At 37.2% G+C, this 144179-nt stretch overlaps 12 protein-coding genes, 4 long non-coding RNA genes and 1 other non-coding gene across 17 annotated transcripts; 8 read left to right on the top strand and 9 right to left on the bottom strand.

The window, feature by feature from the left end:
* Nucleotides 1-5925: 5925 nt before the first annotated feature.
* On the bottom strand, nt 5926-8207 carry LOC106380406. Its single transcript, XM_013820160.3, has 2 exons — nt 7601-8207; nt 5926-6010 (listed from the first exon to the last, which is right to left on the bottom strand). Exon 1 carries the CDS (start codon nt 8033-8035, stop codon nt 7727-7729), a length of 309 nt encoding a protein of 102 aa, XP_013675614.1. The 5' UTR covers nt 8036-8207; the 3' UTR covers nt 5926-6010; nt 7601-7726.
* A 431-nt stretch (nt 8208-8638) lies between these two features.
* On the bottom strand, nt 8639-11714 carry LOC111204075. The gene is made up of 3 exons (XR_007321398.1): nt 9488-11714; nt 9277-9382; nt 8639-9004 (listed from the first exon to the last, which is right to left on the bottom strand). It is a non-coding gene; the product is annotated as an uncharacterized LOC111204075 (long non-coding RNA).
* A 2790-nt stretch (nt 11715-14504) lies between these two features.
* Nucleotides 14505-15488, bottom strand: LOC125584410. The gene is made up of 2 exons (XR_007321355.1): nt 15071-15488; nt 14505-14955 (listed from the first exon to the last, which is right to left on the bottom strand). It is a non-coding gene; the product is annotated as an uncharacterized LOC125584410 (long non-coding RNA).
* Nucleotides 15489-18686: 3198 nt separating this feature from the next.
* On the top strand, nt 18687-19827 carry LOC106381650 (ethylene-responsive transcription factor 11). The gene has a single exon (XM_013821573.3). It carries the CDS (start codon nt 19092-19094, stop codon nt 19608-19610), a length of 519 nt encoding a protein of 172 aa, XP_013677027.1. The 5' UTR covers nt 18687-19091; the 3' UTR covers nt 19611-19827.
* Nucleotides 19828-40792: 20965 nt separating this feature from the next.
* Nucleotides 40793-41803, bottom strand: LOC106379609 (ethylene-responsive transcription factor 12). Its single transcript, XM_013819524.3, has one exon. It carries the CDS (start codon nt 41526-41528, stop codon nt 40971-40973), a length of 558 nt encoding a protein of 185 aa, XP_013674978.1. The 5' UTR covers nt 41529-41803; the 3' UTR covers nt 40793-40970.
* Nucleotides 41804-45897: 4094 nt separating this feature from the next.
* Nucleotides 45898-47827, bottom strand: LOC106378350 (tyrosine--tRNA ligase 2, cytoplasmic-like). The gene is made up of 8 exons (XM_048749810.1): nt 47567-47827; nt 47040-47141; nt 46857-46962; nt 46692-46774; nt 46476-46612; nt 46310-46382; nt 46024-46083; nt 45898-45918 (listed from the first exon to the last, which is right to left on the bottom strand). Exons 1-8 carry the CDS (start codon nt 47825-47827, stop codon nt 45898-45900), a joined length of 843 nt encoding a protein of 280 aa, XP_048605767.1.
* Nucleotides 47828-48581: 754 nt separating this feature from the next.
* Nucleotides 48582-50005, bottom strand: LOC125575474 (tyrosine--tRNA ligase 2, cytoplasmic-like). The gene is made up of 8 exons (XM_048749809.1): nt 49997-50005; nt 49944-49950; nt 49753-49867; nt 49574-49670; nt 49313-49418; nt 49167-49231; nt 48932-49080; nt 48582-48818 (listed from the first exon to the last, which is right to left on the bottom strand). The coding sequence occupies exons 1-8, from the start codon at nt 50003-50005 to the stop codon at nt 48650-48652; spliced, it is 717 nt and encodes a 238-aa protein (XP_048605766.1). The 3' UTR covers nt 48582-48649.
* Nucleotides 49916-51749, bottom strand: LOC106381653 (UPF0725 protein At5g63820-like). Its single transcript, XM_013821576.3, has 6 exons — nt 51538-51749; nt 51316-51435; nt 51019-51223; nt 50753-50877; nt 50580-50657; nt 49916-50473 (listed from the first exon to the last, which is right to left on the bottom strand). The coding sequence occupies exons 1-6, from the start codon at nt 51685-51687 to the stop codon at nt 50231-50233; spliced, it is 921 nt and encodes a 306-aa protein (XP_013677030.1). The 5' UTR covers nt 51688-51749; the 3' UTR covers nt 49916-50230.
* Nucleotides 51750-52720: 971 nt separating this feature from the next.
* Nucleotides 52721-57811, bottom strand: LOC106381651 (tyrosine--tRNA ligase 2, cytoplasmic). The gene is made up of 21 exons (XM_013821575.3): nt 57742-57811; nt 57350-57431; nt 57051-57204; nt 56691-56974; nt 56511-56607; nt 56321-56426; nt 56157-56239; nt 55921-56069; nt 55711-55816; nt 55487-55561; nt 55334-55350; nt 55129-55203; nt 54669-54822; nt 54228-54511; nt 54042-54138; nt 53848-53953; nt 53681-53763; nt 53463-53605; nt 53273-53378; nt 53059-53118; nt 52721-52943 (listed from the first exon to the last, which is right to left on the bottom strand). Exons 2-21 carry the CDS (start codon nt 57409-57411, stop codon nt 52923-52925), a joined length of 2262 nt encoding a protein of 753 aa, XP_013677029.1. The 5' UTR covers nt 57412-57431; nt 57742-57811; the 3' UTR covers nt 52721-52922.
* A 14313-nt stretch (nt 57812-72124) lies between these two features.
* LOC125584621 lies at nt 72125-72231 on the top strand. The gene has a single exon (XR_007321533.1). It is a non-coding gene; the product is annotated as a small nucleolar RNA R71 (small nucleolar RNA).
* Nucleotides 72232-77398: 5167 nt separating this feature from the next.
* On the top strand, nt 77399-79389 carry LOC106381654 (dof zinc finger protein DOF1.4-like). The gene is made up of 2 exons (XM_013821577.3): nt 77399-77655; nt 77854-79389. The coding sequence occupies exons 1-2, from the start codon at nt 77590-77592 to the stop codon at nt 78745-78747; spliced, it is 960 nt and encodes a 319-aa protein (XP_013677031.1). The 5' UTR covers nt 77399-77589; the 3' UTR covers nt 78748-79389.
* Nucleotides 79390-86301: 6912 nt separating this feature from the next.
* LOC125583190 lies at nt 86302-87000 on the top strand. Its single transcript, XM_048749808.1, has one exon. The coding sequence runs from the start codon at nt 86302-86304 to the stop codon at nt 86998-87000; it is 699 nt and encodes a 232-aa protein (XP_048605765.1).
* Nucleotides 87001-92669: 5669 nt separating this feature from the next.
* On the top strand, nt 92670-93622 carry LOC106381655 (VQ motif-containing protein 4). The gene has a single exon (XM_013821578.3). It carries the CDS (start codon nt 92751-92753, stop codon nt 93465-93467), a length of 717 nt encoding a protein of 238 aa, XP_013677032.1. The 5' UTR covers nt 92670-92750; the 3' UTR covers nt 93468-93622.
* Nucleotides 93623-103489: 9867 nt separating this feature from the next.
* LOC106405181 (protein RALF-like 4) lies at nt 103490-104269 on the bottom strand. The gene has a single exon (XM_013845770.3). The coding sequence runs from the start codon at nt 104092-104094 to the stop codon at nt 103759-103761; it is 336 nt and encodes a 111-aa protein (XP_013701224.1). The 5' UTR covers nt 104095-104269; the 3' UTR covers nt 103490-103758.
* Nucleotides 104270-112674: 8405 nt separating this feature from the next.
* On the top strand, nt 112675-113838 carry LOC125583426. Its single transcript, XR_007320424.1, has 2 exons — nt 112675-113317; nt 113535-113838. It is a non-coding gene; the product is annotated as an uncharacterized LOC125583426 (long non-coding RNA).
* A 1056-nt stretch (nt 113839-114894) lies between these two features.
* Nucleotides 114895-115693, top strand: LOC125583757. The gene is made up of 2 exons (XR_007320839.1): nt 114895-115087; nt 115396-115693. It is a non-coding gene; the product is annotated as an uncharacterized LOC125583757 (long non-coding RNA).
* A 21212-nt stretch (nt 115694-136905) lies between these two features.
* On the top strand, nt 136906-137743 carry LOC125583189 (glutathione S-transferase T3-like). The gene is made up of 2 exons (XM_048749807.1): nt 136906-137435; nt 137524-137743. The coding sequence occupies exons 1-2, from the start codon at nt 136906-136908 to the stop codon at nt 137741-137743; spliced, it is 750 nt and encodes a 249-aa protein (XP_048605764.1).
* Nucleotides 137744-144179: the final 6436 nt, after the last annotated feature.

Here is a 144179-nt window from a genome sequence, read left to right as displayed (position 1 = left end):
CGTGCTAGTTTAGTACTACCATTATGGAAAGTTTAGTTTCGAAACATGTTCCGTCTCTGTGACTCGAGTCTAACTGGAGTCTTGTTTGTTTTTATTTTATTCTTTGCCTAAACCGGAGATAAGAAATTAGATGATTCAACTGTTGATTGATTTGGTTGATGTTAAAAGACGGTTATATATAAGTATACATATAGTATGGATTGGTTAGCCAGATACAGGAAAGTACTTCTGTATCGGCCTATTTGTGTGGAGATTACGGGGTGTACAGGGAAGCACTTTTGTACCACGTATGAGCTGTGGGAGTACAAGGAAGCACTTCTGTACTACGTGGCAATTGTTTGTGTTGAGATTGCGGGGCGTACAAGGAAGTACTTATGTACCACGCATGAGCTGCGGGAGTATGGGGAAACACTTCTATACTACGTAGCATTGTGTATGAGGAGAATGTGAGAGTACAGGGAAGCACTTCTGTACTACACATACTTTTGGTATACATAAAAATTTATATATCTATATCTGTAAGAGGAGAATGCGGGGTGCAACGAATAGCTATGTACTATAAGCGCATTGGTTGTTATGTGAGGCGCATTAGGTGCCGTGTTTGTTTCATGCTAGAGCTAGGCCTACATAGTCGTAGTGCTATGTACTAAGTCAGTGGTTTGCGGTTTAGCATCTCATACCTTACTGAGTGACTCCCATGTTGCTCACCCTTCTTTTCTCCCCCTTCCAGGTGAGACTGTCGAGCATGAGTGATTGCTATCGGATTGATGCTTTTGGGCGTTTACTTCTTTCCATTTCAGACTTGCGGGTTTTACGATTTTATCGTATTTTCTGGATTTATTCCATTATTTGGATTTATGAATATTTGTCGGATTTATGATATGTGCAGACGATTTATGAGGATTAATAAATAGAGATTTCACGATTATTATTTATTATTTTATTTTGGAGAGTACGAGTATTACAATTTGGTATCAGAGTGGGGTTTTGTCCCGGCTCCGACCGGGATGGCGATTTGTGGGACTTTTTTTTAATCGGTTTTTGACGATTTCGAAATATTTATGGGGTTGGCAATTTTACAAAAAAAAAAAAGTATAGCACCATTCTGTTCGGTTATTTTTTAGTAATCGATAGTGTTCCGATTTAACAGATTTTAATCGTGTCGTCCATTCTCTATTCAGATGCCGCCAAAAAGAGGAGGTAAGCGTACTCGCACCGTTAGGGTCAGAGCTGATGCTCGTGAAGTTGTGGATGAGCAGGGTACTGCAGGGGGTGTTCAGGCAGAGGGTGTGCAGCATGCAGCCCCACAGTTTGACCAGGCTGCGCTCATGCAGATGGTTTAGCAGACAGCTACCCAGGCTGCTCAGACTGCTATTCAACAGGTTACCCATGAAACTGTTCGTGTAGTTGCACAAGAAGTTGCTCGTGTAGCAGCACAGAAAGTTGCCCGACAGTTGGCTGCTGGTCAGCAGATTTCACCGCAGGATATTCCACCGCAGCAGATCCCACCACAGCAGGATCCACCGCCGCAGACGCATATTCTTCAGGTTCATGTGCAGGGGTTTCCAGGACAGCAGCTCCCTCAGGGTTTGCAGCAACCTTTACCGGTTTACCGTGCTTATGATGAGAGGTTTTACAGACTCACGAGTCAGATGCGAAACATGGATATGGAGCATTTTGGGGGAACAGTGGATGCTACAGTTGCACATGATTGGAAGCTTAGTCTGCAACGGAAATTAGAGATTATTGAGTGTCCACCAGAGGCTTCGCTTAGGTTGGCTATGCAGTACCTACGTGGAGATGCACTTGTGTGGTGGGAGGGAGTGCGATTGGGCCATCGTGGGCCTGACAGGGTTACCTTTGCAGATTTTATCTGGGAATCCAATAGGAAGTATTTTCCAAAATAAGCTATGGATAAGAAGAAGAGTGACTTCGAGCATGTGAGCCAGGGTGACATGACAATCAGGGAGTATGAGGTTGAGTTCAACCGACTTCGCAGGTTTGCAGGAGGTGGTATTACTGAGGAAGACCTGATTAGAAAGTTTTTGGGTGGGATGCGAGTCGAAATTCGCAACAGAAATCGTGTCGTCACTTACTACAGATTGGGGGATTTGGTGGAGAAAGCTGCTGAGCAGGAAGCAGGTTTGGCAGAGGAGCAGAAACTCTTTAATCAGCTCAGACTAAAGTTGGGAAGACTTTAGAGTCACAAAAGAGAACATTGGACGAGTTAGAACCACCTAGCTTCCCCGGTTGCAAGCGCAATCATTATGGAGAGTGCATTAGGTGTCATTCATGTGGACGGACAGGCCACATGGCGAGAAACTGCCGGTTTAAACCATTGAATGCGGATTCAGTTAGACAGATTGTTGAACCCAGAGCGGCTACTATGGATTTCAGTAACTGTGGCCAGCCAGGTCATATTTTCAGGGATTGCCCGAGGAGGGAACATGCAGAGGATTCACCACCGCCTAAGCGCTAAGCCATCGACCAATGAGTTTTTGCTACACGAGATTAGGAGGAGGTTGAGCCGGGATCCACTATGTACTTTTTGTTATTTTTAATTCTTGTGGTTTAATACGTTTTTTTTCTATAACAAATCTTGCTTAATTACTAAACTCGTATTAATCGATTTTGGTTCATGACAACTCTCGTCCTAGTTGGTAGTGAGATTATTTATTGCTTTGTGAGTTTGTGTTTGGTCAAGTGGTAGTTATCTTAAGGTTTGTGTGAGCCAACTGTTAATCATATTCCTACCGTCAACACAGAGAAGCGAAGTCAAGATCTGAATTCGGGACGAATTCCTATTTAAGTGGGGAAGAATTGTAACGATCCGGTTTTAACAAACCATAATTAAATTTTGGGTTGATTATTTATTTAGACTAAACCAATCTGAAAAATAATTCTGAAAAATAATTTCTCCTTAATGGTTTAGTAAACCAGACATGCTTATATATTAATTATAAAATGTATCTATGTCATCTTCAGTTCTGTTCTCTTTAAATGATTTCAAGGCTGAAAAAAAAAACAGTTTCAATAAGGTCCAAAGATTAAATAAACAACAAATGAAAGGAAAGGAAGAAGAAGAAGATTGGTGTGTAAAGATTCAATCGTCCTTCCCCCATGTGCAGTTTTTATCATTATTCAGAGAAGATAACAAAGCGTTTAAATCGCCGTCTGTTTAAAGATATCAGCATATCTACTTTAAAAACAATAAGAAATATTCTGCAAAACAGTTTTAGTTTTATTTTCTCCAATATTATCCGCTGTAGATACTAATTTAGAGTTCTATATTAATATCAAATTTAGAGTTTTAAAATTGTAAAGCTTGGCGTGTAAAAATTTGAAGGTTCTTTTCCGATGTATAATTGGATATGTATAAAATAACTCATTTTAAATAATTAAAATTATGATAAAAGTTGGTTTGTCTAGAGGATGTTATGTTTAAAACATCCACGTAACTCTTATGTCAAGTAATTTTAAGATAACTTTTATTCAGAAAATATACTAAAAATAATAAAAAATAATATAAAAGATTATGCAGTGCTGTTTATTTAGTTATATCTAATGTTTATAAATGATGGTAATGGTTTGCCAAATTCCTAATTTCTCCATAATCTAATATTATTACGAGTAAATGACCATGGTAAGTTTGCAATTTTCAAAGCCAGTTGATGAAATATCAATCAATCTTATGATTCACTGATTGTACATAGAATTTTTCAAATATAGTGATTTTGATAACCATCTAAATATAATGTAACCAGAGGAGTTATGTATTTGAACCAAGATTCCATTATGAGAGATGCTATGAAGTACTTGTGACGTTAGGAGATTACAAAACTCGATTTATAATAATTTACTGCGTACGTCTAATTAACCTTAAACATATCCAACTATTTTAAAAAAAACAAGGATTAAGTAACGTCTAGATTCGATAAATAATATATCTAAGCATGAGAGCAATGCAGAAGATGCAAATGGTTAATCTTAAAACTTGGGTATCATATGGCCAGAGATTGTCAGGTTTCTACCATTTGACCAATTTTTTTTTACTGGTCAGGTTTTCGGCACAAACAACTTAATTTCTTGGAGAATAAAAATATAAAGTCATAAATCAAGCAACCCAATTTATATTCATTAATCTAACTTCAGTTTGTTAATTTGAATCCTGTCTTTAATACCATTACATAAAAGAATTAGAAACATAAGAGATTTACCTCGTGCGAAGCACGGGAGACACACTAGTTATAAGTATTTCTTTATTCTTAAAACCTAAAACGTGAACTGTAGCTCAGCTATCTTTCATCACCATCATCTTCTTCGTTAGCCACCTGAAGCCATCTTCATGTTTCTCCCTCCATTAGTTGGTCCAACGACCATCATTGACCGTCATCTTCTGGGAGTAAGTAGCCAACTCTTTTCTCTACGTGTTATAGAAAGCGGATCTCCAATCGAATTTGTATTCTAAAAGTTATGTGTGTTTTACCAACGGATATTTCTGAATAACACATCTGAGACCAGTATTGGGGAAAGTCAGGAACGGATTATCAAATCATAGAATTTTGACGTCAAATTTTCATGGTAAATTCTAAACTCACAGATCTACCTATAGCAGAAAGCGGATCATCATTTGGAATTTCGGTTTAAATGTTATGGTTGTTTATTTGGGACTGATCTCTGCAGAGCGAGTCCACGAACAGTCAACTTCATAAGCGTTTTCCTGTTTATCCCGACTGACTTAGAAAACGAGCGAGATACCTTTGGAAAGGTCTCGTTGTCAGCCTTCCATATCATTCTTCAGATCGACAAACTGAGGTACAGTTACGAAGTTATGTCCATTTTAATTCCGGGTATCAACTCTGTTCAAATCCGAAAATCATAAACCTAGTCTTCTAATTTGGAAACTCTAAATTTATTGTTTTAGGAAAGTTTCTTATGGACCTAAGCCATTAATTCTCGTGTCGCAGTTGACCGTACCCTCCGTTGTCCATTTCATCCAGTGGCTAAGGTGAGGGTTATTCCGTTTAATCCCGTGCTAGTTTAGTACTACCATTATGGAAAGTTTAGTTTCGAAACATGTTCCGTCTCTGTGAATCGAGTCTAACTGGAGTCTTGTTTGTTTTTATTTTATTCTTTGCCTAAACCGGAGATAAGAAATTAGATGATTCAACTGTTGATTGATTTGGTTGATGTCAAAAGACGGTTATATATAAGTATACATATAGTATGGATTGGTTAGCCTGATACAGGGAAGTACTTCTGTATCGGCCTATTTGTGTGGAGATTATGGGGTGTACAGGGAAGCACTTATGTACCACGTATGAGCTGCGGGAGTACAGGGAACCACTTCTGTACTACGTGGCAATTGTTTGTGTTGAGATTGCGGGGCGTACAGGGAAGCGCTTCTGTACCACGCATGAGCTGCGGGAGTATGGGAAGCACTTCTGTACTACACATACTTTTGGTATACATATAAATGTATATATCTATATCTGTAAGAGGAGAATGCGGGGTGCAACGAATAGCTATGTACTATAAGCGCATTGGTTTTTATGTGTGGCGCATTAGGTGTCGTGTTTGTTTCATGCTAGAGCTAGGCCTGCATAGTCGTAGTGCTATGTACTAAGTCAGTGGTTTGCAGTTTAGCATCTCATACCTCACTGAGTGACTCCCTGTTGCTTACCCCTCTTTTCTCCCCCCTTCCAGGTGAGACTGTCGAGCATGAGTGATTGCTATCGGATTGGTGCTTTTGGGTGTTTAGTTTTTTCCATTTCAGACTTGCGGGTTTTATGGTTTTATCGTATTTTCTGGATTTATTCCATTATTTGGATTTATAACTATTTGTCGGATTTATGATATGTGCAGACGATTTATGAGGATTAATAAATAGAGATTTCACGATTATTATTTGTTATTTTATTTTGGAGAGTACGGATATTACAAAAATGTGTATATGACTATTAGTCTGTAAATACTAAATACCTATGACAAAACACAAGCAAGCGCATCCCTTTTATATTAAAAGAGAAACATTTTTTAAGACTAACCTTATGCTCATGTATTATTAACCAAAATGCCATTTCCTATGTGGCAACACCATATTCACTCTCACACTTTCTAATTAAAAACTCCCTCTTTACTAGATTTATTACATTCTTTGCCATTATTTATAATTATAGCTTAGCATAATGTTTTAATAGTATATCTTGGTAACGTACAATCTCAATGTAGACGAAGGAAGTAACCGGTTATTTGATAATGTGTTTTATATCATTTTAAAACCGGTTGACATATATTATATTACATATGACTACTATACTCGAATGTTGTTTAAATGTATACTCGAGATCACACTATATCAAATGAGATAACTTGAAATCGGTTTAATGTATTTTTCTTAATGAAGATTATAATTTATAATTTGAAATCGGTTTAATGTATCTTTACATGTGATCTTAATGAGGATGATATCAAAACCGAGTGTTGCTTTTGTTGTGTTACTTTTCGATTTTATGTTAATATGTTTTATATCAATTTAAAATCGGTTACCATATATTATATTACATAAAAAATACTAAGGAATCTCATTTTCATGTATCGAATATATCACACTATATATTATATCACATATGAAAATAATCAATGATAATTCAATGTATACTCGAGATCTTTGGCAATGTCGATAACCATCTATCAATGCAATAAATCAGGAAATATGGCAATTATGGTATTGATTGCCATAATATAATTTTCAAAGATCATAAAGGCATTGTCAACCACACAATACTTGCGTGACAATGCATGATTGCCGTATGAATATTTCAAATTAGGAAATATGAAGCTAAATATAACACTAATTCCGGTTATATATGTACTCATTAATATTGGCCGAATTTGGTAATGGAAATTTATCGTCGAAACCGAATCATATAGTCATATTTTTGATCTTCACTGACTAATTTTAAATTTAATTTAGTTAACTAGAATTTCAGTTTGTTTTCTATACTATTCCAATAAATTCGCATAGCAACGATCAAGGCAAGTTTTCAAAATTCAGTATTTTGAATATAAAGGGGATGTGAATATTTTGCCTTGGACATAATTTTAATTGATTTTACGGAAATAATTAAGGCAAATAGCTATAATTGCCCTCGGCCCGCGTCTTGCATATATAAATACAAGGCTGTATGATTACATCTCCTCATCCATAAAGTAGTATCCTATATTATATTTTGTTTCTTTCATATTTTAGTATTATTTTGCTTATGTTTCGTTTTATTTTATATTTATAATTTAGTTTATGCTTTTATTGCTTTTGTATCGTTTTTATCTTTACTTCATAATTTATTTTATATAAGTTTTTTCTTACTCTTATAGATTCATTTCCACGAAATATACTTCAATTAAACAAAACAAATACACAAGTTTTTTTTTAAAATCCAAGCTTAATTTATATAGACATACACAATTTCGTTGAATCTCCCTTATTATATAACATGTAATATTTCTTTCTAAGATTATTAACTTTCTAATACCTATTGATTCAAAAATCTCTTTAAATCTTCTCATCCCGCGCAGGGCGCGGGTTATCATCTAGTGCATACATTATTCATATGACGTAAGTATGCATGCCTTAGCATTACCTTTTTCATAGAACCCCAATATACCTAACGCTTTTACCCACAAGTAACTTTGTTGAAGAACATATGCAACATAGCTTCTGGCCTCATTTTGGCTTCTTATGTCTCAGTTTCGAACCTACACTGCCATGAGGAACTGGGCCAGGATAAGGAAAACCGCCTCCGTAAACCGGGCTAGGGTTCCAAAACCCGTAATCTCCATACAACTTTGGTAGAAAGCTCTTGGATTTCACCTTATAGGAAGAATCTAAATCTTGAGATGATGAAGATTTGGAAGTAGAGAAAGAGGGTCTTGCCATTACGGTCGAGATGATGATAATAGCAAGGGTAGTTATGAGAAACATAGACATGCTAGAAACGTAAGGAAACATCATCAAAATACTTAGGATGTGCATGATGTTCTTACCTGTTCTGAGCTATTTAAAACAAGATTAGATAGAGGATTACAGCACATGTCCTGTTTTAATATTTAATTATATTGAATAATTATGAAACTAACTTGTTTTACATCAAAGGTGTAATGAAGAGAAGGCTTTTGAGGATTCAATAGCTGTTTTTGGTCATCACGTCATATGAATGAAAAAGATCATGATGTTTGCATGAACTTTGTTGTTTATACTCATGGAAACGAAATCACGTTGGTTACTAATTAGTCAACTCTTCGTATGGATTCTTCTGAACGTAGCAAATAGAGCAAGGCCCATTAGTATTATAAGGCCCATATTGATATTGACATAGCGCTAGATTTGCTTCCACGATTTCTTGGTTTGCCGTTAAAACATCATTAACCCAAAAAACCATTTTGGATTTCTTATTAATTTTTAAGTATTAAATGTTATATAAAAGAACTAGCTAAGAGACAGCAACATTTTTGTGCTCCACTGAAAGTTTCTTATTTAGGGATTTTTAAAAAAAAAATTAAACATTATTTACCAGTGAAAAAGGAAATCGGCTTTGGCTGGCTCTCTCGTCGCGCACAAAGTTGAAAGGGCATAAAGAAAACCAAACGAACGAGTTTGAAGCATTGATTAGCAAAAGATAGAATTCTCTCTAGTAGGTATGAACAAGAGGACGTGTCCATGATAGGCATTGTAGAATCACATTTGCAAAACAACTGAAAAAATAAATACATATTCAAGGGGGAGGAAACAGAAGCAAGTAAAGCAACTCAATCAACCAGAATATTTAACAAACTCTTCTTCATATTGGAAAAGAACCAGCAGAAGATGCAAAGCAAGAATACAAGTAAGATTTTCAAATGGTCTCATTCAACCAACATTCAAAGCACATGAAGCGTAAGTTGTCCGGAGTTAACATCAAGCTTAGACAGCATAGAGACTCAAGATTGTTCCAAAATAGTCCAGCTAAGAAACGAGAACAGTCACATGTTAGATATGCAGTTTTAATATCCTGTTTGCAACAAGCTGATTATTTTGATTTTCAACAAGGGCATTATACTAGAGACCAGGGTCGGATTAATAAAACTTGTTAAAATTCAACAAATCGTGTTTTTTTTCTAATACTGATATGATAAGAGAGACAATTCATTGCAAAGCATTATTGAATAGACCATGTTCACTTAAACCTCGTTGATTCTCTCTTACAAGCGTAAAAAGAACAATTTAGTGTTGTTTACCTCTCAACTCTTTAAGTAGACGGAAAGAGAAGCCCTTTCAATCAACAGTCACAACAACGTGTGGCTTAAACATAACTGCAGCATCAATAGTCTCCTTCAACTTCACCTGCAATCTCAAATAAATAAAAGAATCAAAAGACATTAAACTCTAACTCCAAGGTTTAACATCTCACACGGAACTTATAAAGATGCGGCAAAAGCTCCCACAAACCCCATTACAGCCAAATCCTCCATGGGAAACAACGAAGTCAATCCTTGCTTGCACCATCATTGATTTTACATAAGACGAGAGCCGATGTTATCGCCGGCGACGATAAATACTCTTAGCTCCCCATCGGCTGCCGCCTTATCGATCCCCAAAGTAGTTAAATCGACAGATGAAATCGACGACAGAGAAGTATAACCAGCCGATATCAGCTTTCCTCTAATCGAAGACGAAAGACGACAACGGTAGCCTCGACGTCTCCATGATCGTCGTCGAGAGTGAAGCGGAGAGGGAGAGAATCACGAGAGAGAGAGAAGAGAGAAACGACTACGATCGAAGACACCCCCACCCCCTCTCTCTCCTGGTTTATGTTTACATTATTTTATTTAGAAAAGTTTCTTTTTCTATCAAACCTTTCCTTTAGAAACTTAAATAACGGTTACATCTCTAGCAACAGAGTTTTGCAACAAAAACAGAGCATCTTTAGCCAACTGATCAGCGGGCGCATTACAGGTGCAATTGATAAAATTTAAAAGAGATAGAAGTCAAGGAGAGGCGCAACACACAGATGTCATGGAGGATTCTTTGGAGCTCAATCACAGACTTGTTTCCTGTGATGAGAGAGATGAGACTTTTTGAATTAGAGAAACAAATCAAGTCTTTAACTTTGTGTGATATCGCAGCTTCCATAGCTGCCTTCAATGCCAGCGCTTCCGCAATCAGCACAGATGCTACCACTTCAGTTGAAGTCGAGCCCTGGACTAGCGTAGCTCCATCTGGTTTCAAACAAATCCATCCTAATCCTCCTGCACCGGTGGAGCTGTTCCAAGCAGCATCGGAGTAACAAGAGAAGATATTGTTGTTTACCTGTGGGACGGCTGGGGTATGTATTCGAACTGCTTTGCTTTGACAGTCTTTGGGCGAATCAGAGGGGGTTTTGGTGCTTTGTATTAGCATTTTGCCATTCATGAGCACTTTTAATGGCTTTGGTCAACACATCTGATTCCGAAAAAGACTTATCTTCGAAGCATAATTGGTTTCTGCTTGTCCATAGAACCCACAAGATCCAAGGGTACATCGGTACCGACAAGCCCACCGGCAGGAGATTATGCATTTTAGTGCACGTCTTGGGTAGTTCCTCAGTCGAAGAGACTGAGCTAGTAGATGGTACAAACATTGCATGACAAGCTTCCCAGATTCTCCTTGCAAATGGACAGTGGAACATAACATGAATAACGGATTCACTTTCTCCACATCTCTTGCACCTGCCATCAACCTGCACGAATTGAAGTTTAAATGTCATTTTATTTACTTTCTCCTTTTTACAATCAATGAATATCAGTTAAAAATTTACACATTAAAAACCCATTAAATTTTCTGTTTGTCTCTAACTACTAGTATACTATTTGTTTATTTTGTTAACTAATAAACTAAAATTAAGATAATTTAAAAAATCTATTGAATAAATGCATTTAAAATATAGAAAATAATAATGGAATATATTTTAAAATCTATAGTTACACTTAATAGGAAATAGAAAAGGTATTAGTCAAATGTCAATTTATTTCTAACTAGATTTGGGCCCGTACGTTGCAACGGGTTTTACTTGATATTTTAATTTAATAAAAAATATTAAAAAATTATTTTATTCTTGTTTTAAAATTGTTTTTATATATGTCATGTGAAATTTATTTTATAGTTAAGAACTCGTTTTCACACATAAGTTTCAGTTAGTATTTGTTAGAGCTAGAAAAAATATCCAAACGTAAAAATTTAAACCGGATCCAACCCGAAATAATAATTATAATGAAATAAAAAGGAATTTGGAAGTTAAATAAGACCAAGAAGCAATGACAACATTATACACTTTCTTATGTACTAATTTAATGTTTTATTAAACTTATCTGATGTTAAATAATTTTTTTGATTCATTTTTTATTAATGATATATTTTCATAATAACATTTTAATTAAAATAAATTATAAAGTACTACATAGTAAAAATAAAAAATGTAATAAGATAATGATGAAGCTTGATTTGTTTTTGACTAAACATATGTACGGTGACAATAATAATAATCAATTTTTTATGAGGAAAAATTTATTTTTCATATTTCTTTTATTTAGGATTTAAGGAAAAAAAAATTATTTTCACATAATGTTAGATTTTTATTAATACATACACAATGTTTTTTTTTGTACAAATTTCACAATCATATCGGGTGAAATATTTGAAGTTATTTTTGGTTTATAATTTTTTAACACAAAATTATCTATTAAAAAGAAAAGTTAGTTATTTATAAAAAATAAGTACTTTAAATTTTTTAAAAAGGAAAATTCCAACTATAATTCGTTTTTGTTTAAAGATTTTTATACAACTAATATATTTTCAATAAAAAATTATGTTTAGTTAATTATATATTGTGTCTTATACATACAAACATATATTCCTCATATTTACACATACTTGTGTATGATAAAAACACCGTAACTAAAAAAAACTTGAGTTAGTTATTTATAAGAAATAAGTTACTTTAAATTTTTTAAAAAGGAAAATTCCAACTATAATTCGTTTTTGTTTTTTAAGATTTTTATACAACTAATATATTTCCAATAAAAAATATGTTTAGTTAATTATATATTGTGTCTTATACATACAAAGATATATTTCTCATATTTACACATACTTATGTATGATAAAAACATCGTAACTAAAAAAAACTTGTGTTAGCATCATAAAATGTAATAAGAGTGATAAAAAAAATTGAATTGTTTAAAGAAATTAAAAGAAAACAGATAATATTTTTCTTGTCAATACTATTTTTGTGAAAATAATATGAGGAAGCATAAACCTAAATATAGATGTGAAAATAATATTTATTTTGGTTTATATTTTTGTACCATACATTTATCTGTTAAAAAAGAAAGTTAGTTATTTATATGAAAATAATAACACTACTTTTAAATTTTTATTTTTTTAGGTTTTAAAAAAGGAATATCACTTATTTTATAGTTAGTTTTTCTATTTTATTTTTATTAAATAATTTCTTGTACTTGTAGGATTTTATAATTCGTTTTTATTTAATTTGTTTAAAAAAAATTAATATTTTCTCTTATAATATCTTTCTTTAGTATTTTTAAAATGAAAAATATACAAAATATTTTAAAAAGAAAAAAAATAATCTCAAATAGCTTTTACAATTATTCTTTGTTTATAGAATTTTCAAAAATTAAATTTACTATCAAATATTTTTAAAAGATTATAAAAAGAACCATACAAATATAATTGTAAAAGGCTACGTAATAGTAATTTTCCTTTTCTTAACTCCTAAAAAGAATAATAAACTATATTATTGTAATATTTTTCCTTTTCTAGTGTCCCAAAAAATGTAATAATAATTTTCTTTTTCTATTTTTTTTAAATTCTAATAAAAGAGAATTGTAATATATTTTTGACACATGTCACAATCTTAATAAATTAATTGACACATGTCGCAATCATATTAATTAGCAACTTTGAAAAACCAAGTTTTATATAATAAGATGATATTCTGAATTATAACTTAATAAAAACTGCTTATATATAAAAGCTTCTCTACACATATTGATGCTTTAATGTCAAGTTTCTATATCAAACCAAAAATGCTATGTTTTTGAACAGAAAAATGAATTAGACTTGATTTCGTTTCAGAAATTCATGATAATGATATAAAAGAAAAAGAACATGAAACAGACTTAATTTAGTTGACTAGATGTGGTAGCTGGTTTGGTAAGAGCATTGGGGGCCAATTGTCATGCTCCTGGATTCGATGTCAGGCGGAGGGAAACTGCTCATCCTGTCAGCAAATGCGGTACTGGGTGTTGGCCTTGTCCCCAGCCCAGGTAAAGCCTTCCCGGGTGAAGTGGACCGCTGCTTAACCGGGCCCAGGGGAATGATCCACGTAAGTGGGGAACCCCTGGATTATAAAAAAAAAAAAAAAAAAAAAAAAAAAAAAAAACAAGACTTAATTTAGTTTCAGAATTCATGATATATTAGCACGTGTTTTAAATGTGTTTAGCTTGCATATGATACGCGCCAAATAAATGAGATTCAGTCAATGAGGGACACGCTTTGATCCAAATGTCTCCACTGTCTCCGGCTTGACCAGTAGAAAAATCCAAAGTCTCTGCACGTTCCAATAGTTAACTAATCTTATAATTCTTTTTTTGATAACTTAGCTCAATATCTTAAGAAGAGGGGAATACCATTGAATTGGGAAAAAATGATAATGATGGAGGGAATAAAATTGAAGGGAAATAGGATACAGAGTGCAAATAGGGGGGAAGCTGTGTGTAGGGAGTACAAATTCTCTTCTTTTTTTCCTTAAGAACAAGTATAATTCTAAATTTTTTTTTGGTCAAACCGTATATAATTCTAAATTTTTTAAGATACTTTTATCACGATGATGATTGAGTTTCATATTCATGCATCAACCCCACTAGTTTGTATACTCTGAACCATAACCATTAGATTTTATTCTTATTATATTCCACTGTCCAATTCCTCCGTTGGATCCAAAAAACTATCCTTAAACGTTCTAACAAAAAAAAAACAATTAACGCGTAAGACGTAAGTATATTATTAGATTCGTATGGTAAATGGACCAAATGAATGAAACTGAAAAAAAAGTTCCTAATAGTGATTGGTCGCCGTGTATAAGTTATGTCTACGCGGATGCATAACATATATATATATACTAGTATGTTTCACCCGTGCTACGGACCGGTATTCTTTCTTTGCTTTTTAATAAATTCAAAATATTATATTTACTTTCTCCATAATTAATAACAAAAATCTCTTTTTTTTTTAGTTTATCTTTAACTTGTTGTGACCCAAAATCAACATTTATTATACATAAAATAAATTTGAATAGTTAGAAGAAAATAAATTATGGTAAAATAATATATTTTATATCTATTACTAAAACTAAATATAGTAAAAGAAATATTGTATACTTTAGATATTATTTTAATTAACAAATTCACCTCAAGTATATCTAAACATTCTTGTATATGTTAAGCCCATGATATTTACTATATAAAAATACTGTCCAAAACATTATGGGGCTTTCACAAATTCTATATTAAATAATTTGTCAACCATACGTAATATATGTTAAGCATATGATATTTTCTATACAATGTATTCAACGCTAATTGTTGTTTAAAGAAAAAAATATTGGTCGTTGCCTTCTTTGAATAAATAGTTAAAAGATTTTGCTTCTGTTATCAATTAAAACATGACCAGCAGGTGACGTGGGTTTATTGCATCCCTTCCCTTCCTTTCTTCTTCAATAGCCGTAGACTTTAATTTTCAACATGTTTTCGCTTCACTGTAAGCTGAGAATTGTCCTATACGTTGAAGTTTCTTCTTCATCAATCTGCCTCAATATCCGATAATCATATATCTTCATCTCATTTTTCTTTGTTTCCAATCTGAAACATAGAAGAAATGAAAAGGTGTTCTCAGCTTCTTGAACAAAAAAAAAAGAATTCAAACTGTACAATGGAACATAATTAATTGCTGAGACTTAAAAACTTTATCACGTACTCCTTTGCTGAATTTTGTAGCCACCATAAGATTGAAGGCTAGTCTTCTTGAAGAGAAAAAAGAAAGAAGATAGAACATTGTTGATATCGAAACAAAACTTATGAGAGATGAAAGCTGTGGTTAACTTCATGGAAGAAATTAAACTGTTTCAAACCATTATATAAACAAAATTTGTTGCAGAAATGTAAGATGAGGAGGTGGGATCGTGGCTGTAACAGTTGAAGCAGTTAAAACAATTTGTGTTTTCTTTCTTTTGGTTCAGTTATTTTTATTTTAATTATTTTGTTAAAAATTTCACATGTCGGTTTTTTATTTGCTAGACGACTTGCGCTTTATTATATAAAAAATATATATTGTAACTGGGCATATTTGAATTTTTGATATAATGCCACATATTTGTTTTTTTAGAAAGAAAATATTTGAGTTTTAAAATTGATTATTGATGTTTATTTAATTGATGATGATTTTTTCGTCGCAGCCATAATTACCCAGGAGATAAGGTTTTAAAATCGAAAAAACTTATTATACAAAAAATGATATTCTATTTTTACATATTAAATGTTATTTTAAAATTATTTTTCTTGTTACAAAAAATGTCACTTTATAATTTAAATGCAAATTTTATTTATTTTCTACTTAAATTAATTGCAAAGTGCATTAATCTCATATATAATTTTATTCATCTCAAACACTATTGATAAACATGTGCAATTGCAAAGTGCATTATTAATCCGTCTGAAAAATGTCAAAGTGACACTTATTTAGAAACGGACGTAGTAACATTTTTGCTACACGTTTCCCATAACAAATCGTTTCAAAACCAATATATAATACACTCTTAATGTATTATATATAAATATGTTGTTGAGACTTACCATCTTATAGCATTTCCAACTTATTATTATTTTTATTTCTGTAATATCACATAGAGGTAAAATTGTTCTAATTCACTTCTACTATTTTTTGGTATAAATAGGGGAAGCAATATCAATTCTCTATCTTATACTCTATAATGGGAGATTGTTATTTTAAAGGAATACATTTGAGTAAACTCTATTTCTATTATTAAATTATTCTATAATAGTAAAATACATTTGATATGGTCTAAAGAGTAAAAATCATGCATATATAAAATGACTAGGAATCTAGAAAGAGACTTAAAATCATTTTTACGTATTTATTCAAAAATAAAATTTTACGGATTTATTATATATTTCTATACTATTACTTTGGATTACCAGACGAGCTTTTAATCTTATAATCATCAATCTTTAGGAATTCCAATTTAAAGCATAATATTTCATATTAAAAATAGTTTGAATTTAAAGAATCGATCTCCTTTGGTCTAGTTAAATGGGTAGTTGACAAAAAAAAAATCAATCTCTTTTCGTTACCAATAGACACACAAACATATTGGTATGTTCACTAATATTTAAAAAAACTGTAAACTAGTGAAAGTCATTTTTCGGAAACTATTCCCACAATTGAAGACACTTCAAATCTATCATAATTTTCTTACACAAAAATTCTATGCAGTAATTCGTATATGTTGTTGCCGTTGATACACTTGCGGTTACCGGTAGACATTTTAAAATATCATTTTTGAATTAATTTTGTTTGAAATGAATATTAAATTAATTCAAAACAAAAAGAAACTAATGTTTAACTAAATTTTTTAAATTGGATAATCATCCTGAAAATGAAAGATATTTAGCAAAAGGAAGAAAACCGAAAGATAGTTCTGTGAAGACCGAGTTGTTATGGACTTATGGTCCATTCGTCAGAAAGTTCAAATGCAATTAAATAATTTGAAATTCTGAGGGGAAGAATCTATCAAATACCGAAAGCAAGGTGGAGTAAATGCATTGAATCTGAAGTTTGAACGGTGGGAAGCCGGGAAACCGGTAACACAACATAGTCCCAACATTTTCTCTGGTAGTTTTGTTGTATTTCTCACAAATCCCTAATAAAAGAAATAATTTAGAAGTGGCTGCGATAACTATACAAAATATGCTTCTCATCAGTGTTTTGTCTTCCGACATTTGTGCAGCCATGTGTCTTTGGTTCTGTAACCCGATCTTTACGTTCTTTGGTCTATACAAAGTTTCAAAAATGGGTACTTTTTAAGCAACACATAACTAAGTAATCATATTTTATTCTAATTTTAAAATATATGTGTTTTTTAAATACTCCTATGATTTTGTTCTTCTAACTATTAGTAGGCGTAAAAGCTGGGTACTAAAGCCATCCGCAACCGCATGAGAGACAGTTTGGGTACTTGCAATATTGGCACGGTTTGTTTTAAATATTAGTACATGATTCGATCTCTTTTTGAAGACTTTGCACTCATGAGAGAGTTTAAGCTATATTCAAAAACTACAATGAAGCAAAACATTCTAGCTTAACTGGTATCTTAGTTGGAAATTGATTAGACTATGCTGGACTGGAAAATATAATATAACATCCCTATTATTTTATTTTGTTAATTAAATTTTATGTATTATATAGATAACAAAAACTATATGTGATATTCCCTCCGTATATATAAATATATGTATGTAAGCTGAGATTTTAGTCTCATGACATCTGACCTACTAAAACTCTTTACGTACCATAATAAAGAATAAAAGATAAGGAACTGTATAGATCATTTATTTTTTTCGAATCTGTTAAAATCCTTATTGTGCTATTATATATTTCTTCATCAAATATATTAATGATTTATTTGTTTATTTTACTTGTATTTTATTAGAACATGTCTTAACTACTTGCTTAACCGTAAATCTGAGCATTGCATTCGGAGGTAGAAGCACTGCGATGGGTGATGGAGAATATGCTTCAACACTCGCCATGCCAGAGCTTTGGAACAGATTGCAAGGAGCTGATAGCAATGATAAAGGAACCCCAAGAGTGGTCAAGTTTCGCGACAGAATCGGAGAAGATAGAGACGCTGCAGATTTGCTTCCCGGACTTCAAAATCACCCATGTGTCACGAGTGCGCAACCAGTTTTCTGATTTTTTGGCTAAAACTGCTAGGAACTTTCGTAGAGAGTTACTTTTCATTGGTTGTTCTATTCCGGTCTGGTTACCCAGACCACCTCAAGCTTGAGTAATAGAATAGCCGTTCGACGTCAAAAAAAAAAAAAAAAAAAAAAAAACTGTAAATCTGAGCAAATTTAGATAAATTGCTATGTAACTCTCCATATGTTTACTTATAGTATAAAATTATTTTAAATATTCCAATCAATATATATATATATATATAAACTAATCAACGTCGCCCTTAATCTAAAGAGAAAATTATAATCATTGGGCACGTCGTGTCTGTTTATAGTTTGTTTACCAATAGAGGAAGAAAATATAATAGTGATGCTAATAGGTTCAGTTTCTCGCAGCAAAACGACGTGTACCAAAATAACCGCGTGGGCTCCTCTCTGATTTGCGGATCACGGCACGCAATTTATTGGAAAAAAGCCATTTTTTTTGTAACTTAGGAAAAAGCCATTTTAAGCCATCAATATATTAACATAGACTACATTTTTAATATCAGAAATAGCTACTAAACTAGATTGAATTTTATGCAGGAAACTAAATCAGTGGAGCATAATCAATTTAGAAAAAAAATTCGTGCAATTTTATTCGTCATTATGTTAGTTATTTTCTGTATATAATTAACATATAAATTCAAAAAAACGAAACTAATACTCAGCAGACAAATCATTTTCCACAAAAAACAAAACTAAAAAAAAAGTCCTAGAGAGAGAAACAGCCTCTTTACTCACTTTCCCCGTTTGTGTCGTGGAGACCAAAACAAGATGCCACGTAGTTCGGTAATAATTACGACATACTGCCACTCAGCCGCCCTTCAGTCAAAACCGCGCGTTGACTGTTTCTGTCTCTTCATCTCTCCCTTTATAAATTAAAGTCCCTCACTTCTCACAATCTTCACAACACAAGCACCTCAGAGTTTCCTTTCCTCTTTTAATTTAATTTAACCAAAAATAGTTTTAACTTTGTCAATATGGCGCCGACAGCTAAAACGACGGCGTTTGAAACTAACGGCGGTGACGGCGGAAACAAAGAAAACCGTTACAGAGGAGTGAGAAAGAGGCCGTGGGGTCGTTACGCCGCCGAGATCAGAGATCCGACCAAGAAAACCCGAGTCTGGCTCGGTACTTTCGACACTCCCGAAGCAGCGGCTCGTGCCTACGACAAAGCCGCTTTTCAGTTCCGTGGCGCTAAAGCCAAAACCAACTTCCATCTCCCTTTCTTCGTCGCCGAAAACGAGAGCCCTAGCCAGAGCAGCACCGTCGAGTCACCTTCCTCGCTACCTGATCTCAATCTCGGATCCATCTCATCCGTTGATTCAAGATTCCCTTTCCCAAAGATTCAGGTCAAGTCTGGAATGATCGTGTTCGATGAAGAATCGGGGAGGAGTGAGTCGGACTCGTCGTCTGTGGTGGTGTATCTAAGTTCAGAGAAACGACCACGAGTGTTCTTGGATTTGGATCTTAATCTCCCTCCCAAGCCTGAGAATTAGTTCTTGAATTTAACTGTTATGAATAAAGTATTTGATAAAACTTAGATGAAGCTTCTTATTAAGTTGGTGCTTTTTTTTTTGGTCAGCAGAAAGTTAAAAATAATTTTTAGTGTTTGAGAACGGTTTGTTCTCATCACCTGTTGTTTATCAGTTTAATTGTAATTTTTCTTTTTTAATTTTCTGATCAACAAAAATAATAAGTTTGTTTTGGCATCAATCTTTTGACTTTTAAAATATTTTTTTTATATTTTTGTCGGCTAACACATGTCGTTCATTTTGAATGAACAAATGTAGTTGGTATCCCAATTGACAAAAACAATAGGAAACAAAAAATACTTTAAATGCGATTAGGACAAAAAGGATAATGGGATTATTGGTCAAAAATAGAATTTTGGAGCCTGTTATTTTGGAACGTGACACTAGTAGAATGTACCAAAAGCCTACCATGTTATCTTTGTATGTGTTAGTATAAGCATATCGTACGTTATTCTGCTGTTATAAAATCAAAGAAGGAAACTAACTAAAATTTATTTCTTAGAAATCAATTTAATTGTAACCTTTTTTCTTAATTTTCTGATGAAGAAAATAATAATAAAAATTTGGCATCAATCTTTGGACCACCACCATTTCTTTTGTTGGCGAAGACACAAGTCGTTGCCTTTTTTTTAAAAAAAAAGGTCTCCAATTGGCAAAATAAAAGGAGAAAAATTGGCCGAAAACAGATATTTTTTTCTGCCACAAACAACGGCGTACAGTACACTACAAAAAAACAGCGGTATTCTGACGGACATTCCGACGGAAAATGAAATCCTCGGAATATACCGAGGAATTTCCGAGGAAATTCCGAGGAAACACAAAATTGGGGTTTCTCGGAATTTCCTCGGAATATACCGACGGAATTCCGAGGAAACCTCAGTCCGTCGGAATATTCCGAGGAAATTCCGAGGAACAATGTGTTCCTCGGAAAAAACCGATGAATTCCGAGGAAATATTATAGCCGTTGGGGGATTTTACAAAATTCCGAGGAAATTCCGACGAACTAGCCTTTTCCGTCGAAATTCCGTCGGAATTTCCTCGGTATGTCGGCAGGATTTAATCTATATATACTCCTCTTCCTCTTCCACTTCATTCTCTTCATCCATCCTCCCTCTTACTCTATTTACACACGAATTTGATTCATAAAAAATATGTCTTCTTCAAATTATTTTCGTTCTTGGATCGATCGACCTCATTTGGATCCGAACACGAGATTGCTTACGGAAGAATACCAACGAGGTATAACCGAATTCATGGGGTTAGTTCACCGACAACCGAAAGCAAAAACAGGTAAGTTAAGATGTCCTTGCTCTAATTGTAAAAATAGAAAGGTTATTAAAGAGTGGGATGTTTGGACTCATCTATATTTGAGTGGGTTTACACGAAGTTACAAAATTTGGTATCATCATGGGGAAACTGATTATGAACATGGTAGTACTAGCGAACCTCAGCCAGCGGTTAGATTAGAAGAACCAATTAGAACGGATGTAGATTATGGTGTAGGTACTGAGCAGATGGTAAATGATCATTTTAGAGGGGAAGATTTACCCAATGCAGAAGCTAGGAGATTTTATGATATGTTGGATGCTGGAAAGCAACCATTGTACGAAGGTTGCAGAGATGGTCATTCAGCTTTATCATCTGCTACAAGATTGATGGGCATTAAAACAGATTATAATTTGGCTGAAGACTGTGTGGATGCGATTGCTGATTTTGTAAAAGGTATTCTACCCGAGGATAATGTAGCTCCTGGTTCATACTACGAGGTTCAGAAACTCGTAGCTGGTCTTGGTTTATCGTATCAGGTAATAGATGTATGCAGCGACAACTGCATGATTTATTGGAGGGCGGATGAACAGCGGGTTACATGCAAATTTTGTGGAAAGCCTCGTTATAAAGATACGAGTGGAAGAGTTCCAGTGCCATATAAAAGGATGTGGTATTTACCTTTGACGGAAAGGTTGCAGAGGTTGTATCTGTCTGAACGCACAGCGCAACCAATGAGATGGCATGCGGAGCACTCAACAGATGGTGAGATCAGACATCCTTCAGATGCAAAAGCGTGGAAGCATTTCCAATCAAAGTATCCCGACTTTGCGTATGAGAGAAGAAATGTCTACCTTGGATTATGTACTGATGGTTTTAGTCCGTTTGGCAAGAGTGGAAGACAGTATTCTCTATGGCCCGTCATTCTTACACCATACAACCTCCCCCCAAACTTGTGCTTGCGACGAGAGTTTTTGTTTCTCTCGATTCTCGTTCCCGGACCAGAGCATCCTAAGAGATCACTTGATGTGTTTCTTCAGCCACTAATATATGAGTTGCAACAACTATGGGCTCAAGGTGCTGAAACATACGATGTTTCGTGTAAAGAAAACTTTCAAATGCGGGCAGTACTAATGTGGACAATAAGTGATTTTCCAGCATATGGTATGTTGTCTGGATGGACAACGCATGGAAGGCTATCATGTCCATATTGTCAAGATAACACTGATGCTTTCCAACTAAAACACGGAAGGAAAACGTGTTGGTTTGACTGTCACAGGAGATTCCTACCACCTGATCATCCATATCGTAGGAGTAGGAATTTGTTTACGAAGAACAAGAGGGTGTTTGACAGTCCACCTCCGGAAATTTGTGGGAAAGATTTGAAGATACAACTAAGAGATTTTGGTGCAGAAAGGACGCCAGAAGTCGGTGGACATGAGCGTTTTCCGGTAGATGCTGTTGGAGAACTACATAACTGGCACAAAAAAAGTATTTTCTGGGATCTGCCATACTGGGAGGATCATCTGCTAAGGCATAATTTAGATGTCATGCATATTGAGAAGAACTTTTTTGACAATCTCATGAACACGATCCTTAATGTTCAAGGTAAAACAAAGGATAATTTGAAGTCAAGACTGGATTTAGTCGATATATGTGCTCGTTCAGAACTTCATGTTGATGAAAATGGTAGGGCTCCTTTTCCCATATACCGACTTGATGCAGCGGGAAAAGATGCGTTCTTTGATTGGATTTCAAACGATGTGGAATTTCCAGACGGTTACGCATCAAATTTGCGTAACTGTATCGACAGAAAGGAAGGAAAGTTTACTGGCTTGAAAAGCCACGATTGCCATGTAATGATGCAGCGCCTCCTTCCGTTCGCCTTCAAGGAACTATTACCACGAAATGTTCATGAAGCAATTGCAGGGATAAGTGGTTTCTTCCGCGATTTATGCACGAGATCAGTGACTCTTGAAGGTATTGAAAATTTGAAGACTAACATAGCCGTGATTCAGTGCAACCTTGAGAAGATATTTCCTCCCTCATTTTTTGATGTTATGGAGCATCTTGTTATTCACCTGGCAAGAGAATTGGAACTTGGTGGTCCTGTGCAGTATAGATGGATGTATCTGTATGAGCGGTATATGTTCCATTTGAAGAAGATGGTGAAAAATTTAAGTAGGGTGGAAGGTTCTATAGTCGCACAGATGATCAATGAAGAAACTTCAAACTTTGCCGAGTACTACTTTCCAGCAGAAGTTCAGACCAAAAACAGAAGACCTGCTCGGCATGATGATAGAGGCGAACGGGCAACATATCATGTTACGGTTCCAGACATTTTCACAGATGTTGGACGACTTAGCGGAAAACCAAAGGACCGTCGACTTACTGAGCAGGAGCGCAGTCATTTGCAAACATATTTGCTCACCAACTGCGAAGACGTTCTTCAATATGAGAGGTAAATAAATGAGCTTACAAATTTTTATTTTAACAAGTTGAAATTTAAATCTTAATTAATTACATTATTGTCATCATATACAGGATTTTCATGGCAGAAAAGCGGTTCGAGTATAGATACGCCACAGAGGACGAACTAGAAGAAATGAAGCAGAGAGAATTTAGTGGATGGATGTTTACTTATGTGAGTGCTTTAAACAAATTAAAATATATTTTATCACATATTTATACTAATTCACATTTATTGATATAATATATATATATGTGCTATTAATAGGTGTCTGCTGGTTTGGCCAGAGGTGAAACATTTGACGATTGGATACGTGAGATGGTCGTTGGACCAAACTTTGTTGTGAAGTCATATCCGAGATTTTGTACTCGAGGATATGCATTCACAACTCAGAAGAGGAGACGTTCGAGTACGACTTATGATGCTGGCGTTTGTTCTGCATCAGGAGATGATGTATACTACGGACACATACATGAGATTTTGGAAATTAAGTATTTGGGCATGGTTGGATTGCGCTGTACTGTTTTCTATTGTGATTGGCACGACAACACCCCAGATCGAGGTGTGAGAACAGATGCATTTGGTGTTACATCAGTAAATTCGAGGCGAAAGCTGCAATATTATGATCCTTTCATTCTTGCTTCTCAGGCCGATCAGGTAATTAAATGTTAATTATTCAGAATGATTCATCATCATGTGTATTAATTTATAATTTTTCTAAATGTTACAGGTTTGTTATATCAAGTACCCCCGGGTAAGGAACAGAGATGATCCATGGGTTACTGTTACAAGACTCAACCCGAGAGGCCGAGTTCAGGGAAGTTCTGAGCTGGAAGACCCACTACAACCAAGCACATCCGGCAACTTAAGTGCAGCAGAAGATTTAGCTGGAGTTGGCCTTGTAGTCGATTTAACCGACTTTGGAGAGGAAGCCGTCGTTCACGTAGAGGATGAACCAGTGATTGGAGAGTTTCACCAAGATCCAGATTCAGATTCATCTGGTGATGATGACTCGGAAACAGACTACCATTGAACTTATTTATTTTTTTTTTTAAAGAAATACCGAGGAAATTCCGAGGAACACTTGATATAACCTCTTTCCTCGGATAATAGTTATTTGGTTTATCTAGCAAGGCAAAGCTGAATACGAATTAAAAACTACTCAGAACACAACCAAATAAAACGAAGAAACCATGTAAAAGAAATACGAACTCATAATTAAGAAACCCAAAAAAAAACTCAGTTCAAAATTAACAGAAAATAAGACCATAAAACGTTAGAATAGAAAAGAAAATAAAATAGCCGGTGATAGCTCCTACTCCTCGTCTCCTGCTCCAGATGTTCCTGCATCGTTGGGTCTCTTGGACCTCTTTCTTACCCTGTGTGTACCACTCGAACCCGAACCAGAGGTGGATGGAGAGTTGTCCCGATGAACTACATCATCCTTTTGGCAACGACACGGCCTGATACGTGAAATGGCAGCCCAGATCTTGTGTAGCATGTCGTTGTTTGTCTTTATGCTCTGATCTCTCCAATGTTGTTGCTGGCGCGAAGTGGCGTTCGGTGGAAGCTCTTGCAGCTTGTACTGGCTGGAGTCTGATGGGAGTAGCTGATGGGGTTGTGAATCATCTGGAATGGCTTGTGCAGCCTCATCTTCTCCTTCTTCATCAACCACGCCCTTGCCTTTGGTCTGATATTTTGGCGTGAAGAAGGATGGCTTGTCTACTAGTGCGGTAGCAGGGGGTAGGAACTCAACTGCAGCCTCTGAAAGTAGAGAAGTGAGACCGATCTGAGGTAGGTGGCAGTAGAGTGTTTTCTTCGCTCGGTCCTGGAATACGTAGACGTAAGGACCATCCCGATGGATCCTCGAGTGGGGACCAGCTATGAACTCCTTACTTACTAGAGAAATGACATCCAGGTAGTTCCAAGCAATGTTGTTCGATCTGTCCAGTGCTACCTGCTGGTTCTTGCAGTCTACACCCACATGTCTAAGGATCCGAGTAATCACTGCACCAAATCCACATGCATTGCTCTTTTTTTTGGTTACTTTCCCCTTGTATCCTGCTAAGTTTGCGGCCAGCACCGCTCCCATGTTGAAGGCAGTAGCAGGTGGGAATGTAGAGTTTCCAAATGCCGGTAGCAAATGCCTCACACCTTGGTACAGGAGGCACAACTCCCATTGCGTGACTGATGCGGCTGTGGTTGTCCCGTATAGCAATGAGCCAATGAGGCGTGTGGCATATCTCAGTACTGGGCTCCGGATAAGTGACTCCTTTGCCTGAGAAGATCTATAAACCCCTGTGCCAATCGTTTCCCAGAAGTTCAACAGCTCTGAAGTCCAATAAAGACCAGATGTCCTCTCCCCTGCACTCAATCCAAATAGTCTGCAGAGGTCTGTGAAAGATACCTCATAGTATACTTTCTGCACTACGAATGCCAGAAAACCTTCCTGATGGCTATCATCGGGACGGGTGACGTATGCGGATGCTATGAACTGGCGTACCAACTCCGGATAAGTGGGTTCGTTGAGGTTGCATAGTTGGCCTAGACCCATGTTCTGGAACAGTCCTTCAATGTCTGCTTGGATTCCCAATATTGTCATCGTCTCAGGACATGCTAGTTGTGTAGCCGGAACGGCTACCTTCTTCATGTTGTTGTAGTGGGTGGTATCAGACTTATCCCACTTCTTTGGCCTTTGCTTCTCTCGCTGAGACGAACCCTCTTCTTGTGTGTTCTTCTTTGCTGACATTTTCGTGCGCTTCATTCTCTACAAAATAGAATCATTGCTCTCAACATGGTTATAATCAATTAAGAACTCAAAGCAACATGAAAATGAAAAGCGAAATCGAGTTGTGAAAAAAAAAAACCAAATTGAAAAAAATTCTCAATCCCTAAATCATCTCAAATCCTGTTCCAAACTCGTTGATCACAGACAATTGTGTTCTATTCCATGTTTAAACATCTGTTTCATGCATATTTGATCAAGGAATCAACACGGAAATAAGAAATTCACAAAACCCAAAAAATTGCTCAAGAACACGATTTCAGAATGTGGAGATTCGCGGAGTATACCTGTCTTAGGGTGAAGACGAGTGTAGGAATCAGGTAGAGCTCGAAAAATCAAGTGGAATGGAGCCCAAAATTGTTCAAATCGGATGATTATAGAGAGAGAAAGGGGGGGCGAATTATAGGGGAAATCGGAGGGGATGAGAGTTCTAAGGTTTAGATCCAGAAAAGGTCGGGTTTTGCCTTATAATTCTGTTTTCCGAACACGCATCGATCGATGCGTTTTTGTTCTATAACGCATCGATCGATCACAATCTTACGGCCCGGTCCATCTTTGTAATCGATCGATTTGTTTTTGTTCAGAAACGCATCGATCGATGCGTTTTTAAAAAAACATACAAGATTTTCCGAGGACATTCCGAGGAACAATTGAGATTCTCGATCGATCGATGGGATACTCTCATCGATCGATCACAATCTTACGGCCCGGTCCATCTTTGTAATCGATCGATTTGTTTTTGTTCAAAAACGCATCGATCGATTCGTTTTTAAAAAAACATACAAGATTTTCCGAGGACATTCCGAGGAACAATTGAGATTCTCGATCGAACGATGGGATTTTCTCATCGATCGATCACAATCTTACGGCCCGGTCCATCTTTGTAATCGATCGATTTGTTTTTGTTCAAAAACGCATCGATCGATGCGTTTATTTAAAAAAAATTACGTTTTGAAACCCCAAACACTAGTTCCTCGGAATTTCCTCGGAATATTCCGAGGAAATTCCGAGGAAGAAGAGGGTTTCCTCGGAGTTCCCTCGGAATAATCCGAGGAAATTCCGAGGAAATAGGGTTTTTAAACTGAAAACAACGTTTTGCCGTTTGAATAACACCTATATAACCCTTATTAAGTGTCTTACGTTCATTATGAAGTCAAAAATTTGTTCCTTACCGTATAATTAACACTTTTCCGATTGTATGAACGAAATCTCGCAACATAAGACAAACACTTATACCTTTTAATGAACGGTAAAGGGAATACTTTCAATTAGTTTTGAAATTTTTTATTTCATGGTTTATGCTCATCTATACAAAGAATCCTCAATGGTATGCATTACAATTGTATAAGAAATGAAATACGGCAAAAAAAATTGATGTTTTGAAACCCCAAACACTAGTTCCTCGGTATTTCCTCGGAATATTCCGAGGAAATTCCGACGGATATTTTACTATCCGTCGGAATTTCCTCGGAATATTTTCATTTTACCGGGCAAATGTTTCGCGAAAATTGAAATTAGAATTCCGACGGATAATATCCGTCGGACCCTAGGTTTTATAACCACGAGCCACTTCTTCTTCCCCATTTCTTTCTTCTTCCTCTGCGCAAATCCTCTCTTCTCTCCGGCGATTTCCCCCTGAAATCCGACGATATCTCCGGCGATCTCCCTCTTCTCTTACACAAATCATGTAAGGACCCTATCCCACTCTCTTAGGTTCTATTTGTTAGGTTTTTGTGTGGTTTTGATAGATTTTTTTTTGGGTGATTGGTTAGGATTGTGATTTGGTTGTATAATAGGTTTAGAATTGTGATTTGGTTGAATGATTTGTTTTGTTGAATTGATTTAGAATTTTTTTATAATTTTTTTTTTCTATTTATAAAATCGATTTTTGTATATAAAATCGATTTTTGTATTTTACAAAACGATTTTTCTATATAAATTCGATTTTTTGGATTTTACAAAACATTTTAAATATCTATAAAACTTTTTTTGTGATTAAAAACTATTATTTGGGATTTAAAAATATTTTTAATATATATATATTATTAAAACTATTTTTTGTAATTATTAAACTATTTTTATTTATTACAACTATTTTTTATTTATTAGAACTATTTTATATATTTATTAAAAAATTTAAATATATATAAATCTTTTTTTGTGATTAAATTATTTGGGAATTTTTTTTTAAAAAAAAATTAATTTATATATTTCTGTATTTATTAAATATATTTTTTAAATTTACAGGTCTCATGATGATCAGACCCGGCCTCGACAGCGTCGTGGTCGTGGTGGTACGGGGAGCCAGTCTCGGGATTCCAGCCATTTTCAGGATTCCCCTTCGCCCCACAGCTCCAACCATACATCTCCCTCTGCTGCACCCGCTCCTGCTCCTCTCGCTCCCGCTGCTGCATCCGCTCCTGTTCCTCCGGGTCCTCCGGGAGTGATGCGTGTTGCGGAGTTGGTTCAACAGCCCGGTCGTGACCATCTTCCGTATCTCACTCCGTATCCACATGGACGGGGTCAAACATGGTAATTAAACATTTTTTTTTCTTTAAATTTGGATTCATTATTAACCGTTTGTTCTTTTAATAAGGTTCAACCGATCCGGGAACGGGATCAGCGCATGGATCAACCGTATGATGTACTCGGCCCTCGACAGTGGACATCCGACTTTCACTCACTTCCCAACCGACAAGCAGGTTCTGTGGTTTCGTCAGTTTGCGGTAAGTATTCTAATTTTTTACTTATATTTTTAATCTTTAATATAAATTTTCTACTAATTGTGTTTTTTTTCAGCAAGAGTTCAACTGGAATTCCGATGAGACGCTCTTTATCTATCACCACTTCGTCCATAAAGTAATGGACAACTATGGGAAGCAGATCCACGAGTGGAAGAAGAAGTGGGAAATCAATAAGGTTCGATTTAATTTATTAAACCATTTTTTAATTTATTAAACTATTTTTTAATTTATTAAATTTTTCTTTTTTTTTTATTAAAAGGTCCCAAAGTCGATGAACGACACGGTCTGGAAGGAGTTGTGTGCGCATTGGGATAAGGAAGAGACGAAAGAAACTTCTTCCACCAACTCCACCAACCGCAAGAGCGACCGTAAAGGGAAGGGCATCTACAAGCATAACTTGGGTGCTCAATCTATTGCCACTCTCGGAGATCGCATGGTAAGTTCAACCGCTTTTTCTTCAATTATTTGAGTTTCAGAATTTAAATTTATTGTGCATTTCTTCTAATTTCTAATGTTTCTTTAATTTATGTTTTTTTTCAAGGCGGAAGAAAATGATGGCGAGCCGGTTGATGATCTCGCCCTAATGAGGAGGGCGTATACCAACAAGAAGACCGGCCAGATTGATGACGGTCTTGTGAGGGACGTGGTCGACCTGGTCCAAACTCAGGTGGTAGACGAAGTGTCTCAGCTTCAAACCGAGGATGACGCTTCGACGGCTTCGACCAACTTGTCCCGGTTTCGAATCAACGAAATCGTTGAATCCGTAAGTTCTTTGTTTTTAAAAGTTCAATTCATTTATTTCTTGGTTTAAATTTCTAAATTTGGCTTTTTTCTATTCAGTCGGTTCCAAAGAAGAAGGGACGTTTGGTCGGTTTGGGTCGTCGCACCCGGTCGGTTCCCCCTTCTTCTGCACCACCGCCCTTCGTTGATCCAGAAGTACTTACGGCCCAGTTGAAGGACAAAGATGATCGTATATCTTTGTTAGAGACCCAGATGGCGGCTCAACAGGCGGGCTATGAGGCACAGAGGAGGCTGAACCAGCAAATGATGGAGATGATGCAGAGGATGTACCCGAACGAGGTGTTCCCGGACGTGCCAGACCCGTAGTTTTTTTTTTCCACAAACTCGGAATGTTTTATTTTTATTTGTGAAACTTTGAATATTAATTAATATGATTTCAATTTTACTTTTAATTTCATATTTTCGAATTTAAATTTCAGAAATTTTATTTTTTTAAAAAAATTAATATTTTTTACATTCCGAGGAAATTAATTAAAATTTTTCACTTGATCGATCGATGCGTTTTTGTTCAAAAACGCATCGATCGATGCGTTTTTTAAAAAAAACGTTCGGAATATACCGAAGGACATCTTCCTCGGAATATACCGAGGGAGATATTCCTCGGAATATACCGAGGGAGATGTTCCTCGGAATATATCGAGGGACATGTTCCTCGGAATATTCCGAGGAAAGGTGTCCCTCGGTATATTCCGAACTTGTTTTTATAAACGGATCGATCGATGGGTATATGTCCAAAAACACATCGATCGATGTATATCCCGACGAAGTACTCCTTCGGTATATTCCGAGGAGATTTCCGACAAACTGGTGCTCCTCGGAATTTCCTCGGAAATGTGTTTCCTCGGATATTCCGTATTTCCGACGGAATTCCGAGGAAAGAAGAAATTCCGAGGAATTATTTCCGACGACTTGTTTCGTCGGTATGTCGTCGGAATAACGTTATTCCGACGAAATTCCGACGATTTTTTCCCTCAGTATCCATGTTGTTTTCTTGTAGTGAGTATATTATCTTATACTGCCTTTGTTTCATAATACTTGATGTTTTGCCTTAGTGCACAAAGATTAAGAAATCTATATTTTTCTAAAAAAATTATTTTAAAGATATAATTTTAAAATCTGTTAACCAATTATAAAAAAAACTGTAAAATCTAATTGGTTTAACAGTTTCCAATAAAGTTAAAGTTAACCTTAAAATCTCAAAACTTCATGTAAATTAAAAAAAAATCTATTCTATTAAAACACAAGTGTGACCTATTGATATTAGTTTAGTCCAACAAATATTTTTCATGATACCTACCTTTTGATATGATAACTGTATATAAGAAAAATACAAACTTTATACAATAACCACCGCATCAGTTAACCTAATAACCACCACATCAGTTCTCACCTAACTGCATCAATATATTTGGGCATCAATAATATATCCGCCCTCTGAGGGCGGGTCACTCTCTAGTAATTCTTTTAAAACATCATCTATATTGAAACGGAGGGAACGGAGGGAGTAGATGATTTGTTTGTTGTTGTTTGGAACGTGACATTAATAGAATAGACATAACAGCCTATCATGTTTTCTTTGTATATTTGTGATATACTATAAGTTTATCGTACGTTAATCTGCTGTTATGTAATCAAAGAAGAAATCTAACTACAGTTAGTTTCCTAGAAACGAATCATTCAAAAGCAAACAAAAATACGCTGGAATTTGTATGTCTTGCTTTTGTTGTCATAGATTAATGGAATATTGTTCTTTCCTAAATGGAATTGTAAGATATATGCTGTATTAGGATAAATATATAAAAATGGAATGGGAGATTGTGAAATTTTAGATTAGTTCATTTCAGCCAAGCATATATGTACGTCAGATGCATACTTGTAGGTTAAAGCATATACTTGTAGGTTAAAGCATATATATATATATATGTCAGATGCATACTTGTAGGTTAAAGCATATATATGAGTTGTGGCTTCTTCCAAGTGATTTTTCTCTCCATCTTTTGGGTTCTTAATTGGAGATTTCTGCAAAAGTTCTAAATTGGTTGGATTGAACTTATAACTTTAATGGTTTCATGTTATTTTGAAATAAGGATTAGACAAGAGATTCATTTCTGATTTTATTTTCACTTTTTGTGATTTCTGTTAAGTTTTTCTTTTCTACTCCATGTTAGTTTGGTCATCTGTTTGTCTAGTTTGTAGATCTTGGTAGAAAGTTTTTTTCACTTGTATTTTCGTTTTTGTATTTTTATTTTGTTTGGATTGTTGACTCGAGAGTATATTGTGTGGACTGTATGTTTTATATAATTATATCTCATATATTTTACCAGATTTATCATAATAGGAAATATATACAGAAAGGTTATGCTGAAAGAGAAAGATGCAATAAAACATTTTGTTCACATAGATATCTTTGACAAAGGTCTTTTAACAAAAAAAAGAAGACATCTTTGACAAGTGATCATAATTGGGAGTTATCCCTGGGTTCAAGCTCTTATCTTTAATAAGAATCACTCTATGGTAAAAATATATGTTTTTGACTGATTACAAATTATGAAGTATCGGATTTTCTTACCAAGAAAGTGTACGGTTCGAGTCTGTATATATGTCCATAACTAAGACTGGAAACAAAGGAAGAGTCAAGTTAAAAATTGACTTAGATTGGGCATCGTGCCCCGCACACAACCATCATTTCTGCTTTGTATGTGGTGCATTTGAGAGGTTCTTGGATACTGTGGACAAAAAAGTACTTCGTATCATTCATCTTTGATGCATGTAAAGAAAGAATAATCAGAAGACTGATTAAGACTAAAATTCTAGAGAGTTCGTGTTAACTTTAAGAACCGACACATTGGTCTTTGATTTAAACCGTACAAAGGTTTTTTAAAGTTTGCATACATTCGCTGGATAAGTTTTTAGTTTGGAAAATCTTCGTATACATTTAAAAATGAAAGTTTACTATAATGGAATGCTTTGTGGACATGCATTTGTTGAGCTTGCCCCATTTCTGCTGCAGCAACTTCGAATTAGTATTGAATATATAGATACGTGAGCGAAGGTTTCACTGATCATTCTTCTCCTTCAATTGGATGATTTTTACACAGCTAGTACAGTTCCATCGGCAAATTATCAGTTTTTTTCCTCTGAAAATACTAACATGACTTGAATGATTACAAGGTGGACTGCATTTGCTGGCGGACTACAGATATGTCCCCAAAGTCATAAGCCCACACATGGGAGACAGGTTAAAACACATGAAAGCATAATAACATAAACATAGATTCAACATAAAATGGTCTAACTGTGAGAATCAATCAAAACCACAACACCAAGCAGAGAACCACAGATATAAGAGACCGGGCTGAAATCAAACTTCTCACTTAATCGAAACCACAACACCAAGCATATTTCTGTTTATTAACCCATTTGCTTGCAAGTACAATTTTTATTTATAACAAATCTTCAAATACCAGGTTTTGTTAACTTCATAAGCATTAATTAACTTCACTTGACATAGAGTTCCTTCGTGAGCATTAACTTCACTACTCTTAGCTAGGGATTATGACAAAACTCAATAATACTACTCTTATGTTATCGAAAGTGCCATAATAAGGTTTTATTAAAGCGGATGAGTCGGCAACTGCCAATGAGTTGCCAACCACCAAGCAATCTTTAATTTGGAGTCTCCTCGCCGACTGATAAATTTGATGGGTTGCCATCAAAGTTGAATGGTTCGGACTTTTCGTACGAGAGAATAAATGCATACTGAACTTGGACCTCCATTGATTAACTGCCCATCAGATCTTTTGGCCCATACATATACACCAATTCCGAAATTATTTACCAGAATATTCTCCACAGCCTCCAATTCCAGTAGGCAAAAAAAACCCACAAAATTCCTGTCAAGTAGGCCTCGGCATTTTAACCCGGACCCGAAGACCCGAACCGGAACTGACCCAAAAATATCCGATCCGGAACCGGACCGAAAATTTACAAGTATCTTTTGGGTCTAATTTTTTTTACTCGAAAAAATCAGAACCGAAAAGGAACCGACCCGAATAAACCCGGACCCGAAAAGAACCAACCCGAATAGACCCGACCCGATAAGAACCGATTTGTACCCGACTTAAAAACATGTATATCTAAAACTATGATGTTTTTGTGTTCTATTTTATATATATTATTTTATGATTTAGTTGAAATATCTTTTATTAACAATATTTGTTATTATTTTTTAACATTTTAAAAGTAATATAAAGGTTTAAAATGTAAAATTTAGAGTTTCAAAATATTTTATTTTAATTATTAATAGTTTCATTTAAGTTGTTTTGTAAAATTTTAGATATATATGACAAATATTCAACTAAAGTTGATGGAATTGGGTATATCATGTCCTTTTCAGATTCTAAATATCCGAACCCGACCCTGACCCGATATGGACCCGAAAAATTACGGATATTTTATGGGTATTTTAATTATAGACCCGAACCGACCCGGATCTGAGAAAAACCGATCCGAACCCGAACCGAAAATTTTTAAGTACGTATTGAATATAAATATTTAGGATCCGAAATGATCCGGACCCGAAAGAAACCGGCCCGAACGCCGAGGCCTACTCTCAAGTGTCAACAGACAACAATCTATCCATTTTTCAGTTAGCTCACGTAACAAGATGAAATCTTAACATTTCCGTCTATAATTTTTTTTCCAGCTAGATGAATTATTTTTAAAAAAATATCCGGCTTATAGCTTCTTTTTTTTCATCTGTATATTATTATTTAATGGACAAAGCCCATAAAGCAAAGCCTATACAAAAGCCGACAAAACAAGTCCAAAGCCCAACCGAAAAAAAACTAACAAACAAAGGAAAAACATAAAAGGCAAAGCCCAAAAACGAAAGCCCACCACCGATTCACCCAAACACGTCGAAAAACACGTGTTAGAACCTCAACAACGAGGCCAACACATGTCGTCATCTCCCATCGTCTTCTCCCCCACCGGAGAAACACGAATCGTTTCGCCGGAATCTCGCCGGGAAACACATGCAGCTTCCCATCATCTTCATCGACCGAACTAAACTTCTCCTTGAAACCACCAGAATCACCTAGGACCACCACGACGAAAGAAACCTCCAACGACTATGCTGGAAGGTACGGGAAATCCATTGTCTACAACACAAATCCTTGTGCTCGTTTTTCATAGAGCTTCAATCGATCTAAATCGAGATCTCATCTAAGAGCCGAACCACAGAGCACAAGACCGAAACTTCTACCCCTTCGGATCTGAACCGTAAACCATTCAAAACTACAACCCCGGTACCAGCCGACATCACCAGAGTGAAAGTGAGTCGCCGGAATCAACAAGCCAGCCATATCGTGTTGTGGGAACCACTATATGCTGGAACCAGAGCCCGAATCTCGGGAAACCTTCACCGGAATTAGAAACCGGTGAGATAAAGGGATGAAACTTTTTTGCTCTCTCTCTGAAATAAACTGATCATGTTGATCAGAAAATCAAAAGAGAGATTGAGTTTTCTCATCATCTCCTCCGTGAAGAATTTTTGATACAGAACGGAGAAGAGAGAGAAAACTTCAACAGTTTTATCCGGCTTGTAGCTAATTTTATGAGTACCAAATACATGAATACTTTAAAGTTTTAACTGAAAGCTAAAATCAGAAACCGAAATTTACCTAACCACGGGTTGTTTTTTTTTCTTGGAGGACATATCTTCGAACCATACACGCAAAATGCAATGACTACGAAGCACCTAAAAAACTATGGTCGGCCGCCACAATTTGAAGTAATTTGAACATCACTAAATTGTAAATAGACTTTTTGACTTGTTAAATAACTTTTTTTTTCCGCCAAAGGTACCTCTTAAAACCTGAGAAAGTAAAAAATTCAGAGGGTTTCGGCGGTCGGACGGCGCGTGAGCGTACGTACCGCCGTCGGAGCTTGTGTTCCTCCAGATAAAAGAATCAGGTTTCGGTCTTCTCCCCGTCTCTGCCGGTTTCCGTCTATCCGAGCTCTGGTCCACCATCAACCGGTACGGTTCTGGTCCTAGAGTAACGACGCGGTGGCTGAAAGGACGGCGCGGTCAAGACTTTAGTGTTTGGAATAATATCTCCGGGAGACGGAGGCTCCCACAGATCCGTCGCCACCGGTCTTTTGTCTCCGTGGCGGGGAAGCTTCTTCAGTTCTGCCGTCATCGAACCTAGTCTCCAGGGGGTGAAGGCTTCTTCAGCTTCGCGTCGCCGGCTTGCGGCCCCTAGTCTTTAGGGTTTAGTTTATAGTAATCGTTTTCTTCGGTATGCGTTTGGTTTTGCTGTTTTTGTTGATGGTTTGTTCGTCGGAGGAGAAGGAAGTGTTCCGGCGGAAGGGGTGAAGATGCATGTGATTCCTCTAGTGGGTGTTCTGCGGTTAACGACGATGGATGAGATCTCGCCTCGGCGATTGAGGCTCTCCGGCTTAAGTGGCCCAAAGATGGTGGAAGGTGAAGAGTGACGGAGCGATGGAGTTCCGGTTTGGTCGGGTGATCCGATGGTCAGATCTCCGGCGTCGATGAGATGCGGTGGTGACGCGCTGACCTCGCGACACGTGTACCCTCGAGGGAGAGGATGGCAACACGTGTCCAAACAACATAAAGTGGGATCTGAGAGGCGGCCGACTTCAATTCGCTAAGTTTCTAGGGTTTTCTCAAGTTGGGCCGTAGGTATTGGCCCAATTGGAAAAAATAGTATGCCTTAATCGATTGTTGGGCTTTTGTTTGTATGTTGTACTGGGCTTGGCCCGCTTCCTCTAAATATTAAAGACTTGTTAAAAAACTTAATAAACCTTATGTTAATTAAAGAAAATGTAAAAAACGATAAGAAACTCGCAATGAAGGCGAAAATTAAACATGTAGCCTAGTAGCCTATATAATAAACAACCAAAGAACTAGATGTCCAAAATAAAGAAGAAACCCCCAAAGAGAACTGTCACTAATAAAGTCAGGCGACGGCGCGTGGGGTCTCTACGAGAGACAAAAGAAAATTAAGTTAATTTAATATCACGAAAAACTCATGTTCGTTCTGCGTAAAGACCACATGTTTAAATTCAAACTGTAAAATACTCAATTATTGTGTAAATTATAATTAGGGTCCTTAATTTTATGGTTTCTTCTAACTTTGATCTCTTCATATGACTAAACAGTAGTTCAGTCACAAGTCTCTTAAAAAGTATGATAAAAAGACTACTCTAAACGTAAAAACAGTTTTTAATAACAGTGAACTTCGGTTAGTTTTTATTTTTACATACGACTAACACTTTTAATGGATCCATCACACAATATTTTGTAGTTGCGTAATTCGCTTAGAAATCAAATAAAACAAGCACAAATTATGTAAAATCGTTGTAACTAACAAACAAAAAGTTTCTAAACAAACCTTTGAATTGTTCTGTATATGATTATATCTGATGTTGGGTTTAATTACGTTGATTAATGATTATTCTTTTTATTTGTCGCTAGGTTGATTATCCTAACACTTTTATATTTTTCTCTATGATAGAGTGCTTATTTTAAATATATATATATATATATATATATATATATGAGTTGGAAGTGGTCTAAATTTATAATTAAAGGAAATATATAGTTTTATTTCATTTTTTTTTCCATCTATTGATATTATTAAGGGAACTAAAGCCCAAAAGACAGAAGACATAAAGTCCAAACTCGGGATCCAAACATACATCCAACCATAGACTAAACCTTAAAGGCCCAACATTGGCCTATCTTACAAACGAACCCAAGACTTGCTCAGAACAAAACCCTTACGGATGAAACGCAGCATGAAAAACACGTGTCGAACACGCGTCGAATCTGAAGTAAGTAAAGAACACGTGTTGAAACCTCAACAAACGAGGTACACGCGTCGCAAAGCCACCGCGTCTTCACCGCAAAAAGTCACCCCCGGAGACAGCCGAACGACGCTTCACCGGGACACCGAAAAACACGCCGGAAACCTGAATCCCGACTCATTCAACTTCATCATCTTTGGTCCTTCCATCGGAGAGCATCCATCGAGTATCCTCGAGATCTCATCCAACCGCGGAGCCACCACACACACGATCAAGGCTTCCATCTCTTTCTCTCGATCACCTCATCCACCTTCAACGCCTGAGCCTTTTACACGGAGAACGTCCCTCGAATCTGTTTCGAGACTCATCCGGAGACATCAAGCCACAACTTATAGAAATCTAGAGAGAAAACAGAACCCGATGGTTCTGTTGCAAAAGCCGGCGAAGCAAAGCTTAGGAAGCAAAGCTTAGGAAGCCTCCACTCCCCAGAGTCGAAAGCCGGCGACGACGGAGCTATGGAAGCCTTCCCATCCCGGAGTCTGATTTTCGATCAGATGAAAAACAAAAGACGAATGGATCCCGTAACTTCGATCCCTTTCACCGAAGACATGCACAAAAAAGAAATTAAACTAGAAACTAAACAAAGCCGGACCGAGGGTGGCTATGGAAGCCCACGCCGTCGGCCGTAAGATCCAATCACTGTGGAGGTTTCTAGAGAGAAGACAGAGCAGTTTCTAGAGAGAGGTTTTTTCTACAGCTTTATTTCATTTCCTATATAATACGATGACTTCTTTAAGATATGAAATTTCCTTTATAAAAATAACTAGCTCTCGATCCGTGCAACCGCGAGTGTTTTTGTTTTCATTTATTTTTATATAAACATTTTGTTTTCAATTCTAAATTGGTATATATCATAATATATATGTGTCTATCAATTTTTAAAACATAATAAGTATACGATATATTTTTCATTGAATAGATTGTTTCAAACTTTCACATGTATTTGTATCTTCTTCTATATATATATTTTCAGATTATTATTTCATTATTAATATCGTAACTATATATATGTAGATTAGTAAAATATTATTTTATTGTCATATTCAAAAATATTGTAATATTTCACAAATTTAGAAAGTTTTTTAAAAATTAAACTTTTCGCTTCATAGATTTATATTATCGAGTAAATAATTTAACATTTAGTTTTTGTTTAATTTTAAAATAAACTATATAGTTAATTTGTTTTCATTGGTTTAAGGTAGTAAAGATTAATCATTGTTAGATAATATGATTTTTGTTATTTAAAAAAATATTTATAATTTTAAAAGTTAATATCGACAAATATTTAAATAATTAACATATGGAGGTATAATATTAAAATATTAAATTATATCTATTTAATTTATACTATCTATAAATCTAATGTATCATCTATTATTTAAATTCAATTATTGATAGTCCAATAAAAATTTCTGGTAGGTCTAAAATTTAAATGATAAGATTAGAAATTAAATGTAACATTACTTTTTAGGAATATGTCTATTAGGTCTATTTTTTAAAAAAAATCACAAATGAATTAAAACTGTAATTTCTGTTTTAATATATAAGATTAGAAGTAAATTAAAAAAAAAGAACAAACTTATTTATCTAGGAAACAAGAATAAAACAGATTTCTCTCTCCTTTTGCTCTGTCTTCTCTCTAAAATAAGTCACAGAGGAAGGATCGAGATGAAATCTCTTCTGGAGGTTCAATCAATTTTATCTCCGGTTAGCGAGCTTAATTTTGGGAAGCGGTGATACCTTTTACACCGCTGTCGCCAGCTTTCGTTTCCGAGAAACAGTGGCTCTAACAGCACCGGATTTCGCCGGCGATCGTCTCCGGGAAAGCGGTGGTTCTGATAGCACCGTCCTTTCTCCGGCTTCTTCTCCGATTTGATCCGGAACCAGTTCTCGATCTACGCTTTTGCTTTTCCTTTGTCCAATCGACTCTCGTTCTGAATATCCTTGTTGATTTTTGGTTCGATCGTAGACGTTTGATGTTTCTTAAAGCGTAGATCGATGTTTCGAGATCAATAGCTTCAACGGGTTTGGGCTCCAGGGTGGAGATTTGGTCGCGCTTTCTCTTTGATCCTGGCCGAAGCGGTTGTCGACTTCTGGTGGATTTCCGAGGATTGTGGCGACGGTGGTTTGCATACCGGTGAAGAGGTGGGGCTTCGATCTTTCGACGCGTGCCTCTCTGATGGTGATTCGGTCAACACGTGGCGGCCGGGTGATGCGTGGTCCCTCGCAGTGATGATCTTGACACGCGTCCCGTTCACGAACCTTGAGTGAATGAAGCGGCGCTTTTGGGTTTAGGATGATGGGCTTACGGCCCAAAAATGGTTTGCGGTTTGGTTCGCCCATGATATTAACTTGTGGTTTCGTTTTATGGGCTTTGCCTTTTAATAAACTTTAGATGGAAAAAAAAAAAAGATTAGAAGTAAATTAAAGTATATACAAATTTCAACAGTCAAACCGATAATACATTTATTGTCTGTAAGTGAAAAATGACAGTCCAAACTCACACGCTTGCTCTGGTTGATTTCTCTCCACCACTAGTCTCTATCTCTTTTGTCTGTTTCTCTCTTTCACAGTCTTTTGTCGTGTTAGAGAGGCGCGTGAGTCAAAAAGAACGCATAGCTTACACAAGTCTGTCCGTATTCCATGACACGGCATAGATAGAATACGATAAGCGACGGTCGTAACAATTCACAACATGAACATTACTTTCATTTAAGATCCATCTCCAAAATCCTCTGAAACAAAGTTTACACAAACCTACTTTGTGTGTTCACTTGTGCTAATAGCTTAGAGCATGATTATTGAGAAGTTATTAGAGTGAAATTCTTAGCGAAATATAAAAAATATTTTTTAACTTTTAACTAAAAAAATTTAAAAACCGATTATTCAATAAGATATTTAAAAACTGCTTATTAGTTTTTTTAATTAAAAATTAAGAGACGAATTTTTATATTCTGCTAAAAACCCCCACCACGAGGACCTCCTAATAATCATGTTATAAAAATTTCACTTTTTTTTCCCAATATTGATTAATTAACAACTAATCAACTTCCGTCTCTTACATAACCATAAAGAAAAGGACATGTTCAAAAGGAAACTACTCATACACTCATAACCTACTTTGCGAGTGTTCACTTGTGCTAAGAGTTTCTTTTTTTTCCGCAATATTGATCAATTAACAACTAACTAATCAACCTCCGTCTCTTACATAACCAAAAAGAAAAGGACAAGTTCAAAAGGAAACTACTCATACTACTCTAAGAAAGTTATTTGCTAGAAAGAAATTAAAGTTAAACAACAATAGTTCCACCGAAAGTGCTCAAAACGGCGACGTGCGGGAAAGTCAGCAGAACGGCGCCGATGTTTTACAGCCAAAGCGGAGGCGGCTCGTTGAGATCGATGGCTAAGCCACGTCTCGCCGTTGCGGAGGAAGGAGAAGGACTCATTATCGGAAACTCAAACACCCGAGAAGCTGACGTGGCAACATCAGGCGAGGCGGCGAAGTAAAGCGGCGCTGTGGTGGGGAAATCTGAGGCTTTGTCGCTGAGCACTCCGGTTCGAAGAAAGATACGGTGGTGGTGGTGGTGATTGTCGGAGATGGAGAGAGGAGGAGGAGGAGGAGCAGGGAACCAGTGGTGTTGGTTGTGGTGGTTATCTGCGGCGGCGGCGGTGGCGGAGGGGGCGGAAGGAATGTGGTTGAGGTTGAGAGAGAGAGGAGGAGGGAAGTTAGTCTTAGCCTTGATACCACGGAGGAAACGGGCGGCGCCGTCGTAAGCGAGAGCAGCTTCTTCGGGAGTGTCGAAAGTGCCAAGCCAAACCCTAGTTTTCTTCCAAGGGTCTCTAATCTCTGCGGCGTAACGACCCCATGGTCTCTTCCTTACTCCTCTGTAATGCACCTCCCTTGCGCATGTCGTTGACACCATTGTTGAGGATCTCAGAGTTTCAAGAAAGAGGAAATGAGAGAATCTAGAGAGAGATGGAGTAGAGAAAGAAAGTGTTTTTGTTTTGTTGACTTGTTTGACCCAGACAAGAGAGAGTTTAAAGAAAAATAAAAAATGTGAGGCCCACTTAAGACACCCGTAATCCTAGGCTTTCTTTGACGATTATAAAGCAAGCATTATTCATTTTGTATCCCAAATAGTAATAAAATAAGTAAAACAAACCTTAAGTATTTGATTTCTAGGATCGAGGTTTTCTCTGGCGTTTTAAAGAATCAAGCACCGTTCGATCTTTTGCTTGTTTGCCGATGTGACGGTGGGTGTTCTTGCAACCAAAATACACTGTTTAACAATTGAATGTTGAAAATGTATATGCATGTATATTTACAATAAGATATTAATAAAGTGATTAGTTTTAACGGCGGACCGAGAATGGTGTTTCCAATCAGCGATGATTGAATGATCTTAGTTGCCTTTATTGGTGTCCCGCTGTAATACATTTACTAAATTTGCCCAAAAAACAACTGTAAAATACCCTCATACAAGATTAAGGGAAAAGGTATCACATATCTGTTTTTATGGTTCATTTGAAACTGTATATAATACAAATGATATGTTTGATGGTATCCTGATCGATGACTTTACTATGGCCCATTATAATACCCAGTCACTCACCGCCTACAGACTACCAGAAAAGTATATCATTCAAAAGTCTTAATTAGTTTATTTTACGGACACAATAAGAATATCTGATTAAAACTTAAAACTATGTTGTGGTTGAAACACAACTCTATGCACTGCCTACACTATGTTGCGGTTGAAATTTGCACAAACGTAACCATTTTTTGAGATCATGGGAACACTAGAATATTATATTTGAAAAATAAACATAATAATTAAACTTTATAAAGGTGAACCTAAAATCAGTTCAAGTTCACTGATCGTAAAAAAGCTCGATGCTTTTCCCACGGGAACCATTGAGAAATAAGAACCAAACTTTATACTACTATGGCTTCCGGTGGCAATTATGGGTTGAGCGGTCCGGAACATGCGGTTTTATTGTGGTGCAGTTTTTACAGTGTGATGCGTTTTTACGGTTATAAAAACGTATAAATATATAATATATGTAAAGATTTTTGTTACTGTTGCGGTCTGTAACATTCAAACCCTATATAAAAAAGTACTCCGCTGTATTTAACGAAGAAGAAAGATAATGGACCGCCTCTTTGACTGGACCTCTTCATAGGGATGATGACGTAAAAGTCCTACTGCTCTAGCCCTCACTCTATTTTGGACTTCCTTTTATGATCTTTACTCTTTTTTTTGGCACCCCAATTTATGATGTGTTTTTGATGCACGAGGACGAGACTACAATAAGATCATTAAATAAAGTAGCTTACTAGCTTGTCACAACTAGTCTAAGCGTAGCTCTGACTGATTTTGTTTCTCTTTTTGGCCATAATAAGTAGCCATTTGATGTAAGATAGTATGTAATAATACTAATAGGTTTTCTTTTTCATTATAAAGACTAAAGAAACGCATTTATAGTTAGGCCCGTAATTTTTATCCAAGATTTGGATTTGATCCGAAATTCGATCTGAAAATCTGGATATCTTAATTTTTATATCTGGATATTCAGATCCATAAGTTTTATTAATAAATATTTCAAAAAAAATAATATATATAAAAATTAATTTTATTTAATATATTTTCATTTTTATAATAGTATATATAAATTTTATGTAAATTTTGTAATATTATACATAGAATAATTAAAAACATTATATGTATTTCTATTTTTAAATTATTGTTAATATTTTATATATATTAATATTATTTTTATTTAATTTAAAGATCCAAATTCGGATCCGGATATTCGCCGAATAATACAATTTTTAGAAGGATATCCGACATCCGGATATCCGAGAACCCCAGATCCGGATAATGATAGTAAAATTATGGATCCGCCGGATAAAGATCCGGATCCGGATACTTTAAAATTATCCGGATACCCGATCCGTTCGAGGCCTACTTATAATCTTTAGAAAATGAAGGGATTAATTGTTCACGATAGACCAAATTCTTCAAAACAATTTTATGTTTAGTAGTATGGGTAATAAATTTGAAACAGTTCAAGTTATAATTTTAAACTTTAATTTATGTTTTATATAGTATGAAAATCTTACTAAAGATTTGTCGTTTTTTTTTTTTTTTTTGAGCAACAAGATTTGTCTTCTTTCCACGCTTGTTTTCCCTTGTTGCACGGATGTCTGTATCGTTTAGCTTTGTTTTTCTTTGTAATCTAGATTTTTTTTCGGTTAGTCTGAAACCTCTGTTTCATTGCTCACTTTCGGATTGATTTATATAATAAAATATTTGAGAATTAAGAGCTGGCCTCAACCCTTAGTAAATCAAGCCAGAGAAATTCCATGCTCAGGCGGTTTGGTTAGACTACTGTTTTGAATTTCTATTCGAAAATTCGAAATGCAAAATTTTATATTATGCAGAAGAAGGATAGTGTTGTAAGATGGGATTTTTTTTTTGTTTACATTAAAGTCAGTAAAAATGCGACAAAAAATGAAAACGAAGAACTGTGTTTCCTTTCATGTGACAAGGCTTCGCCTCGGTTATTTTGACTGGACAAAATACTTTATTTAGTCCATATCTAACAAAAATTTGCACACGTGCTATCTTTCTTGTATCTGACTTCTGACAAACTTGTACTATTAAGAAATATTTTAGAAATTTTGGTTTTGGCTTTCGTGTTCACGTGACTCTGTGATACTTAGAGTTTTACGACGTGTCGTTTTGGTTGCAGACAGCTCTAGAGAGAGAGAGAAGACAAATGATCCTCTGCCTCGAGTGCTGACTGCCTACAGAAACAGAGTTGTTGTCTTACAACACAACACACGAAATCATGAAGACGAACGATGCCTCCTTTAACGGCGTTACAAGTGTGTCCCTAAAAGCACCCCATCAATGAATTTAGAGAAGGTTCACACAGATTTCCAAAAAAGAAAAAAATATTAAAATAATATGAACTTGCCTCTCCCCAGTTTTTTCTAGTGAACCTGCGTCCCGCGAGTTCATCACTATTTCGCGGACTCCACAATACGTAGCGGCCCACGATTGATTCGATTTTTTATTTTTATTTTTAAATCAAAAAAAAAATTAATAATAAAAAATTATAAACTTAAACCCCCAATTGCGATGCTCTAATGTCTATATCATGAACCCTCCCATAGCTAATCTGACTTTCGCGCCTCTTTTTTTGACTATTTGTTTTGTTATATCCCCCTCTCTAGAGTGAACTGGATCCCAAGGCACCCGGGTTCGACTCCTCCGGGATTCCAGAGAGCAACCCAGTGATCAAAAAAAAAAAAAAAAAAAAAAAAAAAATCCCCCTCTCTATCTTTTGCAGGGCTACTCTCATAGTTTTACGTTTTACTTACCATCAACTCTTTACAATGCGCCAAGTCACGTGTAATAGCAAGTAAAAAAAGAGAAAAGCATGAAATCACGACTCAAGATTTTGTTCGGGTTTAGATCCACGTGGAAGCCCAACTAATCTTTTAGGAGAACAATGCAGACAACTAACTCAATCTCAAGTTTTCTATTGAAAAAATAACATCAAAAGTTTCCCACAATAGCTAGCTAGCTAGGTATTTCATTCAAACCACATAGACTATTACTAGTCCAACAAGGAGGGACCTTTAATTACTTTGCGTCGTACCACCAACACATTTATCTATTACAGTGATGTATAAAAATTTCTATCGCGTACTTCTTAAGCATTGTCCCTGCAAAGTCTAATTCAAAGTCTCATTTGCGTTCTTTCGGATCATAAACAAAGCCATTCTCGTTGCTCTCAACGAGAAGCTTTCCTTTCGGCTCCGGATCAGGTCAAGGCTCCCAAGTTTGAGTGTTCTGGTCAAAAATGTTACTCCAATTTTTGAATTCATATACCGTGCAACCTACTCTTCACATCGAGGATGCACACAACAACACTCTCTCGAGTTTTACGCCATAACCAAATCTCCTTTTCATGGACCAACATGTGAAACAGCGAGAAAAGGAAGATGGTACTCTTGCCAACCTTATATTTCATAAAGGTCTTTTCAAACTCACTAATGTTGGAAAACAAGAATCTCCAGTCCCTTTTTCACTTATCATTATAATTTAAAATTCTTGTCTGCTAAGACAGTATATATGCAAAGTTAGTTTATTAAGCACCAATCAGAGGCTAAGTTCTTCTCGAAAACAAAAGAGAACTTTACATAATTGCAAGTAACAAAAATCCTTAAGAAAGACTCCAACGATGAACACAAGTTTTTGCTTCTTTCCGTTTGCAGCTTCACCTGGTGACTCTAAAAGCCTAAATAAAACAGGAAAAAGAAAAGAGTCAAAGAGGGTTCATGTCAATATACAAACAATGTGATTAATCAAACCACAAACACAAGGGGGATACACATTTCATTACCCTGACTTGTTCCGTTAGATTTTTGGCGCGCTCATTGGTTTTGAAATGATCACGAACAGGCTGAGTCATATTAATACAGGTAGTGATAAGAACCATATCATTCATATAGATAATAAAAACTAATGATTCAAAACATCAAAACAAAGATTGAAAGTTGCTTCTGCTTTTGTTTGTTGAGAATATCATCATCATCATTCACAGAGGGAAGGGTACTTACTTGCAACATTATATTCAACGCTTTTATCAAAGCTTTCTTCAAATCTTTTTTTTTTTTTTTTGTTAAAACTTTCTTCAAATCTTCCTCACTCAACTCGCCACTCTCGTACTCAGCAGCAATATCTTCAAAGCTTGTGAAGGTCCTGACAGTTTGGAAAATTTTCAAAGGATCAGTCTGAGAATGATTAATCAAAAAATCTATATAATGCACCAAGATTTAGTTTCCATCAACTCACTTGTTACCGCCATTCTGTTCAACCACGAACTCGTTGAATCGTAGTAGAACTAGGTACTTGATGTATTCAAGACATGGATTGCCTACAACAGTTTTTAGTGGGCAATGAGCTTGGCTGATCTTCTCATTAACAGCATCCTAAAAGACAAGATCACCACAAGTCAGATACTTTCAAAAAAAAAAAAAATCTTTATCTGTTTCTGTAAGTTCAGTTTACCTCCTCATCTTCCATAAATATGGCAGATGATGGATTGCTTTTGGACATCTTCTCTTGTCCTTCAAGAAGACCATGAAGCATATCTGCAAAACCATCAACAACAACCAATTAAAACATGAGATGACGAACACGGTGAAGGAAGAACAGAATTGCAGAAAAACATACGGTGAGACAAGATGATGGGTTTGTTTTTCCTCTTAATGTCATCACAGTATTCTCTTGCTAGCATGTTTACTTTCCGTTGATCCATCCCTAGCTGGCAGATATCCGCCTACACAAGTCAAATAATAAGTACCAATATCAATCATAGAAATGTGTACCAAGAATGCATGTAAAAAAAAGACATACCCCAAGAAAGAAAATATCCGCACACTGCATACAAGGGTAAAGGATTTGCGCTGCACTTAGAACCTCTGTCTCACTACGCCCCATGATCTGCTCTGCCCACACCTATAAGGAAAAGGAAACATATTTCATTTAGAACCATTGTCATTACTAGGCCTGCGGTTCAGGTAGTTCTCACCAAATTGAACCGGACAAAAGCTCAGTTTGGTATTTGGATAGTTCGGGCTTTGAAATTTTTACTTAAACTAACCCAAGTTTTTGGTTTTAAATATATTCAAGTTAAATTGGATAATTTCGACTATTTCAGTTTGAAATTTTGGTTATTTGGTTAGTTTAGGTCGAAATTTGGTTAACAAATTTTTTTCTTTTTTGAAAAATCAAACTAACCGATTAACAAACCAAACTGAAAGCTGAGTTTTTTTTATAAGCCTTGGTTCGGCGAGTTCGGTTAAAAACCGCAGGCCTAGTCATTGCCATGAACCAAAGGAAGGGGGGGGGGGGGGAATCGATTGCCTCAAGATTCGACGTACGTTGTTTCTGCGAGCAATATCCATCACAAGCGGCCAGTACTTATTTCCCCTACTACTGATTTCTTCTGAAGCCCAAAGAAACTCTACTTTTTCGGGGTTCATCCCACCAGCTTGCCAAATCTCCTTGAAGTATTCACCAATAACTTTGATTTTCTCCAAGTCACCTCCCAACTTGTTGTTCAACTGAGCAAACCAATCTGCAATCCAAATTTTCACTTGGCAACCAGATGACGTCAGCTTGTTCACATTTGTGACCTTCATCACTCCCTAATAACACCAAAAAACTGAAACAAGTTACAACAACGTTCTTATAAAAATACACACTCGTTTTGTCCTAATGAACAATCTTACCTGGGCGATGTGCATCCTTCTGATGGTTCAAAACCATCGTAGCAGATTGGAGTAGGCTTCTTGGCTAACATATTCTTTAGCTCATCCTCTTGTATGCATTCCTCGCCAATACTCCTCGCAATATTGTATTTTCTCTCTGCCTCTTCGCTCATCCTGAATTAATAGTAATGCTAATCAGCTAAAAAAAGATCCAAAATACAATATCCTAACTCACAAACCTATTGGATAACAAAATTTGGAGAAGTTGAACTAAAAGATTACTACAAGATCCACTACAAGATTACTTTACTCACTGTAAACCGGCAGCTGAGGAAGGTGCGTTGACGGAAAGAGCCTCCATCTCCTTGTATAGCTCCGTTGCAACAACTCTGACAGAGCAAGACAAAAATCAAGGGATTACACCAATTTTTGGTTTTGAAAATTGTTATAGGTAAGAGAGGTTTCTGACATATTGACGTTTGAGTAAAAGCTTCTTTTTACCTGTTGGTTTTCTGATCCTACAAAAAGACATGACAAACCAAAAAGAAGAGAGAAAATTTATAAGCTGCGTATGAATGTCCAAGCAATAGTGCCATGGTGAGACATGAAACATGACTACATGAGTTCGAACTGAAAAGATAGATTTCTTACCTGTTTGAGCAGATTCTTGGCACGATTGTTAGTTTTGAAATGATCATGGACAGGCTGCAATATGCGTAAAACACAGATTAAAGTTGTCCCAAAAAAAAAAAACTATACAAAAGAAACGTTTGCTAATACTATAACGGTATTGTTGTTATAGAAAGAAATACTCACTTGCAGTATATTATTCAATGCTTTCGACAGAGCGTTCTTCAGATCCATAGGGTGCAACTTGTCGCTCTCATAGTCAGCAGCAATGTCTTCAAAGTTATCGAAGGTCCTGACATATTACATAATTTCATTTTTGCAACGTACTGCTAGACAAACCGACAAAAAGAGACATAAACAGAACAAAGAAACTCAAAAGGTCTAGCAAAAATAGTAAAAACTCACTTGTTACCACCGTGTTTTTCATCTCGTTCGACAGTGAACTCATTGAACCATGGTAGACTGATGTATTTGACGTATTCCAGGCATGGGTTACCTTCCACAATCTTCGGAGGGCAGTAAGCTTTCTTTTTTATCTTCCTATTAACTTCACCCTAGAAGTGACGGTCATTAAACACCATTCAATAGCTATAAATTCCTCTCTAATTTTTAAAACTTAGTGTCGAACTAGCTACTTTACCTCATCATCGTCCATGAAGATGGCAGATGAAGGATCATTCTTAGACATCTTTGTCGGAAGCATATCTGCAATACATCACAACTAGAGATGGTAAGAACACTTGAAAAGATAACACATGAGAACAGAACAGATAGGAGAAATTTTACGGTGAGACAAGATGACAGGTTTGTTCCCCCTCTCAGTCTCATCACAGTAGTCTCTTGCTAGCAGATTCACTGTTTGCTGATCCATCCCAAGCTGGCAAATATCTGCCTGCATAAGGTTAATTAAAAACACGTTTCAACAACAAAAGTCAAAAGTTCGATGCACATGATATGCATAGATCAGAGCGCCACTAAAAACTGGTTGCCAAGGATCCAAAGACAGTTAAATGCTAGAGCCTTGTACAAAATATATATAGAAAGTACCTCTAGGAACAAAGGGTCGGCACATTGCATACATACATACAGAACGTGAGCTGCACTGAGCTCATCTGTCTCACTATGACCCATAATAGGCATACACCTGATAGGAACAGAAACAAACTCATGAAGTTCCATCATCACCAATTCAGATAATAACAGCGTTAATGAAAACGTGTGTATACCGTTTTATTTTGGCGAGACTGTTTCTGCAGGCAATGTCCATCACAAGAGGCCAGTACTCATCTCCCCTAGCGTTAATGAAGTATTGTGTGAATCTAGATATACTTCTGTGTCTTCCTGCTTATTAACTACGTTGGAATGTCAATAGCTTTCACATGAAAGAAGTTGAAAGGCAAGAAAAAAGGGTTTATACTATCAAGCTGACCCAAAACACATATGGTATGAGACAGCTAACTAAGATTTGACTCCTACCATAGATTTTCAAAATTAAAAATGTTTCGATCAATAATCTTTTTTTCTTAAAACAAAAGCTTCTGGATTTTTTTGATCTAGGCAAACATGAATAACTCAGTTGGAGGTTAAATAAATATAGATATTCCAAAAGTAAATAGTTCAAAAGAGTGTTGAATACATAAAAACACCAGCATGAAACAAAACACAAAACTGATGATAGAACATAACAAGGCAGATTACTCTTCTTCATTCTTGTTCTTTGGTAAGAGCAACCTCAAGACACATGTGGCCTGGTTTGCCATCCATGGTTTTCCTTACTATGGCACGGTGATCACCAGCCAAAGGCGTTGAAGGATCAGAGCAACACTTGTAACTAATGTAGAAGATTGCGTTATCAGCTTTGAGCTTCTCACTAGGCTCTGTTGTGTAATCTTCAAAAGTTTCCACAACAACGTTCTTGAGCTCCAAGGGTAGGTAAGCATCCAAACACTGCAATTACAATCATAAGAGGGGGAAGATAACAAGTTTCAAGTTTTGTTGCTTTGGGAGAGAGAGGACAAGAAAATTGCAAAAAAAAAGAAAGAAAAGTACATACACGATCTGCTTTGGAGAAGAAGGCGACTTCCATGAGAAGTTGAAGCCAGTCATTGTCATGCAGCTCTGATTCTGGCACCTGCGAAGGAAATGAATGATACCAACCTAGGTTACTAACTGAAACATATACAAGTAAAAAAAAAACTCCATGAATAGATCATCTGATGTTATTACCACGTAATACTTTTTACTGTCACGTTCCCTGGCTTCATCAGAAAACCATTTGGGCATTGGAACTTTGTAGAACTCATTTATTCCAGGTGTGTCCTCGTCCCATACATCATCAATAGGCTGGTTATCTGATGTCAGAAAACAGTTAGTCCTCTAAATACACTTTTTTTAAAAAGAGCTATCCATAAACTTGTGTGTTTGAAAAGCGCAGGGCCAAGGTCACCTTTGAAAACAGTTAAGAGTCCTGATTGAATAAGAAGAAATCTTACATATTTGTTTGATTGTGGACGCTAAGGTCAACCAGGTAATCCTAGCCCCCAACGAAATGCGGCGTCCTGCATCGCCAAACTGAGTCTGAAAAGAGCAGACAGAGCCAGTGGCCGGATCGGTTGCCTCCAAAGTTATGTAGAGGCTGAAGAACGAAGTGTCCTTGGTACTATGTTTCTCCAAGCGTTTAAACTTTAAGTTTGTTCCCTGTCAAAACGGGAAAACAAACAAAACCGAAAAATTCAGACAAAAAGAGAATAAGTGATGATTAATGATATCAGTTAGTTAGTTAGTTTTACCTTCTGAAGATTGTAGCATTGGAGTCCAATCCTACCATAGAGACCGATACCATAGTTTTTACTCCAAGTACACGGAACTAATAATGTAGGCGGATCGTCATTGTAATACAGATCAAAACCCTAACAAAAAAAAAATTAAATTTATTCTGTGAGACTCGTACAGATCATCCAAAAGTAAAACGACCATGAATTCAAAACCATATCATAAGGAATAGTACTTACATAGGCCAGACCACGATTTGTCAAGCCGATCGAGCGGGGTACCCGTACCGGTCCCCGTAGCCGTTCTCCTGTAGTTTCACACGTTCGGGCGCGCTTAGCCATTGGGGATGTTGGTAAACTCCCCAGCTCACTTGATTCTTTGTTAGCCATACCTTTCCAAACCTACACAAGCCCTTTGAAATCTCTCAAAAAAATCGTGTGCAGTACGAGACAACCGATAACGGTATCTTTATCTCTTATATATCAGTTGGGCTAAGCTGGGTCGAATTTTTACTTAAAATTGGGCATTGGTCACCATTATCTAGTCATGTCTATTGGGCCTTTTCATCAAATAAAATACCCAATGATTCTTCATACGGGTTTGATGCGACGTGCCTAGGAGGTGGGCGTTCATATATTTGTTCGGGTTCGGATAGGAAAATATCCGATTTTTGGGTATTACGGTATAGGAGTACAGAATCCATTCGGGTATTTTTATACTTCGGGTCGGGTTTCGAGTATTTTTAGTCCAGGTTCGGTTATTCTAGGTCGGGTTTTCGGATATTTACATTTAAATTTTTCATTTTTCACATTTTTTGTATTCAAAATTTGAAAACAATAGTGTATTTTATTTTTAAAATGTTATCTTCAAATCTATTAATCATTCACTATATTAAAAAAAAATCAGTTAAGTGAAAGCTATATTTTTGAATACAAAAAACTTGAAAAATGAAAAATTTAGTTTTTTGTCTTTAAACTCACACGTTAAAAGTTAGAGTGGTCAATATATTTAATACCTTTAAAGAATTTTTATATATAATTTATTATATAATTAAATTCGAATTTTTTGTTAATAATATTAGATTTTGTATTATATTAGATAATTTATTTTAAATTAATATTAAATTATCAAAAATAATGATTTTTTTTTTGAAAGAAGAAGTCAAAATTATATTTTAAAAGATGTATTCAAAAATATAGCTTTCACTTAAACATTCAATATATTAAAAAAAAAATTCACTTAACTGATTTTATTTTGTACTTTGCATTTATAACAGCAGAATGTGGGTTTATCTGATGGTAGATCCAAATGCAGTTAGGCGTAGATCCTTATAAAGCTGGTAGTATTTTCGGTTGTCGGATCGTCTATGTAATATTTCTCAACGATAGACAACCTCAACCTCACTAATGTTGGAAACAAGAATCTCCAGTCCATTTTCACTTATCATTGTAATTAAAATTCTTGTCTGCTGAAACAGTATATATGAACACTTGGTTTCTTAAGCACTAATCTCTGAAGTTTAGCTCTTCTAAAAGCAAAAGATAACTCAATAGAATTGCAAGTAGCTCAAATCCTTAAGGCTCCAACGATGAACACAAGTTTTTCCTTCTTTGCGTTTGCGGCTTCATCTGGTGACTCCAAAAAGCTAAATAAAACAAGGTAAAAAACGACAAACCAAAAGAGTCAAACAGGACTCATGTCAATATACAAGCAATGTGGTTAGTAAAACCATAAACACAAAGGGGAAAACAATTTATTACCTTGACCTGTTTCAGTAGATTTTTGGCGCGCTCGTTGGTTTTGAAATGATGGCGAACAGGCTGAGATATATACAGGTATTGATAAGAAGCATATCATTCACATACGTAATAAAAACTAATGACTCAAAACATCAGAAGAAAGATTGAATGTTGCTCTTGCTCATGTTTGTTGAGAAATATCATATCATCATCATTCACAGAGGGAAGTACTTACTTGCAGCATTATATTCAATGCCTTTATCAAAGCTTTCTTCAGATCTTCACGACTCAACTCGCCGCTCTCGTAGTCAGCAGCAATATCTTCAAAGCTTGTGAAGGTCCTGACACAGTTTGGAAAATTTTCAAAGATCAGTCTGAGATAAAATCCTATGTAATGCAACCAAGATTTATTTCCATCAACTCACTTGTTACCGCCATTCTTTTCATTTTCAACCACGAACTCATTGAATCGTGGTAGAACTAAGTACTTGACGTATTCAAGACACGGATTTCCTGCAACAGTTCTCTCTGGGCAATGAGCTTCGCTGATCTTCTTGTTAACAGCATCCTAGAAGAAGACACAAGTCAGATACCTTCAAAAAAAAAAAATCTTCTCTGTTTTTTTTTTGTAAGTTCAGTTTACCTCCTCATCTTCCATAAATATGGCAGATGATGGATCACTTTTGGACATCTTTTCTTGTCCTTGTCGAAGACCAGGAAGCATATCTGCAAAAGCAATAAACAACAGTTAGAACATGAGATGAGAAACACGGTGGTGAAGGAAGAAACAGAATATGCAAAGAAACATACGGTGAGACAAGATGATGGGTTTATTTTTTCTCTTAATGTCATCACAGTACTCTCTTGCAAGCATGTTTACTTTCCTCTGATCCATCCCTAGCTGGCAGATATCAGCCTACACATGTCAAACAACAACAAGGTATCAATAGAAGCGTGATATGAACCAAAAATGCATTATAAGAAAGAAAAAAACGAAGTTATACCTCAAGTAAGAAAATATCCGCACACTGCATACAAGGGTAGAGGATTTGCGCTGCACTTAGGACCTCTGTCTCACTACGTCCCATGATCTGCCCACACCTATAAGGAAAAAAGGAAGCATGTTTCTTTCAGAGTACCATAGTCACTGCATAACTACATGAACCAGAGGGGGTGAATTGATTGATTACCTCAAGATTCGACGTAGGTTGTTTCTACGTGCAATATCCATCACAAGAGGCCAATACGTATTGCCCCTTGTACTGATTTCATCTGAAGCCCAAAGAAACTCTACTTTCTCAGGATTCATCCCACCAGCTTCCCAAATCTCCTTGAAGTATTCACCAACAACTTTGATTTTCTCCAAGTCACCTCCCAACTTGTTGTTCAACTGAGCAAACCAATCTGCGATCCAGATTTTCACTTTGCAACCAGCTGACGTCAGTTTGTTCACATTTGTGACCTTCATCACTCCCTGTTAAGACCAAAAAAAAAAAAAAAAAAAAACTGAAACAAGTTACAACAACGTTCTTATAGAAGTAGACATCGTTTGTCCTAATGAACAATCTTTTTTCATCAGTCATGATTGGCCACTCAGAATCTCTAAAGCATAAACAGAATGATCATCCTACCTGGGCGATGTGCATCCTTCCCGATGGTTCAAAACCATCGTAGCAGATTGGAGTAGGCTTCTTGGCTAACAAATTCTTTAGCTCATCCTCTTGTATGCATTCCTCGCCAATACTCCTTACAATATTGTATTTTTTCTCTACCTCTTCGCTCATCCTGAATAAATAGTAATGCTAATCAGCTAAAAAAAGATCCCAAAATACAATATTCACAACTCACAAACCTATTTAATACTCGCAAAAAGTGGATAAGTTGAACTAAAATTTATGCTTGTCTATCTTAAATCACCAGAGGAAATTGTTAACTAGAGCAATAACGTGTATCTCCAAAATCAGAGCCACAGAAGAAAAATAGTTAAATGAGAAAACAGACATATAACATTCCTAAGTTGGTCATTTTCTCGGATGCTAAGCTATAAACAATGAGAGACTGAATAGAAGAAAGCACTACAAGATTACTCACTGTAATCCGGAAGCTGAGGAAGGTGCGTTGACGGAAAGAGCCTTCATCTCCTTGGATAGAGCCGTTGGAACAACTCTGGCAGAGCAAGACAAAAATCCAGGGATTACACCAATTTTTTTGGGTTAAAAAGTGTTACAGGTAAGAGAGGTTTCTGACATATTGACATTTTTAAGTAAAGCTTCTTGCTCTTGTATTTTCATTTTACCTGTTGCTTTTATGATCCTACAATAAGACATGACAAACCAAAAAAGAAGAGAGAAATTCAGAAGCTGCGTATGACTGTCCAAGAAATAGCGTGCCATAAGTAATTGGTGAGACCTGAAACATGACTTCAAACTGGAAATAATAGATTTCTTACCTGTTTGAGCAGATTATTGACCTCTTTTAGCAGATTCTTGGCACGATTGTTAGTTTTGAAATGATCACGGATAGGCTGCAATATGCGTAAAACACACAGATTAAAGTTGTCCAAGAAAACAAATACATATAAGGAGGTCTCTTTCTATGTTCCACGATGATTCATACAAAAGAAATGTTTGATACTATATAACCAGTGTTGTTGTTACAGAAGGAAATACTCACTTGCAGTATCTTATTCAATGCTTTCGACAGAGCCTTCTTCAGATCCGTAGGGTGCAACTGGTCTCTCTCATAGTCAGCGGCAATGTCTTCAAAGTTACTGAAGGTCCTGACATTTTATAAAATTTCATTTAGCAACTTACTTGTAGATAAACTGACCAAAGGGAACAGAACAATAAACTCAAAAGGTCTAGAAAAATAGTAAAAACTCACTTGTTACCGCCGAACTTTTCATCTCTCTCAACTGTGAACTCACTGAACCATGGTAGAATGATGTATTTGACGTATTCCAAGCATGGGTTACCTTCCACAATCTTCGGAAGGCAGAAAGCTTTCTTTCTTATCTTCCTATTAACTTCAGCCTAGAAGTTACGGTCATTAAAACACCATTCAATAACTATAAACTCCTCTCTGAATTTTTAAACTTAGTGTCGAACTAGCTACTTTACCTCGTCATCTTCCATGAAGATGGCAGATGAAGGATCACTCGTAGACATCTTTGTCTGCCCTTGTAGAAGACCAGGAAGCATATCTGAAATACATCAATACTTGAGATGATAACAAACATTTGAAAAAATACACATGAGAACAGAACAGATATGAGAAATTTTACGGTGAGACAGGATGACAGGTTTGTTCCCCCTCTCAGTCTCATCACAGTAGTCTCTTGCTAGCAAATTCACTGTTTGCTGATCCATCCCAAGCTGGCAAATATCTGCCTGCATAAAGTTAAAAAAAAGAAAAACGTTTCAACAACAGTTAAATGGATCAGAGCGCCATACTGAATGAGAGCGACAAAGTACCTCTAGGAACAAAGGGTCTGCACATTGCATACAAACGTACAGAACGTGAGCTGCACTGAGCTCATCTGTCTCACTATGACCCATAATAGGCATACACCTGATAGGAACAGAAACAAACTCATGAAGGTCCATCATCATTCATCGCCAATTCAGATAAAACGAAAACGTGTGTGTGTATACCGTTTTATTTTGGCGAGACTGTTTCTGCAGGCAATGTCCATCACAAGAGGCCAGTACTCATCTCCCCTAGCGTTAATCTCATCGGAAGACCATAGAAACTCCACATTCTCACCGTTCATCCCAGCAGCTTGAAATATCTCCTTGTAATATTCTCCAACAATCCTTATTTTCTTCAAATCTCCTCCAAACTTGTTGTTCATAAACGCAAACCAATCAGCGATCCAAATTTTGACTCGGCAGCCAGCAGATGTCAGTTTGTTCACGTTCATGATCTTCATCAGTCCCTGCCGAAGGATATAAATACTCTTAGATTTAAACGCGCTAGCAGAAGCAAAACAATATGAATTAGTTATAACTCACCTGAGCGATATGCATCTTTCCTGATGGTTCAAAACCGTCATAGCAGACCGGAGCAGCCTTCTTAGCCAGAAGGTCTCTCAGCTCATCATCGTTTATGCATTGCTCGCCGACGCTTTTAATCATATTGTATCTTCTTTCGACCTCCTCGCTTATCCTGAATCAATAGAGCGCTAATCCGATAAGCTAAGTGCTAATAACAACTGGAAGATTCATGTGGTTTAAACTAAAGAATGTGGCTTAATCTGAACACACTGGATCCTGTGAAAGATCATAGGAAAAAAAAAGGAAAGTAAACTTACTGTAACTTGGAGGCCAAGGAAGAAGCCTGAGTTGGTGGTGCATTATCTGAAGGAGCCGCCATCTCTGACGATGAAGCTGTTTCTGAAAATCAGATCACAAAAAATTGAGTCAAATATTGCTTTAGCCTCAAACACACACACTCTTTTGAACTCTATGCAGAGAGGAGTCAGAGAGAGAGAAGTAACAGCTTATTCACTAATCTATCCAATGCGATCTTATCTCTATTATCTCAATATATATATATATTGTTTACAAGCTCTATCGCCACCAACGGAACATCATCTACGCAAAGTTCGTACCGTTATCTAATAATAACAGAGAAACGAATTCTGAGAAAATAAAATAAAAGAGAGAAGTTGATTGTATGGCAAGAAAGACAAAAGAGCTATACCTATGAACCCCTCTGCGTTTGATTATCCTAGGTTTTTGTGTTCAGCTCTGAAATAAGAAACAGAGAAAATAACCCTTCGTTACGGATTTGAAAGAATAAAAACAAACCGAAAACCCGGTTTACTAGGTTTTTTCTTTGTGGTTTTTGACATTTTTTGTTTAGTCCGGTTTAATCGGACCGAACATTTTTTTTTGCATAGTCATGGTTCAGTTAGAAAATAATTCTCAAATACGGTTAGAAACGGAAGAGCTGCGCGTTGCCATCTGTATGATGGACTTGTCTCTAAAGTAGTCTCCCCATGTTTCATATATGTAACTTCTTTTGTTTTGTACCTACACGGAGCAGGGACGGTTATACCGCATCTCAACTTCAGCATCTCATGTACAGTCTTGGCACCACTCTTCAAGTTTGAAGAAGGTTTGGCTACATCTTGGTTGGTCCGTTTTGCTGAATACTAAGTAAATTGGTCAAGAAAGTGTTTACTTGTCATTGTTTCCTGTCTAAAAAAACCAGATATGAAAGACATGGAGATCCTTCAAACACTAGACCAACCAAATGACGATTAACAAACTCTCATCGATATGGGCCTTGATGCCATCACTGTCACCAACATAATACATTGATATACAATGTTTCTTTCTTAACTTTTTGCTCTCCTCTCCTTATACGTTTAGCTTGTAAGCTACTTGATGATCTTGGCTTGCATCAGAAAACTTTGTCGCAGAAGTGATATATACCAGTGATTGCAGGCAATACCAAGCACTAGTAGCACCTGAGGAAGGAACAAGTGGATCATTACAAGATTTCATGAGGTCTAAACTCTAAAAGAAGCGAATGACCTTACTGAAGATAGACTCTAGAACAGTACAACCTTGTTCATAATATATTTGATTTTACATTGGTTTTCATTTTCCTAAGACTTCTGAAGTTGCAAACATATTAACCGAAACTTTGATTGAACTATTGAACCCGAATTCTCTTGACACCATTCCACGAATTTTGTTAGTTTGCTTTAATTTTTTTTCTTGCGGTTGTTTGAAAGTATATAAAAAGTTTCCTTCCTTCATATACTATTTTTCTTAAACCATTCTTTGTTTTATCTTACAATCATCCAAAACTAGATGCACAACATCATTCCTTTCTTTGTCTTTGTAGTTCTTGGATGTAAGCAAAACATTTTTGGGTATAATAACTGAATATGTTTACTTTAGTATTTGATTGTGATGCAAAGAATCGAGAATCAACTGCCAATCAAACTTTGGAAAATCAAATATTACAAGAAAAGGAGCGATCTTGAGAAGACAAGCAACATCGAACTGGGAGAAAATATAACAAAATTTAGAAATATATTAATCAGCTGACAATTTTTTTTAGATATATGTATACCAATTTTTTTTTTGCAAACTTAATTAGAGAAAGTTCTACAAAATTTGTTAGTTTCCCTATGCTAATGCTTTTACTTTTCTTATTGTTTCCAATCTGCTTCCCACATGCATCATCGTAATATATATTTAACACACATAAAACATACACATATATATGTACTAAAATGACGCTTCAATGGCGCTCTGCTGGCGATGTTCAGTAAATAGATGATACCAAAAGGATCTCTTTGTAAATACTTATAAGTCTCAGTAGCCCTACATTGTAGCTTTGTATAAATACGTTTTACATACTTAATAATATACTTATTCAGCCAATCGTATATGGTATCAGAGCCTTGATAGACCTAATCAAGCGCCGCCTCTTTTCTTTTCAAAATTTTTTTCTAATCATGTCTGAAACCACAAACTCACCGGCCACAACCACTGAAACAATCGCTGTATCAGCCACTTAATCGATTCTCAATGTCAATATGACAAACGTAACCAAACTCACTGGTTCCAACTTTCTGATGTGGAGCAGACAGGTTCATGCTCTGCTTGATGGTTACGACTTGGCCGGCTACATTGAAGGCTCCATCGCCGTGCCCTCCGCAACGATTACATCTGATGACGATATCACAACCAACCCGGCTTACACTCTCTGGAAAAGACAGGATCGCCTGATTTACAGTTCCTTACTCGGTGCAATCACACCCACGATTCAACCCATCATGTCCACTGCGTCAACTGCATCAGAGATCTGGCAAACCCTCACCATGACTTATGCGAAACCAAGTAGAGCTCATGTCAAGCAGATTCGTCAACAGATTCAAAACTGGAAGAAAGGCAGTAAGTCTATCAATGAGTACTTTCAAGGACTTACAACACGATTTGATGAACTTGCCTTGCTTGGAAAGGCACTTGATCATGAGGATCAAATTGAGTTTGTACTGGATGGTCTTCCTGAAGAATACAAGACCATTGCTGACCAGATTGATGGCTGTGAAACTCCTCCTTCGTTGCCTGAGATTCATGAAAAACTTCTTAATCAAGAAGCAAAACTTCAGACCATCACTACTCCAGTGACACCAGCCCCTATTACAGCCAACTTCACTAATCACAGAGGCTCTTTCAATCAAAACTGTGGCAACCACAACAACAACAACTCGCGCCGTGGAGGCTACCGGGAACCAAACCTGGCAACAACAACAATTGGTCTCCTCACTACAGCAGAACAGCTCACGTGGTTATCATGGGAAGTGTCAAATTTGCAGTGTCTTCGGACACAGTACACCGGTGTCCTCAACTTCCTGGTGGTGGCTCCTCCAACTACACTCAAATGCCCTAACAGAACAATCCCTCCTGGCAGCCTTGAGCAAACGCAGCACAAGCCACACTTTACAATCCAAACGCCTGGCTCTTGGACAGTGGTGCGACGCACCATCTAACCTCCGATTTGAACAATCTTGCTTTACATCAGCCGTATGCTGGTGGTGATGAAGTCGTCATTGCAGACGGTTCAGGTTTGAAAATCACACATATTGGTTCTGCTTCTCTTCCTGCAGCTTCCAAATCACTTAAGCTTAAAGATATTCTATGTGTTCCAAGTGTAAACAAAAACTTGATTTCAGTTTACCGTCTTTGCAATGCTAATCAAGTTTCTGTGGAATTCTTTCCTGCATCTTTTCAGGTGAAGGATCTCAGCACGAGGGTCCGGTTTCTTCAAGGTCGCACAAAGAATGATTTGTATGAGTGGCCAGTGTCCCTTTCCCAGCCTTTAGCGTCCCATGCTTCTTACCCAGATACCAAAACCAGTTTAGCTCAATGGCACCAGAGAATTGGCCACCCATCCTCTTCTATTTTAAAAGCTGTTGCTTCTCAATTTTCATTACCATGTTTCAAAAACTCTTCTTCTGTTTCTCCTTGCAATGATTGTTTGCTTAATAAAACTCAACAACTTCCTTTTCATCAAAGTACAATTGTCTCTTCTCACCCTCTTGAATACATTTTTACAGATGTCTGGCAGTCTCCTATTTTGTCAACTCAAAACTTTCGATATTATCTTGTCCTAGTTGACCACTTCACTAGGTACACTTGGTTATTACCTCTCACTAAAAAGTCAGACGTCAAAGCCATTTTCGAAACCTTCAAACCCATTGCAGAAACAAAGTTCAACACAAAAATCTGTAATCTTTACTCTGATAATGGCGGAGAGTTCATTGCTCTGCACCAGTTTCTTGCAACCCACGGTATCTCTCACCTAACCACACCACCTCACACCCCACAACACAATGGCCTCTCCGAGCGTAAACACCGCCACGTTGTTGAAACTGGTCTCTCTCTTCTCTCAGCCGCTCATATGCCTCTCACATATTGGCCTTTTACCTTCGCCACAACTGTCTTTCTAATCAATCGTCTCCCCACGCTCATCATCTCTAATATCTCACCTTTTCAAAAAAAATTTTCACTCACCACCAAACTACCAGAAGCTTCGTACATTTGGTTGTCTCTGTTACCCTTGGCTTCGTCCTTATGCGCCAAACAAACTCCAAGACCGATCTCTCCCATGTATATTTGTTGGATACTCTTTGTCTCAAAGTGCTTATCAGTGCCTTGAACCCCTTTCTGGTCGTATATACATCTCTCGTCATGTACGATTCAATGAATCAGAGAAACCATTCCCTACCCTGACTAAGCCAAGTACCAGTAGCAATTCTGATCATCATGTCCCCTCTGATTCCCCACCTGTAACTGTTCTACCCTTCACACTGCCACTCGTACAATCTCCTCCAGCGACTGTGAACACCGAACCCACGAGCTGCGATTCAACACCCGTAGTGCCTTCGCCAACTGCAGTTGCAACACCAACACCAGCGACATCTTCTCAGTCTGAAACTGCACATGTCACTGCACTGCCTCCCTCTCTAGAACCACTTCCAGAGCCGACTGCCGCTCAGCCACAACCAATCGAACCTCGACATTCTATGACTACACGCTTAAAGAACAACATCATCAAACCAGTTGTTCGATACAACCTTACTGCCAATCTCCAAGCTGGTCCACACTGGATTCCTTCGACGTGGCAGCAGGCAATGAAACACAAGCACAGGCGTGATGCAATGTCAAGAGAATTTAACTCAACTACAGAGAACTGGACTTGGGATTTGGTTGTTGCGTCTGAAAACATGAATATTGTGGGTTGCCGTTGGGTGTTTACAATTAAGTATAACTCAGATGGTAGTATTGAGCGATACAAAGCTCGTATCGTCACCAAATGATATCATCAGCAACAAGGAGTTGATTATGAGGACACTTTTAGCCCGATAATTAAGTCGACAACCATCAGAATTGTTCTGGGCTTGGCTGTCAACAACGACTGGCCTGATAGACAAATAGAAGTCAATATTGCCTTTCTGCAGGGTCATCTAAAGGAGGAGGTCTTTATGTCACAGCCACCATTGTTCACGGATATGGATAGATCCGGTCATGTTTGTCGACTTCGCAAAGCCCTTTATGGCTTAAAACAAGCTCCTCGCGCTTGGTATTCTGAACTCAAAACCTATCTACTACAGTCTGGCTTCACCAACTCCTTGGCTGATACCTCTTTGTTTATCTACAAGAACCACTCGAAGTTTGTCTATGTTCTGGTGTATGTCGACGATATACTAGTTACTGGGAGTGATCAGACACTTTTCCAAGCCGTCATCACATCTCTCTCCAATCGATTCTCTATTAAAGACATGGGGAACCTTAGCTACTTTCTTGGCATAGAGACACCGAACATCGCACGGACTCCACTTGAAGCAAAGGAAATATATTGTTGATCTTCTTGTGAAGGCAAACATGCTGAATACGAAACCGGTGTCCACTCCACTTGCGACTTATCCCAAGCTCACGCTTCAATCGGGTTCACCACTCTCAGACCCGCAAGAATATCGCAGGATCGTCGGAAGTCTCCAATATCTAGCACTGACTCGTCCGGATGTCTCTTATGCTGTTAATAAACTGTCCCAATTCATGCATTGCCCGACCACAAATCATTGGCAGGCTGTAAGACGAGTTCTACGCTACCTCTCTGGAACTCTGAATCATGGTATCTACCTACAGAAACAGAAACTCCCAACTCTCCACGCCTTTTCTGATGCAGACTGGACTGGAGACTCTGATGATTTTGTGTCAACAAATGCCTACATCATCTTCCTTGGCTCTCAGCCTATCTCCTGGACTACGAAGAAGCAAAAAGGGGTTGCGCGATCTTCAACAGGATCTGAGTACAGGGCAGTCGCTAACATTGCATCAGAAATCAGATGGATCGCTTCTATCCTGCTCGAACTTGGCGTCCTGATTCCCACAGTTCCAACTGTGTACTGCGACAACATTGGAGCTACTTATCTTTGCGCCAATCCAGTGTTTCATACTCGAATGAAACATATAGCTATTGATTACCACTTCATACGCGGCCAGATACAGAATGGATTCCTTCGGGTTACTCATGTCTCGACGAAAGATCAATTAGCAAATGGCCTCACCAAACCACTTGCTCGAGCTCCTTTTCAGTTATCAAGGTCCAAGATTGGTGTTACTACAGCACCACCATCTTGAGGGGGCATGTTAAGTAAATAGATGATACCAAAAGGATCTCTTTGTAAATACTTATAAGTCTCAGTAGCCCTACATTGTAGCTTTGTATAAATATGTTTTACATACTTAATAATATACTTATTCAGCCAATCGTATAGGCGAAGCTTACTTGGAGATTTCTGAAACATCCTGACTCCCTGCTTGGCCAGACTCTCTTGGGCAAGTATTGCCACCATAATAACCTTCTCTCTTGCTCCTCGTCTAGCGCAATGTCACATGGTTGGGGAGGGGATCTTAGCGGGTAGAGAAGTCCTGAAGATGGGCCTGGGATGGGCAGTGGGGACTGGTAAGGACATCAATGTCTGGAACGAAAACTGGCTATCAACTGGTGAAATCTTGAGACCTATCGGCCCCCCAAACTTCAATAAGCAAAACCTCACAGTCCAAAACCTCCTACACCCGACAAATGGGGACTGGAATGTGACTGCTATACGATCTCATCTACCTTAGTATGAGGATACGATCAGACTTCTACAACCTAGCACCTTTAACATGAATGATGCCTTGGTTTGGTTGCCGGTGAAGTCTGGTGAGTATACCACTAAATCTGGTTATGCTCTGACAAAATTGCAAAACACTTGTCATGGAACAGAGCTTGTGCAGTCCCACTATAATTGGAGATCATGCGTTTGGAATATTGAGACATCTCCCAAGCTCAGACTCTTTATGTGGAGGCTATCGAACAAGGCGCTCTCGGTGGTGACACTTTGGTACGACGGGGCATTAATATCAATACGGAATGCAAACAGTGCGGTGAAAAGGAGACCGAGATTCATGCCTTCTTCCAATGCCCCTTATGCATTGATTATGCCAGCCCTTCACAAACCAGCTACCGCTACTGCAACGATTCATCAAATTCTCGAGGGCAGCAAAAGGATAATCAACCTTCCCCCTTCAGGTATTTATAAACCCTTACATCCATGGATCTTATGGAACCTATGGACTAGCAGGAACCAACTCCTCTTTGAAAACAAAAAATACTCTAAAGTGGAGGTTATCAATAAAGCGATTAAGGACATAAGAGAATGGAGCCAGGCACAAAACCTTTCCCCATCAAAAGTTTCACGCTGTTTTCATCCCCAACCGACTGATATCACCAACCCCTCGAGTCTGCTCTGTTTCACCGATGGAGCTTGGGATGCAAAGTCGAAGTATGGTGGCATGGGATGGATCTTCAAAGACTTGGGGGGATCGACCTTAGCGCAAGGTTCTGATGCAAGGAGCTTTGTCAGCTCGGCATTAATGGCTGAAGCACTAGCTTTGAAGTCAGCAATCTCATCGGCAATTCACTTGGGCTTCCTCAACTTGAGGTGCCTTTCAGACTCTCGTAGTCTCATCTCCTTGCTCACTACGGATTCATCTGTTATCTATCTCCAAGGGACCCTCCACGACATTCGCGCGTTGAGTAGTTCCCTTCTATCTATCTCTTTTGTTTTTACGCCTCGCTTGGCTAATGTATGTGCGGATGGCTTAGCCAAAACAGCTCTACTTTTGTTTGTAAGCTCTCCTCCTGCAGTGGAGTAACTATGTCTTTTAAATTAAGTAATGAAAGTATGTTTGATCAAAAAATATATATATATGTACTAAAATATTTATGTGCAACGTAAACTCTTAAGAACATGAGTTTGTGCGTATATATGTATGGTTGTGTGTGTAAGGTATATGCAATTACTATTTATTCAAAATTTACAAGACAAACTCCTCTTTAGTAATACTATGATTAATTCTCAATGCTCCCTCCGTATTTGGATGATTGATGTTTAAATATTACTTAATAGGTAAATATGTTAAACTATGTAATTTTTCCATGCTCATGCACGAATATAAATATTTCTAAAGTAAATATATTATAATAATTGATTGCTACTTACTTTTAATTTTAAATTAATTTATAATTTATATGCATCATTTATATTAATAATATTATATTACTTTAATTATACATATGATTATATATATGTTATATCTAATCGGTTTTGTTGTTTTTCAGTCGACTTAATTATCATTTGGGTAAATTGGATTGCATCTATGAATTCAACTGTAATATTTTTTATTTTATATATTAAAATTTTGATAAATTTCTTATTTGCATTTAGGTGGTTGTTGTCTTAGATATGTAAATATATTTTATGAAGATTATGTATAACTTAAGATATATTGTGCTTAGAATGAAATAAAAATAAGCAAACTAAAGTGTCTGATTCCAAATTACATAAATTAATATAACAAAATGATAATATTTTGAAATCTCATGCATATATAAAATTTTTTCAAAAAAACTAAATTGTAACAGTTGGTTAATGTTTTATTTTCATTTGAATATGTTTTGAGTTGTCATATGATTATATTTATAAAATAAATTACTATTCTTATAAAATTATATATTCTTATCGTAGTTAAATCTATGATTTTAGATATAAGTTGGATTAGTCGAATCACTCATGTTGTGAGTATATTGAGTTATATATATTCTTTCAAATTCAAAATGAAGTACAATTATTATTTTATTATAATTAAGTCAAATGTGCATGTATTTCGTAATATTTATCAAATTATATGTTGATGTTTTTTAAAAAAATATTAGAAAATAAAGCGATGATCAATAGGAAGTTACATGCGTAAGTAGCTGATACATTTTTGAAAGCTCATGAACACATATCAATATTTACAATAATTAAAATATTTTATAAATACTAAATAACTTTATGCCTTTGATTTATTGAATGAAAACTAAAATTTATTTTAAATAATCTTAAAAATGAGAATTCAGATTTGCTTTGGTATTTTGATTATGGTTCTATTAAGTTCCACAAACATAAAAACATAAAATTTAAAAACAAATTTAATATTAAGAAAAAAGAACTTTAATAATGATAAAATATAATATATGTACCTCATTAAACTATTTTGTAATTATTTGATGAAACAATGTTTATTTAAAAAAAAAATATTTTAGTTTTTTTTTAAAATTTCTCTTAAAAATAAGTAGTAAACAAAATTGTGATGTTATTTAAAAATAATATTATATAAGTGATGTTAGGAGTTTTCAAGGCTCCTAATCAAATGTTGTAGTATAAAATATTGTCGAACCAATCCTAGGTGATTCTAAAGCAAAAGGAATGCAAGTTCATGCTTAAGCTAACTGCAATCCGGTTTTAAAGATGGTATGAACTAAGAATTAATAAGCTAATGCAATAAAGTAATGATCTTTCTTTCTCAATATTAAGCAAGAGGACTCATGGGGCTAGGCATTTGATCTTGGGTGATGTAGATCCAATCTAAGGGTGGCAAACTATCAATCAAACACTTTCCTTATGCCTAGACACCAAGGTAAACAAGCTCTATCTCTAGATGAATTTTCTTTTGGTAAAGCAACTCAAGCATCTAATCTCTTAGGTTGAATGTTACTAAAGCAAACATGGAGAACAAGTCTAATAGCAATCTTAACTCCTTTACCAACTAATCTCTTAGGTAAAGCATGCTAAAAGCATTAAAGAGTTGGTTCAGGCATTTCATCATACACCGTGTGGGCAGGAAATGCCTAGAGATCTATTTTAGTATGATCAAGACTAAAATAACATTGAGAACCCTCAACAAGCATGGAAACAAATAAATCTAACACTAAACACCCTAGATCTTCTCTAATCACCTTAGCGCATGAATCCAAGATTAGTCTACTCACTAATAGACATGAATAACCCCAAAACCATGGATGATTCAAGGTTAAACATGATTAGAGAGCAAGATAATCACACAAACACAAAGAATATAGATGGAAAATGATTCAAGATCCAAATTTTCTATAAAGAGGTTTATGTGTTCTTAGAGAGAAAAGAAGATAATTTCCAACTTTGGGATTACAAGGGTATTTATACAATCCCTAGAAAATCTAATGTTTTCCATTAAAAAGTCTAAAAAGCCCTTAAAAATTGTTGAAAATCGACTAAGGATAAGTCTCGACTCGGGTAGAAATCGACGAATACAACCCTCGCTAGCTTCCCCGCGTCAGCCCGTCGTCGCGCCTTTGGTTTATGCGCACGGGTGCAACTCCCCGCGTTGGCTCGTCGTCGCACCTTCGGTTCATGCGCGCGGGTACAGCTCCCCGCATCGCTCACCCCGCGCTGGAGTTCTTCGTCGCTTTATCTTGATTCGGTGACACGGGTAGGTGAACCCGTGTTGATTTAACCCGCGTCATGATCGCCCAATACCGAACCAACTTCATTTTCCATCTCTTCTTGAACCACAATGCTTCTAAACACCTCCAATCACTCCATAGGACACTCCAACACCTAATAAGGACAATGCATGCAATATGGACTCTAAAGATGCCTAATTCCTAATCTATATGATCAAAATGTACAAGATATGAAGGCTAAAAACATGTAAATATGCAAGATATCAACTCCCCCACACTAGTCTTTTACTTGTCCTCAAGTAAACTTTTCAAAACACAAGGAGGAGAGATACAAAGATGGGAGCTTAGCCAAAAGAAACACTCAATGCACTCAACTTAACATCCTAAAGAAACATAGCAAATAGCATGAACAAACTCTCTTATTATACTCTAGCTTCTCTAGGCCTATAAATACTCTTATGTCTCTACACAAGATGCAATGCTTTTCAACCAACATGCTCTCTCCACAAACCCTCACATTGATTCACACACACACAAGGTGAATTCTCACAAGTGGGCACATGATCTCAATCATTTGGCTAAGTGATCAAATGGTCTAATATGGATGAACATGATGGTTCAATGCAATCATTTTAAGGTGGCAATCACTCAAGAATCAAGGAGCTTGATCATTATGCAAAATTTATCTAAGACTAGGAGCAATTCATGCATACATGGATCCATCCTCATCATTCTACCTCATTCCTAAATGATTACAAATTCTACACCGTTTTCATTCATCCCAAAACCCAAAATGAAAAACACTTACATCACTCACCCAATGAACAACATTCTTTTCTTAAGACTCAACCACTAAGGACCTCTTATTCACTTTTCACATTTCTAATCTTTAACACTTTTTATTATCCCTTCCCCACTATCTTATTGAATCTTTCTTTTTCTTTTTTTTTTTCCTTTTTTTTATAGAGGGGGAAGATCTCAAACAATACAATCAAGAGCTTTCTTATCTTTCTATTCTAGGTCCCTAGGGCTTTTCTTTCTCATGACAATCTTTTGTTCATCAATCTCAACTTTATCACTTCCCAAACCCAAGATATAAACCTTTAAGGAACAAAGACCCCACTGATCATCCTAGAAGCTAGCTCAAATGATGACCCTATGCTAGCAAGAGATGAGAACAAATCCATGTCGCTCCTAATACTCTCAAGATTTTGCACATGAAAAACTATCAAAAGAAGCCTCACTCATGCAAATCAATGTAGGCTTCAAAGAATGGCTAGGGTTCAAGGGTAAGGAAGTGCCATTTGGGTTAACAAAGAGTGGTACAATGGGGAAAGATAACTCAAATGTGTATGACACCCATGATCAAGTATGCAAATGCCATATGCAAGAGAGATTAAGTTCATTCAAGTCTAAGTTCAGGTTGGAGCTGGTTTCAAGAACAATGCCAATATCAAGCAAACAAACAAGTTTCAAGAAGAGTTTTCAAGGCTCAAAGCATGCAAGCTTTTCAAAAGATGCTTAAGCTGATATGTTTAACTAGGGTGTTAAATTCAAATTCAGTGCAAACAAGTGTTCTATACAAGGCAATATCAATCAGCTGCTCCATATGCAAGTGAATGCATCCAATATGCAAGTGAATGCATCCTATATGCTCTAGACTCAATCTTAAGAATGCAAGTGATGCAACTACATGATTCAAAATTTTCAATTTTTTTGGTTTTTCTATGCATATATGTATGTACAATGCAATGCATGAGACTCAAAATCATCAAAGCAAACATGATCAAATACTTGGTACCTCCCCCACACTTAAATTACACAGTCTCTCTGTGAGTAAGGGAGAGATACCCAAAGAAAAGCAATATACAAAGATAAACTGGTATGTACAAGATTAAGGTGAAGGAGTACCTCTGATGGAGTGTTGGAAAAGGCAGTGGTGTCTAGGGAGCAATGTCTGGCCGCTTTCCTCCTCAGCCCAAGGGTCTTAAAAACGAAGATCCTACTGATATGTACAGGGATAGTCATGGGACTTCCTCCCAAGTGAACTTGTTTTAAGTCTCTAGCTTGACTTTCCTTCCTTTGGTTAGTGAGAAGGAGGGTCCTTCCCAACTTCAAGAGTGATGGTGAGGACGTGGGAGAGAAGCTCTTGAAGCTTGATTGGATCATTCTGGAGCTGAGGAGTGATGATGGCCCTTGCATTTGAGAATGACTTAGACCTTCCCTTGCACTTGATTTTGTACTCAATGGCCCCATCCTTAAGCTTCATTGGGTGGAGAGTGAGAATGTGAGGAGTCTTATCAAGAGGTGGAGGATGAGGTTCTTTCACAATCTTCTTCTTGTCATAAGCAGCCTTTGTGGCTCTACTCACCTCCTTCTTTTTAGCACTTTCCAAGTGCTCATCACACATCTTTTTAGAGGAATCTCCAGTAAGACCTTCTTTCTCAATACCAACCCCTTCAGCCTTGGTCTTCTCAATGGAGGATGCTCAACAGGTGATTGTTCCACAATACTCAGCATTCATCTTTGGGGATTGTAGTGGATAGGAGACAGCTTTGTTCACATTTAGGAGTGTAAGCTTCTTGTTGGCAAAGTCTATGCAAGCTCCCACTGTTGTGAGGAATGGAGTGCCAAGGATCAATGGGACTCTCTTCTCAGTTGCCATCTTCAGAATAGTGAGATCTATAGGAATGGTGCATGCTCCAATCTTCAAAGGGAAGTCCTTGATGAGACCAATAGGGGTTGTAGAAGAGGAATTTCCAAACTGTAGGGAATATGTGTTTGGCTCCATGCTCTCAATCCCTAGACTCTTCATCATCTCCATTGAGATCACATTCACACTTGCACCAGAATCAACAAGAGCATCATCAAAAGTGAGCTTACCAAGGTAGCAAGACAAGGTGAATATCCCTTGAGACTCAAGCTTAGGGAGGGACTTTGGAGGGATTGGTGGATCAATCTTCAGAATGGAGATGTCCAAAAGCTCGGCCACTTCAGCTTGGTGGTCTAGAATGTCGTTGATGAGCATCATCTGGACATGAGCTTCACGCATACCCGAGATTTTTGGAAGCATGACCCCAACATCACTAAGATCTTTCCTGAACTAGAAGAGCACCTTCTTCTGAGCTTTGGTGAGAACTCTTTGGGGGAAAGGGAGCTTATCATAGGGTGATAGCTCAACCTCAGTGGCTTCCTCTAGCTTAACCTCTTTCAGCTTGTTGTCAGCTCTCTTCTCAACTTGTTTCTCAGCCTTGTGCTCATCTCTTTGCAGATTCGTTGCTTCAACCTTCCTGGTAGCGTCCTTCACAATCTGTGCTTCAGCTGTGGCCACAAAAAATCTCTCAACTTCCCCAAACTCAGTTTCAAATACCAGTCTTTCAATCTCATCTTCCTCTTTCTCATGATCACTCAGCTCAATCTCTGAAGAAGTAGTGGAGAAGACAACATTGCAAGACTCCTTGGGGTTCTTTTCTGGTTTTCCTGGTGGAGACCCCATTGGCTGCTTGGAGGATGAAGGCATAGAAGCAACTTGACTCTCCAAAGCCTTGAAGTGAGAGGTAAGTTGTAAGAACTTGTTGTTGAGGTCAGAGTAGTTCTAATCAATCTTTGTGTGGATGTTCTTGAACTCAAAAACCATTGTCTTCTCATTTTTTGCCTGAAATTCCAAGAGTTTCTTAAACATGGAGTCCACACTTGAATCTGGAGCTTGAGCTTGGTTAGAGCTTCCTTGAGTCTGAGGAGACTGGTTGCCTTGGTTGTTGAAACCTTGAGGATAATTCTGCTTGGCTTGGTAACCTCCTTGTTGGTTGTTGTAGAGTGGCCTTTGCTGGTAGTTGTTTTGGTACTGAAAGTTGGGTTCTTTCTTGTACCATGTGCCATTAGCATTGATGAAGCACAACTCCTCTTGGCCTTCTAAACCATCAACCTCATTGATCACTGGATATGCCTCTCGTTTCTGGTCACCAACAAAGTTCATCTTCTCCTGCTTAGCCTTTCTGCAAGAAGTAGATCCAACTTGGCTTGGAGAGACTTCACCTCTTTCCTGGTGTGCTGATCATCACCTCTGTTGCTTTTATCATACTCCTCACTGTAGACTGAGTCACTCTTAGCCATGTTCTCCACTAGCTCTTCTGCATCCTCTTCAGTTCTACCCAAGAAGAAACCATTGCTGGTTGTGTCTAATCTGCTCCTGAACTCTGGAAGAGCCCCTCTGTAGAAGGTACTGAGCAAACTCTCCTTGGTGAAGCCATGATGTGGGCATTGAGACCAATAGCCCTTAAACATCTCCCAAGCTTCACTAAAGCCCTCTAGGTTCTTCTGCTGAAAGCTAGAGATCTCATTCCTGATCTTGGCCGTCCTTGAGATAGAAAAGAACTTCTCTAGGAATGCCCTCTTGCACTCATTCCAAGTTGTGATAGAATCACTTGGAAGAGTCTTCTCCCATTGGTGTGCTTTGTCTCCCAAAGAAAAGGGGAACAGCTTGAGCTTGAAGGCATCTTCAGAAACACCATTGGTCTTGGACAAGCCACAATACTTATCAAACTTGTCCAAGTGATCAAATGGATCTTCAGCAGCAAGGCCATGATACTTGTTGTTTTTTATGGTGTTGAGCAGTCCTGACTTGATCCCAAAGTTGTTGTTCTCCACAGCTGGTGCTCTGATTCCCAACGTATGATCATGAATGTGAGGTTGATCATAGGCTCCAGTGGCTCTAGCTTGGCGCTGTGGCTTAAGGTTTGCAGCTCCTTGGGCCACTCCATCATGAGGCTCTGATTGTGCTCCATTTCAAACCCCAATCTCTGAAAGTGAGCCTGTTGCTCTTCTTCTCTTCTCTTTCTTGCTATCTCCCTCGCAAGTGCAACTATGTTTTAAACTCTTGAAACTAGGCTTGATGAACCTCTGCTCCTCAAGTTCATACACCTGAAATGCAAAGGGAGAGGAAGAAGGAGAATCAGTAACAAAATAAAAGAAAAATGACTTAGTCTCAAGCAAGTGACTAAATCCCAATGTCACAATCAACCTAGAACTTGGCAACGGCGCCAATTTGATGTTAGGAGTTTTCAAGGCTCTTAATCAAATATTGTAGTATAAAAGATTGTCGAACCAATCCTAGGTGATTCTAAAGCAAAGGGAATGCAAGTTCATGCTTAAGCTAAGTGCAATCCGGTTTTAAAGATGGTATGAACTAAGAATTAATAAGCTAATGCAATAAAATAATGATCTTTCTTTCTCAATATGAAGCAAGAGGACTCATGGGGCTAGGCATTTGATCTTGGGTGATGTAGATCCAATCTAAGGGTGGCAAGCTATCAATCAAACACTTTCCTTATGCCAGACACTAAGCTAAACAAGATCTATCTCTAGATGAATGTTCTTTTGGGAAAGCAACTCAAGCATCTAATCTCTTAGGTTGAATATTACTAAAGCAAACATGGAGAACAAGTCTAATAGCAATCTTAACTCATTTACCAACTAATCTCTTAGGTAAAGCAAGCTAAAAGCATTGAAGAGTTGGTTCAGACATTTCATCATACACCTTGTGGGCATGAAATGCCTAGAGATCTATTTTAGTATGATCAAGACTAAAATAACATTGAGAACCCTCAACAAGCATGAAAACAAATAAATCTAACACTAAACACCCTAGATCTTCTCTAATCACCCTAGCCCATGAATCCAAGATTAGTCTACTCACTAATAGACATGAATAACCCCAAAACCATGGATGATTCAAGATTAAACATAATTTTCAACTTTGGGATTACAAGGGTATTTATACAATCCCTAGAAAACCTAATGGTTTCCATTAAAAAGTCTAAAAAGCCCTTAAAAATTGTTGAAAATCGAGTAAGGATAAGTCTCGACTCGGGTAGAAATCAATGAATATAACCAACGCTAGCTTCCCAGCGTCAGCCCGCCGTCGCGCCTTCGTTTCATGCGCGCGGGTGCAACTCCCCGCGTCGCTCACCCCGCGTTGGCTCGTCGTCGCGCCTTCGGTTCATGTGCGCGGATACAGCTCCCTGCGCTGGAGTTCTTCGTCGCTTTATCTCGATTCGGTGACACGGGTAGGTGAACCCGTGTTGGTTTAACCCGCGTCATGATCGCCCAATACCGAACCAACTTCATTTCTCATCTCTTCTTGAACCACAATGCTTCTAAACACCTCCAATCACTCCATAGGACACTCCAACACCTAATAAGGACAACACATGCAATATGGACTCTAAAGATGCCTAATTCCTAATCTATATGATCAAAATGTACAAGATATGAAGGCTAAACACATGTAAATATGCAAGATATCAATAAGTAAAATATAATTTATCAATATTTTTTTGCTGTAATTGAAATATATTATAGCAACTAAATATATGAAAAATAAATAAAATATTTCAATATTACTAATTATAAATTATTTTTAGACAATTAAACATATATCAGTTTATGTTACTTAATTATTTTATGTAATCATCGAAGAAAATATATAGATATATAAAAATATTTTTATTACTTTGAATTTTTTTGTATTGTTTAAAATTATGTTTTAGTTAGTTATTTTATGTAATCATCTAAGAAAATATATAGATATATAAAAATATTTTTACTACTTTGAATTTTTTTTCATTGTTTAAAATTATGTTTTAAAAGAAGTAATATTTCTTTTTCTAATATCAAGATTATATGTGTAAATTTTTTTTAATGAAATCACATTATATAGAAAATTATAATTTTCATCTAAGAAAATATAGATATAAAGAAAGTATTTTATTATTTCAAAATTATATTTTATGTTATTTAAAAATATTTTTAAAATGTAATATTACTATTTTGTGACATTTCCTTTTTTTATTAAATCATATTATATATACATATATTTTCGTTTTTCAATTTTTTGTTTTAAACTTTATAAAAAAATTCCTTTTTTATTATATGTGTATATTTTCAGAATTTTTTTAAAAGGAAGCTAAATAAAAAAATAAATAATAGCATTTAAAATATAAATTAATTTATTAAGAGTATTAGTGTAATCAACCATCGTGAGAGTTAACGTGAGAGCGACACATAGGAAACTGAATTCTCAAATAATATTATAGAGATAATTGAAAAACTAGTAAATTGATGCGTTAGAAAGCATTTTAAAATTTGAATAATACTTACATCTATCTATTTATTTATTTTTTTGAAAGAATTTTAAATTTATTCACTTCAAAAACCTCTGTACAAGCTACTGCTATTTCTTTTTATCTACAAGTTGGACAAAAATTTTTGGATTTTAGAGTGGAATTTGAAAGAAACCGAAGTTCATCTCCTCCCAAACCAGATTGCCATAGCCTTCTCATGCTTACTCCCTACTACTCTTCTGAAAGATGAAATTATGTTCCGAACCAACTTGTCCAGATAGAGGATCATCAGATTACCGGGCTTTGGAGACTCCCCAGCTCGACGAGCATTCCTCTCAGACCAAATAGCATAGACCACTGCTTGGAAGCAATATCTGAACAGAAAGCTCAAGGTTCACCCCTGCAGCCCCATCACCAGCTTTTGAATCATAGGAATCCATTGATTCGGACAGCCAGGACCAGCTAAGTCTTTTATGGTTCCTCTCCAAACCTCTGCAGAATAGGAGCATTCAAAAAACAAGTGTTCTCTGGTTTCGACCGCCGAGTTACATAGCCAGCAAGATGAAACAGCTTGAGGATGCCACTTGAGAATCCGATCTCCAGTCGACAATCTATTATGCATCTATCTGTATTTATGTAGACACTATTTAAATTTGTGTTCTGTTCATATAGAACAAATTGGTCGTCCGTCGCACACCCCTCTGCATTTGTGCGGCTTGTGCATTACCAACTTACGTTTTGCACTGTTATCATTTAAACCCACGAAAAACATTGATCTAGTACTGTTACACCAAAAAAAACATTGATCTAGCGCTAATCTTTCCAAATATTGTTGGCTCATGGATATCTCATGCTATATTGACTGAAATATTGATTGATGTCAAAGAAGATATATTGATTGAAATAAAAATAACAATCAAGCATTATTTATACGCAATTTAAAAATTGCAAACATGAAGTAAGATGTGATATGATTTAGTTTTGATACATACACGTAAGATTTAATTTTTTATTTTATTAGAAAAAAGTGAAAAAAGCAAAGATAATTTGGAGTTGGCAGTGAGTGAGATGGAACATCACATGCACTTATGCTCTCTCTTGTCCCTTTCCTCTTGGAGCTTTCATTTCTCGAAAACCTTATCTCAGTTTTTTCTTTGTGACTCTACGCTAGCCCCACTTCTTATTTAATTCCTAAAGTTTCTATTCATGACATTTGTGATGTGATGATTTGAATTCCCGTGCTCACATAGTCACATTGCCAAAGACTATCGTAGCTGCCAAAACCGCGGTCTGATTTTGTGACGTCAAATAATATGGAAAAACTCCTATTCGATAATCATTTGGTTTAAAACCTTAGATATTTTGATTTTAAAGAACTATATATGTTTACTTCTTATCGTATTGTGCATTGCTGAATGTATTATCTCTAAATATTTTACAATCTCTTGAATTATTACTAACATCTCAAAAGGTGCAACTAGTACTATTATAGGGAGAGATATCCAAATTGACGCGTATAAACTATAGTGAGTTTGTATGATAGATGCGTATAAAATATGTTGGAATTTATATAAATCAAAATAAAAAGTTGGAAGTGGGATTAATAGGGTGGCGTGGGTCTAGGGATTCTCTCCAATTCCACAATATGCAAAAGAGTGTCACTTATCGTGATGAGTGATGTTCCTTGATTCCTCTGAAAGATCCACCTGTTACATTCTCCTTTATTGTCTCTATCTTTTACTTCTTAATTTTTGGTGTATATACACTTTAATTTAGTGTAAGTTAATATTACCTGCGTCAGTACACCACGTTGGAACTTTGATTGTCTGGTTGGATCCTAGTTGTCGAATCGGGTATATATTAGATCCATCGAATACTTTATGTATCTAATATTCAACTGTTTTCTCATCTAATTTTCTTTGCTAAATTCATGAGCTACTCAACAAAGCTTTCTCTTCGTATTTATATATTTTACACGATGAAAGTAACTTTTCTAGTTAATTTAGATACAAAATATTTTTGAAATCAACAATATAAAAATGTCTAAAAAAAATAATCGCCTATATTTTTTACTAATGTTTTTGAATTTATAAAATATGAAACCTTTTTCATCAAAAGTCGTTTAAGGAAACTCATCATGTTATTTTCCTACCGGAACTGGTGTTTAATATGTTGATTTATATGATGTATTTTAGTATAATAAGCCAGTGCAAGGACCATTTTTAGTACAAATGTATCTTGAACATCTCTGTAGCAAATCTTAATTATATATAGAGCAAGTACTTGGGTGTTTCAAAAAAAAAATATAGAGTAAGTACAAGTACAGGAAACCCTAGTGATATTGATATAGATAAAGTTAATGAATAGTGGCACAAACAACGATATTACAAATAAATATAAAATAAGGAGCTTAAAACATCTGTCAAGAATCTTTGTGCTTCAATCTATGAAAGTTAAAACAGTAATAATAGCTTCAGTAGCCAACATCTCTTTGTCTGTACACTGCTGGCTTCAGAAGGATTCTCTTTTAAAGAAGTGAAGAAACAGAGAAAGAAAACAAAATCAAAAGAGCTTAATCAAGAAAGATATGTTTGGCAACTGTGACCAGAAGAACAAGATGCCTATCATCAGCTATCCCAATACCAATCCACTGGTTTCTCACTCTCTCTCTCTCTCTCTCTCTCTCTCTCTTCCCTTTTGCATTTGCATTTTATCTCTCTAAATAATATGACCCATTTATATTTTGTTTCTTAGCTCTTGGATCGAATAATATCCATTTGTCCTCTCTCTGTTCTTTTGCCTTTAGTTAAACCACACCATGTAAGCTTCCCTTCTTTCCCTCTCTTCTCAGGCTAGTATGCAGAGCAAGAACACGATCGTGGCTCCGTCTCATCAGCAGCAACAACAACAGCCACCGCAACTTAAGTGCCCTCGTTGCGATTCATCAAACACAAAGTTTTGTTATTACAACAACTACAGCCTCTCTCAGCCACGGTACTTTTGTAAGGCTTGCAAGAGGTATTGGACACAAGGTGGGACCCTCCGGAACGTTCCCGTAGGCGGTAGCTACCGGAAGAACAAACGTGTGAAGCGACCAGCAACCACAACCGTTGCCTCCACGGCCTCGACGACGACTTCTTCATCCCCTAATCAGATCTCCCAATTCTCATCCGTGAATCATCATCCTTTGTTCTACGGTTTATCAGATCATGTGAGCAGTTGTAATAACCTTCCAATGATGGTTCCTAGCCGTTTCAGTGATTCTTCAAAGACTTCTTCATCAAGTGGTTTAGAGAGTGAGTTTATCTCATCTGGTTTTAGTGGTCTTGGCGCTCTTGGATTAGGGCTTCCATATTATTTGAATCACGACCACACCATTAATGGTAGCTTCCTCAACAACTCTACAACAAACAAACCATTTCTTCTCTCGGGTCTATTTGGATCATCGGTATCTTCATCTTCCTCTACTCTTCTCCAGCATCCACACAAAACCATTAACAATGGTGGTGAGATGATGGGACAGTCACATATCCGAACCCTAGCACCACTTTCACATGTTGGAGGTAACACTGACGATATGAACAAAGAAGGGAAGCTTGATCAGATCTCAGGGAATATTAATGGGTTCATGTCATCATCATCTTTAAACCCTTCAAACTACAACAACATATGGAATAATGCATCGTCAATGGAGCGTCTCTTGATCTCACAAATAATGACGTTGGATCCTTCCTTACCTCCTTGATATAAAGCAAAAGTTGTAGGATCTATATATATAACTAGTTAGGGTTTCATCTTCATCACTTTTTTTTTCTTTTTCTATTTTGAGATGAGAGAAGAAGCTTGGATCAGAGAGATAAAATCAGGGGCAGTGTTGATCTTGGCTAAAGCTCCCTCGGATCCTCTTCATCTCACCATCTACATCATCTTCCTTCAAGTTGCTCAAGAAAACAAAAGAGGCTCAGGATTGGTTCAAGGGTTACTATGTTCGACTTTTAAGTTCACTCAAGGTAAATTATTAGTGTATGTTCATACTATGGTCCTGAATTTCATCATCTTTGTCCATATGTAATTCTAAGGTCCACCACATGGACTGATGTTTCTTTTCATTGGGACTGGGAGGGTATATTTGGGTTGAGTTTCTCATGAGGTCCGAGAACTCGATAGTTTTTTTTTTTTTTTTAACTTTTATATATTTTGTAGTTTCACATTTCTTCTTTGGTTTGGCTTTCATTGGATATACAAACAGAGGGAGGGGTGTGGTTTGTGTTTTTATAACTTTTGTTATTCATGTATGAGTTATGTTATTATATGGTTCTTTTGGATACACGTGACATGTTTATGTATATTATATATATATATAATCACGATAGACACGGGACGAACATACATGTGGATGATTTTTTCAAAAGAATAATGTCATTTTGTTTTTTTTTTGACGAAATAATGTCATTTTGTTGGAGAAAAGAAATGGGAGATTCATGAATACGAGAAAATTCGCAGAAACACTATCAATGGATACAAGTATAAGTCGAGACATATATACAACATATATATGTACTGCATGTACTTGTGTATATTAAAACCGACAAAGAGAACAAACATGATACTAAAATTGTTTAATTAACAAAAGAAGTGTAAAAATAGTAGTGATACAAAATGTAATTTTTTTATTTAATAGTAACTAAAAGTAATTATTTGATAGTAATTTAATTTTTATGAAATTCTAAACAAAAGAATGTTGTAATAGAGCATATGATAGTAATTTTCCTTTTATGAAAGTCAGCTACAAAAAAAAGTAGTTTTCCTTTTCTAAAATCCTAAACAAAAATAATGTGAAAGAGTATTTGATAGTATATTTCTTTAGTTTTAAATAAAATAGAGATTTATAAAATAAAATATTTTCTTTTTAAAAAACAATTCCAAACAAAAATAAAATTTTAATAACTTATTGAATTGTAGTTTAAAAAAAAACAATTATGACAAGTTTGATTCTAGAACTCTTTAATTAGCAAAAATAAAAAAATTAGGATGTTGTGAAGATTGGTCGTTATATGTGTTTGGTCATACTAAAATAAAACACATGTTTGATATATATTTTTATATTGGTCATAAAAATTTTAATTATTATTATTGTCATCATAAATGATTTTTATATGTGTTTTGTCAAAAACAAGTTAAGCTTCGGCATCATCTTATTACAATTTTCTTTTGTTTTTACTATATAGTATTTTTTTTCTAATTCATTTTAGTTAACATGTTATTATGAAAATATATCACTAAGAAATAACAAACTTGGAAAATTATTTAACATTGGATATGTTTAATAAAACATTAAGTTAGTACATAAAGTTATAATGTTGTCGTTGATTCTATTGGCTTTATTTAGCTTCCAAATTTTGTTTTCATTCTAATTTTTACCTCGGGTTGGGTTCGGTACAAATTTCTAGGTATGTGTCTTTGATCTAGCCTTAAATACAAAATTGATAACAATTCACCTCTACACCATAATCATAAAATACAAATATTAGTTGAATTTATATGTGAAAATGAGTTTAATTTTTTAAAAAAAATATCACACAACATATGCAAAAACAATCTTAAAACTATAATAAAATGATTGATTCTTTTTATGTTTTTTATTAAATTAAAACATTAAACAAAACACGTGCAACACACGGACTCATATCTATATCTAGTAATAAATAAAAACAAGGAGAAAAGAATAACATGAAGTTTATGTCACCATAAAAATAAGTTCACGGTCCAAATTAGTTCACACTTCACACTAAAGGGCTAATGAATAAGACCCATAAATATATAACAAGACCTTTGGATTGTTTATGTAATTATGTGTACATTTATATTTTACTTAGTCAACCTAATGATTAGATTATTTCGAAGTAAAGATTTCTTCGCTTGCTATTTTCTACCTTAAGATTATTTCGAGTATTTATTATATTGACCCAAAGGCCAAAGGTCACATTATCTAAACACCATTGATAGGACTTTTAGTCGCCACATGTATAATTTAATTCGAGACTAGCCATAGACAAGGAAAATCTGCTAATTCATATATCAACAGATGAACGCGGTCTCGATCAGTATATACACTGATGATATGTGCTAAAACATACATCAATACAGATTTATTTTAAATTTCATACACGAACTAATAAAAATAGGCTAAATCATACATTAACCTCTTTTCTGTTAGTCAAATGATTTCTATTACGATTTAAAATATTAATTATTAAAAATTTGTTTTGTCAATTAAGTTGAAGTGGGGGTTTGAACCCATGACAAATCATTGAATATTGAGTTGCTCAACCACTGCGACAAAATAACTGCCTGTTTATATTTCATATGGTTTGAAATATATCTTTAGGAAATATTTAAAGGAACGATTAGATACACTCCTTGCGTCACAAGCCTGTGATGCTCCTCGTGGCGGACCTTTATAAGGTGCATGAACGATCTACCAGCTGTGATGATTGCGGTTTTCTGAAGGATTTCGCCGAGAAGAATCATTGTAAGACCGAAGTTGCTGATCCACTAGTGATGTTTTAGGTTCGGAAACATAGTGATCGTGATTAGGTACTCGAAGAGTGAGACTAGCATTGCGAAAGCGTAGTGTTTGGTGATTAAGAGTGAGCTTAGAGTTACTCTCGATGGTCCGTGAATGGTTCTGGCGAGAATGTATTCCGATGTGTGGAAGAAGATTATCGCCATGAACATTTGTGTTAACTGCCTGAGTGCAGTGTCGGTAAAGATTTTTGTTAGATTCGGGTTTAATTATGGACTTCCAACTTAAAACTAATTGGTGATTAGTGGATTGACCATAACCCTTTATATATTATTTAATGTCCCTTAGAATTCCCGATGTAGGATATACTTAATACCCCTCCTCGAGATGATGGCTCTTATCGGCCAGAAATCTTGGAACTTTAGGACATTTATACTCGGTCGAGCGAGTTTAACACAAACTTTATACCCGGTTAGAAGGGTTAATCACGACCTTTATACCCGGTCATAAGGGTTAATTTTAATTTTTAATTAGGAGTTTAGGGTATTTAGGATCTAGGCTTTGATACCATGTTAGATTCGGGTTTATTGTGGGCTTCCAACTTAAAATCAATTGGTAATTAGTGGATTGGTCATAACCTTTTATATATTACTTAATGTCTCTTAGAATTCTCAATGTGGGATATATATCCCTAATAATCTTTGTCATTGATTCTTTACGAAGCTTAACTAAGATCTGAAAAAAAAACACGAGTTACAGACCATAGAAGATGTTATTGAGTCCTATGAAGTAAGTAAAGCCAAAGATGGAAAGCATTCAAGTATCCAAACTCTCACTTGACTAAAGATATCTTTAAGCCAAAATCTCAAGAACATCTCAATCAATGGAACAAAAGCCTCAAAAGTGAGGAAACTTTAACTCACCAAAGATTAAAAATGATAACTTTCCGACAGAGAAGCAAAAGTAGAAAGGAGAATATCAAAGTTAAATATTTATTAGGGATATATTTCAAACCAGAGAGAATATAAACAATCAGTTACTTTGTCGCAGTGGTTGAGCAACGTAATTTACAATTTTTTTTTATAATTAATATTTTAAATTGTAATAGGCAGCGAGGCAGACACGTAAGCTTCCGTTAATGACATGTCATCTTTTATAAACGTTTGACTAACGGAAAATAGGTCAATGTATGATTTATCATATTTTTATTAGTTAGTGCATAAAATTTAAAATAAATCTATATTGATCTATGAATTGACCATTTTCTCCCATAGACAACGATGCTCATTACAAGTGTGGAAAAAAAAAGCTATAGCAACAACAAAACAAAAAAGAGGTCCAAAACTACAAGTACAACACAAGTTAGTGTCCTTCAGAACTAAATAGTCATCCTTTATATACTAAAATGCAAGTCACTTGGCGAATCAGAACTAGACATGTGGCAAAATTGTAAAAAAAACCAGTTAAATGAAATAATGGAAGAATTCGAACAGTAACACAAATGTAAAAATCAAAAGTAAAAATGAAAACTATAACCAACAAAAGAAAATCTAACGATTTAAACTGAAAAAACCCTAAATTCTCTCAGATCACTACCTCCACGTTGAAAGGAAAATCGTGGCATCTATATAACTGTTTCGTGGCATCTATATAACTGTTTTATTTTTTTCTGTATAATTCTAGACAACTAATTTGCTTCTTTTGGGTGTACTTCATCACTTTCACTTTTTGCAGGGGGCTTTTAAATGGAGCAACAGAATAGAAAATCATAGCATTGTCAAACAACAATTGAAGTAATAATAAGTATATAAGACTGTTATATAAGGTATTTTAAAGGTAGATAATAATATTTTCCTTTTATTTGACAAACAACAGAAAGATTGAGTATTTACATATTTGTTTTTTTTCAATGGCTTATTCCTAGGAAGACAAGAAGGCAGTGGACGTGAGAATTTTGATATTTTTCTTTGAGTTATTTTTTGGTTCACCTCTAGGTTCACTAACCAATAAGATTTTATTATTTAAAATTTGATATCTTTTAGAAGATGAAACAAAATATTGTCAAGTTATATTATGTTTTTACATAAAAAAGTAAAAGAAAAAGAAAAAAAATAATAGTTACAGAAAAAAGAATTAAAAAAATATTTTTATCAAAACACTAAACCCTAAATCCTAATTCCTAAACCCTAAACCCTTGGATAAACCCTAAACCCCAGGATAAATCATAAACTCTAAATAAAAAACACTAAACACTAAAACTCTAAACCCTAAATCCTAAACCTTGAGTGTTTTTGATTTAGTGTTTAGGATTTATCCAAGGGTTTAGGATTTACCCAAGGGTTTAGGGTTTAGGGATTAGGATTTAGGGTTTAGTGTTTTGATGAACACATTAAAAAAAAAAAAATTTTGTAATTAGTAGTATTTTTTATTTATTTATTTTTATCTTTTAATTTTAAAAACATAATATAATTTGACAATATTTTGTTTCTTTTTTTAAAAGATATCGAATATGAAATAACACAATCATATTAGTAACTAAGAATAACACTTTTTCTTTCAGTTAACTATGGTAAACTTTCAATGTTTTGAGTTTTTTTCAATGAGAAGTTTTGATTTATTATGTTTATTAAAAGCCAAAAGAAAGGTTACGTCATTTTCTTACTACTGAGAAATGTGAAGACGACGACATTGCTAATCATAACTATAAGTTTTTACAATTTACTGTATACATTATCAAACATCTATAATTTATGGCTTTATGAAAAATATCAGGCTTCTTTGTTATGTTGACTTTGTCATTTCTACATGTTAGTTTTGTTAATCAATTTGCATCATACATTTTCAATTTTTCATGTTATATAGTGGTAGGATACGTGTGAATTTTAAAAATTCTGCTTTTATTGGATTTGAAGATGAAGATAATTTATATTATTAAAAGAAAAATACACTTATAAATTAACTCTTAAAACTTCAATTTATTTACGCCACAATGTCACTGAAGTAATAACTAATTGTCATAAACCAAATGATGATCGACCATGGACCAACCCGTACTGCAGGCTCAATCCGGGACATGATAAAGACAACCAGAGACTATGTGTTTATCTAGTATATATTCCATGTATATATGTAACATAGTGTTTATCCTTATCCTTATCTTGTTAGGATAAACATGACCTTATGACGGTCTAATACCTTGTATATATATGGACCTTCTGGTCGACAGTAATGATAACATAAGTATTTCCCCAACACTTCATTTACAACACGTTATCAGCACGACATTGCTCTCATAAACCCTAACCCTAAAAACCAGAAATAAATCCGAGCAGTAAAAACCCTAATTCCCGACAAACTTCAAACAGCTCTATCCCTCAACTCCGGTGGATCCAGACGACGAGCCAGATACCAAATTAAAGCTCTTGACGAGACGAAGCCAACGCCGCTAACCCCGCATCAATCGGAGTTCGGACGCGCCCCCACGCTCAGCTACAATACAGGCATAAATTTTGTTCCAGAAACCAAAATCTCTCTCAGCCATATACCAGTCTCCTATTCCAACAAGCAGCAACAAAAACAATAATTCCGAGCAATCCATCAGCTAACCAGGAAGATCTCTAACTGATAGACCGATCAACCCATCAAAAAATTTCAGGTATCATCGAAAACTCATCTAAAACCCATAAAGTATTAAATACCCTCATCCGCAGCCATGTAGGTATATTTAGCAACATGTTTCTGCAAATAAAACCAGAAACCATAAACTCTTTAAAATCTCGAACCTGAACTTGTTTTGAACATGTTCTTAATCTGAAACTGATTTTAAAATTGTTTAAAACTTTTCCTGATGATAGTTTCACATTAGAACTGTTTAGGATTTAAAGTTAAACATTTTTTTTAAAAATCTGACTCCTATATGTTGAAAGAAACCAACTGTTACTTGCTTAAACTTATCATTATTGTCCTGTTTAATGTTCTTATCTGATCTGAATCAACTAGAACTGTTAAGGACTGCATGTTATATAATTTTTTTTGAAAATCTAATCATGATTTCATAAATTAACCCGAGGTTTTACTTCCTGTTTTTGTCTGAGAAATTTGTTTTCCTGATGATTGATAACGACTAGACCTTGATTAGGATTGAAAAAAATATTTTTTTTAATATTTAAAATCAAAATATCAGAGATATATCTGAGAAAATATATTTATTTTTAAATCGAAAAGTATATAATAAATTGCTTGAATAAATCAAATCTTCCTGATTTTTTTTTTAAGTTACAATAATTTCTGATTTGATTATTTTTCAAAAAAAAAAATAATAATAAATATATGGTATATTTTTCGAAAACCCTAACATGATTTAATGATTGAATTGGTTTGCTTGATTGCATATTGTTTGCATACTAATATTGCATACTAAACATGAAATCTCGACTGTTAGGGATATAATCATTCATAGTTTTCAAGCAATCTGATCTGAACTAAAAAAAAAATCATTATACTAAATGATCCGATCCAATGGGATGAAGAAAATATGAAACATTTTCCTGATCATCTAAGATAGAATCCCTAAAGGCCTTGAAACCTTGTGTTTGAAATAAGAGGACCTTAAATCTGAAAAATACATTGATCCACACCTTAAACCGTATGGTTTTAAGAAAATGCATCATTTAGAAATTTTTTTTCTTTTGGTCCGTGTGTGGCATTGATATGAAGCATGAAAAATTTCAAAAAGATTACTTGATTAAGACCTGTTTTGAATAATGATTTCAGATGTCGAGTTTCATACCCTCAGATTACAAAGCCCTTGATCTCTCTGGAGATAATTATCTTGATTGGGCTATAAACACTTCAGCCGTCTTGAAGTCTAGAGGACTTGGGAAGTGCATCAAGTATGGCAATGACACCCTTGCGTGTGAAAGACACAGAGCCATAATGATTATGCGACACCATCTCTGTGAGGACCTAAGAGACGAGTTTGGATATGTTAATGATCCTCATAATCTCTGGTCATTTTTGAATTCTAGATTCTGTGAGCCATTGTTGCACGAATCCAAAAAAAAATGGGAAGCTCTAAGGTTCCAGGATTATGAATCCGTGGACAATTATCACTCTGATCTTATGAGAATCACCTATAGTCTTAGACTATGTGGTGAATTGGTAACAAACGAGGATTTGTTAAACAAAACTCGTGACACATTCCATTCAGAGGAAGTGTTGTTATCACATCAGGCCAAAGGTTTCACCACCTATTATGACCTGTTCTCATATTTATTAGACATTGAGCAAAAGAAGCAGAAAAGGATGGATAACATCAGACGGTTTAATGACATCATGGAGATATATTATGAAGTACTAGACAGTGAGATGAAAATCCCTGAAGCTAATAAAGCCACATTTGATAAGAAGAGATCTGAGGAGGATTCCGAGTGGACACTCATGGACCATGAGGTCGGATTATACATTGAATAATTTTCCGACATTCTGATTTTATGTTTTCATATCTGATTTGATTTATTTGTTATTCATTTATGTTATTGAAATAATAAAAACGATTTTGTTTTTATATATTATCTTGCTTGGTCTTGCTTGATGATTCTTGATTAAATAACAAATAAAACCTTAATAAAAGGATAATCAGTCCACTGATAGTTGATTTCATGCATGGTTTAACTTTACCTTGATTGTATAGGTTTAACTTTACCTTCCTGCAATCACATAAAATCAATTGTTGGGTGTAGACTAATGAGTCAGTTCACTGATAGATTGATTTCTCGCATAGATTTAACTTCATCTTGATTGTATAGGTTCAACTTTACCTTCCTACAATCACTTGAAATCAATTAATTGGTACTGACAATGGCAAAAGACACGACATTATTCAGACCCATTGAGTTATAAAGATTTATAACATTCTACATTGAACCAGTGAGCAAAGAAAATACGATTCCTTTCAGATTTTTGAAAAATCGCCTAAAAGCATTATGAATGCCTATACCCATATTTTCTACTGATTTATTCTATGCTAAGGATCAGTATGAAAGAGGCATAAAGCCATGGTAACCAGTATGGTTCACCACGAAATAAACACTTATGGCATGACCAGATTAGCCATCTTGATCCAAAACATGATGAAAAATTAATTAAGGCACAAAAGTGATCCCATAAAATCTCACAATGTGTTATAAGTACACAAAAGGGAAAATCACTAAAATAATTAAGGCTCCACTGTCCTAAGCACTACGAAATTATGAGTATGTTCATGAGGGGGAGAGAGGACTAAAACCCACAGTCCATGATCATATCATAAATTCGGATTCCATGGTTTACAACCATAATATACACGGCTGGAAAGCTTTAAAGCCCTCACTAATGGTACATCACCCACGTCCAGCCTAAAGCTTAAGGACATTATGTATATAAATATTGATTTACATCAGGCCATACATGTAAGCATAGACATTCCCACCTCTGAATGATTAAGGGTCATAAACCAGACATATACACAAACCATCTTAAGAAAATACGAATATTCCACCACATATATGTGTGCCATTTAAGATGGAACCTCAGATGAGGATTGGGAATATATATTAGATAAATAAGACTTCCTCCACGAAACTATAATGTATCTTGTGCCAAACATGGATGATTTAATCAAGTGGCCAAGAACACAGATTACAAAAGATAGTAATCTGATTATCCAACTTTGAAAGGAGAAAGTTATCAGGCTGATAAAGAGTAAAGAGTAAAAGAGAAATATAATGGTATCAACCATAGTTGTCTTGGCAAGATCCTCAGACCAAAGATTATGATCTAGACGTTCTAAAAGAATATGATCAAAAGATATAAAAGCTAGCAGAAATATATGCCAGACACACTGACCCGAAAAGAAAAAATGACTATGTCATACCAGCTTAAGCACCACGAATTAGATGTCTAAGAGACACAATCAAGTTGCTACAATGTCTATTAGAGATAGACAAATAAGTTCCAAATAATAAGGAACCTCGGAAAGTAATGAAAGGTGCTCAGAATCGTACAAATCCGAGTTCATAAGAGAAACCAGTTCAGACAGAGAAATAAGGTTGCGCAACCACACATCTAAGGTACCAGACCATGTAGTTTGGGACGCCAAACTGCAAGGTATAAAGGTCTTGGATAATAAGATCTCAAAATCTAATTAGATCATGTCTGGAACAGTATGAAACTAAAGATAAAGAGTGTTAACACCAAAGATGTATTTACATACATAAGAGCTCATAAAAGATTGTAGTACTTGGGATTTGAAGGATATAACCTGAGGATCATGAACCCACGTAGAGTACTCATAAAACCTATATAGGGACGTGGGGTGTTCAAAGAATTCAAAGTAATTATAAGACAGATGGGCGTAGTAACCATGTACATACAGAAAAGCCATCTAAGAAAGAAACCAGTGAATGGATCTTGTGAGATAAGAAATTCCGTGAGATTAAAGGACATGACCACATGGTATAGTGTGTCCATGTTCCTTCTAAATAACGTTCAAGTATAGCTTGATTACACAAGGATACTCACAAGGACCAAGAACAATTTATAAAGAGATATGCTCCTATATGGTGGATGCTACTACAGAAAATCAAGTTTGATTTTGTCTGGATATTTACTAAAGAAATAATGGTGTAGTAAGCAGCAAATGGATCACTGGATAAAGGTATCAACGTACCATAGAAATATGAGAAAGAAATTCTCATAGAACAAGCTTTGTTCCTAAGTTGTTTATGGATTGTAATATACAGCAGCTGTAAGTAATATGAAAGACTAAGTATTTATTTAGTGCAGTCAGTCCATACAGAAAATATTATAATTCCTTGTGATCATAATAAAGACCAACTGAGAGAAAAAAGGTTTAATGGTTCAAAGGTTCAATAATACAAGTTATCGATTGATTAAACAGGCTATGTTTTACATATGGAAAGTCTGTAGAAAAATCATAGCCGTGTGTGTGTGTGATTAAGTCAGCACGTCTAAGTGAGAACCATAAACCAGGATAGTGACCAGAAGGATGTCTGGTCGTGGCTTAATGATTATAAGCATTGCTAAAGCAAGAAAAGATCGATAACCATGTACAAAGGACATGAGTGTATGACTGCGAATTCATTGTGTGATGAGTTTCATTGCAGCAAATAATTATTGAGGGTATGACCTTAGACACTCATGATTATGAACGAATATAGACAAGGTCTATAGCTCAACATGGATCGACAAAAGAAAATAAAGAATGATTGGTTACAATGGATAAAGCCATTGGCACATACGAAGAGATATAAGTCCGAATGAACGAAAGATATGAAGTAAAGTTGTTCGTATGTGTTCTGGGTCTATGACTCAATATATATTGAATGTCCACGTTTTGGGAAAGCCATATAACCAAAGAGAATCCGTGGGACATGAAAAAGGACCTGCAAGTAAAGTTTTATTGCAGATTATAAAGTCCATCCGAGCACCGTTTGAAGCACCATCAGTTCAACCAAGACATGGAGTGATCAGCAGCAAAGATGTACATCCTGACCACATCTTAATGGAGTTCCAAAAGACATACCAACGTCCAAGACTTACAAGTTTATTCAAGGAGAATCCAGCTGATCATCTTCACCAATTCATAGGCAACTTCAACGTTTAAGAAGACTCGGATACCAGATGGGAATGCGTCTACTACAGTGATGCATTCATCTGGGGGAGTTCATGTGTTGTACTCTTTTTCCTGTCCTTGGTTTCCCATTTTGCCACATTGGTTTTGGGGTTTTTCAGGAGAGGTTTTAATGAGGCAACATTAAGCATGCAACGAACCTGTACCGGATGTGTCGATCAAGGGGGGGTGTCATAAACCAAATGATGATCGACCATGGACCAGCCCGTACTGCAGGCCCAATCCGGGAGACTATGTGTTTATCTAGTATATATTCCATGTATATCTGTAACATAGTGTTTATCTTTATCCTTATCTTGTTAGGATAAACATGACCTTATGACGGTCTAATACCTTGTATATATATGGACCTTCTGGTCGACAGTAATGATAAAAGAAGTATTTCCCCAACACTTCATTTACAACACAAATCTTATATTTAAACATTAATTGTCTTTTCCTAATTTATATACAATTACCTAAAATAAATTCACAACAAATTCATGATAAATCTTAAATTTAATTAACACACCACAATTCAAAATCCATATGTTTAGGATCTTCGAAATTGGCAAGTCTTAAATTATAAAATACATGACTTAATAAATTTTAAGAGATTTATAATCAATACTTTCCCAATTTACTTTGTTTGAACTTTTCTTAAAAATAAACTAGAGCTTGATCCGCGCACCTGGTGTTTATTTTTATTTTTTATAAATAAACTTTTATTTGTATTAGTTATAATATATTTTAAATATAGATATACGAATTCTTATAAACTATTATAAATATATTTTGAGGCTATAGTAAAATAATGGAAATGTGATAATATATATGTATATATATTTAACAACCATAATTACATTATTACACCAAGTAATACCAATGGTTAAATAAATTAATATGAACTTTTTAAATTAGTTTTAAAATAATTTAAGTAAATGTACAGAAAAACTAAAAAAAATCATTTCATTTACAATATAATTTTGTCAAAGTTTACAATATACTTACCTAAAATAACTATAATTGTACATAAATATATTTTTAGATTGATATTAAAAATTATTTTTCATATTTTCACATGATGAATATGTCTGATATTTTTATTTAGTTATGTGTGTCATTAGTTTTAGTCAAATAGAATTATATAAAACTCAACATGCATGCATTTATATAAAATTGATTTCAAATATGGAAGATGTGTCATTAATTAATAAACATGATAAAAACGTGATATAATGTTAAATATAAAACAATAATTAATTTACATTAACATTTAAAAACTTGTAAAAACCACCTACACCGATTTAGGTATCCATTTACACAATTTAGATTACAATATCGTTTAAAAAATATAAAGTTATATTTTATTTTTTTATTAGTAATAACTAAAAATTTAAAACTACATAAAATAATCATTTATATAATATATACATAAATATAAATTATTCCATTTATATATTATTGGTAGCTTATTTTTATACAAATTAAATTTCACTCAAAATCAAATACAATAAATTTATATGATATAAATATGGTGATGCAATTGAATGTTAAAAATAAAATATAATTACTCAATGTAATAAATAGAATTATTATGTTTAAAATGTTATATTTAACAATTATATAATATGCGTCAAAACTTAAATAATATAATTTATACAAAACAAAATTTTACTTATAAAAATGAAACTAAATACCCGTGCGGTCGCATAGGTCAAATTCTAGTAACAGTTAAAAGACAAATAATTGTTTAAGCGGATAACAACTTGGACTAACTAGAGGAAGATAAAAATGTTGAAAATATATGTAAATGTAATTATTATTTTTTTTTCCATATATGTAAATGTAATTATTATTTTTCTACAAAAAATATTTTTATTTTATTTTGCAATATATAAAAAAAAGAATTAACCATCTGCGCTATTGTGCGGACAAATACTTGTATATATATATTCTAAATATATCCAAGTTTGTAAGCTGTGATTGGTAAACAAAATTGAATAAATTTAAAAGCAGAAATGGAATAAATAATTTTCGATCAGATAATTTTCTTCTTTTCAGCTAAAAACTTCTCACTAAAAAGTGAAAAAAAACACTCTACAATAATGAATCCAATCAAATTCTCTTTTACATTTTCCACCATTTTAGTCCAAAATATTTTTCAATCAGGGATTTAGATTAGCACCTTTTGATCTGTATACCCTTAATCAGGTATAGGTGTATAGGAGTTTTAAGTGATTCAATCAGATCACAATTGAATAAAACAAGAATTTGCCAATATTTCATATAAGTTGTTACAGCAAATCCGAATCCGGAATTTTGTCCATAAAAGTTGGAATAAATAAAACGGACATTTTGTCCATCTTAATCATTTTCCATCTGACGACGGCGCGTGTATAACTATCTAGTGTGTAAGCGCGTGAGTGAACCAAAAGAAAGAGACTAAAGAGACCAATACAATTTTTTCTTACCGAACCAAAACAAAGCTTGGTAGCAAATAGTACACACACAATCTTTCCTTCTCTCTCTCTCTCTCTCTCTCATCACAATGGAGAATTCTCCGAGATACAGAGATGCTTCGACGAATCCGAATCCATCTCCCCGATGCAGTAGCAGCAGCACTGAAAGCAACAAGCCACCCATAACTCCGACCCGAAACCTAACCCCAAGATCCGAATCCGGAAACCCGTACCCGACAACTTTCGTCCAAGCCGATACCACTTCCTTCAAGCAAGTCGTCCAGATGCTAACCGGATCCTCAGACAGACCCAAACACCACAACAACAACAACACATCGTCTCTTAAACCCGACCCGAGATCCTCCTCTCCTTCCCAATTCTCTATCCCTCCGATCAAAGCCGTCCCCAACAAGAAACAGTCTTCAGGGTTCCGTCTCTACGAGCGCCGTAACTCGATGAAGAACCTCAAAATCAACCCGTTAAACCCGGTTTTCAACCCGGTTAACTCGGCTTTCTCCCCCCGGAAACCCGAGATCCTCTCTCCGAGCATCCTCTCTCCGAGCATCCTCGATTTCCCGTCTCTCGTACTCAGCCCGGTTACTCCTCTTGTACCCGACCCGTTTAATCGATCCGGGTCATCGAATCGGAGCCCCGACGACGTGGAAGAGAAGGCGATGAAAGAGAAGGGGTTTTATTTGCATCCGTCTCCGGCTCCGGCGACAACTCCGATGGATCAAGAGCCTCGTCTTCTTCCTCTGTTTCCGGTGACTTCTCCTAGAGTCTCAGGTTCTTCTACAGCTTCATGAAAACATTAATTGTTTTAACGCTGGTGAGAATTATTATATACGAGGGAAATTTTAACGCTGAGATGAGATATGTGCGATTTGAAATTATCGCCTTCAATTGTATTAATATATCTCGATGGTTTTATTGATTTGAATGTTCATGTTTGCCTTGTTTACTTCGTGTTTGATGAGTTTATTCTCCAGATTTACGATTACTGGGAAACAAATCATGATTAAGAAAATTTGAATGAGTAGTATGTAAAAATAGACTAGTGGAAAAATGTTGCTTTGCAATTTGTTCGTATTTTTTAATAAAATTACCGTCAATGGTGATCCATGATTCAACTATATACATGTTGTTTTCTTAAATAACACAACCAGTTACAACATCCTTCAAACTTTTTTCAGTAGACAAGGGATGAAGAAATTGGTCTTATAGCGAAACCAAATTATAATGAATTAATAAATATGGAATTAGACTAGTTGTAAAAATTTTTGCATTTTTTTGTTATATGTTTCGAGTTTTGTACTGTCAATGGTGAAAATTTACTGAAATAATACAATTTTATGTTATTCTACTATATGCTATTTTTGCTAAACAAAACCAGTTGCATTCTCCAATTCTCTTCTCAGCAAATTAGTGATGAAGACATCGGTTTAACAAATAGGTTGAACTTTCTTTTACTAAATAATGTTTTGAATGCTGTTGATGTAAGGGTAACAATGGACAAAGAGTGCGAAAATAAAATAGGGAATTTTTTTCTTAAAAATTACTATATTTTATTTTCTTCTTTTCTGTTAGAAAAAGGTGAATTTTCTAGGAAGAAAAGAGAACCGGATAGGAAGGAAGAGAGTGGGGCTTAATAGCTGTCTAAAAAAGAGTATTACATGGGCAAGGAATCTTGATCATTATTTTGTTTTATTTTAATTTCCTATGTTTTTGTTCTTTGATTTCATTTTCATGATTTGATAGGGGTTTTGAGATATAACCACACCAATATTTTTTGCCTAATGATAACAAATATAGTTTTTAACCATATTGTACAGTAATTTTTGTGTTATAGGTTAACCCCGTTTGGTTACAGTTTGCTACATTAGAGTGCAATATAATTTGGTCACTGCTTGGATATGATATGCTGGGTAAAAAAATCATGGTTAAATTTCATTTTTTAAGTATAATTGAAAGTGGACAAAGGCATATAGATTGGGAGGTAATGGGCACAAAAGGGTGTGGCCCCATCTGGTCAAATGTTTAGGTTTAGAAAAAAGTGGAGAAAAGAATTAAGAATGTTGAAACTTTCACATTTAGGTATTTTAATCGGTTGCTTATATGAGACGTGGTCTACCGAAGCAATTAATAATTAATATTGAAATGGTCTTTAGACCAAGTTAAATTAAACTTTACTCAATCTCACATATGGTGGACCGTATCTACATCTTTCTTTCTCTCTTTAAAAGGTTGAAAATTCTCATGTGAAGAGAGTTGATGTTAGGGCCCACTTCCACTATTAGTGGTGCCACTGAAAGCGATTGCGGTTGACCCATAACCCATTTACATTTTTTTCGTTTCTTTAATTTTTTTTTAAGTTAGAAAAGGGGTGTTCAATCCGGATATCGGTTCGGTTTTTTCGGTTTTTCGGTTTTTCGGTTTTTCGGTTAGTAAAATATAACTACAATTCTAAATCCATATTTACTTCGGTTCGGTTCGGTTTATATACCGTCGGTTTTCGGTTTATTCGGTTTTATACCAAAAAACATAAATCTTTATTTTGGGATCATATTATATGAATTTTAGAGTCTTGTTGTCAACACATTCATTTATTAAAAAATATTATAAGTTTAAATAAAAGAACAAAAATAAAAAATGTTTCTATCATCTAATAAAATAATCAAATCTATAATTAAAATCAAAGCTCAAAATTTTTATAATAAAAATAAAGCACAAAAAATAAAACAGAAACACGAAGCACAAAAAATAAGTTATTATATTCTTTCATATTTAGCGTTCATCAAAGTCATGTTTCTTCTATTAAACACGAAACTCTATTCGTTTATAGATAAAAAAAATTGTGAAGAATTTTCACTAATTGTTATCATCAAATTTATAATCTTTATTTCAATTTAGTCAATGCTAAATTAAAGCAAAAAGATCAAAAGAAGACTAAGAAAATAAGAAGCATGTTTGCGATGAATTGTTATTTAATTATAGTTCAAGTGTTTTACAAATCACGACTATTTTATTACTGTAAAAATATGGTAATAGTTATTAGAAAAAAAATTAACTTATGATTTTCATACGTTGTTATAAAATATATACATATTTACATGTTTCTATTTTTTGATCGGTTTTATTCGGTTTATTCGGTTTTATCGGTTATATACCGAATCATATCCAAATCCTACGGTTTTTTTAAAATCATATCCATTCGGTTTGTATGGTATATACCAAATCCAAACCATATTATCTATTTCGGTTTGGTTCGGTTCGGTACGGTTCGGTTTTGCCATATTGAACAGCCCTAAGTTAGATTACCATGAAAGTTTAGGATGGTAAATACAGAATCTTTTACATATCCGAAATCACCTTTGAAAATTCTGATGTAAATAATAGCATTTAGAATACGAATATATCCTAAATATTTACTAGTAACAAAAGATTTTGAAACTAAAAGCAATGCAAGAAAAGTAAAAAAAAAAACAATGCAATATATCAAATAATGTTTCAAAGTTAGGTTCTCATCTCACTTCAAAGTCTTTGGTTCCTTTATTTTCAATTAAATGACTTTGGAAAAAGACCATACAGTCCTGAATGTAGTAGTGCAGGTGCCAGGTGGGTCTTGACGTCTTGTGACCATGATACTAGTCTATACATTTCCTCAGACAACAAAACCAAATATATATTTTAGACGTTTTAGTATGGTATATACGGCTAGGCCTGAGACGGATCGGATATCCGGGAAATTTTAAGGTATCCGGATCCGGATCCTTATCCGGCGGATCCATAATTTTACTATCCTTATCCGGATCCGGGGTTCTCGGATATCCGGATATCGGATATCCTTATAAAAATTGTAATATCCGGCGGATATCCGGATCCGGATTTGGATCCTTAAAATAAATAAAAAATAATATTAATATATATAAAATATTAAAAATAATTTAAAAATAAAAATATATAATGTTTTTAATTATTTCTATGTATAATATTACAAAATTTACATAAAATTTATATATACTATTATAAAAATAAACATATATTAAATTAATTAATTTTTATATATAGATATTACTATTTTTGAAATAGTTATTAATAAAACTTACGGATCCGGATATTTGGACTAAAAAATTAAGGTATTCGGATCCGACTAAAAAATTAAGGTATCTTGATCCGGATCCGGCTTTGACGGATCCAATATTTTACTATCCGGATCCGGATTCGGTTCCTCCGGATATCCAAATTTTCGGATTGGATCCGGATCGAATCACGGATCGAATCCAGATCTCGGATAAAAGTCCGAGGTCAATATACGGCTACCAAGGAGTCCTCAGAAAACGTTTTGGGCCAAACATTAGACGTTTTCTAGGGGCTCTATAAGTTTGTATGTAGCTAATATATTTTTTATATTTTTTACACCTAAACAATCCGCTAACAAAATCTTTGAAGTAAACCCAACTCCTAAGTAATAACGCCGGCTAGTTCTACAGCTCTTGAAGATGCTTTCATCTTGTTAGTGTAGCGTGGGGATGTAAACTGTTTTCAACTCAAATTTATTTACCAATAACAATAACTGTGTTATAAAACTTGGGGAATAGTTTGTATATTTATTCATAAAACATATAGTTCTTTTATATAAGGATTACAAGATATAGAAATATGGAAAGTATCCAAAACCTAAACCAACTAGGATTAGGAAAACTAATAAGACAAAAAAAAGGAAAAACATCCCAAAGACTTAGTCGCCTATGTGTATGGGCCGAGTATGGTCTTGGAAGATGCTATGGTTATGGGTCATCCACAATATGATTTATAACACTCCCACTTGGATGCTATAACCATTAGAACTTGTAATACGTTTTGGATGTTGCCTCATTAAAACCTTACCAGGAAAATCCAATTGAGACAAAACCATGATGAAGGAAAAAGAGTACAACACGTATTAATCCCCCTGATTTAAACCTCACTTGATGAATAGATCTTCTGAATTGTTACTTGAATGAACTTGAATTACTTGTACCTCTCCTGCCTTTGCAATGCGTGGGTGAAGGAAACTTTGGGCAGGATACGCTTCTTTGCCGTCGACCATCCCATGTTCTGACCGGACCTCGACCAAAACACTCTCATAGTCCACATATGCCGAGCTTGGTAATGTATGCTTATAATCCAACCGGGAGCTCCAAAGGTGATTAGGTCGAGCTGGTATGTCTTCGTGTAATAATGACGGGCTGGTCTGTTGAGTCATGGATCTCAAGACACACACACCCACGGCTTGCCTCTTGTATGGCTATGCTTTCCGCGTGATACTACAAGGTATTGCAGTCCCACGTGCTTTTGTTGCTGCAATGATATGGATTGCCAAGATATTGCGTAACCTGTTTGAAAACAAATCAACAAAACCAAATAACCCCTCTTTGGGCTGGTTAGTATAAAATAAACACAATGAATTCGAATTTCTTTATAAGGATACATGGACTGATTTGAATTGTTCTTATAGAACTTCTTTTACTAAGTATTTACTTAGTCTATCATACTATATGCAGGTGCTTTGTTTTAGTCCATAAACAGTTTTGTTGAGCTTTATACAATGTTGTTTTCTTGAGAACTTCTTATCTCATCTTTGAGCTCAATATATTTCTTTATCCAGTGGATCATATGATGCTTACTACATCCTTTATACATTAATCTAATTTCTTTCTTTTGTCCAGACTTTATCAATTTCGAAATATGTAGTAGCATCCGCCACCGTCTGTATTCCTGGTCTCTGTGAGATTCCTTGTGTAACAAGTCATGCTTGAATGCTGTAAGTAGAAACATGGACAACTTAGACCACGTGATTATGTTCTTTATCTCACGATTTTACTTCTCACAAGACTCATCTATATTCCACTGGTTTAATCATAGGGCGTCTTTATTTATTGGCCAAATACGTCTCTCTTCTTTAAATTATTTAACCCCACGTTTTCATTTCAGTCTAATCTGATCTATGAGTGTACACTTTTATATTGACGTGGGTTCATGATCCTCGCTTATATTCATATGTTCAAGTGCTACCTTTTATGTGCTTCCTTATATCATCTTATGTCGACATTCTTTATATGTTCCATTACATTCCAGACATAACATACTTGGTTGCAACCTTATTACCTTCATGACCATTAGTACTATGGAGTTTGGCGTCCCAAACTCCATTGGGTGGTACCTTAGATTGGCCTGCCATTGTCTATGTCTGGGATGGTTTCCTCGACCTCGGATTTGTTTTATCATTCTATGCACCTTTCTCTTTTGTTTCCGAGGATTCTTATCTTTTGGAACTTATTGGTCTATCTTGTATAGACTCTGTAGTAACTTGACTGTGTCTCTCTTGGACATCAATTTCGTTGGTGCTTTACAAGCTGGTTTATAACGTAATCATTCTTTTCTTTTCTTTTCGGGTCAAATGTGTCTGGCATTTGTTTAGCTAGCTTTTGTAAATGTATAATCTTTGTATTTATCTTTGGACGTCTTATTTCACTTTAGTCAGAGGATCTTGCCAAGACAATGATGGTTTATTCCATTCTATTTCTTTACCATCCTTTTACTCTTTTATCTTACCAGCTTATTACTTTTCTCCCCCTGATGTTGGATAGTCAGATTTATTAACTCTTGCAATCCGTGTTCTTGGCCACTAAATAGATCACCCATATTTGGCTCAAGGTACTTCATTATTTGTGGGAGATTCATATCCAACATATATCCCCATCCTCATCCTCTTCTAAGGATCCATCTTAGACGGCACATATATTTGTGGTGGCTTATCCAAATATCTCAAGATGGTATATGTCTGGCTCATGACCCGTAATAAATTTGAGATGGGAATATCTATGCTCACTTAAATGGTCTGATGCTTATTAGTTAAGATGCATGTAAATTCGTGTGTCCCCAAGTCTTGGACTGAGAGTTTGGACCTATGGGTAATGGCCAAGCTATACATAGTATGGACATGTGCGGATTTGTCCTCGCTGCCCCCTCATGGACATACTATAATTTTTAAGTGCTTGGGACATCATGGCCTAATGAGTTTCCCTTGTGTTCATGCTACACACGTGAGATTCTATGGGATAACTCTTTGTGCCCTTTCCAATATCAATTTCGCATCATGTTTTGGACCAGGATGGCCAATCCGGTCATGCCATAAAGTGTATAATTTCGTGGGTAAACCATTCTGGTTACCATGAATTTTGCTTCTATCTTACTGATCTTGGCATAGTCTAGATCAATAGAGAATGCATGTATAGTGTAGACTACTTTTCTATGGTCTTGGGCGATTTTCATAACTCTGAAGGAACTTTTGTTTCCTTTTGCCCATTGTATCATTGTGGAAACCATTCTTATATCTCTATATAATCTCAATGGGTTTCTCTGGGTGAATATAAAGCATCTAAATGCTTGCCCTTATACATATCTGGCCGTAGCCCTTAATGTGTACCATACCCGCAATTTATAAACTCATATTGGCGTTTTCAATAATAAAATCATTCATCTTATTAAATAAAATCAGATAAGATAATAGAAATAAAGTAAAGTCAAAGAAATCATATTATTAAAAACGTAAGTAGCAAAGCAAAGCAAACATAAATCAAAGCAAAAGCACAAAAACAGAATGTCGAAATCATCTCATTCTCTTAGGCAATCTGAAGTCTCATAATCCATAAGGTCATCCTGGTCATGATCAAAATAGTTTTCCCCATCATGGTGGACCAAATGGGCTTCTGGATTCTTCCCTTTCTGGCTCTCTTGATAGAGGTCACAAAGATGTCTGGGAGTCCTACAATTCTTTGCCCAATGGTTATCCATTCCACACCTGTGGCATACTGATTTGGACGAGTGTAGTGGTTTAGAGATACCACTGCTTCTGCCTCGACCACGGCCATAGCTGGGACTGGCCATAGCTGGGACCACTACCACGGTTATAGTGGTTCCCTTTCCCACGGCCGTGTGAGCTATAATTGCCACGCCCACCACGTCCTCTCCATCCACCACGGCCTCCTCTACCATAGCCATTTCCATAGCCGTGTGGTTTATCATGATGGACGTGGTTACTTTCTTTGGTGGGTTCTTTCTTTTCCTCTACAGCCTTATTGGCTTCAGGTAATGGAGTTGATCCAGGAGGTCTCATCTCACTGTTCGTCATGAGCAACTCATTATTAGCCTCAGCTAATAATAGGCACGAGATAAGATCAGTATAGGTGGTGAAACCTTTCTTTCTGTATTGCTGTTGCAGCAACACGTTGCTAGAGTGGAATATGGAGAAAGTCTTTTCCAATAAATCCTTCTCTGTTACAGTCTCACCACAAAGTCTCATCTTGGAGACAATTTTGAATAGAGCTGAGTTATATTCATCCACGGTTTTGAAATCCTGGATTCTCAGATGTTTCTAATCATATGTCGCCTTTGGTAGTAATACCGTTTTCTGGTGATCATATCTCCGTTGTAAAGCGGTCCAAAGTTCTAGAGGATTTTCAATAGTGAGATACTGATCTTTTAGACCCTCAGTGAGATAATGGCGGATAATACTTGTTGCCATGTATAAATTTTTGTCATTCTCTTTATTCCCCTCGATGATAGTATCACACGACTATGGGGATGATATGCAATGAGGCCACACGGCCTAAGTGATATATGATGCATAGCAAACTTAGGATTTAGATGATCTACATGCAGCAAAATTATTATGCACTAAGGCCACACGGCCATACTATCAAGATACAAACAAGGCCACACGGCCAGGGTGCAATTACTAGCATACAAATTCACTAAGGGTTATATAGCAATTTAGCTTTCAATCAAAGGCAATGAATCGGAATTAGGGTTCATGCGGATTTAGGGTTTCAGAAACAAGTCTGGTCAACTTAGGGTTTAGGCTTTCAGATTAGGGTTTAAAAACAATTAATCTAGCCACTGATCCTAAACTTCAAATTAATTTAGAAATCTAGCAATTAAATTTAGCAGTATGCGATTTTAAGGTTTCAAAGCCTTTAAGGTTTCATATTCGATATTAGGGTTTTTAGAAAACAGGTTATGAGATCAATCAAACTATCAACCTAACTCTCAATCAACAAAATCAATCAAAACAAATAAGAATCAAACATGCTTCAATTCGGATTTATAACATGCTATTTAGGGTAAAACGAATTTAGGGTTTTCAGAAAACAGAAACATATCAGAAGGTAAAATATTCTAGCAACCTAAACCTCAAAACATTAAAAGATTTAATCAAACAAGAACAATCATCAAAACAGATTCACATTAGGGTTTAGGGTTTTGATTCGATTTCTAGCAATTTTAGGGTTTACGTTTTCTGGGTTTTGATTTAATCATAGATCAAGGGAGATTTAAGCACACGATATGATCATTGGATCATAGGGTTTTGAGATTCAAAACCGATTAGGGTTTTGAGTTTAATTGATCAATAGATCAATCTCGATTTAGGGTTTGGGGATCAAACTTTTAGAGCTTCGATTTACTCATTAGGGTTTGATCTATTATCCTATGGCTTTTATCATAAAGATTAGGTTTTATGGTTTCATTCTTTATCAATCAACCCAATTTGATTCATATGTTCTTAGAATTTGAATTACTTTTAGCTTAGTTGATTGTTGAAACCGGACCACCAAAGAATGAACCTCGAGCTGGACAGGAACGGGACGCGAGCTGGCCTGGAACGGATTGAGGCTGAGATCGCGAGCGGCTGATCGTTGAACGGGAGCTGTTGCTGTCGGATCGCGAGCGGCTCTGATGCGAACGGGACGCTTGCTGTCTGGAACACGAGCTGTCCTGGATCAAGAGCTGAGTCTGAGTTCGTCTGAGCTGAGATCGTCTGAAGCTGAGACGGGAACGCGGGGTTGCTGATCAGGAACGCGTAGGATCGGGATGCAATCGGGATTAGGGTGTTCACCGGGTAGGATTAGGGTTTATCGATTTTTGGTTTTAGCTTTAGGGTTTTAGAGGCTATCATGCTGATAACGTGTTATAAAAATAAGGGGAATAGTTTGTATATTTATTCATAAAACATATGGTTCCTTTATATAAGGATTACAAGATATAGAAATATGGAAATTATCCAAAACCTAAACCAACTAGGATTAGGAAAACTACTAAGACAAGAGAAAGGAAAAACATCCCAAAGACTTAGCCGTCTATGTGTATGGGCCGAGTATGGTCTTGGAAGATGCTATGGCTATGACAATCCACAATATGATTTATAACAAAATGAAGTAATTTATCCTCATTTTAATCATGTTTTAACCGTAAACACTTCTCCTAAACATGAAGATGCCGTTAGGTTTGGGCTTTGATAGGCTTTTCTGTCCAAAAACAACTCTGACTTGAGATCCCAACTGAACCACCAACATATTTTTCCTACCCATTGCATTTTTCATTCTTGTCACGTCATTGTGATAAAACCTCATGTTTTGATATGTGAGCATAGAAACAATTCTCTCAAGAATGTATGGGATGTCATTCAAGACTTCAAAGTTTCATCTGGATATATCAAAAAATCGTACTCTTGGTTTAGAAATTTATGCATGAAGCTTAGCTATCGTATGGTTTCTCATCAATCCAAGGTTATCTACAACATTTTGTTGCTAACATAAGAAATAAGTTCTTTCATTTACTAGTCCGATAGAGTTGGATCGCTAAACTAACAAATCTGAACTAATAACCAAACAATTGCTGTGTTTGTTTCGAGATAAAATACAAAAGGAGAGATAAAGGAAGAAAAGAGATTCCAACATGGGCCCTCATTTAAAAACAAATGCTTAATTTTACTAAGAACATCATGATGTATAATAGACAAACGGAACTTAAATATATGAACGAAACGAAACACAAGGACAACAACAAAGGAAAAGAGGGCCTTAAAATGAATCAAAAGCTTATATGCATCATCATGAAGTAGATAAACAAAAAAGAACAAAAGTAAATATAAAATGAATCAAACGTATAACACATGGTACGTTAAGAAAGAAAATTATTAACGATCAGAAATGAGGAGTGAATGAAGATCGAACCGTGCTGAGTCAAATCCTCCCCTCCTCTCTATCATTTTGTTTCTCATTTAGCGTACCTATAGCAATGCGTGATCGCGCTGCATCCACGCCTGTAAGGATTGTTCCTTCTCCTCTTCTTGCAATCATAGTAAGATCGGCCACGTCTATTGCAAGGCACGTTGTTCTTTTTGAGAGCATCGTATCCAATGTAACGACGTCCTCTAGCAAGCTGACGACGGTTTGTCTCTGAATCCATTAGAGATTCGAGTTCATCATCGTCCCCGATGCAACCTTGCCCGTTGATGCAAGATTTAGTCAATGGATAGGTTGCATTGACAGATTTGGCTACCATGGCTAAAACCAAGAGGCCAAAGATGAATAACAACTTAACACCACCCATTTTGTATAGTTTTTTTTGTATAGATGAGTTATATTATTACTCTTGTGCTTGAGTTTTTTGGTATCTTCTACGCCCTTCCTTGTGAAAGGAGAGGGAGATATAGAAGTATGAGAGATTGTGCAGAAGAACAAATGAAAGATTGGTTTTGTTGAAGATAAAGAAGGGTTATTTTGTGGTGGTTAATTCTGTTACTTTGAGGGTTTTAACCTCTTTTTCAGGTCTTATTTTGTCCATTTTTTCCGCTTGGTGGTTAGGTCTATATTTGCTAAGTTATATTTGGCTCTCCTCTTTGTTCGGCTAGCTACCTTTGTTTTATATTAATCAAATGCTCAAATTAGCATGTAAACGTTAATCATCAGTATTGTAACCAATTTAAAAAGGATTAAGAGTGAGTAGGATAACGTGTGGATCAATTGAATCTTGGTTCCAGATATTATATGGATCATAGGATCTAAGGGCATCGGCAGTGAAATATTATCTATTAGAGATTCCATGGATCATTGCATTGTATATTATCAATTGATCTTATGTTTTTGTCAATATTTTTGATCGGCTAAGTTAAAACATTTTTTTAGTCAATGATTTCAAAAACGCTGTATTGAAATTTAATCTAAAACATATTTTGGGAAACTGATGTGGATAGGTTTAGAAACTTATAAAATGGTTCCAGTGAAGTTGTATCAGTTAACCATAAAGTGAAACATAAAATAGAAAATATGCGATCTCGATATAAATCAATTGGTGGATGTCCATAATCAGCCCGGTCCATAACCGGCCCATACACTTAGAGAGAGATGACCCAACCCTAGAGAGAGAGGCGGCCGCGAGACTTGGAGAGGAGAGAGAGGCGGCTATAACTTGCCTATTTCTTAATTCGTTTATGTTTATGATTTGTAATCTTTCCTATTATTGTATTTTCATTTATCTCTCTTGTAACCCTTATATAAAGGGAACACTTATTCATTAATAATATACAGAAACTTACATTTCTAAATCCTAAGTTTCACAACACGTTATCAGCACGATAGCCTCTAACACCCTGAGCCTAAAACCAAATCGCTAAAACCCTAAAACCCTAAATGAAAAGGAATCTGCCTCGGAACTTCGAAGAGGCCGTTCTCCCAAACCGTGAGGACCCAGAAAACGATCAAGATAGCAAATCGAAGCCCTGGCCGAGACGAATCAGCCAGTGCAAACCGCTTGTCGATCTGACTACCGACGCGCCCTCACGCACTGATACAGTGCGCGCCGATTTGCTTTGGAACCCTAATCCGAACCCGACGATACCGACGAACCCTAATCCGTTTACGACTCCGTTCCAGCTCGCGTCCAAGACAGCTCGTGTCCAGCTTGCGTCCTGATCGTGTCTAAGCTCGAGGTTCATTCTTGGTGGTCCGATTTCTACAAACAACTAAACTAAAGGTATTTCGAATTCTAAGAACATAATGAATCGAATTTGGTTGATTGTAAAGAATGAAACCCTAAAATATAATCTCTAAGATGAAAGCTATAGGATAATAGATCAATCCCTAAGCGAGTAAATCGAAGCTCTATAAGTTCGATCCCCAAACCCTAAAAATCGAGATTGATCAATTAAAATCAGAACCTTAAAGGTTTTGAACTCAAATCAAATTCCTTTGATCTAAGATCAAATTTTCGAAATCCCTAAACCCTGATTCGAAAACTATTGATTAATTAAAACTGATTGATTGATTGAGATTGAATTTGATCATCCTGAAATTGAAATTGCTTGTTAATAAAATCGAAACCCTAAAACCCTAATTCTGAAAATCGATTTTGATTGTTTGAAATTGAACATTGATTGGTTGATTTGATCACCTAGAACTATTGTTAGGATTGTTCAAACTCGAATCTGATTGTTTGGCTTGTTTAAACTAAAACTCTAATGACCTAGTTTAGATTATTTTAACATCGAAATCTGAAACTACGTATTAGGTTAAACTGTTATAGACTTGATCATACTCGTGGCCGTGTGGTCTTGTTGCATTCATACCATAACTTAATCACATTGATTGATTGCAATTACACTTAAAACTTATTCTAGGAATGGTGTTGAATTGAATCAAATAGCCGTGTGGCTTGATCTTTGCTTGGCCGATAGGTTTGCTTGTTTTGATTGCATCATGAACTGATAGAAACAAACCATGTTAGAATTGCAATTACACGATAAACTAAATGCATAAAAACGAACTAGTTTGCATCCATGGCCATGTGGCTTGCTCATTGGCCGTGAGGCATAGATCTTGGCTGTGAAGGCTTGTTTGATTGTTTGATTGTTTGAACATAAAACCCTAATCGTTTAAACATTAAAAACAATTCCTAAAAGTTCTAAAAATATTAATCTATAACTTCAGATGTCGAAAATCAACAACCTTGATTTCGCTGCCCTAAATCTATCTGGAGACAATTAACTTCAGTGGGCGCTCGATGCTAAGATCATCCTGAAATCCAAGGGACTCGGTGAGTGTATCACCGAGAACAATAATGCCAATGAAAAGGATCGTTACAGAGCCATCTTGATCCTTCGTCATCATCTAGCTGAGAGTCTCAAGGATCAATACCTAACCATTGAGAATCCACTAGATCTGTGGAATGAATTGAAATCGAGATATGATCACCAGAGAACGGTGATCTTACCAAAAGCTCGGTTTGATTGGACGAATCTGAGGACCCAAGACTATAAGTTTGTGGACGAATATAACTCTGCACTGTTTAAGATTGTTTCTAAAATGAAACTGTGTGGTGAAAGTATTACAGAACAGGATATGCTTGAGAAAACCTTTTCCACTTTCCATGCAAGCAATGTGTTGTTACAACAACAGTACCGAGAGAAAGGTTTCAAAACCTATGCTAATCTTATTTCTTGTCTCTTGCTCGCTGAGCAGAACAATGAATTACTAATGAGAAACAGTCAGATGAGACCACTTGGATCAGCTCCACTACCTGATGCACACGCTACAGAGGACAATAAAGAGTCCAACCACGTCCAAGGAAACGGCCAGCATGGCCGTGGTCAAGACAAATCAAACGGACGTGGCCGCGGTCGAAAATCCTTTGGCCGCGGGCGAGGAAATGGTCGAGACCATGGACGGGACCGTGGCTCATTTGGACGAGGCCATGGTCGTGGCCGTGGATCTTCTTTCAAACCCCAACACTCGACTAAATCAGAGAAATACGTGTGTCATAGATGTGGAATGAGCAATCATTGGGCTAAGACTTGTAGGACTCCCAAGCATCTAGTTGACCTCTATTAAGAGAGCTTGAAAGGGAAGAATCCTGAAGCCCATATGGCTTACCAAGATGATGAAAACGACTTCAATCATGAGAAGAACGATCTTATGGATTATGAAACTTCAGATTGTCTAAAAAAAAACTGAAGATTGATTTCGACATTTGTAATCTAAATTCTATGTTCTTTGTTTTGATGTTTTTCATTTCTATGTTTTTCATTTCTATGAACTTGTTTTATTAAAACTTAATAAAAAGAATGAATGATTTTTGAAAACGCCAATATGATTTGCGGGTATGGTACACATTAAGGGCTATGGCCATATATGTATAAGGGCAAGCATTTAGATGCTTTATATTCACCCAGAAAAATCCATTGAGATTATATAGAGATATAAGAATGAATGGTTTCCATATTGAAACAATGGGCGAAGGAAACAAAGAGTCCCTTCAGATATATGTATAAAATCGCCCAAGGCCATAATGAGTCCTAAAAAACTATACCTGCATTCTCTATTGATCTAGACTATGCCAAGATCAGTATGATAGAGGCAATAGTCATGGTAACAAGAATGGTTTTCCCACAAAATTATACACTTTATGGTATGACCGGATTGGCCATCCTGGTTCAAAACATGATGCGAAATTGATATTGGAAAGGGCACAAAGAGTTATCTCATAGAATCTCACGTGTGTAGCTTGAACACAAGGGAAACTCATTAGGCCATGATGTCCCAAAGCACTTAAAGATTATAGTATGTCCATGAGGGGGCAGTGAGGACAAATCCGCACATGTCCATACTATATATAGCTTGGCTGAATCCTTTTATAAATTTGTATTGGCCATTACCCATAGGTCCAAACTCTCAGTCCAAGGCTTGGGGACACTCAAATTTACATGCATCTTAACTAATAAGCATCAGACCATTAAGTGAGCATAGATATTCCCATCTCAAATTTATTACGGGTCATGAGCCAGACATATAACATCTTGAGATATTTGGATAAGCCACCACAAATATATGTGCCGTCTAAGATGGATCCTTAGAAGAGGATGAGGATGGGGATATATGTTGGATATGAATCTCCCACAAATAATGAAGTACCTTGAGCCAAATATGGGTGATCTATTTAGTGGCCAAGAACACGGATTGCAAAGTTTAATGGATCCGACTATCCAACATTAGGGGGAGAAAATAATAAGCTGGTAAGAAAACAGAATGGCATCGACCATCATTGTCTTGGCAAGATCCTCGGACTAAAGAATGTGAAATAGACGTCCAAAGATTATACATTTACAAAGCTAGCTAATCAAATGCCAGACACATTTGCTGACCCGAAAAAGAATGACTAAGTCATATATAAACCAGCTTGTAAAGCACCAACTAAATTGATGTCCAAGAGAGATACAGTCAAGTTGCTACATAGTCTATACAAGATAAGACCAATAAGTTCCAAAAGATAAGAATCCTCGGAAACAAAAGAGAAAGGTGCATAGAATGATAAAACAAATCCGAGGTCAAGGAAACCATCCCATACATAGAGATAAGGCCGGCCGGCTCTAAGGTACAGGTACCAAACAATGTAGCTTGGGACGCCAAGCTGCAAAGTATTAAAGGTCCTGATAATAATGAATCTCAATCGATTATATCATGTCTGGAACACAATAAGGAATGTCGACATAAGATGATACAAGGTAGCACTTGAATTTATGAATATAAGCGAGGATCATGAACCCACGTCAATATAAGAGTGCACACTCGTAGAACAAATTAAATGGAAACGTGGGGTTAAATAGTTTAAAGAAGAAAGGCGTATTTGGCCATATGATGTTAAAACCAGTGGATATAAATGGGTCTTGTGAGGAATAGAAATCGTGAGATATAAAGCTAATGTTGCACAAGGATTCTCACAAAGACCAGTAATAGATTATGAGGAGATATACTACCATGTGGTGGATGCAACTACTTTTAAGATTTCTCATAAGTCTGTCTATATAAGAGAGAAAATTAGACTTGCAGCAAACTGATGTAGTGACTGCAAATTTATATGGTCCACTGGATAATGAAAGTACTAGAGGGCATTGAGCTGAATGTACAACAAGTTCTCGAGAACGGTATTGATAATCATCGAAATATATGATCTGAATATCCTATGAACCTCTGGATACAATTTCCCAAGTGGTTGAATACCTTAAGAAAGAATTCGAGATGAAAGATCTCGGGAAAACAAAATTCTGTTTGGGATTATAATTTGAGTACATAAATGATGGGATCCTTGTGCATTAGATGGCATACACTGAAAAGGTACTCAAGAGATTCAATATGGCCGATTGCCATTCTCTGACCAGTCCCATGGTCGTGAGGTCTCTCGGCCTGGACACTGACCCATTCCATCCCAAGATGGACGATGAAGATGACCTAGGTCCCGAAAAGCCATATCTCAGTGCCATAGGAGCTTTAATGTACTTGGCAACTCACACACGGCCTGATATAAGCTTTGCCGTGAACCTACTATCTAGGTTTAGCTCCTGTCCGACCCAGAGGCATTGGAATGGGATCAAACATGTTCTTCGTTACCTGCAAGGAACGAAAGACTTGGGTCTATATTATACTAACCATAACAAAGATGGTTTAGTTGGCCTTGCTGATGCTGGTTATTTATCAGATCCACATCAAGCTCGATCACATACATGATATGTCTTTACACATGGAGGTACGGCCATATCATGGCGTTCCATGAAACAAACCATCGCGGCCACTTCATCTAATCACTCGGAAATCTTGGCCATACATGAGGCTAGCCGCGAGTGTGTTTGGTTGAGGTCGATGACCCAACACGTCCGAGCTGATTGCGGGATGGCCGAGTGCAAAAAGCCAACCGTGATGTATGAGGACAATACTGCGTGCATTGCTCAGCTCAAGGAAGGTTACATAAAAGGTGATAGGACGAAGCACATATTGCCTAAGTTCTTCTTTACTCACGAGTTTCAGAAAGCCGGTGAGGTCCAGGTCGTCCAAGTACGATCCAGTGACAATTCAGCTGACCTATTCACCAAGGCACTTCCTACCTGCACGTTTAGGAAGCTCACGCATCAGATTGGGATGCGTAGGCTGAAGGACCTCCACTGAGGTTCACATCAGGGGGAGTAGTACGTGTTGTACTCTTTTTCCTTCATCATGGTTTTGTCCCACTGGGTTTTCCTGATAAGGTTTTAATGAGGCAACATTTAGCGTATTACAATCCCTGTATGGTTATGGCATCGAAGGGGGAGTGTTATAAATCAATTGGTGGATGTCCATAACCGGCCCGGTCCATAACCGGCCCATACACTTAGAGAGAGAGACAGCCCAACCCTAGAGAGAGAGAGGCGGCCGCGAGACTTGGAGAGGAGAGAGAGGCGGCTACAACTTTCCTATTTCTTAATTCGTTTATGTTTATGATTTGTAATCTTTCCTATTATTGTATTTCCATTTATCTCTCTTGTAACCGCTATAAAGGGAACACTTATTCATTAATAATATACAGAAACTTACGGTTCTAAATCCTAAGTTTCACAACAGATCTTACTTTAACAATAACTAGATTTTGACCCACACTTTCAAAGCATCGGTTTAATTTTAGATAAAAATTTTAGTTGGTATTAAATACTTTTGAATTTTGATTTACGTATTTATGTGTCCACAGTTTGTTTGCATATACGATCCGAATCCGTGGTTGTACCGCTAATCTGAAGTTGTATATTATCCGGTTTAAATTTAATAAACAATCCGTAATTAAAAACTAAATACCCGGTAAAAATCTAAAAACCCGCCATTAATCCGTGATCCGGCACTGATTGACCTAGTAAAAAACCCAAAAATCTGATAAATATAAAATCTATAAAGTAACATACAAATTTTTATTAACATGTGTAAAGAAAAAACATTAATATTATTAAAACTAATGTAGTACAGTGAAACATATATCACCTTCGACCAATCTGAAGTATTTAAATAACATACAAACGTTTTATCACCATATGAAAGCATTAATATAACTTGAAATTATAGTAAACCACCAGATCGACTAAAATTATTATCATTTATGGTAAGTGATTAAATACTATAAATTGACATATAAATGATTTATTAATGTATTGCTATATAACTACTTTCAGCATAAATTAGGGTGTATTAAAATCTTACCATAACAAATTTTAATTTTAAAAATGACTTACCATAAATAATCACTACAGGAAATGTGAGTATTAATAGCAAAATATGATAGCGTTTTTTTCGATTATGCTATGGTTGACATACCTCTTACTTTTAGATAGCGTTTGTGAAAATGCAAACGCTATGCAAAACTAAAGCGGAAAATCATTGATTTTCCCTCTCACCCTTGTTTCATTTTTCCTCTCACTCCATTTTATTTGCCTCCAAAAATCCTAAACTCTAAAATCAAAATTTTAAACACAACCCCTAAATTCTAACAAAAAATTTAAACGCTAATATTTTAATATCAAATCTCAAATTTAACTTCAATCTTAAATATAAACTCAAAAATTATTATTTTTAGAAATTAACCTTAAATCTTAATTCAATACCCCAAACCTTTAACTTTCAAACTCTCTACTCAAACCTTATTCTAAACTCAAAACTTGAAAACTAATTTTAAAAATTAATCATATACCCTAAACTATAACTAAAAATATTTAAATTCTAATCTTTTTATTATTTTTTAAAATAATCATATACCATAATCTCTAATTAGAAATATTTTAGTCTATGAATATTATATATATATATATCATATCCTAAATTAATTATATATCCTAAACTCTAACTAGAAATCTTAAAATTCTAATCTTTTTATTATTTTAAAACATTTTAGTTTCAAATTTTAAATCTAATACCATAAACCTAAACTCTAAATGTATATTATAACACAAATCATATACCCTAAATCATATCATATATACTCTAAACTCAAAATTTTAAACTCTGATTTTTAAATACAAAATAAATATGATCAGTAATTAGAATATAATTTAGTTTTTATATAAATAAAATTAGTTAAACATTAAATTTTAAATTTCTTAGACAACTATAATAAAAAAATTGTTTTTGTTTGATTAATTTTGGACCAAAGGTCACAAGTCCATTTTAATTAATCCTCTCACGTGCTCTTTATTTGTCAGTCTATCAAAATTAGAATTACAACTTGTGGCCATTGATTGTTTTTGATCTTGTGGCCTAAAATCAATCTTCTTCATCTATCCATTCAAACCTCTCTCTCACAATTGTGATTAACCTAAAATCACAAAATCATCAGATCAACGCACAAAGATTGGCTCGAATCAGCCTCTCACGATTCAAACTGTCGCAGTTCAATCCTCTCCCTGTCTATCTCTCTCAGCCATGATGAAAGCTTCGTCGACAACGCTACTCGAGTCAGATTTGAGCTACAAACAGAGATGGCGGAGGAGGAGAAGAGGTTTCGATGGTTAAGTTCCGTAATCTGCTGATTTTGTCTTTGTTTGTGTCGTTTCAAACTCAGTTCCAGGTTAGTTGTTTCGTTTCTCTGTTCTGAACGATGCAATAACATTGATTCATCAGGAACACATGATTAGTAAGTTAAAGTTGTAAGCTTTGACTTGATTCTTAATAAACTAAATGGATTTTCATAGGTTTTCTCACCTTGTGATCACCAATCTATCTACATTCTTGGGCTTATTTTGTTTGTTTACTGCTGTTTTCAGTTACTTGGAGCCTCTTGCAGTTGCTCTAGATAAAGAGAAGTGGAGCATGTGTGTTTACTCAAAGTGAAACAGAGTTTGATGGAGATTGCTGAGTTCGATATGGCTTCTCCTTTTTTCTTTCTCTCTCGCAGGATTGGTTCTCTTCATGTTTTTACTAATGTCTCGGACGGTTATGAATCAAGCTCTGCTCAAGAAAGCTACTCTGAGACAAGTTCAGGTAAACTATCAAAGGTATCTATCACTAAGACTCCTCTGTTTCTCTATGTTTGTGTTGTGGTGAGTTTGAAGTTTGGTGTTTATCTTAATTATTATAGATAGATAATGCATTTGTGTCTCGTGTCTGCTCAGAGACTGCAGGTGGACTTCCATATTTGTTCTTGCTTTTGACTTATGGCTTTGTCTTATATAGAGTTATAATAATGTGTACATGCTTTGGTTTTGTTCACAGGGAGAAGAACACGAGGCAGAGGAGCTCGTGAAAATTTAAATGGTGAAGCTCATTATTGAGGATGATGGTCCGTATGAGCTGATCTGAGTTTTGATGTTGAAGAAGATGAGAAGCTTGGTTGCAGAAGATGACATGGGAGCAGAGATTAGAGTTTGAGATTGAATGTTAACATATGCAACTCTTGAGATGTTGAATGTAGAGTTAGCCATAAAAAAATGTACTTAGAAATATTGTCATACTAGTTATCTCAAATCCTTGAATGTTTTGGATTTTTAATGAAAAACATATGGTATTTTATTATTTATTTGTGTTTTATTAGAGTATAAACTCCAAACCCCAAAGACCAAAAGTCTAATCTATTAAAGTTTTATCCTCAGATTTCAAACCCTAAAAGAGTGATATATATATAGTTATAGGGTTTAAACCCCTAAACATAAATTTTTAAAACTTCAATCTTAAACTTAAACTCAAAATTTAATAATTCTAAAAATTTAATCTCAAATTTCTATTTTAAACCTCAAACACTAAATTTTAAATCTACACCCTAAATCTAATACCCTAAACCCCAAACTTAAACCCTACATACTAAGTCATAAATCTAATATTTTCAAACTTATAATATAAATTTTATACTTAAACTCCAAGTATATTCTAAAACTCAAACCATTAACCATATACATAACTCTTAGTCTAAACCCAAAACACTATTTTTCAAACCCTAAACTTACTTAATTTTATTAATCTCACATCATTACTTTTACTTAATTTAAAATTACTTTACAAAGTGAAAATTAATAATTTTATTAACCTGATATCATTATTTTTATAAATTTAAATGTATAACTTAATTTCTTAATGAAATAAAAGTTTTAATTAATCTTCTAGACATTGAACCATTCAACATTTTAAACCATTTATCTTAAAAATCTAAATTTTAACACAATTCATCTTAACCCTAAATACTATTTTCAAACATTTAATATCATATATACATAAATTTTCCATATACATAATATACATTTTAAACTTTCAATAATTTTACAATAATTATAAACACAAAAAAGACAATTTTATATTGATTTTAGTTTGAGCCATTGATTGATTCAAAATCAAAGGCCCAAAATCAATCTTCTATCTATCCTCACCCTTTATTTCTATTGGTTTGGCATGGATCACCATTTGCACCCTTGGATGATAATGAATCAACGACTGAGATTAATTGTTCATTTATTATTTTTTACTTATTTTCCAGAGATTTGAGCAGATCTCGTGTTTGAGAGAGAGAGAGAGAGAGAGAGAGAGAGAGAGAGAGAGAGAGAGAGAGAGAGAGAGAGAGAGAGAGAGAGAGAGAGAGAAAAGTAAGCAATGCATATGAATATCGAATCCTTCTCGAAAGCAAAGATCTTGTATTCTCTATGATGATTATGGTCGTCTCCTTCTCGAAAGTTTTCTTCTTTCTATCATCACTGAAACTGAACCAGAGCGCGAGGCTCACGCTGAGGCTTGAGCATCATCCGTTCGTCATCCGGTGCGAAGCTTCTTCCAACGGAAGGGTAAAAAGTCTGAAACTTTCTGAGTTTAGAGTTATCATATTCTTGCAGAAAAATCAGATCTGTATTTGCTTGTGTAGAATATGTCTTATATGTTTCTGTTTGGGTTTGAAAAGATTGATTAATTTGTTTCTGTCTATGATTGATCTTAAGTAAATTGATACTGTTAAGTTTAAGACAATTCAAAATTAACCTGAGCTGTTTAGGATCTGAGTTTCAATGTAATCAGTTTCTGATAGTGTAAAAGTTTGGAGTTTAAGTTTTAGATTTCGAAATTAATTTGATTTTTGATTTGTTTGTTCTTGTTACAGGAAGAAGTCGGATATGAAGCTGTGCTGGTGTAGATGAGCCGAGCAAGAAGAAAAAAAAGAGAAAGAGGGAGAAGACAGAGACGTAAGAAGGGAAGACGAGAAGATGGAAGAGGAAGGCGACGACAGAGTGGCGTAGATTAGGTTTAGTATTGGTTGGTTTATTAGGTTTGGTTTGGACATGGTTAGTTTAATAAACCGGGCTTGTGTATAAACCAATGTTAGGAAATCAACTGATTATTAATTGTAAACCAATTATTTGTATACTGATCTTAATTAATAAATAAAATTTAATTTTTAATTATGAATTATTTTTTTTATTTAATTTTGAATTATTTAATTATGAATTATCTTTAGGTGTAGTTTTTAATTTTATTTTTTAATTTAGTTTGGTTTGATAATTATTTTTAATAAATTTTTGGATAATTAAAAATAAATTAATAACACGAAACATTTGCTATTGTTGTTTATTAAACTATAGCATTCGAAAGATATGCTATTAAAAGTGTCGGACCTACGATAACGGGCGCTGTCAGAACGTTTTAGGGAACGCTATTAAAACAAACAAATAGCGTTTTGTTATAAAAGTAATGGAAAAGTCTATCTTTATTCATAACATAGAGGTTCCTTATATAAGAGATTACACCTTCATAGATAAATGGAAAGATTACAAATCATAATATCTTGGTTATGAACCATCCACAATCTGGTTCATAACACTCCCCCTTGGATGCCATAACCATTTAGAGCTTGTAATGTGCTTTAATGTTGCCTCATTAAAACCTTACCAGGAAAACCCAATTGGGACAAAACCATGGTGAAGGAAAAAGAGTACAACACGCATTACTCCCCCTGATTTGGACATTACTGAAGGTCCCTTGGACCTCTCCAATTTTCTGCAATCCGTGGGTGATGAAGATCTTGGGCATAAGCTTCGTCCTAGAACATGATAGTTGGTTCTTCTTTACCATCGGCCATGCCACAATCTGATCGAACACATTGAGTCATCGACCTCAAATACACACACAAAATCTTGAATGATGTTGCTGTGATATGCGTGTACCACCATGTGTAAAACATAACCTGTCTGAAAACAAATCAACAAAACCAAATAACCCCTCTTTGAGATGGTTAGTATAAAATAAACCAAAATCAAAGGCTTCTTCATCGTCTTTCTTATGGACCAATCAGATCAGTGTCTAAAACAAGACTTCTGCATCGTCCATCTCAGGACTAAATGGACTTCTTTATCGTCCACCTTTGGACTGAATGGATCAGTGTCCAGAACAAGTGATCTCATGCCCATGTACTAGATAATGGGTGAGACTGGTCCATATTAAATCTCTTGAGTACCCTTTTCGTATATACTATTTGATGCACAAGGATTTCATTGTTAATGTACTCAAACTGTAATCCCAAACAAAACTTTGTTTTCAAAGATCTTTCATCTCAAACTCTTTCTTGAGATATTCAACTGTTTGAGAAATTGTATCCAGAGGTTCCTAGGATATTCAGATCATATACTTTGATGATTATCAATATTGTTCTCGAGAACTTGCTGTACTTTCAGCTCAATACCCTCTAGTACTTTCATTATCCAGTGGACCATATAAATATGAAGTCACTACATCAACTTGCTGCAAGTCTAATTTTCTCTCTTATATAGCCAGACTTATGAGAAATCTAAAAGTAGTTGCATCCTCCTCATAATCTATTACTGGTCTTTGTGAGAATCCTTGTGCAACATCAGCTTTATATCTCACGATTTCTATTCCTTACAAGACCCATTTATATCCACTGGTTTTAACATCATATGGCGTCTTAATCATATGGCCAAATACGCCTTTCTTCCTTAAACTATTTAACCCAACGTTTCCATTCAATCCAATCTGTTCTACGAGTGCGCACTCTTATATTGACGTAGGTTCATGATCCTCGCTTATATTCATAAATTCAAGTGCTACCTTGTATGCAAATAAATCATCTTATGTCGACATTCCTTATTGGTTCCATTATATTCCAGACATGATATAATCGATTGAGATTCATTATTACCAGGACCTTTAATACTTTGTAGTTTGGCGTCCCAAGCTACATTGTTTGGTACCTATACCTTAGAGCCGGCCGACCTTATCTCCATGTCTGGGATGGTTTCCTTAGTAACCTCAGATTTGGATTTTGATTATCATTCTCTGCACCTTTCTTTTGTTTCCGAGGATTCTTATCTTTTGGAACCTATTTGGTCTACCATGTTTCATACATTGTCTAGACTCTGTAGCAACTTGATTGTGTGTCTTCTTGGACATCAAATTCGTTGGTGCTTTACAAGCTGGTTTATATATGACTTAGTCATTCTTTTTCAGGTCAGCAAATGTGTCTGGCATTTGATTAGCTAGCTTTGTAAATGTATAATCTTTGCACGTCTATTTCACATTCTTTAGTCCGAGGATCTTTCCAAGACATTGATGGTTGATTTCATTCTATTTATTTTACCATTCTTTTACCAGCTTTATTATTTTTCCCTTCCTGGTCTTAAAATAATCTGTGTACCTGGCCTCAAATATAATCGCCCATAGTTGGCTCAAATTACTTTATTATTGTGAGAGAATCATATCCAACATATATCCCCATCCTCCTTTTGAGGCCCCATCTTAGTTCTCTGTGGTGGAGCAATTAGTACATAGACAGCACATCCAAATGTCTTATGATGGGGTATGTCTGGCTCTTGACCCGTTAATAATTGTGATAGGGGATATCTATGCTCACTAAATGGCCTGATGCGTATTAACTTAGGTGTATGTAAATTTCGTGTGGCCCAAGCTGTTAATGGGAGTTTTGACCTCATATGTTATGGTCTATCAATCAGCTATTTGTGTTTTAAAAGATTTCGGCCAAGCCGTTCTTGGTATGGACATGTATCACAGAATTGTCCACACTTACCCCATGGACATACCATAATCATTTAAACGCTTGAGACATGTATTCACCAGTATTATCTAGACATATAGTCTTTATTTATGAAAAAGAGGCTCGTAGCCGTTTTACTGGTGATGGCCTAATGAGTTTCCCTTGTGTACATGCTACACACGTGAGATTCTTTGGGATAACTCTTCTTATCTCTTAAAGTGTGTCTTTTGAATATCAATTTTTGCATCATGTTTGGACCAGGATGGCCAATCCGGTCGTGCCATAAAGTGTATATTTTCGCAGGCTTTTAGCCTCTATCATACTGATCTATGCATAGTCTAGGTCAGTAGAGAATGCATGTATAGTCTTTAGGACTTATTATGGCCTTGGGCGATTTTATACATATATTTGAAGAAACTATTTGTTTCCTTCGCCCATTGTTTCAGTATGGAAACCATTTATTCTTATATCTTTATAACTCAATAGGCTGCTCTTGCTCTTAGAGCTGGGTGAATATAAGGCATCAATGATTTCTAGATGCATACCCTTAGGCAATAATATATTACTTAGCCATAGTCTTTGTGGGAACCGAAATTCACACCGTCGAGTTTTGTTAATCGGAGGAAAGCCAAGTTAACCTAGCCTTCCCTGAAGGTCCCGGTTATCTGCTGGGCCACACACAACACAATCAATATGAAAGATTCGAAAGTAATAAATCGTAAAAGAGCAAAAAGGGAACAAATAGGTCTTATTTCCGAATTCGCGTTTGAGCGTGAACAACAGGTAAGATCCTAGGCCACGAGAGCTGTCGGTATGTTCGCTAGTCTAGCCACCTAAGTTCTAACCTAGTCAAGTCGCAGCTCGGTAGTAAAAACGGAAAAAAGACTAAATTGCTCTAAGTATTAAGTTTGCTCTTAGAATGCTCCCTCCATTCTCTTCGTCCTAGGTCCTCCTTATATACTCCTCCTTAGGTCGGTTTACCTCTTCTAGGGCCGGATTTGTCGCGAAGCGGGCTTTTCAATATTTCCTTCTTCTTTGTGATTATCTTCAAAAATTTGACATTTATCTCTTCCCGCGGATGAGATAAACCGTCATACCAGTTTTTGGGTTCAAGTCTTTTGGGACCAAAAATGGGCCGGTGTCGTATCCACGGACCCGAAGACTGAGTTACGAAAACTTCGAACGAAGATGCATGGTTATGGGATGGGACCGGGTTTGGAATGGTCCACAGAGAATTGGCCGCGCTCGCCAGGCGAGCCGATCCGTGGCATGATCGAGCGAGCCGACCGGCAACACGGCCGTGCTCGCCGGGCGAGCTGGCCCGTGTCATGGCCGAGCTCTCCAGCGAGTCGACCGGCGACGCGGCCGTGCTCGCCGAGCGAACTGGCCCGTGTCACGGCCGAGCTTGCTGGCGAGTCGACCGGCAACACGGCTGTGCTCGCCGGGCGAGCTGGCCCGTGTCACGGCCGAGCTTGCCGGCGACTCGACCGGCAACACGGCTGTGCTCGCCGGGCGAGCTGGCTCGTGTCACGGCCGAGCTTGCTGGGTGATCCGTTTCGGCTGTTCGTTTTCTCGGCTTCTGAAGTTTTGACCGAGATTTGGTTTTTCTAAAGACTTTCGGACATCGATTCCGTCGTGATCGATTTTGACCCCAACAGTTAGCCCCCCAGCTAGCTAGGATCCGTGGACCTGGGTGTTAGGTCCTAGCTTGCGGTATGGTCTGTTCTAGGTGGAATTTAGACGTAATCGTTTGTCGAAAGATCGAAGGTGAATAGTAAAAAAGAAAAAAAAATTGTATAAGTAAGGGAAGTAAGTTTTTCAAATTCTTTACTCACTTCTTCCCTTAAGAAAAGATTTCTACAAGATAGGAGTTTTTTCTCCAAGATCTCTCTTTCCTCAAAGAAAATGTCTTCAAGAAAAGGATCTTCAAACAGGAATTCTTCCTCACACTCATCTTCGGGTGACTCTTCTGCCAATGAGGTGATCGCCCCGAAAGAAGAGTTTAAAGTTGAGGAAGAAGCAAAGGATGCGTACTACAAAGCTCTTTGCGGCTCGCCTCCGCCTTCGCAAGACATTCCGATTCCTAAGAGGCTCGTGAGGTCGCCAAACGCACCCCTTGCACCGAGCATGGTCTCTTCCGACTACCTCACGACTCTCAGGGACTTTTACCAGATCCCAAGTGGAGTCGTATTTCGGATCCCTAGTGGCAACGAGTGTGCGAAGGACCCTCCAGAAGGTTTCTTTACTTGCTACGAGGCCTTCCTGGTGTATTGCCGTATGTGGTTTCCAATCCCTGGTACCATCGTCCGCGCGCTTCGCCACTTTGGGCTTTCGATCAGCCAGATAAGCGTTCCGGCCTTGCAGCATTGGCTCGGCGTGTTGATCTTGAGTTACGAGCTAGGAATGGACCTTAACCCTGGAAACTTCGAGGGATTTTGGTTTACGAGAGGAACAGGGATCGATGGCTCATACCGCATGGCGCCAAAGAAGGTTATGGCTATAATTCAGGGGCACATCCTAAGGCATGGTTCGAGCGCTTTTTCTTTGTCTGGATAGATGGGGAGTCTGTCGAGGAGAGCTACCTCCACCTATTCCGTCGGGAGTGGAACTTCACCCTTGGTAATACAAATAGCTATATTTTTCGTTTTGATACCTTGAAAACATGCGAAGATGATTTTTTTTTTATTATCTTGCAGTGAACAGGATCCTTCCGTCGACTCCTGCCGATCTTTTTGCCAAGCGAGATCTTCTCCGTAGCAGGCCGTTCTTCTGGAATTCCTTCACCGTCGAACGGATTCGAAGCGCGGTGGAGCTCCATCGATCTCGAGCCGTCTCTCAGCCTCTGGACATTCCGTATGGCGTGGAACCGGTCATTGATGTCTTACCTGCTCAGAGGCAGAGAATCAGGTCTCGGAAAGGCAAGGTAGTTGCCTCCGAGAATGTCTTGGGAAACCTTCCGCTGCCAGAATGGAAACCTGGTTTCTCCCCAGGGGAAAGGATTGGAACCAGCGAGGTTCCCCTTCCCAGCGACGTTTTTGCCGACCTCCCTCCCGGTTTTACTACTCATAAGTCGCTGGACGAAGAGTCGAGGAGGAAAGTGGTCGCCGAAGGCTCCAGCTTAATCAACGAGGTTTATCCTTTGAATTTTGATCTAAATTATATTTTTGTTTTGTTTCGCTTTCTGATTTTAACTTCGTGCAGGGGATGAGGGTGTTCAATGCGGCGCTCGACGGAAGTTTCCGGGAGTCGCGTATCTCTCACTTCAAAGCCGAGGAGGCTGAAAGGGAACTCTTTCGGTTTCGGAAGGAGGTCGAAGAACAGAGCCGGAGACAGGCTGAGCTCCATTCTCAGGCCCTTGTCCGTGCGGAGAGGAGAGGAAAGAGAGCGATTGTCGCCGAAATGAAGCGGAGGGCTGCTTTGTTTGCCACCGAATTCGAGAGCTTTAAGGATGCCCAAACATTTGTGGGCGATTTTCGTGAGTGCCGTGGCTCGGTTGCTACCCTCTACGAGTCGCAGAAAGAGGACTTCTCTTTTCCTGCCGAGGTCGTCGAGATGTCGGGTCTTATGAACGGGTGTGCCCATGCTGAATCCTTGGTTCCTCCAATCGAAGGAAGGGTCCGACAGCTTTGGGACTCCATCGAGGTCTCGGAGGACATGGCGGAAGCGGGAACAGGTTTCGGTGATGAAGGTGCCGGAGTCGCGGACGGAGAGGTGGATCAGCCCGTGAGCTCGTTCGGGATCTCCATGTCCGGGTTCCTCGACTTCGAGCTTTGAGGATTGTTGGGATTATTTCCCTTAGTTTTATTTCGAGGTTTGATGTATCTAGGCCGAGTGTGGCCGTATTTGATTTATGTGTGTTATGGCCTTGCGAGGCTATGTGAACTTATGTGTTTGAGACCGGCCGTTTGGTGGCTTTGGGTCCTAGCCGTTTTTTGCGGCTTCTATATATATGAGGAATGATTGACATTCTGTGCGTTTTAGTTTATACTTCTGCCAAGTGTGAGGGAAAGATACGAGTAGTCACTTCGTATCTTAACTCTTAGTTTATCGTCTTGTTCGTTTGCTCTTACTGAACGAGGGCGTTCGGAAACGCTTAGGAGTTTCGCGAAGTTTCGTGAGCGTATTAGATATAGACGATAGGACATGTTTTTAAGATCTCGTATCATGTCTTGAGATGTTAGTGGACTAGTAGGACTGGGTTTAGGGCAAGACCTAGGTTTACTTTCGGCTCTAAGGCTGTGCGACGACTGATCAGCTCTAGTTTTGCCTGTGGGCGATTTCCACCTGGTTCTTTCCGATTTAAAGTCCGCGACTTGGCGCCAGCTTTTATGACTTGTATGGAACGAACCGAGCACTCTCCAGAGACCGTCTGGAGTGCTGACCAAAATTTCAGATTTCTTGTATAGCGCGCTATGGTATCCTCGTCGGATGTAAGAGAACCTTTACTTTTACGAAAGGTTAGACTACGAGTTCTCTTTTTTTTTTGAGAACGTTTTTCGGTTTGTTCGTCGGGGCCAATCGACGGGCAATTTTTAGGGTCGCGGACGGACAGTGTGTTTGGATAATGTCTCTAAAAAATATTTACGACGTCTCGCTTTTTCCGAAAGGTATATCCTTTGTAGTGAAAAAGTTACGATCTTCGTTTTTAGAGAAGATGTATTTGGTCTTGCTTGACCATTGATATGCATTGATTGTTGTTTAAGTTAGTTCCCATCCAAGGACTGCTTGAAAGGTATGCGTGTTTGGAGACTCTTGTCTTGGGTGTTTCTCAGGTTAATCTCCGATTGTTGTGGCTTATTGCAAGTGAATCGGGAGACCGTAATAAAATGAGTTTTATTGGAAATGTTTCGAAAATATCGAGTACATGTGTGGATATTCCGAACTTTGTGGGAGTATATGAGTATACGTACCCACTCCCCCCCTTTTTGGAGAGGGGGTTAGCTGAACTTGTCAATAAGACAAGCTGCCTACGTACCTCTTTCGAGGATCAAGCCATCTCGTAGTTCTGATTTGTTGTTGCGGGCGTTCCTACTCGTTGGATATGGCCGTTTCTGCTACTTCAGCCATTGAGGCTTTAGTTAAATCGGCGGCCGTTTCGTGAGTCGGGTTTTCTGCTGGTAGGGCGATGGACTCCGGGATCGCGTCGCTGTCCGGAGCCGTTGCCTGGGCGAGTGATTCCGAATCGCTCTTCGTGGAACCTTCATGAGTACTCTGAGTTTTTTTGACTCGCTTCGGGCTAACCGCAGGGGTGTTCCGAGTTTGTCGTAGCTTATGCTCGGCCAAAAAGTAGAGCCTAGATTGTTTCTGGCATCCCCAGATTACTGCTGTTCCGTTTGGTGTTGGGAACTTGATGCTAAGGTGGTAAGTCGACGGTACCGCCTTCATTGCGTTGATCCATGGGGTTCTCATGATAACATTATAGATGGCCGGGTTATCGAGTACGGCGAAGTCAACAATTTTCGTGACTTCCCTTGCCGTGACCGGAAGTTTGATCGATCCGAGGGTCATTGATGTTGTGCCCGAAAAACCGGTAAGTGGTTTTGGTTCCGGGATGATTTCCCCAAGTTCGATGTTCATTCTTCAGAGAGTGTCGCGGAAAATGACGTTGACCGTGCTGCCTGTGTCGATGAGGATTCTTCCCACTTCGAGGTCTCGAATCACCAAGTCGATGACCAGCGGGTCGTAGTGAGGTTTATCGAGTCCGACGGTTTCCTCCTCCTCGAAAACAATCGTATCGTTCGGAACGTTGTCGGTCAGGGACCGAGTCGTCCAGTTAGAACTTGTTTCCGCCTTTCTTCCGTAGGCCTTGATGGACGAAACAGAGTCGCGGTAGAATTGCGATTCTCCAATGATCATGTTTATCCTCCGGCGGGTACTATTGTCTCCAAGGTCATCCTGCCTTCTTCTGCGTTTTTCGCCAGACTGATTTGCGCGTGCGTCCCTCTCGAGAGACTCTTTATCAGTCCTGAGAGGGCGGTCGGAATCCAGGATGAGGTCCTTTATGCTAGTGACCTTCGAGAGGTCGCCAGCGAGGAGTTTTGATAGAACCAAATATGGATCACTCTTTCGGTATGGTTGATATGAACTCAGATCCGAGGGGATTGAGAACTGATGGATCAAGGGGTGACACTAAGGGTTGCGGAATAGCCCAAAGATACTACCAGAGATTCGAAGGTTGCCGGATGTGACGCACCGGTCCAACACAACGAAGTGGTTCGCTTGGAGATGACCTCACCAAGAGAAGTATGAATGTTCTAAGCAAAGAACAATGAGAGAAGACTCAAAAATAAGCAAAGGAAAATCAATGTGTCTTTTTATTAAGGGGATCATCACATACTTATAAGGTTTGTGAGTCAAAGAAACATAAAGACATTTGTAGGAAAAGACAACATAGAAAATAGAAATGAATGAAAACAAGACATAGAATTTCGAAATTTGACAAAGACTGGTCAAGGTGCGGATTCTTATGTTGACTGGTCCAGATTCATAAAGATGTTCAGGTTCATTCTGTGGTGATCAGGTCGTCTGCGGTAAGGAGCAGGACAGACGTAAGGCTGCCCGCATGGTTGATCGTCGATGATCCATGAACGGATGAAGAGATAGCTCGACCCAAATCTTCAGAGAGTTTAAGTATCCTTGCTTTGGAGTAGTTGGAAGCATCGATCATCATTAAATCATCAAAGTGGTTGGAAATGTCGTGATGAGCCTGATCCGGGCGTGCGGTACGTCCCAAACGGGCCAGGAAAGACAGGCTAAGTCCGGAATCTGATTCTTCTCGATGATCATGGGTTCTGGCTTGACTGTTGGCTCTAGAATGGCGAATGGGTCGGGGAAGAACGCCTGTGGTTCGGCTGATTCGGTCATCAGGTCGTGGATCCATCCTTAGGTCACGTCCGGGTGCACGCGGGTCGATCCGGTACACGGCTCTGTCCGTTGATCTGGTACGGCTGAATGGCTGAACCTCAGCTGGACTGATTTGATCATCCTGGTCACCATGCTGAGTCTGCTCCACGTCCTGGTCCAGGTCCTGGGTTCTATCATTCCCTCCCTCTTCAAAAGGATTTGACCACAAATCCGGATCATCTGCGCAAAAAGGAGATAAATCAGAAACATTAAAACTTGAAGAGATATCATACTTACCCTGAAGATCAAGCTGGTAAGCATTGTCATGGAATTTCCTGAGAATCTGGAATGGACCATCGACCCGGGGCATGAGTTTGGACTTCCTTTGTTCCGGGAATCGTTCCTTCCTCAAGTGGACCCAAACAAGATCACCTTCCTGGAAGATCACTTCTTTCCTTTTCTTGTCTGCAAGTCGTTTGTAGCCCTCGGTCTTGGCTTCAATGTTGGCCCGGACCTGTTCATGCAGCTTCTTGATCGTGTCCACCTTCCTCTTGCCATCTGTACTAACTCGTTCACTCAAAGGCAAAGGTAAAAGATCAAGTGGAGACAAGGGATTAAATCCATAAACAACCTCAAAAGGAGAAAACTGAGTAGCTGAATGCAAAGCATGGTTATAAGCAAATTCAACATGAGGCAAGCATTCTTCCCAAGTCCTAAGATTCTTTTTAACCAAAGATCTAAGCAAAGCAGACAAGGTTCGGTTAACTACTTCAGTTTGCCTATCAGTTTGTCAATGACAAGTTGTAGAGAACATCAATCTAGTACCTAGCTTAGACCACAAGGTCTTCCAGAAATAGCTAAGGAACTTAGCATCACGATCAGAGACAATGGTCTTAGGCATTCCATGCAATCTAACAACTTCCTTAAAGAATAAATCTGCAACTTGCACAGCATCATCAGTTTTGTGACAAGGAATAAAATGAGCCATTTTCGAGAACCTATCAACAACCACAAAGATAGAATCTCGTCCAGCTTTAGACCTAGGCAATCCAAGCACAAAATCCATAGAAATGTCTACCCAAGGATGAGAGGGAATGGGTAGAGCCGAGTACAAAGCGTGGTGTGATGCTTTAGGCTTAGACTTATTGCACACCACACATCGGCTACAGATCCTCTCAACATCTTTCATCAGGCTCGGCCAGTAGAAATGGTCATGAACCGCCTTGTAAGTCTTCTTGACACCAAAGTGTCCCATAAGCCCACCTCCATGAGCTTCCCTGAGAAAAAACTCCCTCAAAGAACATTGGGGCACACACAAACGGTTATCCAAGAATAAGAAACCAGAATTTTGAAAGTATTTGCCATAAGCAACCTTTGAGCATTTTCGAAAAATCTCTTTAAAATCCTGATCAGAAGCATAAAGATCCTTGATAAATTCAAAGCCAAGCAATTTAGTTTCAAGGGCTGAGAGAAGAGTATACCTTCGAGACAATGCATCGGCCACAACATTCTCCTTACCTTGTTTGTACTTGATCACATAAGGGAATGTCTCAATGAACTCCATCCAACGAGCATGCCTCTTGTTGAGCTTCTGCTGACCCTTAAGGTGTCTTAGAGACTGATGATCAGTGTGGATGATGAACTCCTTAGGCCAAAGATAGTGCTGCCACGTTTGAAGGGCCCTCACCAAGGCATAGAGTTCTTGGTCGTATGTGGGGTAGTTGAGCATGGCTCCTCCAAGCTTCTCACTGAAATAAGCCACTGGTTTTCCATCCTGCATCAACACAGCACCAATACCAACACCAGAAGCATCACATTCGATTTCAAAAGTTTTAGAAAAATCTGGAAGTACAAGTAAAGGGGCGTGAGTCAACTTCCCTTTAAGGATTTCGAATGCTTCTTCCTGAGCTGGTCCCCATTTGAACCCCACGTTCTTCTTGATTACTTCAGTAAGAGGAGCGGCCAAGGTACTGAAGTCTTGAACAAATTGCCTATAGAAGCCGGAAAGACCATGGAAGCTTCTTACTTCACCAATGGTGGTCGGAATCGGCCAGTCCTGGATTGCTTGGACCTTCTGCTCGTCCACTCTCAAGCCATCTGCACCTACAACAAAACCTAGAAAGACCACATGATCTGTGCCAAAAGAGCACTTCCCAAGGTTACCAAACAAACGTTCCTTTCTAAGGACTTCAAGAACAGATTTCAAGTGCTGTTTGTGCTCATCAAGGCTTTTGATGTAAATAAGAATGTCATCAAAGTAAACCACAACAAAATGACCAATAAAAGACCTCAAGACATGATTCATTAGGCGCATGAAAGTACTAGGTGCATTAGTGAGACCAAAGGGCATGACAAGCCACTCATACAAACCTAGTTTTGTTTTAAAGTCCGTTTTCCATTCATCACCTTCTTTCATCCTAATCTGATGATAGCCACTTCTCAAATCTATCTTAGAAAAGTACTTAGAACCATGGAGTTCATCAAGCATATCATCAAGACGAGGGATAGGATGTCGATACTTTACCGTGATATTGTTTATGGCCCGACAATCCACACACATCCTCCAGGAGTCATCCTTCTTTGGTACAAGTAGAACAGGCACGGCACAGGGACTGAGACTCTCTCTGATGTATCCCTTCTCAAGCAAGTCGTTGATCTGTTTCTGCAGCTCCTTGGTCTCGACCAGATTGGTGCGGTACGCTGGTCGGTTCGGTAGAGAGGCGCCCGGGACGAGATCGATCTGATGCTCAATGCCTCCCACTGGTGGAAATCCTTTGGGATTTCCTTCTGGAAACACATCAGAATAGTCCTGCAAGATACCTAAAAACTCACTCGGAATCTCCGGTGCAAGGTCAGAAGAAGATGAGGCCAAGAGAGACTCTTTATAAATCAGTAAGAGAAATGGCTTTTGAGAGCAAAGAGACTTCCTTACCTGAATTTCTTTGACAAAGAAGTTGGAGTTTCTGGTACTGGTCTCAGGTTTATCAGCTTTAGAGTCTTGGTCTCGGTTCTTCTTAAGTTGGACCTGGTCTTGATGGACTTCCGAAGGCGACAAAGGCACCAAGGTGATCTTCTTTCCCTTATGATCAAATGAGTGCCGGTTTGTGAAACCATCATGCACTGCCTTCTTGTCAAATTGCCAAGGCCGGCCCAAGAGAACATGGCAAGCATCCATGGGAAGCACATTGCACACAACCTCATCCTCATATCGGCCAATGGAGAGTGGAACCGTGACTTGCTCCTTCACATACTGTTCTCCGGCCTCATTGAGCCACTCCAACCTGAAAGGACGAGAAAGAGGCCGAGTAACAAGCCCAAGTTTCTTTACAAGGGTGTCACTAGCCACATTAGTGCAACTACCTCCATCAATAATTAAAGAACAAACTTTATCAGAAATGAGACATCTAGAGTGAAAGAGATTCTCCCTTTGTTCTTTGTCATTGGATTTTGGTTGAACACTCAAGGCACGCCTAGTAACCAGTAGTGAACCATGGCTCGGCTCATCAAGAACATCCTCATCATAGATCGGATCAGAACTCTCCACAAAGGTCGAGCAAAACTCATCGATCACTCCATCGACCTCCTCATCAAAGATGGGATCAGTGGTGTCGTCCAAGACCTTCCTAGTAACAAGAAGGGGACCATGAACCGGGAAGTCAAGTGCTTCTTCCTCATCATCATCATCATACACTGGTCCGAGATCCTCCTTGTCTTCTTCAGATTCGACTTCTCCATTCTCCAAGAGCACCATCACCTTTTGGTTTGGACATCGGTTGGCATAGTGGCCAAGGCCATGACACCTAAAGCATTGGATGTCTCTGGTTCGTTTGGTAGCCTCTTCTTTCTTTTCTCTATCAACACGAGCAGGGACATTAGTCTTAAAAGCTGTATTTGTTGTGGAAGAAGACTTACCCTTGTCTTGATAGTTTGGCTTGGAAGCAAAGGTCGGTTTAGAAGCAAAGGTCGGTTTAGTGAGACCCTTTCTCTTGACTTGTTGCTCGATCAGCACGGCCTTGTGTAGCATCTGCTCCATGCTGTCATAGTCTTCCAGCTCCATGCGGTCTTGTATGTCCCGGTTGAGCCCGGTAAGAAATCTGGCCATGGTGGCGTCTAAGGGCTCTTCTACATCAGCTTTGATCATCAAGGTCTCCATCTCCTGGTGATAGTCCTCAACTGACTTAGAACCTTGAAGCAAACGCCTGAGTTTATGGTGTAGATCTCGGTGGTAATGGTCGGGAACAAAGCGTCTCCGCATCAGCATGGAAAGCTCATCCCATGTATCAACTGGCGCCTCACCTGCTCTCCTCCTGCTAGTCACAACTCATACCAGTTAATAGCATAGCCAGTAAACTCAGCAGCAGCAAGTCTAACCTTTTTAATATCAGAAAATTTTTGACAATCAAACACAAGTTCAATTTTTCTTTCCCATTCAAGAAAAGCATCCGGATCATTTTTGCCATCAAAAATTGGAATTTTCAATTTCAAACCACCCAAGCCATCATTGGTTCATTCATTTCTACCAAAAGGATTGACATCACCTCGGTTTTGATGCCTAGGAACTCTCCTTGGATGGTTGATGGATCGATCATCATCATAAGACTCTTCTCGGATTTCTAGGTCGGACCGGCTGTTCCTCCTTGGATGGTCACGTCTGGTTCTGGTTCGTGACTGGGTTGGACGGCCCTGAAGTTCATCTAGCCTCTGATGGATCGCCTCCAAACTTGTATTCAATAAGTTAGACATAGAATCATTGAGAGCACGCATTTGCAAGTTAGATAATCCGGCATGTGAATTTCCGGGTCGGTTTCTTTCTTCTTCACTATCCATGGTTACCTGAAAACTTAAACAAGGTAAAGTTATATTAAAACCCTCACACACTCAGGTGTTTATTCTCACCCACACAAGTGTTTCACTCAATTTTAATCACACAAGAGAGTTCCTCCCAAAGTTCTAAGAGAGCAAACTAGATCACCCAATGAGCAAATCCAAGTGAACCACAATAGATCAAGAGAGAAAGATAAGAGATTTAGAGGGGAACCCGCCTTAACCACCTAAAAGGCCGGATTTCTCTTCGGCCAGTAGGTTTTCTCTTCCGCCACCACACCACAAACAAATCAAACTTTGGAATATCTTTTTTTTTTAATACTTTTTTTTTAATAGATCTTTTATTTTTATATGGGGGTAATGAGGGGCCCGGGTTCAAGATAGATAGATAAGAAATTTCGATGAAGAATATGGAAGATGAGATGAAATGGATTGAAGAAAAAAAAAAGAGTTACCGAGAGAGTGGCTCTGATACCACTTGATAGAACCAAAATATGGATCACTCTTTCGGTATGGTTGATATGAACTCAGATCCGAGGGGATTGAGAACTGATGGATCGAGGGGTGACACTAAGGGTTGCGGAATAGCCCAAAGATACTACCAGAGATTCGAAGGTTACCGGATGTGACGCACCGGTCCAACACAACGAAGTGGTTCGCTTGGAGATGACCTCACCAAGAGAAGTATGAATGTTCTAATCAAAGAACAATGAGAGAAGACTCAAAAATAAGCAAAGGAAAATCGATGTGTCTTTTTATTAAGGGGATCATCACATACTTATAAGGTTTGTGAGTCAAAGAAACATAAAGACATTTGTGGGAAAAGACAACATAGAAAATAGAAATGAATGAAAACAAGACATAGAATTTCGAAATTTGACTAAGACTGGTCAAGGTGCGGATTCTTATGTTGACTGGTCCAGATTCATAAAGATGTCCAGGTTAATTCTGTGGTGATCAGGTCGTCCGCGGTAAGGAGCAGGACAAACGTAAGGCTGCCCGCATGGTTGATCGTCGATGATCCATGAACGGATGAAGAGATAGCTCGACCCAAATCTTCAGAGAGTTTAAGTATCCTTGCTTTGGAGTAGTTGGAAGCATCGATCATCATTAAATCATCAAAGTGGTTGGAAATGTCGTGATGAGCCTGATCCGGGCGTGCGGTACGTCCCAAACGGGCCAGGAAAGACAGGCTAAGTCCGGAATCTGATTCTTCTCGATGATCATGGGTTCTGGCTTGACTGTTGGCTCTAGAATGGCGAATGGGTCGGGGAAGAACGCCTGTGGTTCGGCTGATTCAGTCATCAGGTCGTGGATCCATCCTTAGGTCACGTCCGGGTGCACGCGGGTCGATCCTGTACACGGCTCTGTCTGTTGATCTGGTACGGCTGAATGGCTGAACCTCAGCTGGACTGATCTGATCGTCCTGGTCACCATGCTGAGTCTGCTCCACGTCCTGGTCCAGGTCCTGGGTTCTATCAAGTTTTACGGCTAGCCTTGCACCGAGAACTTTGCAGTTCGTAGTGGAATGACCTTTGGTCTGGTGGAACTCGCAGTAGGAGTTATCCTTATACTGGTTCCTGGACCAGGTGTTTCCGGAGGTCTTCCCTTGTTCGGAATTGATAGTGTAGTTGTGCTCGCCCTGGATGTCTTCTCCCTCGTGGTGGACATATTTGTCGTTTCGAGAGCTTTTCTTTCTCGTCGGCGTCTTCTGCGGGTTGTACTTCTGGGAGAGGATTTTCATCTCCTCTTCCATTACGATGAAGTCCGTTGCCTTATGAAGAGCATCCTGAATCGTTCTCGGTTTTTCGAGGGATACCCATTGCCGGAATTTCGACCGGTACCAGAGAGTTTTCTTCAGAGCATCGATCGCCACTTTGTCGCTGATCCCAGTGACTCTTGCCATTACTAGCTTGAATCTATTCATGAACTCGCGAAGTGGCTCGTCTTCTCTTTGAGATAGGCTCCAGAGATCGACGTCCGAGGTTTCTCTGTCTATGAACATGGAATACTTCTTGAGAAAATCTGAAGCAAGTTGGCGGAAACTTCCGATGGAATTTCGTTTTAGGCGAGAAAACCATTCGAGCGCGGCTTCTTTGAGGTTTTCGAAGAAGAGGAGGCAGTAGCCAGCGTCTCGTTCGCGTTCCTTGAGTTTTCACCTCCCCATCGCGATCTGGAAAGACTGCAGGTGCGCTTTCGGGTCGGTGTGCCATCGTAGATGGGAATTTTGATCTTCCCCGGGTCCGAGACGTTGGTCCCAGTAATCCGGGCAGTGAACGGGGTTTTGCGTGCATCCTCGAGAAGTCTGTCGATCTCGGGCGCAGCGCTGGTCGCGTGGTGGATTTGTGATTTCACCGCTTTCACCTCCGCTGTGGTTTTCGCGATGTACTCGCGGAGATCGTGGATCTCATCAGGATTTCTGCCAGCCTTGCGAGCTTGTCTGTGTTGGCCACGGTGGATCCTGGCCTGCTTCTCGGCCAGCTCCTCCTGTTCTACCCAATAGAGGTTTTCTTCTTCCTCGGTCATGGGTTTTTCGAAGGACGCGTCCTGCCGAGCGGACTGGCTTCGCGTTCTTCTTGGGTGGATGTCAGCACCGTCGTCCGAGTGCTCGGACTGGTCGCTTATATCAAGGTCGATGCGCTCGATTTCTTCTCCTTCGTTGCTCCCGGTAGGAGGTGGAAGGTTCTCTGCAGTTGGCTGTGCACCTGGCTGGAGCGTTTCATCAGGGTTTTGGCCTGAGGAAGCATTGTCCGCGTGTGCAGCTCGATTTCCCGGATTTTCAAAATCAAGTCTTCTGCCGCTGCGGGCTCTTGTGGTTCCGCCCGGGGCTTTGCTCCCGGCCTTCGCCGTTAAGGTTTCCACCTGTTTTGCGAGAGAGGCCACGAGTTTTCCTTGTTCGTCCGTCTTTTTCTGAGTGGAGGCGAACATTTCCTTCATCTGGTCTAGTATCGCGGCATCGGCAGTGACCGTTGATACGTTTCCAGCTGGAGTTTTATCAGCGTTGGCATCGACGGGAGTCCCGTCGTGCGTTTGCGGGTCTTTGTCAGTGTTGGTCGTCATATCGGACTAAGCGTGTGTGGTTGCGAGAGAGATAGATCCGTACTCCCCCTCCTTCTAGTGCCAAACTGTGGGAACCGAAATTCACACCGTCGAGTTTTGTTAATCGGAGGAAAGCCAAGTTAACCTAGCCTTCCCTGAAGGTCCCGGTTATCTGCTGGGCCACACACAACACAATCAAATTCAAAAGTAATAAATCGTAAAAGAGCAAAAAGGGAACAAAGAGGTCTTATTTCCGAATTCGCGTTTGAGCGTGAACAACATGTAAGATCCTAGGCCACGAGAGCTGTCGGTATGTTCGCTAGTCTAGCCACTTAAGTTCTAACCGAGTCGAGTCGCAGCTCGGTAGTAAAAACGGAAAAATGCCTAAATTGCTCTAAGTATTAAGTTTGCTCTTAGAATGCTCCCTCCATTCTCTTCGTCCTAGGTCCTCCTTATATACTCCTCCTTAGGTCGGTTTACCTCTTCTCGGGCCGGATTTGTCGCGAAGCGGACTTTTCCATATTTCCTTCTTCTTTGTGATTATCTTCGGAAATTTGACATTTATCTCTTCCCGCGGATGCGATAAACCGTCATACCAGTTTTTGGGTTCAAATCTTTTGGGACCAAAGATAGGCCGTTGTCCGCAATTCGGACCATCTTTGGGCCGTATCGAGACTTAAGCGTTTTTACGATTTTACTCGCGAAGTAGCCGTTGGTATAGGCATGGTTCTTCCAACGGAACCCTGTTTCTTCGCATAGCCGAGGTAGCTAGCAACCTATCGGATTATATAAGCAAAGTTAGCTAGCAACCTATCGGATTATATAAGCAAAGTTAGCTAGCAACCTATCGGATTCAATCAATATTTTGACAGGCTGGTCGGTTTAAACAATTTTAAATCAGATGAACAATTAACCAAGCAGGATGAGAAAATAAATCTATCAATTTAACGGTCAAACAGTTCTAGCAACATAGCATCAGATTCAATCAGATTTAAAACCTCAATGATCAAAACCGAAAACAATTTTGATTTCAAAATATTCAATTAGGGTTTTAATATGTGATTTGATAATTATAGTATAATTAATTCTGATACTTATATTATTTAGGGTTTATAGATATAAGGTTGGATTTTATCGGATTTTAACTTGTAAAAACCGATTTGAGGTTTTAATCATGTAGGAACATGATTTAGGGTTTGGGGTATCGAATTTTTAGAGCTTCGATTTACTCAATTAGGATTTTTGATCTATTACCCTATGGTTTTGATTCATAAAGATTAGGGTTTTAGGGTTTCATTCTTTATCAATCAATCCATGTTCGATTATGGGTTCTTAGGTTATGAATTACCTTTTAACCTTAGATGATTGTTGAATCAGACCACCAAAGGATTTGAGCCGCGAGCTGGACACGAACGGGACGCGAGCTGGAATGGATCGTGTCGCTTCTATCGGGTCGCGGACGTCCTTTGTTGCTTGATCGGGAACGCCTTGGGCTGAAGCTGACCGGGGACGCGAGCTGGAACAGATGCGGGAACAAGAGACGCGATCGGGGTTTAGGGTTTGTCAGATCGCCGGCTAGGGTTAGGGTTTTAGGATTTTTCGATTTGGGTATTGGCTTAAGGATTTAGAGTTTCGTGCTGATAACGTGTTATAAAAGTAATGGAAAAATCTATCTTTATTCATAACATAGAGGTTCCTTATATAGGAGATTACACCGTCATAGATAAATAGAAAGATTACAAATCATAATCTCTTGGTTATGAGCCATCCACAATCTGGTTCATAACACGTTTAACGCCAGCTATTAATACCCACATTTCCTGTAGTGAATAAGACGATATTGTAATTGGCATATTAATTATATAGTATAGTTTTTTAAAAATATTTCACCTAGAACTAAGTTTGTTCTGACTTTGTGCTTCTGTTTTAATAGTATTGATGTAAAGATGAGTTTAGTTGTTTTAAGGTAGATTTACAAATATAATCGTGATCTCTTGAGGATAGACTACACAAAATGTTTTCATCATCAGTCAAAGCCATTTGGATGTAATTTTCAGTCTCGAGTTCGAACCTATACATGCACAGCTTTGTCTGGTGATGGAAACATTTTGCATAGTCAAAGCCATGCTTCTAGGTTCGAAGTCGAGACATCTTTTTGGTTTTTAATCTCCTCTTATACAAATTATGATGTGGAAATGTTACTTGTTGAAAATGAGTTTGCTCCTGCGACCAAGTTTATTTTGAGTTCCCGATTCAAGAAAAAAAAAAAAACTCATAATGATTTGGGACAAATTTTGTAAATTCAAAATCAGTATAAATAATAAGTGAGATCGGCATAGAGGAACACAAAACATATGCTGCTCAAGATGTTTAGACTAACCACAATTTATAGTTTTTGTTAAGCTTTTCGAGGGTTCTACTGTGATGTAGATTTAGATCGTTTTCCCGACAACTTAATCTTATTCTAAGGGACCACACTATGTAATTTTTGATCTTAATCACATCAATAAAATCTTTTAAACCCATCACTTAAGTTTTTAATATCTTTACATATACTGAATTTAAAGTTCAACACTATTATACTTTGTTGAATAATAACTGTAACAAAAAATAATAGTTAAAAGTTTTCCATTTGACTGGCATAAGAGCATGTACATTGGTGTATCTTAACACCGTAGCTTAGGGAAATTAGGTTTAAAAAAAAGATTAAATGGGATTAATACAAGATGCATAGCTTAAATAACAGACAGAAGGAACGTCCCTTCGTCGCCACGCGTCACTGCTCAATTGGAGAGAGGTTTCGGTGTCGATTGTGTTTCCTCTCTCTCCTTCTTCTATTTCATTCTCCTGTGTTCTCTCCTCCTCCTCGGCGATATGGCAATTTTTCTCTTCTTCGGTGGATCTCCTCAACGAAACGGAGTGTGTGGGTGGGTCCTGTCGACGCAAGAAGACGGTGTCCTCTCTATCTGTTGCTCTCGTCGGGCTAGGAAAACGGCGAGATCTCTCTGTCATGGTGGCTGTCGGAGACGAAGTAAAACGATTACTGTTGCTTCGCCGGTGAATCGGAAGGTAAAGAAGCATGATGCATGTCTTTGATTGTGTTCCTTGATCGTTTATCTTAAGAAGTAGAATCATGTTTGAATATTTAAATTAAGCCTGTCTTTCATTGCGTTTCTTGATCGATAATAAGAAGCATGATGCATGTCTTTGACTGTGTTCCTTCATCGTTAATCTGAAGAAGTAGAATCAAGTTTGAATATTTCAATTATGCTTGTCTTTCATTGTGTTTCCTCATCGGTAATTAAGAAGTTGAATCCTTTGATTTGTGTTGATTTTTTTCTGTGTTTTTGTCTTGAGATGTCTGAGGAGAATGAGATGGATAGATGAAGAAGAAGCATGATCCAGGTTCGTCGGACAAAACCCCCGCGATTCTTCATACAGGTAAAACCTTTACTCTGTTGAATTGGATAAAACCTTTACTCTGTTGAATTGGATAAAGCATAGCATTGTTTATCTTTCTGGTGGTTTGTAATTAATGTTGCGTTTGTTGTTGGTGGTTATCCTTGTTTGAAATGAATTGAATCGTGGGTTAGTGTTTGGTTAGGTAATAAATAGAGGTTTAGGTGGTTAGATAGAAATGAGATTATGGTTGTCTTGAGTAATAAATACATGTTTATGGTTAGATAGATATGAAAAGTCTTGTGTGATGAATGGGTTGGATAAACGTCTTCTCGGTTTGGTTGGGTGTGATCAATGCGATTCTAGCTTCTGTTCTCTCCATAAAAATCTGTCTTCTCTTCTTTCTTGAATGCATAGAAATCTTTTCTTCTCCTCTTTCTTCTCTTCCCACTTTCTCATCTCTGTTATTTTCTTTCTCTCTTCCTTGAGGTTGCTTCTGAAATGGATTCTTACCCATCTTCGCAGACCTCTAAATTTGTTGAGCTATTAAATAGTCAACAAAGCATCTTCTTTGGCAACAATGACGACAGTGTCTCACTGTCTTCATCACAATCTCCGTATCTAGGCAATCTTGGAACCGAAGATGGTGGAGAGACTGGTACAGAGCGTAGAGAACGGCGGAAGTGGACGCCTAAGGATGACATTGTGCTCACTAGCTCCTGGCTTAACACAAGTAAAGATTCAGTGGTGAGCAATGAACAACGGTCAGACGCTTTCTGGACAAGAATAGCGGCTTACTTTGCGGAAAGTCGTCAAGATGGTGGCTGCAAACAGAGAGAAGCTAGGCATTGCAAGAAACGTTGGCACATGATCAATGATCTCGTGTGCAAGTTCTGTGGAGCCTATGAAGCTGCAAGCAGGGAGAAGACGAGCGGGCAAAATGAGAATGATGTGCTGAAACAAGAACATCAAATATTCTACACCAACCATAAGAAGAAATTCCTCCTTGAACATGCTTGGAAGGAGCTGAGGTTAGACCAGAAGTGGTGTGAGCAAGCGTCTGCTAAAACCGAAGGAAGCTGCAAAAAAAAAGTGTGAGGATGGTGCTGATTCTTCAAGCTCTCAAGCAACTGAAATGAAGCGTCCACCGGGTGTTAAATCCGCCAAGGCCAGTGGCAAGAAGACAGTGGCTGAGGAGAATGCGATGAAGGAGTTTCACACCATGTGGTCAATAAAACAACAGGATCTCGCCATGAAAAACTGCTTGTCTAAGATGAGGCTACTGGAAAGTTTGATAGCCAAAAAAGATCCCCTTGCCGAGTACGAAGAAGCTGGTTGATGAGTTGTTGTTGTCTTAAGTTCCTTTGATCTGTGTTCTTGAAGTTTCATCTTCTGTTCTCTTTTTATTAGTATCTTGTTCTGTCTGAAGTTCCTCTTGTTATGTTTGAGATGAAAAAGCATGGTGTTAATGTACTTTAAATGTTCGTGGTTATGGTATTATGTTCATGGTACAATGGGCTTGTTTAAGTAAAATGCTCTTCATGGTTAATCTTGTTATGTTTGATCTGTTTTCTCATGGTTAAATGTTCTTCTTCATCTTGCAGGTCACGACTGAGAGTTGACGTTGTGAGACCATTTGAGATGAGACCATGTGAGATGAGAGCATAGGAGACAGAGGTCACGGGTGAGAGTTGTTGGTGTTTGTTGTTTGTTGTCGTTGGGGTCACGGGTTGTAAAGAGTTCACGGGTGGTCACGAGAGTTTGTATAGTACACTGAGTTGTTGTCTTTATTGTCTTGTATTCCTGTTTCATGGTTTTGATGTCTTTAGAGGTCACAAGAGTGTGTAAAGAACACTTATAAATTGGTTTGCATTCTCACCATTCTCATTCAATACGAGTTGTTAGGGTCAAAATCGGTCACGACCGAATCAATGTCTGAAAGTCCGTAAAAATCGGCATGAACGTTTTTACGAAAAATAAATCTTCGGAAAAGATTTATTCTTACAAAGAGCCCTGCGGAAGAAACACGGGACATCGGAGAAAATCCCGAAAAAGGTCACACGGTCGCTACGTAGTGACCGAGCTCGAGCCAAGCTCGGTCGCCACGTAGCGACCGAGCACACGTCACGCTCGGTCACTATGTAGCGACCGAGCATAGCGACCGAGCTCGAGCCAAGCTCGGTCGCTACGTAGCGACCGAGCATCCGTCCCGCTCGGTCGCTACGTAGCGAACGAGCGTGCGTTCCGTTCGGTCGCTACGTAGCGAACGAGCGTGCGTTCCGTTCGGTCGCTACGTAGCGACCGAGCTCTTCCGAAACGTCGATACGACATGAATTCATGCATTGTCGTCTACCCTTCAATGCTGTCTCTCGAAGACCGTAGCGAACCCATTTCATGTTTTCCGCCATTCGAAGTCATCAATCAAACTTTACGATAAAAACCGCGGAAAGTTCATTTTTATCGAAAGAAGTCGTAATAAACGCTTCAAGTCGAAAGACGGCCCAAAGGGACCTAAGGCATGACTCGAAGCCCACCTTACGATTTCTTAACCAGCAGCCCGTAAACCATGGGACGGTTTACGCTTGGTTCGCAAGGAAAGATAAATGTCAGGTTTCCGCAGATAAATACGAAATTTTGAGGATAATTACGATGATCGGGAAAAATATAATATCTCCATTTTTAGGCTATGACGCCTTAAGGGCAGAAGGGGAAAAACGTAAACCGACCTAAAAGCGAGTATATAAGGAGTCCTAGGCAAGAGGCATGAGGGACAACTTTTTAGACTCAGAACTCTCGGCACTTAGAAACTCTGAGGCATTATTCTCGACATGCTCCGTTTCCGTGACTGGCACCCGATTACCAGACGAACGTGCACAAGCAGTTCGATCTCTTGGTTCACTCTTGAACTACGTTCGGCTTGATCCTCGAAAGGGGTACGTAGGCAGCCTTTCATAAGGTTCAGTCCGAAATCAATCAAAAACCTTTTCTGTATTTTCTTCGTCTTTTGTTATCGAGCTGCGAGTCAACTAGGTTTGAGCTTTTAGGCCGCTAGAACTAGGTAACTCGCTGACAGCCTTTGCGGCCAAAGATTTTATGATCTCTTGTAATGATCGCAACGCTCTCACGCTGACTCGAAATAAGATCTACTGTTTTCTCTAAACTCGTTTGTTATCTTTTCATGATTTCCGCATATATTTTGTCACTTGCCGTTGGCTCTCGCAGAGATCCAGGACCTCTGGGAAATTAGGATTTTCCTAGTTTCCTAATTTAAACGTAAATCGACAGTGCGAATTTTGGTTCCCACACGATTTCACTATAATCTCATGTTCTTCTCTCCATTTTCATTCTCACCATTCTCATTCAAAACGAATTCTATCTTGTAACCAACAATCTCATCTTTCATAAGAAAAATTCAATCTTGTAACCCAACCTTCCATCTCTTCTTTCCTGGATTGAATCTTGTAACCCAACCTTCCATCTCTTGTTACCCAACCGAACCCAATCTTGTAACCCAACCTTCCATCTCTTGTTACCCAAGTTTTCCATCTTATCAAAAATTTTCCATCGCTTCTTTCACAAAAAAAAATTATATATTATCATCTCATGGCATTTTCTTCTCAAAACACTTTCGAAGATTCAATTGATGAAGCTTTCAAACATTTCAGAATCTGTTAAATGCTCAAGGTGATCAAGAAGATGAAAGAAGGACAAGAAAAAACAAGTTTTTATCGAACGAAACCGTGAAGAAGGCCATCTCCGGTTATGGAACGATTATTTCAGTGACACTCCCACATATCTTGAAAATCTATTCAGACGACGATTTAGAATGATTAAGCCATTGTTCATGCATATTGTTGATCGCCTCTTGATATACCATGGATTTCACTCATTTTTAGTCATGATATATAAGTGTTTTAAGATATATTTATCATGTTTTAGAGTCTTCTCAAAGCAATTACATGTTCAGTTACTTGATAGAAGGAAATGATGCTTTTGGGACACTTTGGAGTACTTTTACGCGTAGAGAATCGATCGACGCTTGAAGATCAATATCGATCGACCGGAGCCAATTAAAATCGATCGACAGCCGTTCAGCGTCATCGATCGATATTGGATCACTCGAGGATTAATCACGAAATTAGAAGACTTCATTTCCATAAAGTTTATTAATTGCAACCTAAGCCCTTAGCTGTCTGTGAGGCTATATGTACTAGGGTTTTGTATCATTTTAGAGGTAGACTTGCCAAAAGACCTAGTTTGGAGAAGAAGCATTTTGGCTACCATTAGAAGAGCTTAGGATTCGAGAGATAGATCTGAGACTGCATAACAGAGAAGATCTTGAACTCCTTTATTTCTATTACTCTTACTTTCTGTGTTCAATATTTCAATTGAGTTTTATTCAAACCATCATGACTTTGTCTCTCATGAATATGTCCGAGTAAACCCAATTGTTAGATTTAGGTTTCTCATAAAGGTTGAAAGTGTGTGCTGCTAATAACACTGTTAAAAAGGTGTTTTGATTGTTCTTTCATGCTTGTTGAGCTTAATGCAAAAATTAGGATTGATCACCCTCATTTTATATCTTAGGATTAATTGAGATAACCAACTGTTACCCTCAATACGTGAAATAGCCAGCGTGATCTAACTGACTAGATAACAACGAGAGTTGGTCTAGAAGGTTAGAGAACAGCTTTAAACCCGCTCGCAAAGCTTGCTAGAAGAACCGTCGATCGACGCGACTATCGTTGTGTCGATCGATTGTTTGAAAGGTGTCTCGATCGATGTGCATCAAGTCACATCGAACGACTCTTTCTCGAGATCAAAAGACGACAGTTGAGATCCGAGATCTAGTAATGAAAACCTATCTGGTTTTACCATTGTTTGAGTTCAAAAACCGTCAAACCCTTTAGTCTAAACTAAGTTACATGCTTTTCATACCTGAGAATTTGCCTAAGTTTAGCTGTTTTCTCATCCTTAAAACAACTTCAACTTAAACCGCCGAACAATTGCCTTGTTCGACTCATCAGTTACTGCTTTTAAACAAATAGACCTCTTAGTCTATCTTTATTTCTAATCCCTTAGATCTGTTGAGTAATCCTAGAGTCCTTGTGGATTCGATCCCTAAGTATTGCATATGAACCTCTTATTTGAGAGAGTAATTCACTCCTTAGGGTAATTTGAGTGATATCAAATTTGGCGCCATTGTCGGGGGTTCTTTCTTATTACCATTAGATTTGATTTAGAATTTAGTATAGACTTGTTACGAAAAACTTGTTAAGTTTTCTTTCTTTCCCTGTCTACGCAGACACTAAGAATGGAGAACATAGAACACGGCCGAGCATCGATCGACGACGATGTAATGTTATCGAGCGACGTGGAGACCGAAGAATCGACTGACACGGAGCTCCCGACATCAAACCACACCGCCCAGCCGGAAGCAGGTAAGTCTTCTCTTACCGAGCTTATTAATGAAGAAGTAGTCCAAACTGAACCAATAGGTCAATTGAGCAATGAGACCAGCCAAACTAAACAGGGGACTGAAATCCCTGTTGAGATAAATCCCACCTTGATAAAAGGTGAAGAGATAAGATTGCCTTTGCAAGACTACCTAGACCCTGGTAGAACCTATTCCAATAGGTCCGCTATTAAAATACCAGGAGACGATACCAAGAAATTTAAGTTCAATGCAGATTACAACTGTATGGTTTGTTGAAACCCATTCCGTGGATCTCTCTCTGAGCACCCACAAGATCACATCGAAGGTTTGGAAGAATTAATCCCAGATGAATACAATCGTTGCAAACTATTCTTATTTTCCCTAGAGGGAGAAGCTCTCAGATGGCTAAACTGTTTAGCAACAGGATCCCTTACTCGTTGGGAAGAGATTAGAAACGCCTTCCTTAAGAAATTTTTCGATGATGAGCGCTATTGGGAAGTAAGGAGAAAAATCTTTACATTCCGCCAAGATCCACGTGAATCATTTAAAAACGCCTGGGAAGATTCAGGAGCTATGAACTTGAATGTCCCCATCATGGTTATTCAGAACTACAACTCCTTAACATCTTCTATGGAGGTGTTAACTTGAGCTACAAAACTACACTCGACACGGCGAGTAAAGGAAATTTCGTCACTAGGAGCCCCGAAGACGCTAGACGCCTTATCAAAAATGTAGCAACGGGAAAATCCTATGAGAAGATGGATGAAGAAATAGGAACTTCGATAAATTCAGAAGATAATTCAGATTTGGTAGAGATCAGGAATTCCCTCAATTCGCTTCACTATTTTCTTCAGAATCAACACCGATCTGATATAGCCCAGATCGAAAATGATGCCTTGTCTGATAAGAAAAATCAATTAGAAGAAGAGACAAGCTATTCAGACCCCTATCCCGTGTTTAACGTTGATAGTTTCACCCAAGCCTATGACATTGCTGTGAAATCACGCACTGGAAAGGAAAAGTTCAATATCAGACAAGCACTTACTGGCAACCGTAAAACGAAGTCAGATTTTTACGGAAAAATAAATATGGTTTACGGAAAGTTGATGGAGAAAGCAGATTCTTTGAGTGAACTTATCCAAAAATTAGAAAGTCAAGTAGCTGAAATTGCGACTGCCATTAAAAGAGAAACATGACGTCTTCCCGGGAGAACTGATTTAAACCCGAGACGTCAAGTCAGTGCCGTAATGTTGCGTAGCGGAAAACGTCTCGCGACAAACACGAAGTACAACACCGAAATTGGCAATTCTGCCAATGCTGATGAAATAGGCAAGAGCAATTCTCAGCCTATACTTCTTGATGACCCTGACCCAAAACCTTCTCACGAAAACAGGAAGTCTACTGCTGAAAAAAATAAGGAAAAGACTATAGACTTAGAAGTAGAAGACAATTCGGAAATTGAGGCCGAAATCGATCGACAGTATGGTACCCATGTCGATCGACCGGTGAAGCCTGTCGTCGATCAACATTCAGATAACCCTATCGATCGACGTTCCACTCAACCCGAACCAACGATTGAAAGAGTCTATAGAACCCTACCCCCTTTTCCTCCTAAACCGCAGACTAAGAAATCATTAGAAAATGCGATATGCAAGAAAGCATTGGATAGAATTACTGTGGAGATGTCCCTTAGTGATGCTATGAAAATAGCACCTTCGATAAAGAAGTATATGAAGGATATGATGTCTCCAAATTATCCAACCGCATAACGAAGCGTGATGGTGGTGTCAGAGGAAGTAAGTGCCATGATTCAAGGAGAAACTCCAACTAAGAGGCCTGATCTTGGTAGTTTCGTCCTAGATTGCAATATACAGAATACGCGTTTTCCTCTATCACTATGTGATCTTGGCTCTAGCGTAAATCCTATGCCTTACTCCGCCGCAGTAACCTTGGGATATAACGAGTTTATGTCAACTCCGATAACCTTGGTTCTAGCTGATCGGTGTATCAGGGTACCTGAAGGGATTCTCAAAGACTTTCCCGTAAAAATTAATGATTGCTTCGTGCCTACGCATTTTGTTGTGTTAAAATACAGACAGGAACCAAAAGACCCCCTCATTCTGGGTCGGCCATTCCTAGCTACAGCTGGAGCGATCATTGATGTGAAAGAAGGACGAATAAATTTGAACATCGGGGACATCTCGATGACCTTTGATATGGAAAAACTAATCAAGCAACCCTTGATAGATGACCAAGCCTTCTATGTGGAAGAAGTTTCTGAGCTGGATAAGGAATCTTTCATAGACATGTGCTCAGACGACCCCTTAGAAAATGCTCT

The sequence above is a fragment of the Brassica napus genome, chromosome C3 (genome assembly GCF_020379485.1).
Source record: "Brassica napus cultivar Da-Ae chromosome C3, Da-Ae, whole genome shotgun sequence".
NCBI classification, from domain to species: Eukaryota; Viridiplantae; Streptophyta; class Magnoliopsida; order Brassicales; family Brassicaceae; genus Brassica; species Brassica napus.
The sequence above is the reverse complement of the archived record's forward strand: the minus strand, read 5'-3'. Positions and strand labels throughout refer to the sequence as shown.

Excerpts from the sequence above, each read along its gene's own strand:
- LOC106381655 (XM_013821578.3), top strand. The coding sequence starts at position 92,751 with ATGGAGAATTCTCCGAGATACAGAGATGCTTCGACGAATCCGAATCCA.
- LOC106381654 (XM_013821577.3), top strand. The coding sequence starts at position 77,590 with ATGTTTGGCAACTGTGACCAGAAGAACAAGATGCCTATCATCAGCTAT. Across the intron at positions 77,656-77,853 it reads ATCCCAATACCAATCCACTG|GCTAGTATGCAGAGCAAGAA; the intron begins GTTTCTCACTCT and ends CTCTCTTCTCAG.
- LOC106381651 (XM_013821575.3), bottom strand. The coding sequence starts at position 57,411 with ATGGCGGCTCCTTCAGATAATGCACCACCAACTCAGGCTTCTTCCTTG. Across the intron at positions 54,139-54,227 it reads AACCTACGTCGAATCTTGAG|GTGTGGGCAGATCATGGGAC; the intron begins GTAATCAATCAA and ends TTTTCCTTATAG. Across the intron at positions 53,954-54,041 it reads CGGATATTTTCTTACTTGAG|GCTGATATCTGCCAGCTAGG; the intron begins GTATAACTTCGT and ends TGACATGTGTAG.
- LOC106378350 (XM_048749810.1), bottom strand. The coding sequence starts at position 47,827 with ATGAAGGTCACAAATGTGAACAAGCTGACGTCATCTGGTTGCCAAGTG. Across the intron at positions 46,963-47,039 it reads CGGATATTTTCTTTCTTGGG|GCGGATATCTGCCAGCTAGG; the intron begins GTATGTCTTTTT and ends TGACTTGTGTAG. Across the intron at positions 46,084-46,309 it reads GTGAGGAAGATTTGAAGAAA|CCTGTTCGTGATCATTTCAA; the intron begins GTTTTAACAAAA and ends AATATGACTCAG.
- LOC106381650 (XM_013821573.3), top strand. The coding sequence starts at position 19,092 with ATGGCGCCGACAGCTAAAACGACGGCGTTTGAAACTAACGGCGGTGAC.
- LOC106380406 (XM_013820160.3), bottom strand. The coding sequence starts at position 8,035 with ATGCACATCCTAAGTATTTTGATGATGTTTCCTTACGTTTCTAGCATG.
- LOC106405181 (XM_013845770.3), bottom strand. The coding sequence starts at position 104,094 with ATGGGTGGTGTTAAGTTGTTATTCATCTTTGGCCTCTTGGTTTTAGCC.
- LOC125575474 (XM_048749809.1), bottom strand. Across the intron at positions 49,671-49,752 it reads AGTCTCGCCAAAATAAAACG|GTGTATGCCTATTATGGGTC; the intron begins GTATACACACGT and ends TGTTCCTATCAG. Across the intron at positions 49,232-49,312 it reads ACCTGTCATCTTGTCTCACC|ATATGCTTCCGACAAAGATG; the intron begins GTAAAATTTCTC and ends GATGTATTGCAG.
- LOC125583189 (XM_048749807.1), top strand. The coding sequence starts at position 136,906 with ATGGATTCTTACCCATCTTCGCAGACCTCTAAATTTGTTGAGCTATTA. Across the intron at positions 137,436-137,523 it reads CATGCTTGGAAGGAGCTGAG|CTCTCAAGCAACTGAAATGA; the intron begins GTTAGACCAGAA and ends TGATTCTTCAAG.
- LOC106381653 (XM_013821576.3), bottom strand. The coding sequence starts at position 51,687 with ATGGCTAACAAAGAATCAAGTGAGCTGGGGAGTTTACCAACATCCCCA. Across the intron at positions 51,436-51,537 it reads CAAATCGTGGTCTGGCCTAT|GGTTTTGATCTGTATTACAA; the intron begins GTAAGTACTATT and ends TTTTTTTGTTAG. Across the intron at positions 50,658-50,752 it reads ACAGTAAAAAGTATTACGTG|GTGCCAGAATCAGAGCTGCA; the intron begins GTAATAACATCA and ends TTTCCTTCGCAG.
- LOC125583190 (XM_048749808.1), top strand. The coding sequence starts at position 86,302 with ATGTCGAGTTTCATACCCTCAGATTACAAAGCCCTTGATCTCTCTGGA.
- LOC106379609 (XM_013819524.3), bottom strand. The coding sequence starts at position 41,528 with ATGGTGTCAACGACATGCGCAAGGGAGGTGCATTACAGAGGAGTAAGG.